This window comes from Hermetia illucens, chromosome 2 (assembly GCF_905115235.1).
Source record: "Hermetia illucens chromosome 2, iHerIll2.2.curated.20191125, whole genome shotgun sequence".
In the NCBI taxonomy this organism is placed as follows: Eukaryota; Metazoa; Arthropoda; class Insecta; order Diptera; family Stratiomyidae; genus Hermetia; species Hermetia illucens.
The window spans coordinates 150696957-150811265 of NC_051850.1; the positions used below are offsets into that span (position 1 = coordinate 150696957).

The following is a 114309-nucleotide window of genomic DNA, read 5'->3' on the forward strand; positions in this document are numbered from 1 at the left end:
TCAACGCGTGCTTGAAGGAGGGCATTTTTCCTTGTCGCTGGAAAGTGGCCAGACTCGCGTTGATCAGTAAGGGTAAAGGAGACCCGGAGCTCCCATCTGCATACCGACCGCTGTGTATGCTTGACACGGCCGGAAAAGTGCTCGAGAAGCTCATCAGGGGTAGACTCGCTGAAGCGATCCGTGCTGGTTAGAGTGACTACTCCCTTACCCAACTTCTAAGTGGACATGGAGGTTTTCAGTCTTACCTGCAGAAGATTGGGAAGGCGCGGTTTCCGGATTGTGTGTTCTGCAATGGAGTGTCGGATGACGCTGAACACATCTTTTTCTCTTGCGAGAGGTGGGACGGCCTCCGCCAGCAGCTTTATGCAGACGCAGGAGAGCTCTCCCAAGACAACATTGTCAGAGAGATGCTGAAGAGCGCTGGCAGCTGGAATGCTATTGCGCATTATGCTCGGGCTCTTCTTATTACGAAGAAGATTGAACTCGACCGGCGGAGGGATCGGACGGTAAGAGGTTATCTGAACTAACTACAACTCCCTTCCTCCCCTCCTCTCCCGTTGGTGAAAGGAATTCCCTGGCTTGAAGGCTCCCAAAGCCGGGAGAGCGGGAGGGCTAGCCCGAAGTAATGTGTCAAACGGTTCCAGGCTAATTCTCTGATGACAGGGAGGTATTTAGTTGGTAGTCCGCCAGCGTGCTGTTGCGGGAGTCCAACACTCTGTGCGTAAACGCATTCACCTACCCTACTCGCAAGAAAAAAGGGCTTAACTGTTTCGGACCGCCAACGAGAGCTGACCTGTTTTGAATCGCTCTCGCAACTGTACACGTGTTGAGAAAATAACTTTTTATAACTTCGTGCATTATTATAAACTAATTGTGGCTTATTACATTACATATTTACATTATGAGAAAATAGACTTCGTCAATGTTACAAGTTTGGAACGATACATCGAGTGGTTAAGGTGAATTGTGATGTGGAAATTTGAATGGTAGCCATTGCTACACTACCATTTTTACAAGTTGATCACAGTCAAGATCTAGTCAAAGCAAAGCAAGAAGTATTCTCGCCTGACAAACTAAAAAGCGGAAGTATTTTCTTTTCAAAATAGAACTACATTTTTTTTATTTCATAACAGTGTGGAGGCATAAGCGGATTCGTCCGGGCTCCGCACAGGAACGATGCAATTCACCATGAAGGGAAACTCACCCGCCTAAGTGGCTCGGATACCTGTGGGTAGCGGGGTGAGAGTCACGAGGCTGGCAAAGCTCAGTCAAATTTTTCTCTTCTGTACTTACTAACTCATCCTTAGTTTATATATAAATTAGATATTTATATAACCAAAATGTCAATGTTTTATAATTATGTTTTATGTATAATAAATGATTTCAATTACTGGACAAAAATAGCCAAAAATTATTTGTGTGTCAAAAAACGTCATATTTAATATCTGGTATGCTAGTTTATTTTTTTTATGACCTTTGCTAGTCTATTTGGAACACTGCTAACTAAACTTTTTAAGGTATTTCTAGGTATTTTTATCCACTTTCTTGCATGCTTCTCCAGATGGAGTCCGGATGCTCAATCGATTCAAATCTGGCGATTGAGCCGGTCACTCTGATTGTTCAATGCCGCTTTCAATAAGGAACTATCATGCAATTTTACTCGTGTGCTTAGGATCATTATCTTGTTGGAAAATATCTTACACCCAAGCGCAAGTCATCTGCACTAGTCATCTTTTTTTAAATATTTACATAGTGCGCTCCAGTTATTTTTGAATTAATTTTCGCCATTTGTCCAACCCTTGGGGCAGAGAAACATTCCCATGCCATTAGGGAACCGCCACCGTGTTCAACCGGGGCTGTAATATTTTTGGTCTTTAGTCTCTGGGAAGGCTCACACCAAACTCGATAACGTTTTTTTTTTTGAATTTTTCAACTAAAATTTCGATTCATTCGACCAAATTATTATATTAAAAAACGATTCGGCATATTAATATAAAATTTTGTTTAAGAATTGAGGGACTGCTAAGTCCGCCATCCACTTAATGACAGGCCGGACCAATTGGAAAGCACATGCTTTCGCGATTGAGGTCCACGGAAACCTCATCCTTGGACAAGCACCCAAGATGTAAAATTTAAGACTTGCGGTTTCGTCCAGGGCAGAGGCAACTCATCAGACGCTACCTCACCTCCGTCCTGGGAACAGCGTAGCCGAAGGGGTTAAAAGGTGGTATTTGCTTCATTTTATTAATTCAAAAACACGTCATGTGAATGAATTATAACGAACACAAATCCGCCATGTAAAATTTTAGGCCTAAGCCGGGCGAGGCTAAAATAAAATTTTGTTTAAGAATTGAGGGATTCCTAAGTCCGCCATCCACTTAATGGCGAACCGGACAGAGGTGAGGCAGTGTCTGATGAGTTGCCTCTGTTCTGCACGTAACCGTGTGGCGCGGCAGGATTCGCGGCATTCGAAATTTATTTCGAATGTTGCGAATGCGAACGAATAGATGGCGCGGATCTGTCCACTTTGCGGAACACGCCACGGGAGTGGGGGACCGGCGGAAAAAAGTGTGCCATGAGTTGGGGACAGAAAAGAAACAGATGAAAGGAGACTTCTTCTTCTTCCTCTAACGTTTTGATGATTAAGTTGCCAACCGCTGACTAAGTCGGTCACATTCATTTTACGTTTCATTTTCATTTGTACAGTTGTCTTGTAACCAAACATATCATCTTAAAGTAAAATTTGTATTTCAAAGATATATTATAAAGAGTAAGCTAGAAGGTAAATTTAATTACAATCGCACGAAATACAGAGAAACCTTTGCCTTGTTTGAGTGTGTTTTGATTTCAACGCGCGTATCTGCATTGCACAATTACTGGCACTAGAATAGCCAACTAAAGTGGTGACCCCGAGAGGAAACACGGCAACCAACGCGCCCAGTTAGAGCCGAGCGAAGAAAAGCTAACGCCAAAGTAGCAAGCAATTCAACGTCATTTGCAACAGTAACAACAAAACCCGGCACAGCAGTGGTAAAATCTACAGCAACGAATCGAACAGTGGCAGTTGCAGCAACAGCACCAGCAGAACTCACAACAGCAACCGACTCAGCAGCAATTCCAACAGAATTTACAACAACGGCAGCAGCAGTCGCAACATCAGCAATCACAACGACAACCAGCTCACTTTGACGACGTCGCCGCAGGTAACCGGAGCCGCCGTCAAGAATCCATCGCACGTTTAGAGGGAAATTTCAAGTTTAAGTATTTATTGTCATTATTTGCATTATCATTTTTTTTTTTTTTTTTTTTTCTCTCTTCGAGTTATTTTGTTTACATATAGTATAATAAAAGTAAAATCGCCGCAAGAGACGGCATTGAAGTCTTTCGCATCGCGGGTTCTCCATTTCCTTGGTGTTTTTGGTCTGCGCTGGAGAGCGTCCGCTTCGGTTGTTGTTTTTCTCGTTTCGAGCGTGCATTTGTGGGAGCCGCCTGCCGTGTCGGTGTAAAGTTCACCGCGTTTCAGTATAAACTCACCGCGTTTGCATCTCAATCTCGTACTTCTCGGTAAGAAAAATGTCGTTTGACAATAAAGACGCGGCAGGCCCATCGGACCCACAGGTGACCGCCCTCGCCGTACGCGTTCCTCCGTTTTGGCGGCGGAACCCCGAGCTGTGGTTCGTGCATTTGGAAGCACAGTTCCAAATGTCCGGCATCACATCGGACGCGACCCGTTTCAACCACGCGGTGGTCGGCCTGGACGAAGAGTCCATACTTCTGGTGTCCGACGTAGTGAAGTCGGCATCGTACTCTCAGCTCAAGAGCGAGTTGATCAGGCGCCTGTCGGCAAGCGAGTCGGCAAAGTTAGATCACTTGCTGGCGGGTTTAACGTTGTAAATTTAATTACAATCGCACGAAATACAGAGAAACCTTTGCCTTGTTTGAGTGTGTTTTGATTTCAACGCGCGTATCTGCATTGCACAATTACTGGCACTAGAATAGCCAACTAAAACCGCAAGCCTTAAATGTTAATATATTTTTTTGTAAATGAAAGTCGTTTCCTAATACTGGTTCCACGCAGTAGAGACTTCATTTTGGGAAAATAACTCCTCATCCTTGCTTTAACTAGTTTTTTTTGCACTGTACGTGACGAAATGTTCAAATTGGTGGCTTCTTTTATTTCTCTTGATGAGTTTTTTGACATTTTTTTAAGACCGTGACACAGAATTTCAGTGAATTCGCTTCGTTTATTTAAATAGTTAATATAAAATTGAAAGACATAAATAGTAAATATGGTTATTGCAAGGACTGCGGCACAGAATTTTCAGAGAATTCGTGTCTTCCACATTTAATGAAAGGGTTAATATAAAAGTGAAAACCAGCAATAAATATGATCACTGCAGGGAGCGCGATACAGAATTGTCAGAAAATTTGTGTCTCCTCCAATAATTGAGAGGTTTAAAACGAGCATGTCATCAAGGAAGCCTGAGTATACCAGGTATTTACCGGTATACAATGGCTTAGAAGTTCGATCGAATGCTTTCAGCTTAAAAATAGATGGAAAAAACTTCTGAGATAACTTCGCTCAAAATTTTTTGAATTTTAAAATTAAAAACATTCGAAAAGTATACGAATAGAAAACACAGTTTCATCAATTTTTTTAACAAAAATATGAAAAAATAATATCTAAAAAATGGCACTCGATCCGTCTAGTGATTCTGCCTTAAATTTAGAGTAATACTGCATTAATATTTTATATGTCCGCCTTTTGCTTTTAAAATTGCTTCAATTCTACAGGACATGCTGTAAACTAAGTTCTTACAGCCATCTGGAATAATTCTACACCACTCTATAATAGCACGACCACCATTTCGCGTTTTATCTGTTGCTAAAAGTGCTCAATCCGATTTAAATCCGACGATCGTAGTGGCCAGTCGAACCATTCAAAGGACTAACTTTGATGCCAAGTTTTCATCGCCCTAGCAGAATGCTTCGCGGATTATTAACGCGTTGGAATATAATGCCTGAAACACTTTTCCCCATTTTGGAATACCCCCATTCAAACTATTAGGCAAAACAGCAGTCATCCTTCCCCATACCCTCTCACACATACAGACCCCCTCTAAGGTGATACAACCTCACATCATCACATTACCCCCACCGAACTTAAGCGTAATGAAGTGTCAATTTTTCTCCAGCAACGCGCCATGTCCACTCACGTCCTTTTGATCTCAACCTATTTATTTTTATTTAGCTCGAAAAGGTAACCCTTCCAGGCCTCTATAGTAAAATATGTAGTGACCGCGGTTTTGCGACGGGAGCGGAATCTCATTCGCCTTTTTCTGAATTAATTTGCTCAAATAATGCATTTCATAATGTGCAATTACCCTAATTTTCACCGCAGATTGCACATTATTGAATGCAAGTTGATCTTGACAGAGAGGAATGATTTGCCGCATTTATATGCCCACTTGCCTGTTGTTGCAACATGAACTCTCGGAGTTCAAGGCGAGCGTAGCGGCATGGACCGGTTCGTGGGTGGACAGCTGATCAACGGCCGGTGGGATTTGAAAATTTCATTGTTTGTACCGGAGCCGTATAGAGTGGAGTTAGAGGTAATTTAGTGTTCTCTCGAATTTCAACTTTGGGGATTTGGGAAGGAAGGTAAGTTTCCTTTTCCAAAATTGGAAGAAGTAGGAATTGGTTTAATGAGATAACGGTGCAAAGTTTTGATGTTATAACGACGTTAAGTTTTGGTAAATTTGTGCATGGGCGTGAGGCGGCATGATAAAAGGCCACAGAAAACATAGTCTGCCAAGAGGACGTAATTAACGAATGGCAAAACGGTTGTCCAAGAGGAGCTTGCTTTGCTGCCGTTAATGTGAATTTCCTCAGTTTCTCGCGGGAACAGTTGTGTAGTGATCTTGTGCTAAAGTTTCAGTTTCGAGCTGCGGGAGACCTTCTCCATTAAGTGTGCGACCTCCATAGAAGATCGTGGCCTCTAAGAATTTCTGGACGGAATGTGTGCGAGACATTTTCCTCTTTGCGTGTGCGTCGCTGGGAGGACCTTTGGAAGAAAATTAGGAAAAGAAAAACAAAAGACTCTTGGTATATTTTTTTTGCATTAAATTCAGTAGTATTTCCATATACATATCCTTTTTCTTCCTTTTATTGAGTCAAGCAATTTTTGTATTAAACAGAAAAAAAAAACAAAACAACAGATACACGCCGAGCTCGGAGTGTGATCAACCTGTATCAATCATTCGCGGTGTGAAATTAGTGGATATTGACAATTTCTTCTGTGAATCGTGTGCCTTCGGAAAAGCACACAGGCTTTCGTTTAAGAAGAATGAGACAAATCGAAAAACAAAACCTGGAGAATACATACATTCGGACGTGTGCGGACCATTCTCAACAGAGTCGATCGGTGGTACAAGATTCTGCATAATCTTCAAGGACGACGCATCAGGATTTCGGTATGTTTACTTCATGAAACACAAATCTGATGTTTTCGACATTTTCCAGAAATACGAAAAGCTGATCAACAACAAATTCGGCAAGCCAATGAAGATTTTACGTACGGACAACGGTCGAGAGTATTGCAACTTTGAAATGAAGCGATATCTCGAGGCTCGTGGTATCGAGATGGTAAACACGGCACCTTACACTCCCCAGCAGAATGGGAAAGCCGAGCGTGACAACAGAACAATCATCGAGAGTGCGCGCACGATGATAACGGCAAAGAAACTTCCTCTGTCGCTATGGGCCGAAGCAGTCGGGACAGCAGTGACTGTGCTCAACCGAGTTCTTGCTACAGGTAAAGAGAAAACACCATACGTGATCTGGTTTGGAAAAACACCAGATGTGTCTCATTTTCGAGTGTTCGGATCGGATGCGTACATGCATATCGACAAACAATTTTGCAAGAAATTAGATCCAAAGGCCACAAAGTTGATCTTAGTTGGATATCAGAACAACTCTATGAATTACCGTTTGTACAATCCACAGAATAATAAAATATATATATCAAGAGACGTCATATTCAACGAGAAGTCACAACTTGGGCCAGAAATAGGCAAAGAATTCGAATACATCCTTCCAGCGGGCGAAAATGAAGATGTGGCAAAACCCGTTGAACAGCAACATGAGGAAGAGTGTCTGGAAGCTCAAGAAGAATATAAAAATCAACTAGGCAATGACAGACAACTGCGGGGCGGTGCAAACATCCACCGACCCATACGGTTTGAGATCGACTTCGCTGAATATAATCCGCCAAATACATTCCAGGAGGCGATGAACAGTGCCGAGGTAGAAAATTGGGTCGAGGCAATTCAGAAAGAGTTAGATGCGCACGAGCAGAACGAGACTTGGTCAATCGTACCAAGGAAAACGGATCAAAAGCCTATAGATTCGAAATGGGTATTCAAGGTCATACGAGACACGTCGGGCGACGTATACCGATACAGAGCGAGACTTTGTGCACGAGGATTTCAACAAAAACAGGGACTCGACTATACGGAGACTATCTCGCCAGTCGTGGGATACGACTCCTTGAGAGTTCTATTGGCCATGGTGACTGAACAGGACTTGGAGCTTACACAATTTGATGTGAGAACAGCCTTTCTGCACGGCGAGCTGAAGGAAGAGATCTACATGGAAATACCGGAGGGACTCAACGCCAAGAAAGAAGAAAAACGTGGTTTCGTGTGTAAACTGAACAAGTCGTTGTACGGTTTAAAACAAGCACCCAGGTGCTGGAACCAAAAGTTTCGCGAGTTCTTAGATAAATATCAGTTTAGCGAAACGGAAGCCGACAAGTGTATCTTTCGAGGACAAGTAGACGGTGTAGATGTATTTTTTGCGCTTTTTGTAGCAGCAAAAACAAGTGGAGCTCTCGAATCAGTAATAAAATCGTTGGAAAGCGCGTTCGAAATTACGATCGGAGATGGAAAGTTATTTGTCGGGGTACAAATAGAACGAAATCGAGTAAATAAAACCGTGTTCTTGCATCAAGAAGCGTATGTGAAGAAAATTCTCAATAAATTTAAGATGGTTGATGCAAAAGCGGCAAGTATTCCTGCAGACCCGCACGCGCGACTAGTTCCAAACGATCGAGATGATGAAAGCCCCAGTACAGTACCGTTTTGAGAAGCAGTGGGATCATTAATGTTTCTTGCGGTTGTGACGCGGCCAGACATCGCATATTCGGTGAATTCAGTTAGTAAATTTCTTAGCAATCACAACGAGAGCCACTGGCAAGCAGTGAAACGAATCTATCGGTACCTGGTCGCAACAACGAAAGTCGGGATAATGTACAAAAGCGGCGGGAGTAACTCGAAGTTACAGGGGTTTTCAGACTCAGATTTCGCAAGTGACACGGAGATGCGCAGATCTACCACTGGGTATGCGTTTTGTCTATCGAACGGGATTGTGACGTGGTCGTCCCAACGACAAAAGCTAGTCACACTGAGCACAACGGAGGCTGAGTACGTAGCGGCAGCAGCGGCTGCTAAAGAGGCAATTTGGCTGAGGAAATTGTTAAACGATCTCGGGTGTCTACCGACAACGTCGACAGTCCTGCGAGTAAACAATCAAAGTGCAATCCGATTAATCAAAAATGCGGAGTTCCACAAGCGAACCAAGCATATAGACATCAAGCATCACTACGTTCGCGAAACTGTGGAGAGTGGGGAAATATCGGTAGAATATGTTCCTACTTATCAGCAGCTAGCAGATATATTTACCAAAACACTTCCAAAGACACAGTTCCAACATCTATGTAACGGTTTAGGCATAGGATCCTCGACGCACTCAAACGGCGGGAGTGTTGAGAAATACAGTTATCGTGCGTCTCATTCTTTTGTTTTACGCACCGGAGCGCATTGCTTGCGTTCCCAATTATTTCCAGTTTAGTTGATCCGTGACCGTTGCCCACGATAGATGTACATATAAAGAAAAGTCCCTATCAACAAAATCAACAAAACTCTCAAAATCGGGAAAACCAATCAGATTCTCATAATCCGCAAAATACCTCAAGACAAAACTATCAGAGATTCGACTATAACAATCGAAACTCAGGACAATACAGAAAAACTAACTGTTAAGTGGTGAAATCGAAATGTGTAAAAAGCTAAAACTGAGACAAAATATGAGCTCTATATCTCTCACTTATTTCGTATTTGGAATGTGCAATGAGAGTTAAGGTGTCTCTGACTCATTGATTATCAATGCGCAATCGGATGAAAACTATGTAATTACATAATTGTCGTGGAAGAGGTTTAGTTAAACGTGTAGGACAAGCATGGTAACACGCAATTAGTAGACGTACTAATTTGTTGCCATAGCTTGCAATCCCACACAAATGAGAAAATGGGAATGGATCTTGACGGAGATCTTCCAATAATACATGTGCGTGTGAAAACAGGTTTAGCTTGAAACCCTTCCATTTGTCCAGTTTTACGCTCTAAAGTAGATAAGAAAGGATCTCAATCGAAGGACCAGACGAACGATGCCAATTTGGAAACAAAATGATTTCAGGAAATGTATAGTCGACGAAGTGTTCAACAACAATTTAAGTTTAACTTACTTTTTAGTTGGAATGTTTCAATGATTAAATTATATTTCCAGATAGTAGTCGTTGGCGCAACAATCCATATTGGATCAGAGCCTTCAAGTGTGTTAGAGCACTTCATTCAAGACCGTAACGGTACACTAGGAGGCAATGTGGTCAGCATTGCGCTCGCCCGAGATTATTACCCTGATTTGACTCAGGTACTCATTCACAGCTGAGTCGACTGGTATCCGACGTCAAATCACGATGCAAATTCCACTGCCACCAGTGAGATTTGAACCGCGACCTTCCGTATGACAGCCTAGTGCTCTAACCACTGAGCTATCCGGACACACATATTTCCAGATAGGCAACTATTATTTGCTTGCGTGTGTGCATCGACTTACTTTAGCAGAAAAGGAGGAGCTACAACCGAACGATATATTGTTTGTGAAATTGCCAAGAATCGTTGAATCGTGCTGTCTCATAAAGTAGGCTGAATCGTGGGAGATTTTTTTGGTGACAATTTTCTCGCAGATTGCATCTTTGGTGATGTTCCTTCCGCTATGTTGCATCCTTGCAGCGGCAACGAGTTAAAATATTCAAGGGCCCTGAGTTCAGGTCGTTCTCTCCTTTAAGTATGTATTGTTGATGAGAGGATAGGTTACAGAAGCAACTGCTTCAAAATATCGTTTTCGACTGGATGGTAACCAGCCATAAAAATACGGAATTAAATAACAATAGGATTCCACTTATTTAGATATCAACCCAGTTTTATTTAACTCTTATTTAAGTAGAGAGAACGATCCTAGATACCAACTTCAACTCATAATTTTCCTCTCTATTAATCTTGATATCTGTTTATATGCATATAAGCACCATAGTACATTGTTGATGCATCCGAAAATCAAATCAATGCAAATTAAATCAACAATTTCCAACTCATTCAACCCAAATGATCTATTAATCTTTACATTTTCTAAAATTATAAATTAACACTTAAGAATGTTTCAAGTTTTTAGTAATTCAGCTGGGACCCTATTATCCCTATTTGCTTCATATTTCCATATTTGGTGCATTGAATATTTATCATTAAAGATGTTGGAGCCAATAATCCAATAGCAAGCGATTGTAAACATTGCAACGCCCACGCTATCAAAGGTAAATGTCAATAATTCAAAAATGTTGGGCCTAATGGCAAATAATTATTCAATGAATACTAGATTAAATGCAGGATGTATTAAAACCACCCTTCGGTTTAATGCTGCTGAAGGGCACGATACTCCATGATGTGGCACAGGATATTAATTATAGTACAACAATAATATTTGTTTAAGGAAATCTACAGTACAAGCATATGTTATTTATATTGCTTGTACCATAGTTCTAAGATAAGATATCTTTGTACTTTGACCTGCGCGTCAAACAATGTAACATCTGTGTAACGCATGATTACAAGATGCACTCTGACCCAATCAGTGTAACATTTGTGTACCACGTGATGGGAATGTACGAGTATTAGATATTATGACATCTGCATCGCAGATGGTTGAATAAGAGTTTGACCTGCGTGTCAAAAATAGAAATCAATTTTATGACTTGTTCTTCATAAGAAAAGAACAATATTTGGCCTGCGTAGATATAGTATAAATAGTTAAGATCCTACATGTTAGTGAACAGTTCTGATTCGGAAATAAAGAAGATCGTATGATCTTAGGAACGGAAACTCTGTTTTTTATAACGAAGTGAAAAATATAATTTATTCAGTAATATCATTTTGATGCGATGCTAATCGCATCCGTTTTAAATTTAAATATTTCATTATTCATTCTAAATAACGTATATTCAATTCATTATTTGCTGGCAATCTTTGTTCTAATCTTAGCTGTTGAGTTGGTGACTCTTCTCCAAATCAAGCTAGCTCTTTGTGGTCAAAGAATATTGTGAAGCACTTGGGCAGACTCCCCATGAGCTTTAAAATAGCAAAGTCTTGATTACTTGAACAACATTAAACATTTACTTTGTTGAACATCACTTACATGTTCAAATTTTCCTTACGTTGTAAAATTCTTAATTATGTTCATAAAACAATCTGCATTGTGTCTTTGGCAAGGTTCTGCTCACACCAATTTTCCAAATGGGCAATATTGTATGAAAGAATGTTAACCTTTATTATACAAAAGAATTTGAATAACTGGCGAATGAGGAACGGAATAGGAGAAGTCAATTTGTGATTGCAATATTCGCGAATTTCATTTGTTTACATGATTAAGTTTGATAACTTATACACAAATTGCTGTGAGTCAACTTTATACTATAGATGGTTTGGATACATTTCATAATTCCAAACACTAGAAATCTCCTTAAGGTGGGTCTGTAATTAATCAATTATTTTTTTCTTTTCGTTTAAATAATGCTGAACAGTGGATCTGCCTTCGTTGGTTCTCGGAAAAGTTTTCTAAAGAATAATTTTATTTGATTATTTTTTTATTCAATTCAGTTAAAACTTCTAATTGAGTGCCTTAACATAATGAAGTGTTATTAATTAAGCAGATAATAATTTGAAGTCTAACTCATGATCTGAAGATTTCATTATGTTTGGCTAATATGATTCCATTGAGTGGAATAAAATTCGAAGTATTGCGAAAATATATTTATAGTAATAATATAGTGGGATCTTGAATATTTCTAATCCTGACCAAAGGTACGAATATTCTACAAGCACAAGGCAAATCCAGCTGATTATACTGTTAGTGGTATGTCTCCAATAAAGAGAAATAAAAATAAAATGTGGTAGAATGGTCCAGATTTTTTAAAAGACTTTTCAGAGTCTTGGATTTTACATAAAGTGGTAAAATTTCGTAAAAGCAAAGTTGGCGCGGCAGGATCCGCAGCATTTCAAATTTATTTCGAATGTTGCGAATGCGGACAAGTAGATGGCGCGGAACTCTACACTTGTTTTTTAGAACTCGCCACGGGAGTGGAGGATTAGCGGTGAGAAAGTGCCGTTGGTTGGGACAGGAAAAGACCGCATGGAAGTAAGCCGGTCTCTTCTGTCTCCAACCGTGGCATGTAACACTCGCGAGTAGTTTTGGACATTTTAAGCCGCCTTAGCCCGACTAAACTACTATTATTAACTTCGCATCGTACATCCACTACGAAAGTAGTGCAGCCTGGATTGTTATTATCGCGTGTTTTTAAACAAAGGAAGTTAAGCGTTTACTAAAGACTCACACTGAAAAAAAAGTAGTTCAAGTTCAACAAAATTCAAATGGATAATTTAGAGTTTTTAAAGAAGTACTCTTCCTTTTCAAAGACAAAAATGATTCTAATGTGCATTTTGAGATTTTTCATAACTTTGAAAATGTCGATTTAGTGTTTAACTTTGAGCGAGCTAACAATCGTGGAAGTGAAACTAATAAAATACATACAACAACAATTATTTTCGAACGTATTAAGTGAATTAGAAAAAGATCTTAAAACATTCTTTTTTACTTATATTATTATATAGAGAATTTAAAGTTGAAATTACAATCAAATCAAGGGCAATTTGCTCGAAATCATGTAAGACTAAGTAGGATTTCCTCAGTTGTGAGTTTAAATCATCAAATTACTGATGCCTTTTTGCGGCATTCAAAAATTTATCGGTAACCGAGGATTCTCCTTGAGACTATATTTAACTAATGAAACTAACTCTATTGGAGCTAGAAATGAATGGGATACCTTAAAAGCATGTAATACAATTCCCTAAATTTTGTATGAAATAGAATGGAATTTAATTTCCAGTCGGTGGGTTGTTGAAAAGAAAATATTAGACCGGTGAAAATGTATTTCAAAACAAAAAATATGATATGATCTGTTTGATTATTCAAGGCGAATTACGCCATTTCGAACGGTTCAAACGAATTGACTATATTGACGCTATGTCTTTTTAATGGGTGATTCCCTAAAACTATATATGTACTCAAGTAGATGAAAATATTGAATATTCAGATCTATGTACAACAATAAGTTAAATACGCAAAAACTTTAAAAAAAATGAACAAATTGGCGAAAAGATATTTAATTTGAATAATTAAATGAAATTAAAAAAACAAAGTCAATATTGAATTAGATAATATCGCTATTGCAAAAGATCAATTCCCGCAGCAGTAGCTTGAAACCCTTCAACTTGTCCAGTTTTACGCTCTAAAGTGGATAAGAAAGGATCTCAATCGGAGATACGCCATGAAATAGTTGAATAGAAGAAGATTATAGAAGGTGACAGTTTTTTGCTCGAGATGTTTGTGAAGTTTGGAGATGGATTTTTTTATAGCATCTTAAGTGATAGTTAGGTGGGTTTATTCAGTGCTTGTTGTGGTGAATATTTTTTAATGAGGTGCAATTTTTGAAAAGTGGATTTTGTTTTTTGGCGGGTTATTTTGGCAGCGTTAATCTGAGCGGAATCGTTACGAGGAATTAAGTTAAGAGAAGACAGTTGTCTAGCGAAGAAGCAGCCAACAAATGAGAAAATGAAATGATTTTAGCCAGAAATTGATCCGTATACACAATAAAACAGGACAGGAGTATTGCCTTACAATTATCGACAGGTTCACGCGGTGGCCTGAGGCAATACCTCTGAAAGACATTACGGCGCAATCTTGTGCCGAAGCCCTCTGCCGAGAGTGGATACCACGCTTTGGCGTCCCTGCAGTGGTCATCACTGACCAGGGAATGCAATTTGAATCCACCCTTTTCTCGGAGTTAGGTAAACTCCTGGGTTTTAAATGCCAACGGACTACTGCATACCACCCGCAATCCAATGGGATGCTAGAACGTTGGCACCGGACGCTGAAAGCCGCCATTATGGCACGCGACGATCCGTCCTGGACTCAAGTCTTGCCTCTCGTCGGAATTTGCTGCCAGCCCCGCGGAGCTGGTATACGGGGAGAACCCAAGACTCCCTAGCGATCCGGTCTTCGACTAGAGATCGGGTCTCACGGAGTCGGGGTTGGTGCGTCTGGTGAGGGACAATCTCCGACGCATCAAAACGCCACCACCCACTCGACACTCGTCCATACCTGCTTGTTCGCCCAAGGAACTGGACACATGCACGCACGTGCTGATCAGGACGGATGCCGTCCGGAAGCTGCTGCAGCCTCCATATGAGGGCCCGTACCGCGTTCTCGAGAGGGGAGAACATTTCTTCCAGCTCGAGATCGGTGGACACAAAAAGGCGGTCTCTTTGTCCAGGCTGAAACCCGTGTGCGCCCCGAAGCAGCGTTGTGTCCGCTTTGTGGATTAACGGGGAACGAAGTTCCGGGATCCGTCGCCGAAACCCCCTAGGTTTCGTCTGGGGGTGGAGTGATGTGGCGCGGCAGGATCTGCAGCATTCGAAATTTATTTCGAATGTTGCGGATGCGGACGGGTAGGTGGCGCGGAACTCTCCACTCACTCATTTTAGAACGCACCAAGGGAGTGGAGAATTAGCGGTGGAAAAATGCCGTTGGTTGGGACAGTAAGGACCGCATGGAAATAAGCCGGTCTCTTCTGTTCCAACCGCGGCGGTGTAGACACCTAAAAAAGTGAATCAGTTACGAGACAATTTTGTATTATTTAAATTTTCACAAAACTATAAAATACCGAGCACTTTGATGGAGCTTAAATCTTTGCGGGCGGACCTTCACGGTCAACTTCGCCAACGTTTTAGGTTTCTGGGATAGCTGCAATTGCACTAGTCTCCTCCCTATCACGACTACGTCCAAGTCCAAGTTTCTCTGCGCAACAGAAATCAGCGCCGGTGGCGTCATCTAACCGCCCGCATTCGCAACATTCGAAATAAATTTCGAATGCTGCGAATCCTGCTGCGCCACAAATATATAACATTGGAAAATGGACACCATAGCGTACAGAAACGAGGTTTAATAAACATTTTAGGAACCATAAACAATGGATAGTAGGAACCATGGACGATGAAGACAGACAAATCATAAATATCCATCTAGAAACTATTCATATATAGTAAATAATCACGAAATAATAACCAATATGAACAAACAGGTACAAATAAGCGAAAATTTTAATGCATCCATAAACAAGCTACTGAATACTATTCGAGACGACAGAAAACTTTATGACAACAGAGATTTCTCAAACCAGACAAAGTATCATGGCAATGAACATTAAACTAAACATACAGGCCACAGACAGACTGATAAGTGAATTGCAGGACAACATAATCCTCTCCAATCTCAACACCATTCATCTATCTCTCCTAACCCACGAAGAAATCATTACTTATCAAATCGATTCAAATAAAGTTAAAAGTTTGAAAGTAGGTTTGCTGTCAATCTAAAACTAATTGTACCATTGGCAAACGAAAATTCATGTAACAAAATAAATTGTCAAATTACTGAAACATTAGAGTATCATAATGAATATTAGAACATGCCACAGATAAATCATTACATCACCGAAATAATTTAAAACATTGCATTATGAATCAAATTTGTCAAAATATTAGAGATTGTAATGCAGATATTTATCATATAGATGATAGTAGTATTTTGATTCAATTAGCAAAAAATTTTACGTTAACATCCAATTGTGATAAACGAAAATTTCACTTATCTAGAAACTATTTCATAAAATTTTACAATTGTATTATCAGTTACTGGTGGTCGGGCCAGCCAGGATGGACATTCTTCCCGGACTACTCGTGGGACCAAGACATGGACTCAATTATCAAAAAAACAAAAGCGACGACAGAAGAAGAGGGGGTGATGCCAAGCGCATCATCGGAGGACGAGCTGCTGGCCTCCAGCCAGGAGACAGTAGCCGTCGAGAGCAGTACACTCGGTGACAGCCGTAGCACCGTTGTGCTGAAACCAACCGCAGGAACTTCCCGGAGCGAAACGTTAGACGGACTAGTGGCTTCCAGCCTGGAATCTACTGCAATCAAGCTGGGTGTAGCGAGTACCAGACATAGTACTCCTGACCCGAAGCCCTCAGCTTCGGGGGATCCCTCGAAAGCGAAAACCGACAAGAATATCGGTCGCCGGAAACCGGCTAAGAAGCGAAGGTCCACGGGTGTACTGCTCAAGAGCCAGTACCAGAAGGCCATGCATATTCTCAGCAAGATTGCTAAGAATAAGGAGGCCGGTAATGTCGACGAGCGAGATGAAAAAGACCTCGCTAAATACCAGGCGATTGTTGATGAATACAATAGCAAACGCGTGGCTGACGAGCAGGAAGCGAAGCCCATCGCTCTAAAACGCAATCGATCTCAAGACGAGGTCGAGCAAGATAAGAAGCGGAGCAGAATGGGCAAGAGCGCAGACGCTAAGCAACATCCGAAGGAAATTGTACGGCAGCCGTCAGCCGGCAGGCCACGTAATGCGAAGCCCTTCAGCGACGTGGCCAGGAGTCACTTACGTGTGGCGCTGGCGGATGCCAATTCTGCTAGCGGCAAACTAACGCTGGAGATGTGGACCAGTGTTGAGGCTAGGCTGTCAGGCATGGTCTGTGAGCATCTCTTGGACACCGGAGGCAAACACCCGGGACTCACCCCCACTTTGATTCATCTCAGGTGGTTCGTGGGTTCCACGTAATAGCTTGCATGGACCAGTTCCAAGGACTTTCTCGGTTCGTGTGTCACTAAGATCAGCGCCGCCTGTTAAGCTCAAGATCATTCCTTACGACGAGATTCCCAGGAGACCGGTCGCTCGCATCTGGTTGCCGAAGATCCGCATGGATAAGGACAAGCTCGTCCAATTCCTGCGCCTTCACAACCTTGGGATTCCCATGGACGACTGGGTTGTTATCAAGGAGGAGGAATCCCAGACAAACAGCCAGCCTGTACTACTCCGCATAAACGAGGAGTGCCTGGAGGCACTGAAAAAGGCTGACTATAAAGTGTGGTTCGGAGTCAGAAATGCCAAGGTAAAAATGTTCCGCTTTGCAAAACCAGACGACGACCTAGACCCAATCGACGCCGCCAACGAGCTATTGGAGGAGATAACGATCGACGGTCCGACGGGGGCTGGCGAACCCCCCACGCAAGCAGATCATGTTGAGGGTAACGCAGATAAATTTGCAGCACTCGAAGTGCGCCTCACTAATCTGCTTGTCTTCCTCTTAGAGGAAGACATCGCATTAATTGGGGTCCAATCATTATTCCGATAATGATCATAATACTCACCTTCATTTATTGTAAACAAAAAAGATTTAAATTGAAAATTTTTAATCGGATCCAAGAGAACCCTAATTCTAAGGAATGGAGAGTTACATTTGCAAATTTGTCAAGGAATGAAAATAAAACTTCATTACCTCGAGATTTCCTGCAGACTTGGAAACATACAATATTCCCATGCCCATGTCGGACGTAGAAATGTTCGGAAGGACATAAAATAATATCCAATATATTAATAACTTTGTGAATTAATTTTAAGACTCATAATGGTGAAGCGTAATAAAGTTTAAAAATAGTACAAAAAATAAATAGTGTCTTTTTTTTATCCTAACGGAATAAAAAGGATGTACCTCCCTTTAGAAATCTATCACCTTACGGGAATTTTTTCATTGGAAAAGAGCCTCAGGAGGTTCATATCTGTATTCACTGATACCAGGAAGGGAATATGTTAATTAAGAATTAAGATATAGTTAAGATATAATTCCCTAAGATAATTAGATTAAAATAGGTAGTATATATTTAGACTAAGGATATTGTTGGGATTATTCGACTGAGGAAGGCAGCGAGTGGCCTCCGAAATACGTATTTGGCGAAATAAACTAAATGAAATTCATTGGCACAAAGGAAAGTCGAATCAGTATGTTTGTTTGGATAAAAGTCGAAATTTATTTCGAATGTCGCGACTACCAACAGACAGATGACGTCACCGGCGTTCTACTCAGTTCAAAACTCGCTACAAGAGTGAAGAACAGTGAAATTGTGTATTAAACTTTGCAACATACGAAAAATATGTCAAAAACCTATTTCGAATAATAGAAGAATAAAAGGTCAAATACAAGCTCCTAAATTTGACTGAGAACTCTTATAGTGACGTCGCCATACCGAATTAGATATAGTTTTCATGGAATTTTCAATCGACAGAGATTACTCCTGTAGCAAGGCGGAAAACGAGGTAAGATAATTTAGTATTGACGAAGAAATTAGGAAATTACCTGACACAGTATAAATAGGAACATTATATTCGTAGATAGTCAGTAAGTTATAAGCCGCTTACACCATACATTGTAATTTTTCAGCTAAATTTATAAAATTAATTAAGAAAAACCTGATAGTACTTAGATTTGCCATTGTTTGATGTATATTTTAAATTATTATTGAAAGAAGTTATTTACATTTGTAGTAAGTAGTATGATAGGGATTGTAGATACTGAGGCGTGGAGGGAGTTTTTCTCCGTGCTACAAACCTTGCCGGAGCTTTGGAAGATCAAAGTGGATGTCTTTAAAGACAAACATAAGAAAAAATTGCACTTTCAAAACTATTGGAAGTATACAAGTCCATAGACGGAAACGCGAATGAAAACACCACGAAAAAAAGACTTCAAAATATAAGAAGCTGCTACCGCAGAGAGTGTAAAAAAGTCGAGAGGAGCCGAAAATCTGGAGCTGGCGTCGAGGAGGAGTATGTACCAACGTTATGGTACTTTGATCTAGTTGAGTTCTTGAGGGATCAAGAAATCCAGTTGAGTGGTACGTCTACTGTCGACTTGGATGATGGAGATGTGGCGCGGCAGGATCTGCAGCATTCGAAATTTATTTCGGATGTTGCGGATGCGGACGGGTGGATGGCGCTGAACTCCGAAACTCTCCACTCACGCGTTTTCTGAACGCACCAGGGGAGTGGAGAATCAGCGGTAAAAAAATGCCGTTGGTTGGGACAGTAAGGACCGCATGGAAATAAGTCGGTCTCTTCTGTTTCCAACCGCGGCAGTGAACACTCGCGTTTTCTCCTTTAATTTAAAATATTGTATTCCGTTGCAACTTGGTAAATTTCTCGTTCGAAAGTTTTATCTCGTTTAAATTGACGAGGGTTTTTGAGTAGTTTAGTATTTTAGCGGTTTAATATTTGTTACTAATATTTTCCACAAATTTTATAAGAAACAACTCTAACAAAATTGCCATCCAAAGATTTGCCCAAAACAAAGCGGAAATAATATATTTACAACACAAAATATAAGTTGCGTGATTTGATTTTTAGTTATACAACTGTGACTAAAGAGATCTTGAGTTACCAACGGTAAGTAACTATTAATCTAAGATTCTATACTTACATTTCAAATTATTCGTTAATTTATGTTACAATTAACGTTATTTAATTATTTCAGGAAACTCATGAGCATGGGCCCAGCCGCAAAAGGAGAAGAACGAATGATGCGCACCTAGAGGAGAGGAATCATCATCAACGGCGCAACAACCGGTATCCGGTCTAGGCCTGCCTTAATAAGGAACTCCAGACATCCCGGTTTTGCGCCGAGGTCCACCAATTCGATATCCCTAAAAGCTGTCTGGCGTCCTGGCCCACGCCATCGCTCCATCTTAGGCAGGGTCTGCCTCGTCTTCTTTTCCTACCATAGATATTGCCCTTATAGACTTTCCGGGTGGGATCATCTTCATCCATACGGATTAAGTGACCCGCCCACCGTAACCTATTGAGCCGGATTTTATCCACAACCGGACGGTCATGGTATCGCTCATAGATTTCGTCATTGTGTAGGCTACGGAATCGTCCATCCTCATGTAGGGGGCCAAAAATTCTTCGGAGGATTCTTCTCTCGAACGCGGCCAAGAGTTCGCAATTTTTCTTGCTAAGAACCCAAGTTTCCGAGGAATACATGAGGACTGGCAAGATCATAGTCTTGTACAGTAAGAGCTTTGACCCTATGGTGAGACGTTTCGAGCGGAACAGTCTTTGTAAGCTGAAGTAGGCTCTGTTGGCTGACAACAACCGTGCGCGGATTTCATCATCGTAGTTGTTATCGGTTGTGATTTTCGACCCTAGATAGGAGAAATTGTCAACGGTCTCAAAGTTGTATTCCCCTATCCTTATTCTTGTTCGTGTTTGACCAGTGCGGTTTAATGTTGTTGGTTGATTCGTCTTCGGTGCTGACGTTGCCACCATGTATTTTGTCTTGCCTTCATTGATGTGCAGCCCAAGATCTCGCGCCGCCTGCTCGATCTGGATGAAGGCAGTTTGAACGTCTCGGGTGGTTCTTCCCATGATGTCGATATCGTCAGCATAGGCCAGTAGTTGGGTGGACTTGAAGAGGATCGTACCTCTTGCATTCACCTCAGCATCACGGATCACCTTCTCGAGGGCCAGGTTAAAGAGGACGCATGATAGCGCATCCCCTTGTCGTAGACCGTTGTTGATGTCGAATGGTCTTGAGAGTGATCCTGCTGCTTTTATCTGGCCTCGCACATTGGTCAGGGTCAGCCTAGTCAGTCTTATTAATTTCGTCGGGATACCGATTTCCCCCATGGCCGTGTACAGTTTTACCCTGGCTATGCTATCATAGGCGGCTTTAAAGTCGATGAACAGATGGTGCAACTGTTGCCCATATTCCAACAGTTTTTCCATCGCCTGCCGCAGAGAGAAAATCTGATCTGTTGCTGATTTGCCTGGAGTGAAGCCTCTTTGGTATGGGCCAATGATGTTCTGGGCGTATGGGGCTATCCGGCCTAGCAAGATAGTGGAGAATATCTTATAGATGGTACTCAGCAACGTGATACCTCTATAATTGCTGCACTGTGTGATATCTCCCTTTTTATGTATGAGACAGATTATGCCTCGCTGCCAATCGTCAGGCATTGATTCGCTGTCCCATACCTTGAGCACAAGTTGATGAACCACTTGGTGTAACTGGTCGCCTCCATATTTAACCAATTCGGCTGTAATTCCATCGGCTCCTGGCGACCTATGATTTTTTAGCCGATGAATTGCACGGACTGTTTCTCCTAAACTTGGTGGTGGCAGTATTTGTCCGTCGTCTTCAGTTGGCGGGACCTCCAACTCGCCGATGTTCTGGTTGTTCAGTAGCTCATCAAAGTACTCAACCCATCGCTCTAATATGCCCATTCTGTCGGAAATCAGATTTCCCTCTTTGTCTCGGCAGGATGAGCATCGAGGTGTATAAGGCTTCATCCTGCTGACTTGTTGGTAAAACTTCCGCGCCTGGTGCGGTTGCTCCCTGTACTTTTCGAGTTCACAGACTTGTTGGTTCTCCCAGGCTTCCTTTTTCCGTCTGTGAAGTCGCTTCTCCGCTCGACGGAGTTCGTGATAAGTCTCTGCGCGTGCCCGCGCTCTTTGAGAATGCAACATTACTCGGTATGCGGCATTCTTCCGTTCCGTTGCTAGCTTACATTCATCGTCAAACCAGCCGTTCCGACTCCTTTTGCGGCTGGGGCCAAGTATATTTGTGGCCGTATCCATGATAACGTTCTTCAGGTGGTTGTAGGAATGCGCTACTTAAAGACGCGCTAGCCCAGTTGGCATCCTCAGAAAAGCCGAAAGACGATGCCAGCACACATTCTGAAAGTTGGGCAGTTTCACTTAGGAAGCTTGCTCCGCTCCAACAAATATATGCCAAAAAAGCGATACAAGACATTTTCACGCTGGGGCAATTGGGAGCCCTACGGTTGACTACAGTAAATGTTGCTGAAACCTTAGCAATTTCAAGTGAGCATAGCGGTGAATAACTTTCCCTCCTTCCTTTCTGTTATTATTATATTTAATCATATAGTTTAATATAAATATATACTTATAAAATCAAAAATCCTAATTGTTGTTTTCATTTATAAACAAACGTTGCCAAGGCACTGCTCCAACGCCGTTAAAATACTTTGTGTATTTCATTCTTGTTTCTTTTGCTATTAAAGTTGCAGAGGGGTTGGTTCTCCTTAAAAAATTGTGGAGATAACAACATGCTAGAACTATTATGGTAGCTTTTTTATTGTTCAAATCCATGCGGTTTATAAGTATGCGGAATCGCGTTGCCACAATTCCAAATGCATTTTCCACAATTCTTCTAGCACTGTGATTTACCCTTTCTTCTATTGATAGATTATTGCGGCTGTACGGTTTCATCAAATTCCTCAATAATACGAAGGCATCTTCCCCCACAAAAAAAATTTACCATATTGGCATTTACATGCTCACGACGCCAAAGTGTTACATCGGACTATACAAATCAACACAAACACTCAATAAAATTTAGTAAATAAGATGTTGTAATGCACAAATAATGTGACATATCAGTTCCAATAAACTAATGCCGAATTCCAATAAGAATGCGTGGCTTATCGGAACTAAAGAACAACAAACAAGGATCGTTTTTGGTAAGATTTACATAATATTGGCCTCCCTACATAATATTAGACTCAGCTCACATTAGACTTGTTACTTTTCCGTTGCAATTTAAACTTACTAGTCAATTAATCGCTTTCAAATTGAACATAAAGACCATCGTTTTGGTTAAAACCTGGTTGTTCTCAATCATTGCTACTCCCTAAAACCCTCCCGAAGGACTACGAACGTATGTAATTTAACGCCAGTCATAAACCAGACAACGACAAATAAAGATAAATTTGAGACGCAAGAATCAATTTTCTGATTAGGCTTAGAATGCGTATGAGCTGAAAGATGCATTTTAATGAGTCGACAGGATAATGTATTTCAGATAATCCTAATGAGCGTTTCATTTTTCTTATTTAGTCAATAGTTCAAAGGTTGATTTTAAGATAATGTTGTCCACATATAAGGGCACGAAAAAGACATGTAACGGGCAGTTGAGTTGTTAGAGTTGAGTTTGACGATTGGAAATAAAATCATATTAATAAATAAATCGTGCGTTTTCACTTTCAAGAAAACATATATCTCGCCACGCTAAAAGAGAGCGCGCAACATAGCGAAGCTCACGACGCAACGATGTGCACTGTTCGACATCTCGCATCGTAATGACGTACTAACGCAATTAATATTAACTACTTCCATAAAAATCAAACTAATATTTTGGAAATGGCTAACGAAAACGATTCCACAACTCCAAATGATATTTTTCAAATGCTTCGAATCCCTGACGCGATTCGGGATATACCGAAGTTTGAAGGCAACCCTCATCTTTTACACGACTTCCTGAATAATGTGAACGAAATCCTGGACATAATAAAAGTAACTAGTGGCACCTCCTATGGGCAGCTTATGATTCGAGCTATCCGAAATAAAATCGTTGGCCAGGCCAATAAGTTTTAAATATGTATGGCACTCCTTTAGATTGGGACACAATTAAGGAAAATCTGATCTTACATTATTCTGATAAGAGGAACGAAACCTCATTAATCCGTGATCTGCACCCATTGCGATAAAACAATAATTCAGTGGAAACATTTTATAGAGAAGTGATTGAAATACTATCTAGTATGACAAATCATATAAATATTCACGAAAGAGACGCATGCATAATTATTTCCAAAAATCAATTATATAACGAAATGTGCCTAAATTCGTTTCTGTCGGGTTTAACAGAACCACTAGGTTCGGCGATTAGAGCTATGAAGCCATCAACGCTAGCAGGAGCATTCTCATCATCATCATCATCAAAGGCGCAACAACCGGTATCCGGTCTAGGCCTGCCTTAATAAGAAACTCCAGACACCCCGGTTTTGCGCCGAGGTCCACCAATTCGATATCCCGAAAAGCTGTCTGGCGTCTTGACCTACGCCATCGCTCCATCTTAAGCAGGGTCTCCCTTTTGTCTTCTTTTTCTACCATAGATATTGCCCTTATAGACTTTCCGGGTGGGATCATCTTCATCCATACGGATTAAGTGACCCGCCCACCGTAACCTATTGAGCCGGATTTTATCCACAACCGAACGGTCATGGTATCGCTCATAGATTTCGTCATTGTATAGGCTACGGAATCGTCCATCCTCATGTAGGGGGCCAAAAATTCTTCGGAGGATTCTTCTCTCGAACGCGGCCACGAGTTCGCAATTTTTCTTGCTAAGAACCCAAGTTTCCGAGGAATACATGAGGCCTGGGAAGATCATAGTCTTGTACAGCAAGAGCTTTGACCCTATGGTGAGACGTTTCGAGCGGAACAGTTTTTGTAAGCTGAAGTAGGCTCTGTTGGCTGACAACAACCGTGCGCGGATTTCATCGTCGTAGCTGTTATCGGTTGTGATTTTCGACCCTAGATAGGAGAAATTGTCAACGGTCTCAAAGTTGTATTCTCCTACCCTTATTCTTCTTCGTGTTTGTGTTTGACCAGTGCGGTTTGATGTTGTTGGTTGATTCGTCTTCGGTGCTGACGTTGCCACCATATATTTTGTCTTGCTTTCATTGATGTGCAGCCCAAGATCTCGCGCCAATCACTGCCTGCTCGATCTGGATGAAGGCAGTTTGTACGTCTCAGGCGGTTCTTCCCATGATGTCGATATCGTCAACATAGGCCAGTAGTTGGGTGGACTTGAAAAGGATCGTACCTCTTGCATTTACCTCAGCATCACGGATCACTTTCTCGAGGGCCAGGTTGAAGAGAACGCATGATAGGGCATCCCCTTGTAAATCATAATATTCCAAACTATGGCCAACAAGCGACGTATCCACAAAATGTTCACCAAAAACCCAGTAATAGTCAAAGTTCTTCCCAAATTCGACAACCGAAGCCTCAACCAATTGACATTGGGTCAGGAAATAGTCATCTATTTTCAGTGAGAAACCCCCAACATACACAAAATAAACAAGCTCCATTTCAGCCTCCTAGTAACCATTTTTTTAAATCAAATGGCCCTGCAAAATTCACAAGTCAGGAATTGTTTAACTTAGGAGAAGAATTCACTTCTGACACAGTGAATCATTCTAACAGATATATCAATTCGATTATAACAATTGACTTTTGTGACATGTGAACTGCTCCGCAACATTTAAATTATTAAACGACGGTCGGTCAATAAATTCAAACCTACCATTTATAGGAAAGTTTACAAATATTATGAAAACATAGTTTAACTCCAATTACACTTTGAATTACTTGTGTGTTACCAGTAACTACAGCACAACCAGCCCACAAAATTTTGCAACCTTGACCTATACTACGACGCTGATCTTCAGGAGATTCAATTTGCTCGACACGGAGATATCGACGAAAAGGGATATGAAACAGAAATTTCGCTGGGAAGAGCATTGGATACCATGCGTTCCGTAGTTTAGAACCTACGGAAAGCAGGATACAATGCAGATGAAGGTGTTCCATTCATTCCATTCGTCCTGACGAGCGATGGGGAAAGTTTTTCAAAATTGTAACTTAATAATTTGGGATGAGTATACGACGGCACACAGACGAGCATTCGAGGCACTCGAACGAACATTAAGAGATTTGCGTAACAATCAGAATTCCTTCGGAGGTGCAATGATTCTACTGGCCGGAAATTTTCACCACACGCTGCCAGTCATTCCGAGATCAACGCCTAATGATGAATTGGATGTTTTCTTGAAGACATCAAATTTATGGAGATACGTGAAAACCCTCAAGTTAACAACGAACGGCGTTACAAAATGACATATCGGCAGAAGTGTTTTCAAATACACTATTCAACATTGGCAATGGGAAAATTGGCCTCATTTAGTTTCCACTAAATTTTTGTCAATTCACAACGTCAAAGGAAGAATTAATATTGCAATTGTTCCCACTGAAGAAATAAAATATGGCGGCACGAAGTTCGCCGGGTCAGCTAGTTGTTAATAAAATGAAAATCAAATTCCATTTATCAATTATACCAGGGTGGCGCAGCAGGATTCGCGGCATTCGAAATTTATTTCGAATGTTGCGAATGCGAGCGGTTAGATGACGCCCCACCGGCGCTCTCCACTCAGTTTAGAGCTCGCCACAGGAGTGGGAAGCAGGCGTTGAAAAAGTGCCGTTCGTTGGCGGCAGGGGAATTACTCTTTTCTGCCTCCAGCCTTAAACGACGATGGATCGCTCGCGCTGTTCTGAAAGTGTTTCCGTTATTCTTTCTTTTCTTGAGTTATTTTCGATTGTTTGAATAAACGTTTCAATTCGTAATTCCACATTTGCAATTTGTGATTACTCCATGCTCTGGTGTCATCTAACCGCTCGCATTCGCAACATTTGAAATAAATTTCGAATGCTGCGCCACACCAGCAGCAAATTTATTGGCAACAATGAAAAATAAACCCAATCTAATTAGATGGCATCGACGATTAGCAATACTACAGTTACACATATAGTGCTCTAAACCCAGAAACTAAACTAAACTTATCATAATCATATTCCCATGCACTGTAAGCTATCAATGAATCAAAACATTCATTGCAACCTGCGTCATTGCTCATGTCATTGGTGTTGAATTATTTTTTGAACTAATAGCAAAGTCAGGATTTTGTTAATTCATTAATTGCAATTTTTAGGTTTAAGATTTTGCGTAGAAGAAAATCAAATCACTGAATAAATGTTCATAATAGATTCAAACTTGGAGCAGTTTATTTCTGCATACCGTATACTCGCGGCAGTAAGAATCTTGAACCATTTAGTAATTACGGCAGGTGTTCGTAATGAACATATTGCCATCCTATCTGCGGGCCAGCCGCTTCATTAAATAAGGAATTCTTATTCCTTTTATTTCTCTTTTTTTGAAAGATGGGCTCTATTATAGTAGCAAAATATAGATGTGTATCTACTACTAACGCCATCTTGTATAAGATATGTGTACTGAAGTTGTCTGTGTTCTTCACACCTTTGTCTATCAAAATAAATTTGCATCTTTTCTTCGTGTTCACTGAGACACTGAGACCGCCCCTGGCTCACAGGAAGTTCTCGCGACAGTATAATTATAAATCGTTGTAAAATACGTGATATAATTCGTGGCAGAATAGAACTAAGTGTGTTAGTTCAACAATTTTTTTTGTTCTTGTGTTATCGTGGGGCATCCAAAATAATGGCGTCCAGTTCGAACTATCTCATCAGTGTGCCCAAATTGAAGGGGCGCGAAAATTACAGCGAATGGTGTTTCGCAGCAGAAAATGTCCTCGTATTAGAGGGAAAGGTTGGATGTATCAAACCTGAACACAATGTTACTCCAGCAGCTTCAGACGATGCAGAAACAAAAGCGAAGTTGATTCTAACCCGACTCTTTATGCACATATAAAGAACGTCGCAACATCGAAAGAATTGTGGAATAAATTGAAGATGTTATTCGATCACTCGGGATTTACAAGAAAAATAAGTCTTCTGAGGAATTTAATATCTATCCGATTAGAAAATTGCACTTCGAAGACGGCATATGTATCAGAAATTGTTGAAGCTGGTCAGAAGTTACAAGGATTTCGCATAAACGACGAGTGGAGTGGTTTGATCATGTTGGCTGGATTATCTGAAAAGTATAATATATGCCGATGATAATGGCAATCGAGCATTCCGGCATGGTAATCACGACCGACGCCATTAAAAGGAAATTAATGGATACGGAACCGGAAGACAGTGATGCCAACAGTGCCTTTGCTTGTTTCCGTAGGAATCATTCATTCATCAATCAGTCAAAGAATGTAAAGAGCGTACAGTCTATGGCCAAGAAAGATGGCGGAAATGCACAAGTGTCAACATCTATCAAAGGAAAACAAAACGTCAAATATTATAGTTGCAAACAACATGGCCACTACCGCAATCAGTGTACTTTTAAATGCAACAAGGATCCAGAAAATAAATCGTCAAAAACGAGTAATGCATTTAGTGCCGTGTTTTTTAACAGAATATTAGACGAGAATGATAGGTATGTCGACTCCGGCGCTAGTTCGCATTTGACAAGCAATAAAGATTGGATGATTGACGGATGTTATTCTGGGATTAAGAAGGAAATCGTGATGGCTAACTAGAATAAAATCCCAGTGGTATGTTGTGGAAGCATAAACCTAAAAACGTCAACTGAAGACTGTGACTATAACATAACTGTGGAAAATGTTTTATGTGTGCCCAAGTTATCTACTAACCTATTGTCAGTAGGCCAGTTGATAAGGCAGGGCAACAGGGTCCATTAGAAGCGAAAGATGCGAGATATTTAATAAACAGGACACTCTTGTAGCCACTGCATCACTTGTAAATGGAGTTTATAAATTGAATACTTCTACTTGTTTGGTGGCAGCAGTACCAGAGTCTCCAGAGGTTTGGCATCGTAGATTGGGGCACGTCAACAGTTATAACATGAATAAAATGCAGGATGCTGTGGAGAGGGTCAAATTAACTAAGAAGGCAGACATTAATAAGTTTGTTTAGTAAGCTGTGAAGAAGAGCAAAGTCGGTTGCCCTGCAATAACAAAGGGAACAGAAGTACTAAGCTATTAGAAATAGTACACAGTGATATATGTGGCCCAATGGAGAATCTATCCTTAGGAGGATTAAGGTCTTTGTTGATGATCACAGCCGCATGATATATGTTTTTTTTTTGAAAAATAAAAATGAGTCTTTACAATATTTTAAAGATTATAGCAAGAGTTGAAAACTTGACGTCAAATGAAATACAAGTACTGAGAAGTGATAATGGCAGAGAGTTCTGTAATAGAGATTTTGATGGCTATTTGAAGCAAATGGGAATGATAGACGACAAACCAACAAAGAATGGTCCACATACATCTTCAGTGGGAGAGCTCTCAGATCATGATAGTGGGGATTCATTCATTTCGACGAATGAAATGGATGAAACCTATGTACCAGACTGATGAAGAGCAGCAATCAGACGCCATATTAAAAACATTACCACAACGGCAGAGACAAAAGCCAGACAGATATGGATTCATGTGCACAGAAGAGTGTAATGAATACTTCAGCAATGAACTGTCTTTAGAAGAAGCACTTCAAGGGCCCGAGAAGTAGCAGTGTTAACAGGCCGTCAAAGAAGAGTTGAGAAGCTTTGAAGGCAACCACGCGTGGGAATTTGTTGACGTTCCTGCAAGTGTCAATATAGTTAAGTGCAAGTGGGTCCTAAAAAGGAACTGTGATAGTGAAAATAATGTTCGTTATAGAGCCAGACTTGTGGCTAAAGGTTGTAGTCAAAAATATGGTGTAGACTATAGTGAAACATTTTCTCCGGTAGTGCGGCATACAACACTTAGGTTATTGTTTGCTTTGTCAGTAGAATTGAACCTAGAAGTAACTCATTTTGATGTTAAAACTGCTTTTTTAAATGGAGATTTGTGTGAGACAATATATATGCAAAAGCCTTTAGGTTATGACTGTAGAATTAATAAAGTTTCAAAATTGAAAAACGCCATATATGGTCTTAAATAGGCATCCCGTGAATGGCATAAGAAAGGGGATAGTTGCATATTAGTTGACGGTTATATTAAATCTAAAACTGAGCCATGTTTATAACATATATGAAACGTCCAGCAGTAGTAAAACCATAGTGACACTATATGTCGACGATTTCTTTGTATTTTCAAATGACAGAAATGTAACTAACGATCTTAAGAATAAAAAATAAATAAATAAAAAATAAACAATTTAATAGTTGTGCTACTGAGAAACAGTGGGTTTATGCTAAAAGAATCTTAAGATATTTGAAAGAGACAAAGGATTGAAGGTTTGAAATATAGTAAAGATAAAAACATAAACATTGAGGGTTATTATAGGACAAATGGTTTCGTCCAGGGCAGAGACAACTCGTCAGATGCTGCGTCACCTAACTATTGGTTTCTATTGGGTATAATTCGCACCCTTGGCGTGTTTTTCCAAATATATAAAGGAGCGTTTTCCATCTGATGCCACTCACGGTCACGCTGCTCCCAGGGCAGAGATGAGGCAGCGTCTGCCCTGGACGAAACTGTTTGTCCTATAATTTTTTAATGCTTGGGTGCCATGCCCCAAACGAGGGATCCGCGGACCAAAGAGACGTGGCGGTAAGTTGCTCTCCATTTGGTCCGGTCCACCAAGTGGTTGTGGACTTAGGATCCCTCACTTATCCTAAACTGGTGCAATGATACTAATGAAATCATATTCAGGATATTGTTATACTCTGTTTGGGTCAGTTATATCTTGGGAGTTGTAATAAACGAATATGTATTACACTTTCTAGTACAGAATCTGAATATGTATCAATATCAGAAGCCTGCAAAGAGGCAGTTTACTTGAGAAATTTACAGTTTGAAGTGACTTATAGAATGTATCAAATCACTTTATATAATGATAATATGAGTGCACAGAAATTATTGTTGAACCCTGTATTCCATAATAAAATGAAGCATATTGATGTCAAGCCTATTTCAGCTTACAAAAACTGTCCCGCTCGAAACGTCTCACCATAGGGTCAAAGCTCTTACTGTACAAGACAATGATCTTGCCAGTCCTCATGTATTCCTCGGAGACTTGGGTTCTTAGCAAGAAGAATTGCGAACTCTTGGCCGCGTTCGAGAGAAGAACCCTCCGAAGAATTTTTGGCTCCCAACATGAGCATGGACGATTCCGTAGCCTACACAATGACGGTTGTGGATAAAATCCGGCTCAATAGGTTACGGTGAGCGGGTCACTTAATCCGTATCGATGAGAATGATCCCACCCGTTGCTACGATGTTATTATAATGATTTGGACACAGATAAAGCCAAAACAGAAGATGACATGATTTAAGAAATAAATAAGATTGCTGGAAACACAACTCACTCAAGTTTTGATGACATAACAACTGTCCGCCGCTGGCGGAGCATTCGAGTATTAAAAAAGTTAGTGATGGGTGAAAAAAAATTGATATAAGTTTTTTCTCGTTTTGAATAAAAAATACAAAAATGACATTGCTTTATAATTGATTTCTAATAATTGATAAATGTTCTTAAATTGAGTTGTCATAAGTCAGTAACGTTTATAATGTATTCTCTTTCATGAGTAATAAATGATTTAAATTTATTGAGCGAAATAGCTATACTTTAATTGTGAACCCCACAATCGTTGACCCCAAGCTCGCAACATTTAACCAATACAAAAAGCCAAAAAGCGGGATCATCCATGGTATAGAAACCACCACGAATGCATTGTCAACAGCAAACACAACTTCAACATCAGCGGCATCTTCACCACCGACAACAGCACTCGTTTGTGGAGGATTAGAAGCAGGAAACAGAAATTCACTGCCACAATCTCCGTCAGACGCTGGAGTTTGGAAAAGCAAGAATAACGGCGGTGCTTCCCATACGGTAGTCAATCCAACGTTAGTTGTGTTCCAGCAACAACAAATTTATAAGCAGAAAAAATAGCAACCGCAGGTTAGGTCATTCTAGATACTTATAGATTTCCATTTAGCGCATGCTAATAAGGATTTCGAGGCACTCGGAATGCCCTACAATATTTGGTTTACGTTATCACAACGACAATAACTGCAAAAACAGCAGCTCCAGGAGCAGCAAGCATTGGCGTTGTCGACAGCAGTGGCAGATTCCCGTAGGCTATTTGAATATAGAAAAGGTACTGTTGTGCAGCGCTCATCACTACACAAGTTAATTGCAACCGCTTATAGATTAAAATATTTGATTATTTTAAAGATTTGACCAACAAGTTGTACAGACTGCCCCTCTGACCTCCCGTTGGTTCTCCTGGCTTTCATTCCGCTGTCGGCAGCGGAGCTTAAATAATTCCACTCCATTGTGTGAGTTCCGCTTCGGCAATTGTGTTTTTCGTTTCTAGTGGGGTACGGACGACTCTTCTTTTTTGCTTTTCTAGGTATTCGTGTATTTTTTAAACGAATGCAAGCGCGGCAAACGCCTCCGGCGCCTCCGCACGCCGTGTAACCGCAGTGGCGGTACGAGTGCCACCCTTTTAGCGACGTTACCCGGAAGTTGGGCGGGGATAGGGTTAGGAGTCGCAACAGAAGAGCGACACCTGGAATCTCATTAAACTGCCAAAAGGAAGCAAGTGTCGATGGGTTTGTAAGCTGAAGAGGAACAACAACAAGCCTATCAAGTGCAAGGGCAGACTTATGGCAAAAGGATTCACTCAAAAGTATAGATCGATTATGCGTTACACCAGTGTGAGATTATTAATGGCGTTAGCAGTGGCCAAAAATTTCAAAGTTCACCAGATGGATGCAGAAACGATGTTTCCTCAAGGAAGCATAGACGCAGAGATATATATGGACCCACCAGAAGGATTCAATGATTCCACCGGACGCGTTTGCAAGTTAAAGAAAGCAATTTACGGTCTGAAGTAAGCAGGCGGACAATGGAATATCATCCTAGATTCCAAATTGAGAGAGATGAAATTCGTAAAATCAAAAATAGATCCATGCATTTACTACGGTTGGGAAGGTTCAACTCATCTTAGCTATTTACGTGAACAAGTTGGTAAAGCTGCAAGAACAACTCTGTCAGTACTTTGTGATGAAAGACCTTGGTAATGCTGAGTCCTGCGTCGGCATTCGCATCAAACAGGCTGAGGAAGGAATATATTTTGATCACACAGCCTATACTGCGGAAGTGTTAAAGCGTTTTGAAATGTCTGAATTCGTGTAATACACGCGCAAAACTGCGTAAGAATATGGAAAATGATGAAAAGAAGACAGAAAGAGATGTACCGTATAGAGAAACAGTGGGGTGTTCGCTATTTGCAGCTACACAGCTAGATAAAGCGTTTGCTGTGAACAACGTGGCTTGGTATAATGACTGCTACACTTCATTGCACTAGACAGCAGTGAAGAGAGGTAGGTACTTAATAGGTACAATTGACTATAAACTCTTCCATTCTAGGAATTCCATGCCCAAAATTGTTAGACAAACTGATTCCCAAGTCAATTACAGGATACATATTCATTATGGCTGGTGATGCTATCTCATAATGTGTTGCTAGACAAAGGATAGTAGCACTCTCTCCAACAGAAACGGAATACATAGCTATGGCTAGTGCCATTCATGCTAGAAAAGGATAAATTTATTCCTCAAACAGTAAAAATAAACTAGAGCGCACACCACTAGCTGATGGCATATACTTCGGCATCCATATGAAGATGGAGACGAAATCCGCTCATAAGAGATCAGGTCCATATTTTGCTGCAGGTTCTTCGAAGAAATCGCACCTCAGGATCAAAATAGCATTCGTATGCTAACTTTGGTTTGTCTAGAGACTACTGCGGATATAAATACCAATTTTTACTGGTCAGAGGAGAATGACCCCAGGTTAAGGCCATGATTCATAATAATCGACCCTTGAGCAATATTCAAAAACTCCAATATATGTTAGGATACTTACGAGGGTCCGCGAAAGATGCGCTTGCCCACCTTCATCTGAGTAATGCAAACCGATTTGCATACACTCGATAAGTAGGAGTTGAATGACGCGACGTTGTTATTGTCGGCAAGAAGCTGGATGACAGGTCTGCGAATTACGTGATGGCAGCTGCACATGGAGACTACAATCGGCAACTAACTGGTTGGACTACGTAACTTGAGGTTCGCAATTCAAGATTTGAATACCATTGTGACCCGCATCGTGCTGCAGAAATTCAACAGTGAGACTACTGGTCGCAATAAAATCACAGTTTCCTAAGCGTAAACCGTTTGCTGTATTAACCTACCACAAAAATCTATTCCTACTGCAAAGGGGAACATCTCTTGTTTGCCTGTGACTCTTTAAGAAACTTACTATTTGCCAAGCAAAAAAAATCACGCCGACCCCAGAAACAAATTGCCTCGAATGCAACGAAAAACACCACACACTACTACACTTCAAGGACATGAGTGTAAACATGGCTACGAATAGTGAAATGGCTGAGGTGTTAATAGAAGATCCACGGTTCTGTTCACTATCGGTCATCCTGAATCTTAAACATTGATCTGATCTGAAAGCCGCTAACAAGTTAGATCTAGAGAAAAATAAGACGCTTGGAATTGGTGGTATACACTCAGCAACTATTCGAAAGTTTGTATCCGTGAGCGTTTCGTCGATCATCCGTAAGCCGAAATAGGCCTCCCGCCTGCAGTTGACGGATCCCGACTTAATGTGCAATCGGCCTGATCCTAAAGGCGGAGGTCTTCGAAGAAAAAATTGGACGAGGTTTGAGGAAGGGCATACTGCAACGTATAATAGATTGGATAGCATCTGGCAGATTTCGAAAAGGCGCTTCAAGGTTTCTTCGACTCTGACGACACATCAATGGATGAATGTGAATTTAACTACTAAAGTCCAGTAGTCCGCCAAACAGACTGTAGAAATGCTGTAACGTTACCGCTTAAGGACAACCCTGCAATCGCACCGCTAGGAACTTCCAAAAACAAGGCGTTTGCTTGCTTTAAGCAGTTTGAAATGCGCTTAGATTGGGATCGGGATCTTCGACGTTCTCACCACAAGGCATGTAGGAAACCATCGACCTAGACCATTTACTGGGGAAGATCGGGACGCGAATTATATTTGCCAGCACCCGGTTATCAAGATGGAGAGTTCCACCACAAAGGTTCGACCAGTATTTAACGCCTCTACAGCAACAACAACAGCGGCCAGTCTTAACGATAAACGAACTTTAACTGCAAGATGGTTTAGTGTAAATTCTATTTAATAATAATAATAATCGTTGGCGCAACAATCCATATTGAATCAGGGCCTTGAAGTGTGTTAGAGCACTTCATTCAAGACCACAGCGGCACACTACAGGAGAGCCTGTAGGAGGCAATGTGGTCAGCATTGCGCTCGCCCGAGATTATTACCCTGATTTGACCCAAGTACTCATTCACAGCTGAGTCGACTGGTATCCGCGTCAAATCACGATACAAATACAACTGCCACCAATGAGATTTGAAACGCGATCTTCCGTATGACAGCCGTGTGCTCTAACTACTCAACTATTCGGACACTTCTGTTCTATTTAGATGGAGAAAATATGAATTTGTTACTTCACCTGATATTGAAAAGATTTTTCAAATGTTTAAAATGCAACCCCGCCACCAGCCTTTTCAACGCGTTTCAACACAGCACCGATGACGATTGCGGCAAAAATTCTGTTGCAGAAAATTGGTTGGGAGGAGGTTTATTACGAGATTACAAATGCTTCGAGGTATAGTTACCGGCCCTGGAAGTCATCCGAATTCTTTGATGAATACATTATGACAAAGGCGGGCACTGCGAACTGCAGGGATTTTGCAATGCCTCTGAATCAGCATACGCTGCAATAGTGTACAGTAGGATCATTGAATCAAATAGCGAAGCGACTATATCTGCTCTTCGAAATACCAGAGTAAAACCATTAAAAGCCAAGATGACTTTGCCGGAAGTAGAACTGAATGGTGGTTTGCTGATGACTGAACTGATATAACTGGTGAGGTCGAATTTACATCTAAACGAGACTGCTGTGAACTGCTGATTCGACTCTACAATCGCGTTGGTATGGATATAAAAGAGCCTTCAGAGTTAGAAATCTACGCCGCAGAGCGGGTTACTAAAATACGGAAACTCAGTGATCAATCCTAGGTTAAGGGCCACGTGAACTCAAAAGAGAGCCATGCGGACCGTGCTACAGGAGACGTCTTCCCTACCGTGGCTTCTGGATGGACGAGTTTTCGATAGAGTAGTTTGTTTCACTGGTGTTGCCGACGTAAATCTGTTGGATCATTAGCTGGTAAATGTCGTGGCTTACATATCACCCGAAAGAAGGGAAGAATCTGCACCATCGAACACGAACAAAGTCGGTTGAGAATGGTGACTTTACTACCAACCAACACCTGATCCAATTGTCATTTATTTATATCTATAGACTATACGATGGGAAATAAAAATCTCCGGTTAGATAACGCTTGACACCACCCTGGTTACTATTTTTCCTCTCCACTACATTTCTACAAATGCGAAGCTGAAAATTTGCAGAAAAGATGCCAGACATCTTTAGTTAATGATGGTAATTATATCTTAGATTGATAAAGCGGTTTTTGAGAATTTCAAATTTTTAACTTGTGCTAAAATAAAAGTGAAATAATTATGGAATCCCCGATATTGATCCCGTCAAGATCCACAAATTTGATAGCACAAAGTCCCAATTGAAAATAAACACACAAAAGTGCATCTGTTTAGATATTAGTAGCGCAAGCTCAACACAGAAAACGACAAATCGTTTTTATTTTCTTATAATTGACCCATAATACTCGAAAACTTCAACATTAACTCTCGCATTTATCTATACGCCTTTCATTACTTTGCTGGACAGCGTGGGCCAACACAAACAACCATAAATACTATTATTGATAGCATTTTCAACAGGAAATAAGTTTGCTTTAAAATGTTAATATAGTATCGTATTAAAATGGACGACAGACCAATAAATAGTACGCATTGACATTTCTAGTTGCATATGTGTCATCAAGTTATTCTTATAGTTTGCTTGCATATGAGCACAACACAATCTTTTATACAAGGTGTCTCAAAAGAAATTTTATATTTATTTAGCTTACTGCGTGAACGCAACGTATCCGAGGGGCGCGGGGGTTATGTCAATCGGTGGCGTGGCTCTTAGGAATTCAGTCGCTATGGAGTGTTTCTCGGGAGCAGACCGCGCGTTGTGCGTGCGAGAGTTTTACAAAAACGGCGATTCGGCAACTGTAGCGCGTAGAAAATTCTGCAGTATACGAGGTTTTCGCCACTTAAATGATGCGCCAAGCGTTCCTCTCATTCGACATTGGGTTAAAAAGTTTGAAGAGACTGGTACAACGCTGGATAATCAAAATCCAGCCGACCTAGCTCATCAAGAACGGTAGAAAACGTGGAGAATATTAATCAGTCTGTTCGTGACGACCCGAACCTTTCAATTCGGAAGCGCGCAAGTGCTTTAAATGTGGATAGATCATCATTACATCGCATTATGCACAAAGACCTAAAGCTGCACCCCTACAAAATTCAATTGGTGCAAGAATTAAAGCCCCAAGATGCCAGTCAGAGGCTTAATTTCATAAATCAGGTAATTGAGCGATTTTCAACGTTTACCAACATTTTGTTTTCGGATGAAGCTCATTTTCATCTTAATGGCCACGTAAATAAGCAGAACTGCCGCCACTGGAGTGCAACGAATCCTAAAACGCAAACATCAGAAATCCCTACGTTTGCCTACAGTGACCGTAAGGGCTACGATATCGGCGCAAGGAATTATCGGCCCTTACTTTGTGGGTTCGTGCAGTTACAATGAATTCAGAGTGTTATGTGGAACCTGAACTGCAAAACTTTCCTGGTTAAAACCAACGAACATGGTTCCAACTTCACACACGTCCAATATGTCTCTGCCACGTGTTCGTGAAATTTTCTCAGGCAAATTGATCTCCCAGAGAGGTGACATAAATTGGCCTCCACGCACTCCAGATTTAACCCCTATGAATTTTTTCCTATGGGGTTATCTTAGATCTTAAATTTACGCCAATAAATCAACTTCACTGGCGCATTTGCAAGAAAATATCCGTCACGAAGTGGCAGCCATCCCTGAGTCTACCTGCCGAGACGTCTTAAGTAATTTTACTGTTCGATTAAATGAGTGCCGAGAACGCGAGGGTCTACATTTAGACGATATTATTTTTAAGAAATAAATCCCCAAAAAGTGCATTTTAAAAATTATTAAACATTTTTTCTATATACAGCTTACTTTTTTTTTAATCGATCCACTAAATATAAAATTTCTTTTGAGACACCTTGTATTTGAAGCTCCCAAATTTTAGTCTTCGATTTATCTTTTCTTTTTTTAATAGTGAGGCTATGCTTAGATTCTATTATCCTTACAAGAAATGTTTTGGAAGTGACTAACACCACCTCAGCATTTAAACCAAGAGCACAGACTTTCATGTGAACCGAGAGATTCCATCTAAACGGCCGCCTCATAATTAAGATACCAAAGAGACATATGTGTACATTCAACTGCTTGTAAAACTCATACCAATAATTATACGACGTATTTCATATAGCCTGTAATTTTATGAGGGCCTTTTACGCCGGTATATCTGAAACATAGAACTCATGCTGAATAGTTTGCTACAAACCGAATCTGTACACGAGAATTGCAGCGAAACTAATCGTCGCTCGAATATCTGGGCAACCACCGATCTGAAAATTAAACAGAATAGAAAAAAGAAGTTATTCACAACCCTTGAAAATTTACACGTTTGGAAATTTTCTTTCCATTACTTACGATACTAGGTAAGCGTAAATGGTTAAAAATATCTTTCTGAATTTCTTTTAATTCTGCCAAATACGCAGAAGTTGGCATTCGGCCTGCTAATTATCCGCCTTGATAATTGTAGGGCATCAGAATATTCTGCAAACAAAATATTAAATTAGACCAACATTTAATGGGAGATCATGGGGTGCATATCGTCGTAAAAATATTCATCGGAAATTTGCTTTTAATTTCTATGCTCTACGGAAAATTAGATTTTAGATTTGTTACGAAGAGCAATGTGCGATTTTGTCTTTACATGAATAGAAATTGTTTATCCTGCGCGCCTACTTACTGAGCAATAGCATATGTAGTTTAAAGCGGTGAATGATAAATTCAAACGCAATTATCTAGTACATTGATTTTATCCACCAAATAATGGATAGAATTAGGAATTGTAACTGCACGATCAAATCAATTTTCCGTATGAAATTTTTACCGTAATATATATATGCATTTGATTGATTGTAGAGAAATTTGATTATTCTTTCAGTTAAGTATGTCACTACCTCTCATTGAATTAATGCCAACAATTACTCTACATCTTTTCGGCACTAATCAAACTTCAGACAAAAAGATAATGACTGTCTCAGCCTCAATATGTTGCTTAGTGTCTGGTCCATGAATTCTGAAATCAGATTGTTTCAATTAGTCACATATCACCATTTCAAACCGAATCAAAAATGAAAAAAAAAATTAAAAAGAAAAAGAAAAGTAAATTTCACCGAGACAAATGATAGATTAGACGTTTTTCATTCACGACATTCATGTATATTTTGATTTTCGTATGGAAAACATTTTGTTTGAATTTAATAGTCATCCCAATAAATTATTAGAAAAAAAGCTTCTTTCTGGAGTTTGTTTTTAGCTTACACGAAATCTACTTCTGTTGTATTTCTTTTTCTCATTTGAATATTGATATAAAGTTATTTGTGTGCTTTGAATTAATATTTTACCCCGCAATCACTTAGAATATTGCATATGCATGTAATTTGACTTTATACGGATTGTATTAATTTTCTTTGCTCTATTCCACCACTGATAATTCGCTTTTGGTAAAGAAAAGTCCAACTGATAACTAGACAAATTAAATTATTCAATGTAAGAAAATTACATTCAAAAAATCATAATTCAGTTGTATTTTTATCCGCTGGGCTGCAGCAACATTTCCGTTTTTCTGCCTCTGTTTACTGGCCATTGGGTTGCCGCACTTGTAGTTGACTTCCTACATTTTCTCCTGAATGAAGGGGTGGGCCAATGCTTGATTCAATGATGCACGTTTCGACGGGTCCAAAGCAAATACGTTGTCAAGAAGATCTCGAAGTTGGGTTACTTTCCGATATTGATCATCTGGCAGATTTTGATCTGCAATCAATTCTTGTTGGAGATTTCGAGATGGCTTTATCACTGGCATGACGACCACTTTTTCCTTGAATGAAAAACGAATCAAAAATTAATGTTTTGCCTTTTTTAAATGTGTATGCTCGAGACGAAAGGAGCATATAAAAGAATAACATCCTATTCCAGCACAGAATTTGATGTAACTGACGGAGACGCGATATCAGATCCGATCCACTCAAAAAGTCAACAATAGATCGAGTATACATAATGGAAAAAGCCGACAACGACCTGGATAAGAATCATTATTTAGTATATCGAAAACAAATTGAGATATCTGCCTTCTCCACTTTCGTGCATCAAGCGGAGCAATCCGGCCAATACAGTTACATATCAGCATAATTGATGAACTTATCCACGTTCCATATCATTTTGACCACCGGGAGTTTTTGTCAAAGATTATCTCCAACGGATCACCATGAAAATTTCGCCGCCAACCTCGTCGCATACCACCAACCAAACAACGCATACTACCACGTGGCTATTGGAGAGTGTACGCCATCTATGTAAACAATTCAGGTTTTTTCCTGTTGCGTTACCTAAGTGGTTTCGGTCGATTACACTTTTGTGCTATGTCTGATCACAGGATAATCAGATTCGACATTGGGGGTAAGTCCGAAATAGAAAGAATAATAAGGAATCCCAGGAGAACGAATTGGGAGTCCTACGCAGCGCACTTGAGCAACAACATTGCCCACCTCCAAGAGGGCGATGACATCAGGAGCGAACTGGAATTAGAAACGGTGGTGGAAAACCTCAACACAATCGTCATTGACGCATATGAGGCCAGCTGTCCGGCTAAGACAGTCAAGTCATCAACGGATGTACCATGGTGGAACAAGAACCTAACCAGAATGAGAACAGAGGCACGAAAACTCTTTAACCGGGAATTTTGTGAAGGGATCGAACAGATCACAGAAACAGCCAGGCTGTACAAGGCTGTAGACAAAGACGGAAGAATATCCTCTGTCTGCTTGAAAAAGGAAGATGGGACATTTACCGAGAATGAAGACAGGATACACCTTGCTTCTAGAACTCATTTCCCGGGGTCCTACCCTACGGACAACATTCTGCCTGACACGCCAACAACGAATAGAAGGGGAAGGAAGGAGAGCTGGAAACTAGCAAAAGAGGTATACTCAGAAGCTGGGCTAACATGGGCAGTGGGAACTTTTAAACCACTGAAATCTCCCGGAGAAGATGGCATTTTCCCAGCACTTATCCAGAGAGGCCTAGGAATTATCTTAGAGTCTCTTCTGAGGGTGGTAAGGGGGAGCGTAGCATTGAGATACATACCAAGGGCATGGAGGCGGGCAAAAGTGGTCTTTATTCCGAAAGCGGGTAAAAAGAATCCTTTTCACCCTAAATCTTTCAAACCAATTTGCCTAACATCGTTTGTACTCAAAACGGTGGAGAAGGTCATAGACAACTATATTAGAACTAACGTTCTAAAGCGTAATCCCCTACATCACTGTCAGCATGCTTACCGGGCAGGACGATCAACTGAAACTGCTCTGTATCAGCTGACAGAGGTACTACGGGATGCCATAGAAACAAAAGAAATTGCACTGTGTGCGTTTTTGGATTGGAGGTGAAACGAGAAACAGAGGTCAAATATTTGGGAATTACGCTAGACCAAAAATTACTCCGGAAGACACATGTCGGAAAGCCACGAGGGCTCTGATGACTTGCAGATCCATAGCAAGAAACAAGTCGGAATACCGGAAGCTCGCGCTTCGGGTATAAAGGTTTTGTGTTCATCTTATGTAAGAGACGCACATTTTTCTGTCCGTATATAGCTGCAAATCCAACATAATCCTTCATATTTTTCCAAACTACGAGACATACGTACATATTAGAGAAATAGATATCACGCTCACCCTAAACAAACGAACTGCCTATTACCTACTGTACACATATATGCACGTATCTAAATTTATCGTACCCATATTTCCGATTTACGTCTTATATCTAACTGAATTAGACACTACCCGCAAAGTTCATTAGCACGCATATATTATATACCTACATACACACATGTCTGGTTGACAAATAACTAAAAAACTAAAACAAAATAATTGTCTGCGACCCAATTCCTAAGAACTCATTTCGTTGTGATATTCACGAACTGATATGTGATGATGACGTCATGCGGGTTGTAGAGTGAACGAAATTCACAAAAAATTGTAAAGTTTCACCCCCTATAACTTTGTTAATAATAGTTGGATTTTCTTCAAACTTGACCAAACTGTGCATTATATTCTTCATTACACGCATGCCAAATTTTGTACTTCTGGGATGAACATAAGGGGGGGTGCCCGGTAAATTTCTAAAATGTGGAAATATACTATTATTAACTTTATTTGTGCAGTTATCGGAACCGGATATATTTTGAGGCCTAGATTTCGTAGAGATGCACCACTGTGATTTTTTTCAGATTTTTCGGTTGGATAGGTTCTGAGAACGAGACCTGTTACACTTTTTGTGGGTCATATTTTGAACCCTCGCTCTCCTATGTTTCATCTAATATCAAATATTGAACCAGATTCGAAAAGTACTAATTGAGACCTTTCATTTGATACCCTACATGGCTACATTCTGTGAAAAAAAAATTTGCACCCTCCATTCACATGTACGGGGAGCCCCCCCTTAAACTTAACACAAGATGGCGCCACTTACTGCATGTACAGGGATCACCAGATTACATACTCTCCCCAATTTTCGTGACAATCGGTCAAGCCGTTTCCGAATAAATCGGGTGTGACAGACAGACAGACAGACAGACAGACAGACAGACAGACAGACAGACAGACAGACGGACAGACGGACAGACAGACACCGTCTCGATTCTAATAAGGTTTTGTTTCACACAAAACCTTAAAAAATGGGGTTGCAGCCTGAAGATTATTTAATTTGGATATATACTGCAATAGTAAGGCCAATGATTACCTATTGAGCGATAATCTGGCCAGAAAGAACCGAACCCAGCACACAAGCCAGGAAATTACATAAGCTCCAAAGGCTGGCTTGCGTGTGTATCAGTGGGGCAATGAGGACATGCCCAACGGCATCCCTGGAGGTCCTTCTGGGATTAACCCCTCTCCATCTGCACATGCAGATGCAGGTAAGGAGGGCAATATTCAGGATGGCCGGTAGTATGAGTGAGGCGGAGAGCTGCCTAAATCGAAGGAAGATCGATATTCTTTCTAGGCGGTATCCCGAATTACTGACACCAAGGGATAACATGACAACGAGGTTTCACTTCGATAAGAAGTTTGAAACACGTTGGAGTAACAAGGCAAACAGAGAGAGCGTGACTGCTACGGCTTAAACCAGCAACTGATTACCTGGTACACTGACGGATCCTTCACAGCAGAGGGGGCGGGTGCCGGTATCATTCGTCCAAGGAAAACGTGCTTTGAGCCAATGGGCATATTCCAGGCGGAAATATACGCCATAGACAAATGTGCCTCCTTTAATCTACAAAGGAACTACAGGGGGCAGAATATAGCTATTCTCACCGATAGCCAAGCAGCGTTCAAGGCACTTAGGTCCAACCAGGTGAACTCTAAACTGGTATGGGAATGCCTTGAGAGACTGAATACACTCGGCTCGTCCAACAAGGTCTGGATACTTTGGGTTCCAGGCCATGCGGGGTGGAAGGCAACGAGGCAGCGGACGAACTAACCAAGAAGGGAGTAGGGACGCCTTTACACGGGCCAGAACCCTTCTATGAATCTAAGAAATGAAGAGGAACGGTTGAGGTAACTATACTGAGCGGGCCTACCGGGGATGGAGCAGTCCAGGGTGCTTATTGGGGGATACGAACCCATACGCACAAAGGATTGCTTAAACCTCACCAAAAAGAACCTCCGAATCATACTGGTAATTCTCACTGGACATTGTCGGATGAATTATCACCTAGGGAAGCTAGGGATATCTACGGACACTGCCTGCAGGTTTTGTGAGGAGGAGGACGAAACCTCTATACACGTCCTGGGACAGTGTCCGGCACTTGTGCAAAGTAGGTCGAGGCATCTGGGAGAACACTTAATACCAGATGCAAAGCTGAAAGATCTGGAAGTAGGGAACATACTAAAGTTTCTAACGGTTATAGGCCTGCTTGAGATACTATGATTAATAGGTACAATATAACCAGTAAAAGGGGCACAATAGTTCTTCAAGGACGCGGTGCGACTTTCCCTTTCCCCTTAGTGTATGTGTGATTGCGTGAGGCTTTTCACTGACTATTATGTATACTCATCCTTCCACCTCTTTCCAGGTAGCGACTCGAACGACGCGAGGAACTCACCCCGGGCAGCCAACGCCTCCATAAACATAATGAATTAGTGTTCTTGTATAACATAAAAATTTAGTGAAGTCGGTCTATTTGAAAACTGCACGTTTATTATCTTTTTTTCTTCTGTATTACAATTTTCTGTGCATTATTAAAGTGACTTTTAGGAGGATTATTAGAGGCCCTGCCAGTTACATTCTCGAATTTTTCGAAAATACTTCTGGAAATTTGTAATCTATTTAATATAAAAGAGAGCATAGTACCGTCTGGGCGCTACTCTTGCTTCTCATAGACATTCCTGAAAGTCATATGATTGGTTTTTATAATACCACCTCAACACTCTAACCCTGCTCCACCTTCGTGTAAATCCGATGAAAGTTTTCGATAGCATCAACAAGAGGCTGGATTGCCTTGCGCAAAAAGCTCATTCAGTACAAACTAAAAAGGCGACTTTCCAAAGCGACATATGATTGTGAAAAAATGACCCGCTTTACTGAGATAGTCTGGAATGAAACTCAGGTCCTTGTCAAAGGACAGCAATGGCTGTAGATTTGAAAAAGAAATATGTGGCTCATCTCAGTGAAATCACTAATAGTAAACCCACCCCTAAACTATTCTGAGATACTGAATTCCACAGCATGGCATAATCAGTAATGAAACTGTCATTGTGCCGTATCCGGGTATCTCAGTGGCTGGAAGGTAAGGCGGTCGTAAACAAGGTTGCGATTTAAATTTCACTGGTGAATGGATGTCGAATACCATGGCCATAACCATAATCATGGCCAAGCGCAATGCTAACCTCATTCCCTTCTATGATGTACTATAGTCCTATAATGTACCATTACGGTCTTGAATGGAGTGTCTTAACACTCTTCAAGGCTTTGAATTAATTGGATTATCACGCCAATGAAAGAGTGAGAATTTACAATAATTATAAACTCTCGCCCTTTCTTGACGAAAACTTGAAACTTTCAAGCAACTATGACGGTCACCTCTCATGTGCTAGCCGCTTATAGTAGTACACAGAATAAAAATAGTGAGCAGTCTGAGATTAATGTTGACCTTCACTTACTTGTATTTCTAGATTTTGAATGGAATTACCTCACGAACGAACGGGACAAGGGCTGAAGAAAAAGAAAGAAGATGCATTTGAACGTATGAAGCTGAGAACTCAAAGATATCTTCACTTGTATTCCTTAAACTTCATAAGCAAAACGTATATATCTTATGTTCCATCTACCAGGAATAAATTTACTAATAAGCGCAACACGTTAACAAGAGTCTCATTGTGATTCTAGCCCTTTCATCAACCTTTTTTGTTTGGTAAAAACATTCAAAAGTGTGGCAGCATTTACCAGTTCAATTTGTTTGAAATGATCGTCGTTTACTTCAGTTTCTCAAATATGATAACAAACTACTTACCCTCTCTGTTAACTTATCGATTTCATGATACAGGAAATTACAACTTTGGTCAAAATGCTGATCCTTAAACTGTCCTTTTCTAATGAGCTTGTTTGGTATTTTTCCTGCAAGTAGAAGTTAATTTTTTGTTATTCGCTATAAACAAAGTACTACATTTTACACAAGTAATAGGGCTGTCAGCCTTTATTTGTAATTTTGCTCACAGAATGGGTATCTTACCTTTTAAGTCCATGAAAAACTTCAACATTTGATTATTCGACTTTCCACTAAACAAAATTTTCCCTGTATACAATTCATAAATCGTACACCCAGCAGACCACATATCAATTCCATAGTCATATGAAATTCCCAAAATAATTTCAGGCGATCGGTAGAATCTCGACACCAAATACGGTGTAATCTCATTATCTGTGATAGTTGAAGCCGATCCGAAATCGCATAACTTCAATATTAGGTGGCTTTCGTTCACTAAGATATTGTCGGGTTTAATGTCGGCATGAAGTATTCCAGTCTTTTTCAGTAGTTTTAATGCAAGGAACAATTGTTGAGTGTAGCTACGAACGGCTTTGATATGTAATCCAACGTTTTTGCCATATTTTTTCAGGACTTCTCGCAAATTCATCGCGAGCGGTTCAAAGACCATGCAAAGATGCTATAACAGAATATTTTTTTAATTACAGAATATTGTTTCAAAAAGAATGAGAGGATTGAGCTTACCTGCTTATGGAAAAAGTGACGATAGAGTCGCAAGCAATGGAATCGATCTTCAGGGTCAGCGTCGTTCAATTTCTTTAAGATTTCTAACTCCCGCAGACCAGTTTTATGCCTATCGAGCGAAAGATGGAACCGATTTATCAAATGCATCAAAATATATGCCAAGTTCCTACACAAAACCTTAAGGACAACTTACATGATTTCATTATTCCTAATAATCTTAACAGCTACATTTGCGTTGCCCCGGGCCTGATCACGTGCACGGACTACGTTACTGAAAACTCCTTGGCCTGTGTAGCCACTTACCACGTACCGATTGTCAAGAACTTCACCAATGCGGACGCGATAGTAGCCTTCGGCATCGTCCCAATTGTCTGTGAGTGCTGGATTCTCCACATGATTCTTATTAGCGACAACTGTGCTTGGTGACTGAAATAGAAAAAAAAAAGAAACGCAATGTCAATTTCTACCAACCAAGCAAGAAGACAATTAGAATTAAACAATTTTTGAAGATATTTACACTCACATCGAAATTGGAATCGACATCTTGATCAGCAAACATGTCCCATTCTGGGCGTTTCGATGGTTCTTTAGTTTGTTTTGTTTTGTCCCCGCCATTATCAGGTCTTGGTGAACTATCTTGCCGCGTATCCTTGGGCTGCAACGGTGGTGTATGAGATCCATTAGAGCTCTCCGGATTATCATCGTCTCTGAAATCAGAAGCCGGAGATCGCTGTTCTTGTTTGGAAGATGATCTTGGTGATAACGACACTTTTGAAGCGGGCGATGCCCCCCTGGATACATCACGAGATACTTCTGGCTGTACAGCTCGTACACTTTCCTCCTGTTTGTCGTTATTGTCACCATTGGCACCCAATTTCTGAAGAACCAAAACACATTTTTATTTTGGATGAGAAATACCAACTGAAAGTGATTTCCTTACCTTAAGTAACTCCTCCCGTCTCTTCCGCCTCATTTCGATAATCTTCTCCTCATCATCTTCATCCTCTTTTATGTCAATATCAGCAATTTCACTATCGCTGCTAGAATCCTTTTGAACATGCTGTCCTTCGCTCAGGGACCCCTTGAATTTATCTCGTTCTTCTTTCCTGGAACGTTTTTCACGATCACGTTCACGAGATCTTTCTCTTTCCCTTTCTCGTTCCCGTCGCCTATCAGATTCATACTTACTGCGACTATGACTGCGTTCACGCTTCCGACGGTCCCGATCCCGATCTAGGGACTGCCCGTCACCACCACCACGACTGTATCTCATTCCAGCTCGATCACGATCACGATCTGAATATCGATGACGCTCCATCTCATGTTGTCGTCTCTCACGTTCCCGTTGTCGTTCCTTATCGCGATTGATTTCATCACGAAGATCCTCCTTGAAACGATTCTCAGTTTCCCCTCGTCGACTACCACTTATTCTACTTGATCGTTGCTGATCAGATTCACGATTACTATAGGATGTAATTTGCTTACGATCACGACTTCGACTACGCGAATGATTCCGTCCTATTGGCGTGGGCGCCGGACTTTTCTGAGTTCGCTTCTTAGCCATCACAGATGATCGTTCAACAATTAAATCATGGTCGTGATAGTGATCAGAGTGCGGCTGATGGTGTGTTTTAGAGGCCAGTGGTGCCTTCGATGTCGGCGTTGTTGCGCCGCTAGAATCATCCAACAATATAATATCGGATTCATTATTTTGTGGTTTAGAAACATTTTTATTATTATTACTAGACTCATCGATATTCTTACTCTTGGCTGCAGTCGCCTTTTCTGTCTTATCGCCGCCACCCTTAGAGGTATCATCATCGGATTCGGACAGATAGGCACCGAGGCGAGCCTGTAACAGAGCCTTTTGTTTCATGAGCTCTTCAAGATTTAACTCGTCCTCAATGACTGCTACATCGGGGCTAGCCACTTCGTCCACTTCGTTTCTGAAATGATAGAGAAATAATATATAAAAAAATATATATGCGTTCGAATTAAAAGATTTATGAAAGCAAAAGCCAAATTACGTGAATCAATTACACCGTGGGAGTAGTTTTTGAATAGTTTTTATCATAGGAACAAGCAATTTTGCTATCCAGTCAAGTTTCTTTCAAAATCAGCACATTTTTTATGAATTTTTGTATAAAATCTCTCTCTTCATTCAATGGTAGCTGTTGAAAATACCCTTAGTGTGCCTATAGGCTTACAATCTTTCAACTGATTGCAGGACTGCCTGAAAAGTTTACCGGTTTCCTCAGTTGTACTATTCATCTCGTGTTGCTTGCTAAAAAAATCCCATTGCATGACCGAACTAGGTCAGTGAGTTGGGGTTTAAGAAAGGTCAGTTGGGTTTCAACTGGTCAACACCGTACGAGCAATTAGATTAGCCACTTTACGATTAGAAATTCACTTCTAGAGATACGTCAAAAAAAAAGGCGCAGGGTTGGATAGCTGCGATTCTTCAAGTTCAACATCGACTGTTTATATGATCCAGGGAGACCTATTTTGCTGATCGGGCTGAAATATCGTAAATAACCCGCCCGAGGATGTTGATGATCCTTTGGCGGCCATCAATGCTGTTGTTCGGGTGCTCCTAGATCTGGCTGACTGCGGAATTTTGCGAACGGATCGATAAACCTAAGAGATTGGAGGCTCTATTGATCGCAAGCAATTGGGAGCGAGCTCCGTGCAAAATTCTGGAAAGTTCAAAATAGTGTCCGTCATGACAAAAGGAGGAATTTGTTATTGCGCTGTTCAAGGAAACAGAAGCTGCCACAAATAGCAATAATTCCAAAACCGTATACCACATTACGAATGAACTTGCATGTGGTCGCAAGTCTTTTGATCGTCTTGTGAGGCACGTTAATGGTCAACTCTTCATCCACGTGGACGAACAGCTGAGGAAGTGGAAGGGGCACGTAACTACGGTTCTTAACCGTATCATATCCGGTGAAGTTACACCTTTTGTAGATGAAATGATTAAACACCACAATAAGCGGTAACAGACTGCTTCTTCGAATAGAAGAGAAATCACCTCGACCATCAATATACTCAAACAGAATTAGGCCCCAGGGCTTGACAGGTCATTCGTGGAAAACGGATCGGGCGCAAGGGTATTCTCGGGAAATCCAATTATAGAACTGACTCGACTTCTCGTAAAAATTATGACCACATCCCAGGCGGAGATATATGCCATTTTATTGGCTGCAGAATAATTTTTGCGCCAAAAATGGAGGGGTCGCACCATTCGAATCTGTTCCGACAGTCGGGCAGCATTATCAGCACTAAATAGCAACGACATATCAAATCAGTTGAACTGAAGTTGTCATCAGATGCTGTTGGAACTTGGCCGACTGAACGACACATTTTTTATTGGGTGCCAGACCACTCAAACATAGCTGGTAATGAGGAGGCTGACAGACTAGCTCGCCAAGGTTCTGGATATACAATGGTGAGAGCAAAACCAGCGTTTTGGCATTTGCGGAAATTGCAAGGGTTCACGTCGCCGAATGGTGAAAGTTGAACTTCTGCCGGAAAGCGAAAATTTTTGTGAAGGAACCCGGGGCCACTAGAGCGGCATCTTTTTTGTCCCTTAAGAAGTGGGACATGAAAACCTTAGTAGGGTTTTAATGGGGTTTTTGCACCTTAAACTACCACATGGAAACAATCGGAGTGGTGGTCTCGGCCATATGCAGCCAATGAGGAAGAGGAAAAAACGGCCCTGCCTCCTTAGACTTCAAACGAAGATACCTTGGTATGGTTTTCTTCAAAGAAGAGTCTACGCTTTCTGTCTCTGGAGAATGTTCTCAAATTCGCGAAAGCCTGCGAACGCCGTACGCAAGAAGCCGATGAATAGGCGATACAACGAACAGTGCCGAAACATGGACCCCAGCCAAATAGCATCTCAACTTCTCAGGTACCGCAGTCATCTGGATTCGGGATGGCGCTCGACTTTAAGTTTAGCATAAAACCTTGCTTTGCCTGGATTTCGTACACGGAATAAGACGATGACGAATTTTCGACGCAAGTATTTTTACTTTGCGTTGGATAATTTGAGTTGACGTCTGCATACCAACCACTCTGTATGTTTGGTATAGACGGAAAGGAAACAGAATCGCCGAAGTGATACATGCTATGGGAGACTTATCCTCAAAGCAATTCGCTTTTCGAGCAGGAAGATTCACAGTGGATGCTATTCATCGAGCTGAGATACAGCGTTGACTTCAACGAGTAGCTTCTTACAAAGCTTGATATCGGAAATGTGTTCTTCTTCGGGAGAAGTACAAGGGCCCACCCTAGGGATGGATCTAGAAAGGCATCACTCGATAGTCTGCTAAGATTCGAGCCAGAAGAGTGGCGCCTGCAAATGATGTTGCGGCATTTAGCGCCTGACGCACTGTTGAACAGACACAAAGCAGAATAGGCACTGCTCATAGTTTCAGGCACGATGACTAAAGAGAGAATCTTGACCCTGCATTCCATATCAACCGGCAAGTTGATTATAGAGTCATAGTTTATAGTTATAGGTTAAGTATTTAGATTGACGCTCAACTCGGAAATGAGCTTTTTCGAACAAATATAAGCAACAGTAGACAAGCCCGCAATTGGAGGCTCGGCCTTTAGCAGGAGACGTCTTTTTATCAGAGCAACGCAATTCGTTTCGGTCTATGATGCCGAGTTTTGGATCGAAGCTTGGATCGACCTTGCGCAGGTGCAAACATGGAGAATTTAGCGGGTGGCGTCTGCCTACCGCGCTGTCCCAGAATAGACGGTGATGGTGACCGCGAGAATAGTCCCCGAAGTAGTTGTTCGCCAAGAACAGCAACAAACACTGAGTGACAACTTTCTGAGGAAAACGGTTGAAAAGGTAACTTAACATTCGGGTTCTTATTCTCGTGAAAAAGCTTGAGCTCGACCGGCAGGGCCAGACAACAATGAGTTGGTTCAATTAACAATTATCTTTTACTTCTTCCTTTCCTTTGGTGAACGAAATTTGGATATTTCAAGGCTCCCTGAGATCGAAGAATAGGAGGGCTCCAAATAGTGTATGAAATGGAACCAGGCTAGTTCTCTGATGGTGGGGAGGGTTTACTTGGTAGTTGGACGACTTACCATTGCGGGAGTCCAACATTCAGTGCGTAGCCATATTCACTTACTCTACACAAAGAAAAACAGGAATATGGCCGCATATAGGAAAAATGGGAAATAAAACATAAAAAATACCGGTTGGACAGATGACGCTACTATTATTAAAGCCATATGATTTTTAGTTAACCCTAACCTTCAAAAGACGCATGTACAAATTTGACAGCTGTCAGACTATTAGTTTCTCGGATAGAACATTTTGAGTGGAGTAACTTTTGTTAGTTTGCAGAAAATGGATAAAAAGGCATTTTGAGTGTTTATAAAACATTGTTTTTTTGACGTAAAAAAATTCTGTTCAAGCCAAGGCTTGGCTTAATAAATATTATTCGGACTTTGCACCAGAAAAATCAAACGTTGAGGAGTGGTTTGCTACGTTTAAACGAGCGAAATAAGCACTGAGGACGTTGCACGCAGCGGACGCGTGAGTGAAGACAAGAGGAGAGAAGTGAAGTTGATCGAGATAGCCGGGGCTCCAAAGATATCAAAGGAACGTGTTAAACACATCGTGTATGAATGTTTGGGTATGAGAAAGCTCTGTTCACAGTGGGTGCCGCGCGAACTCATAATCGACCACAAACAACAACGAATTGACGATTAGGAGCGGTATTTGAAGGGTTTCCTCCATAATCCAAAATCAGAATTTATGCTTCGATATGTGCCAATGGTCGAAACATAGCTCCATTATTGCACATCAGAATCAAAACGATAGTCATCTGAGAGGACTGCACGTGGTGAATCGACTCTAAAGCGTGCAAAGACGCAACAATCGGATGGCAAGGCTACGGTATCAGTATTTTGGGATGCGCATAGTATAGTATTCTTCGGCTATTTTGAGAAGTGAAAAACCATCAACAGCGACTTACATAGCGTTATTGGGGCGTTTGAAAGAAGAAATCGCAAACAGACGGCCCCATTTGAAGATAAGGAAGTGCTGCTTCATCGAGATAATGTACGGTGTCACAAATCAATGAAAACGATGGCAAAATTACATGAATTTAGCGCCGAAACTCAGGCTTATTTTGAGGGTAAAGACAAATCGTACTATAAAAATGATTTCGAAAAATTGTATGACCGCTATAAGCGCTGTATCGCCCTCAAAGGCAACTATATTGGAAAATAAAATCAAATTTTATGAAAAAAAAAAAATCTATGTTAGCCTACGATCTTTTCAGCCCAACAGTAATTATATAAACAGGAAACGAATCTCTAAGCTTGGAAATTAGAACCACTTATTCTAATTTCAGAGCAGCATGTGGCGGCACATGGGAGACGCGAACCACGAATGCATGGCCGTAGTGAATTCGCCTCTGCCTAAGACACAGCTGGCGGCCTGACAGGAGGCCGGGCGCGAAAACTTCACTAACTACCTACCCATCAAAGCAATCAGACGCAGAAAAAAACGTAGAGTAAAGAAAAGACAAAATTAAGTATACATATAAGGTTCTTTTCATTAGGCTTAAGAGAGATTGAAAAGTACTGAAAATGATTAATAGATCAATCGTAAAGAAAGAAAACCTAGAATTTAAATTCGGAAGTAGCGATAGTTGAGATAAAGAAACCAGCAAATCCAAAGTGGTGAACACGCTTTTACCCGAAGCACAGTACCAGGTCGCCATACAATCTTCGGCCCTTTGGGCAGGCGTTGTTTCCTGATCGACACGGGCGCTGAGGTGTCAGTTCTCCCGGAACCCAGTCCAAACACATTGATAACGCAGAACCTACGATGCCCTCCTCAAGAAATACCACAACTTCACTACTGAAAGTAGTTTCTCCCAGCCGGTTTAGCACGATATGCGGCACCACATCAACACTTACGGCTCCCCGATCTTCTCAATGGTGCGTCCTCTATCACCCTAGAAGCTATCGATTTAATGAAACAGAGTTATTTGCAGACCCTCCAATAGCTGTTGGTCATCTTCACTTCGCTTGGTTCCTAAGCCAAACGGCAAATCGAGGCCATGTGGAAATTACAGGCGTCTGAATGATCAAACAATTCCCGACCGATACCCTATTCCACTCGTCTATGAATTCGCGCATTCACTTACAAACTGGCGAATTTTCACAACCTTGGATCTCCCCAAGACGCATCATCAAATCCCTGTTGCTCCCGAAGACATATCGAAAACGGCTATCTACACAACTTTCGGACTCTTCGAGTTCACTAGGATAACTTTTGGCTTGTGCAACGCTGGGCAGACAGACATTCCAAAGATTCATCCACTCTATCCTACGAAATTTAAACTTCTGTTTCATATACATGGATAATGTTTTGGTCGCTCCTTCTTTCAAATCTGAGAAGTTGGACCACCTCGAGTGCATTTTTCAACGTCTCCTTGAGGCCGGACTCGTTCAAAACGTTGAAATATGCAAATTCCTACAGAAGCAGGTAAAATTTCTCGGCCACAGGATTACCCCTGACGGAATCCAACCTGACCCAGACATAGTTGAAGCGATGAAGAATTTCCCCTGCCAACTACGGTGAAAGATCTGCGAAGGTTCTTGGGCATGTTAAATTTCTATCGTCGTTTCTTGTCCAAGGCCGTTCATCACCAGCGATCCTCAACGCTTACTTGTCTAAGCCCAAAACCAAAGACTCCCGAGAGACTTCGTCGACTACTGAGGCCGCCCACGCGTTTGAAACGGTCAAACAAAAGCTTGTTGACGCTAAACTTCTGGAATTCCCTCGGCCAGATGCACCCCTAGCTGTGTTTGTCGATGACTCAAACCTGGATACCGTTGAGTTTCTCTCCGAAACAACTCAACTCAACGTAACTACGGCGCCTACGATCGTCAGCTACTCGCCGCGTTCCTTCCATGAAATGTTTTCATTTCTCCCTTGACGGCAGGCCGTTCACATTGTTCACGGGCCATACTCTCTACTCTTTTTTGCTTTGAAACAAAAGTCCGGCAAAGCGTCCCTTGGTCAACTTCGACACTTGAGCTTTATCAGCCAGTTCACTTCTGATATTCAACACCTGTCTGGAAAAGACAACGTCGTGGCAGATGCTTTGTCTCGAATTTCGGAGGTCATAGTCCTCGCCGGCAGACGACGCAGTTTCAGAGCCTGAAGGCAAACTCCAAATACAAGTTCAAGGAGTGGGTGAGGCTTCAGACAAGGGACTTAGGCCACTTATTCCGGGCGATTTTCGCAGAAAAGTATTTAACGCAATACACGACCTTGAGCGCCCAGGCATTAGGATGACGAACCAGTTAGTCACTGGAAAATACTTCTGGCCGTCTGTGAACAATAATGTAAACTCTTGGGCCAAACAGTACATCGCGTGCCAAAAGTGCAACAAGCACGTAAGAAAGGAAGAAGGCGTATTCCCTCGGTCGACCAAGCGCTTCCATACCAGCCATCTCGACATCATTGGCCCTTTTCGAAACTCGCACGGATACAAGTATTATCTCACAATCTTCGAAAGGATTGCGCGGTGGCCTGAAGCAATACCTTTGTCAAGAGTGGATCCCGCGATTGGGTGTACCAGCCGTAATCACCACGGACCAGAAAATGCGGTTTGAGTTTACTCTTTTCTCGGAGTTAGGCAAGCCCCTAGGTTTGAAACGCCACAGGAGTTCTGCATACCATCCACAGTCCAATGGGATGTTGGAACATCGGGACCGGACACTAAAGGCCGCCTTAATGGCTCGCGACGATCCGTCGTGTTCGCGGTCCTTGCCTTTCGTCCTCCTCGACCTTTGCACAGCTCACCAAGAGGAGTTCACGGCCAGCCATTGGGAGATGTTTTACGGAGAGAATCTGCGCTTCCCCGCCGACCCTGTGCTGGACATCAGACCAAAGCGGCATGCTGCGTATGGTCAGAGACGCGGTTTCGAAGCTGCAACCGACTCGCAACTTCCCGAACCACGACATCGGAGGTCGACACCCCCAGGAACCTCGAGGCATGCTCAAAGGTCCTCATTCGCTTGGAGGCTCCTCGGAGACGGCTGCAACCACCGTAAGAAGACCCATTAGAGTTCTGGAGCGAAGGAAGCACTCTTTCAAGCTTGACGTGGGTCTCCTTGTCGAGACTAAAGGGCCTTCGATGAGCCGAGAGACGCTTCAAAAAAAAGCGCGCGCGAAACGTCAGGCTCGCCCAGTAACCCTATTGGCGGGATCATGTGGTCTATGTTCGCTTACGAACTTTTTAGCCCAACTGTTACCTTGTAAACAGAAAACGAATCTCTAAGCTCGGAAGTTGAACCACCAATTCTAATTTCCGAGCGGCTACTGTACATCTTATAAATTCGACGCTTAAAATTCGTTAACTACTTTGTATTTCGGGGATCCATGCCTACAAACGCTAATAACCAAAGTACACTCATTGCAATACCCTAATTTCTGGATCTTTGTATAACTAAAGAATGAATGTCCTGCTCCACTCTCAACTGCATGCTGCACAAGGCTCAGCTGTGAAATTGTCCGAAAAACACCTCAGCCCCCAACATCAATACACTCATTAACCCCAAATTCCCTGGCATGCGACATAACAAAGGATCAAACTTACACATCACTTTCCGACTCCGACGACACAATCTCCATCGACGGTATCGCCTTCGCATTTAACGTTCTTGTGATCTCCTCCACCAAGCTCGAAGGGTCAGTGGGTATATTTGGTTTCTTCATAGCAATCGTATGCCCATTCGACGTCTTCTCTATAATCACCACAGAATCCGCATTCTTCCCAACTTTCTCCATTATATCCGTGAACTTCTCACTCAGACCGCCCGATTTTCTGGACGGTACTCCGCTAGCACCATTGTTTCCGCGTCTGGACGAATTGCGTCCAGTGTCGGAAGAATCTCCTGATCCCACACTAGATTTATGTTTTCGTTTGTGTTTCTTGTGTTTTTTAGATTTAAGATCGCTCCCACCGCCATCGACACCTGCCTCACGTTCACTACGAGACGATTTCTTGTGTTTCTTATGCTTCTTGTGTTTTTTCTTTTTACTGCTCGATGTGGAGTCCAGGCGAGAACGTTTCCCTTCCGGCCGTGAATCATCAGAGGAATCATAGCTAGAAATATAACAAATAGTATTTAAGCCCGCAAAACGTTTACGATGGTGACATGCACGATGGAATCTTAGATTTGCTGTCATCACTTGAAATTTCAATCCATGCTGGAAAATTACCTTCGCACTACACCCGACATCGCAAACACAGCAGTTTCAAAGGAATTTCCGCAAACGGATCTATTTTCAATTAATCTTCTGGTTCTTTTTTGGTGGCACTGGTGCCGAATCCTTCTTTTCCTGACTGTTTGACAGCTAATTATTTGTACCTTGTTCACATCAAAATGACGAACTGGTCACTTCACTGCGATTCGTTTACAGCGGATGGGCGCCATTTGAACAATTGTCGGATTTATATCTTCCAAACGCGCTATTATTACAAAAAAAAATTAACTAGAACATAGACATTACAGCTGAATATTAACAAACGAACGAATAAACTAGTTATCGCTCTTCTTCACTTCAAAATGGAAATAGAAATTTATAGTATTTTTCGAAAGGAAGTCTCCAGTTCTTCGATATGACAATGCCGCCAAACAATTGGCTGTCAGTGAGCTCCTCTCGGCTCATCTGAAGTCAATTTGGGCGCCAAATCCAGTGATTTCGAAACGAATCGTCTTTTAAATTGGTTTGCATATAAGATTTCGTGATGAAGGAAACAGCAAAGGAATCTACATCTACAGCTGGTGATGGAGTCGAGCAGACGAAGCGACGGAATTTGCCTTGGTATGATAGCTTTCCTAAATCAACCTCGAACTTCCTAAATTGTTTGTTTTGTTGGGGGTTAGTTGATAATGTTTTCTTGATCCAATAACAACAGACTAAGCGGCTGGATCCATGTCATATACTGTTCGTCCCGCGATTCTACGCTCACATTTCCACCTTGGCCTCTACCAATAGCTCTGAACTAGTCATTGATCACCAATAGCTTTTCAACTGACTACAACCCCATACTGCAATGGGGTTCACTAAATTCGAAACAAAGGACATTTAACAAGAATGAGACAGTTTGAAGAGGTAGAGATAGTGTCATCAAATAATTGTTATTCGGTCGTCGAGGAGGGAGGAGGGCACCTTTGCCTCCTGTAGGTTTAGAACGATAGGTTCCCCACCTGGTGTTTCTTATGCTACGTACACGACTTCTTGTTCTTCAACCTTTGTCCCGTTCACAAGCGGGGTCGACTCGTCGTGATCGGTTTTGCCATTTGGCTCTATCAAATGCCTGATCTGGGTGCAATCTGGAGGCTTTTAAATCCCCATCCAGCATATCAAGCCACCGTTGTTTAGGGCTGCCTTTTGGTTGTTTACCATCAACTTCGATGTTCAGACCAATCTTGGCAAGTGAACTCTCGTTAGCCCGAATTGCGTGACCATACCATCGAAGACGCCTCTCTCGGAACAACCACAAATCCAACGTAACATCTTCGTCTCCATTACCGCAAGACGCCGTTCATTGTCTTTATATAGTTGGCCAACACTCAGAACCATAGAGAGCGACAGGACGGACAACATTGCGGTAAATTTTACATTTGAGACGTTCGTTGATACGTCGATCACAAAGAATACCAGTTGTGGAACGCCAATTCATCCAGGTTGCGTTAATGCATGAAAGAATTTCATAAAGCAGTTCTCCATTGGCTGATAGCGTTGACCCGAGATAATTAAATCGATCAGTTCTGGACAGATCACTGCCGCTGACAGTAATTTTGTGCTTGTTTCATGGGGATCGGTCGTCAAAAATTCAGTTTTGTTTAGATTCAATCTGAGACCGTGTTGCATGAGGCGATCATTCCATTTTTGGACAAGTTGCTCGAGATCATTTTTGTTATCAGATGCTAGGAAAACATCATCTACATAAAGCAGTGTGTAGGGCGCAGGACGTTGGATATCTCGTGTGACGGTGTCCATAACAAGAACAAAGAAAAGTGGTGAGAGGGCGCTTCCTTGATCAACACCAACAGAGACACTTTTCGGATCGTGGTAGAGCAATTGAACCCAGCGCACGAGTTCTTCTGGTACTAAGTGTTGTGGTAAAGCATACCAGATGAGTTCGTGTGGCACACGGTCAAACGCTTTTTCTAAATACAGAAAGGCAATGTAAAGAGGGCGATGCTTCTTACAGTGTTTCTCCATGAGTAAACGTGCAGCGTGTATTGCGTCAGTAGTTCCGCATTTTTCGTCAAATCCGGCTTGATTCACGGTTATTTCAACGATTTCGCGAATACGGTTATCAAGAATGCGTTCAGAAATCTTCATGATATGGGAAAGTAATCGGATCGGACGGTAATTTGAAAATTCTGCTGAAAGATAGTTTCTTTTTCCATATTGGAACAGTGGTACTCTCTTGTCGTCCGTCCTGTCGCCCCCTATGGTTCTGAGTGTTGGCCGACTATTATGCACGGCGTCTTGCGGTAATGGAGACGAAGATGTTGCGTTGGACTAGTGGCGTGACACGTTTTGATCACATCCGAAATGAGATTATCCGCGATCGTTATGGGGTTGCACCGATCGTGGAAGAATTGCGAGAGAGGCGTCTTCGATGGTGTGGTCACGCAATTCGTGCTAATGAGAATTCACTTGCCAAGATTGGTCTGAACATCGAAGTTGATGGTAAACGACCAAAAGGCAGGCCTAAACAACGGTGGCTTGATACGCTGAATGGGGATTTAAAAGCCTCGAGATTGCACCCAGATCAGGCATTCGATAGAGCCAAATGGCGAAACCGATCACGACGGGACTACCCCGCTTGTAAACGGGACAAAGGCTGAAGAAAAAGAAAGAAGAAGAAGAAGGTTCTTTCTTGTCAGTCAGATGGTGTTCTAACCCGATTAAAGAATTCACTGAGTCACAGTGTTGGGTCCCAGCTCTTCGCTTTCCACCTGTCTTGCAACTTAATCCCACGGTCTTTTTAAGACACGGATTGATTTTTTGACCACAATCAGAGACCCGCTGTGACAAGCAACAATGGTACCAGTCTATACCAAGTGCATGGCTTAGCATTCATACTGGTGGATGCAAGACCTGCCTAAATCTCTACCGAACTAAGGAGTACGGCACCCGTATTGAAACGCAACACCACGCCGAGGCGCAAAGGTCTCTTCTCGCTTGAGCATCACCACAGCCCCCATGAAACTCCCACTAGGGGGCCAACCACAAACAATCGAGCTGTACTCATATACGACAGGAATTCTCCCGAAGTATATGAGTCCAGGGGCTATCTCGGTTCCCATGGTGCCAGTTACCCCTGGTAAGGTTTCGTGACCGAAGCCACTTCAGATGAGTCCCCGTGCAGACTCGGGCCTGATCGCCCTAATTAAGCCTTGGAGCATTCGCCTACTGCATCGCGGCTGGCAAGCCAATGCGATAAGCGTTTCCCGGCGCCAGCACGTGGAGGTTCTCCTCGGCCACTTGGTTTTGGTTCAGCCGACAGGGTTGCCGCCCCGTCTTCCTCCCCGCCACCTCAGAGCACCAGTTGCGCTGACAATGACGCCCATGGTGTTTTACGTAGGCGCCTGTCGTGAGACTTAATCCTACGGTCCTCTTCAGACACGAATTGATTTTGTGACCACAATCAGAGCCCCGCTGAGGCAAGCAACAACAGTACCAGTCTATACCAAGTGCATGGCTTAGCATTCAGACTGGCGGATGCAAGACATACCTAAATCTCTACCGAACTAAGGAGTACGGCACCCGTGTTGAAACGCAATACCACGCCGAGGTCCGAAGGACTCCTCTCGCTTGAGCATAACCATAACCACCATGAAACTCCCACTAGGGGCCCTACCGCAAATAATCGAGCTGTACTCACATACAACGGAAGTTCACCCGAAGTATGAGAGTCCAGGAGCTATCCCGGTTCCCATGGTACCAGTATACCCCTGGTGAAGTTTCGTGACCAATTTGCCACTTCAGATGAGTCCCCGTGCAAACTCGGGTCTGATCGCCCTAATTTGGCCTTTGGAGCTTTCGCCTACTGCATCATGGCCGGCAAACCAAAGTAAGTACAGCGTCTCCCGGTGCCACCACTATGGAGGTTCTCCTCGGCCACTTGGTTTTGGTTCAGCCGACAGGGTTGCCACCTCTGAGCACCCAGTTGCGCTGACATGAAAGTCCTGGGGAGTTTAACGTGAGTACCTGCCTTGAAGGCGTAATCCCACGGTCCTCTTCGGACACGGATTGATTTTGGAACCACAATTAGAGCCCTGCCATGCAAGCACAGCGGTCCCGGTTTATACTGAGTGCAGGCTCAGCATTCATACCAGTGAATGCGAGGCCTATCTAACACCTCTGCCGCAACTAAGGAGTACGGCACCTGAGTTGTACAGCGCAACTCCACGCTCGAGCTCCGAGGAGCTCTGCCCGCGATGTAGGCATAACCACAACCGCCATGAAACTCCCACTAGGGGGCCAACCGCAAATAACCGGGTCGAGAACACATCCTCCAAGAATTCTCCTGGAGCATATGCTCTCAGAGGGCCATCCCGGTCCTCATGGTACCAGATAACCTCCGGTGAGGCTTCGTGGCAGAGCCACTTCAGATAAGTCCCTTGCAGACTCGAGTCTGATCGCCCTCCTTAAGTACGTGGGGACGGAACTCCCCAACGGGTTAACTGGAAATTGCGCTGACAGGTGGAACTGGTCCAAATGTCGGCAATGAATGTGGAAGTGGAGGATGAGCAAATTCTTCAATTGAAATCTGCTCCAAGTATTCGTTGCGGCTCGACCGTTGGTAAGCAAAGTACCGTTCTTGTCATTAACGCAACAGAAGTGTTCGATATCCTGTGCACGTTCGTTACGGCTTTTACCAAGTCGATACAGATCCTTGTCGCCATCCCGAATGTCCAGTTTGTCGTAAAGATTTTTGTGATGGTCCGGTCGGGTGACAGTGACTGCTTTCTTTGCTTCCCGGATGGCATTCTTATATATTTGCCAATTGGCCAGCGTTTTATCGTTGAGAAATTTGGGGTAGAGGCGTTTCTTTTCACGGACCTTCATTTCAACATCATCATTCCAAAGCCAAGTATCTCGGTTGATATACCGCTTACCCTTCGCTTACTTTTCACCCACATGACCATTAAGTTCGCCGGCAATGATGATATAGTCATCAGCGGGCACCTGACAAATCTTTTCTTCGAGAAGTTGCCAGAAAGCATCTTTCTCGACATCAGGTCGACCTGTCTGTAGTGCGTACTCGGTGAAGAAGTGAATAGTGCGATTAGCTGATATTATGGTGAGCTTCATCAGCCAATCATCAAATCGTTCGACTCTCCTCTGGGATGGCAATGACAACACCATATTGAGTGTGCGGACTACCAAAATAGAGAAGTTTATAGCTATTTTTACCGGGTTCGCGTTCAATATCGCAGCTTTCGGCACCAGACCATCGGGTTTCTTGCAGAGTGCAGATATCAATGCGCCTTTTTCGAAGGGCTCTTGTGAGCTCCTCGGTTTTTGCAGTTAGAGTACCAACATTTAGCGTGCACACATGTATTTATTTTGCTCGGACTAACTTACTTACGTCCTGACGCCGTCCATGAAGAAGAACCCTTGCGCATTTCTCGACAGAACCTAGGCCCGTCCTGCCGCGTGGATTGAGATGGACGCCCTAGCATCTTTCCGAGGCTTGTTACTCGATCCCAGCATCTTGTTTCTAACGAAATTGTATGCATAAGAGATATCAGGTAGGATTTAGGATAGTGGAAAAACTCCAACTATACTCTATTTATCTCTTTCCCTGATCTCAGCATTTTATTTTTGTTTTACTGAGGATAGTACAGAGTACGTTGCCTCAAACCCTCCTCCTTTACCTGGGCTTGGGACCATCATACTATGTTAATAGCATGGCGGAGTTGTATAATGGAAGCTGACATTTGTGATATTACATTCTAATATCAGTTTTTTTCAAAAAGAGATGTGATATCATAGTACCTACTAAGATGATGTTTCGCGCATCTCTATTTTAATCCCATTGTACCCTTCCTCCAATTTGGAGGACTAGTCCGATAAGGTATTGTTTTTCGGCGTAAAATGCCCGCTGTTTCTCTTCTAACTTTATCTTTCTTTACTTTAGCAGGAGCTTGAATATATAATGTCTAACAAAATTCAATGGTATTACTCATCCTTCGAAACAATTGTTTTCAGGATTGAAAAGTATCGACCAGTAAAGTTCGAGGAAATTGTAGGCAATGAGGATACAGTTAGTCGATTGGCCGTGTTTGCTACGCAAGGAAATGCTCCAAATATAATTATTGCAGTAAGTGATGGATGTTACTAGATCATTTGTTGTTGATCATCGAAATATTGAAAGTTTCATTTCCCAATCAATTTCCCCACTTTCTTCAGGGCCCACCTGGTGTAGGCAAAACCACAACAATTCAATGTCTCGCTCGAATCCTCCTCGGCGACAGTTACAAAGATGCAGTTCTCGAACTCAATGCATCCAATGAGCGCGGCATTGATGTTGTTCGTAACAAAATCAAAATGTTCGCCCAACAAAAAGTAACACTACCACGTGGACGACATAAAATTGTGATTCTCGATGAAGCCGATAGCATGACCGAGGGAGCACAACAAGCCTTGCGGCGGACAATGGAAATTTACAGCAACACAACACGCTTTGCATTAGCCTGCAACACATCCGAAAAAATCATTGAACCTATTCAATCTCGTTGTGCAATGCTTCGTTTTTCCAAACTCTCAGATGCTCAAATATTGGCGAAACTTATTGAAGTTTGTCAGCGTGAAAATTTGAGTTACGACGAGGAAGGTCTTGAGGCTGTTGTATTCACGGCCCAGGGAGATATGCGACAGGCTTTGAATAATTTACAGTCGACGGCGAACGGATTTGGTCATATAAGCGGCGAGAATGTTTTCAAGGTTTGTGATGAACCGCATCCGATGCTGCTTCAGGATATGCTTCAACATTGTATTCAGAATGATATTCATAAGGCTTATAAGATATTGGCGAAATTGTGGCGTTTGGGCTATGCAGCTGAGGATATAATTGGAAATATTTTCCGAGTGTGTAAGCGAATGTCGATGGATGAGCAGTTGAAGTTGATTTTTATACGGGAAATTGGGATGACACACATGAAAATAGTTGATGGATTGGGATCTTTGTTGCAGTTGACCGGTTTGTTAGCTAGATTGTGTAAAGCTTCAGAAATGGCATGAAGAAATAAATGATTTTTGATAAGATATCACAAGAGTTTTCTTTTTAATATTTGTTCTGACGTATTTTGCAGTTCGCGATTTAGTGATCTGGGATTTTGTTTCTACGCACGATAACTGAATCCAACGCTGTAGAAGGTGGAGGAGCTATCTCAAAGTATACTCTGCTCAACAACTTGTCTAAGGGTTGGAAACCCTAGCCCCGGTTCTTCGCATTGGAATATGGCCCCATGGTTCCATTAGATCGGGGCCGTATCATGTTCATACCACCACCATATCAAAATAAAAAAACATTCAAGCTAAGATACAACACACGAGACAGAGCCAGTCAGCACTAACAGTCGGTTGCCCATTTGGATGCCTTGGCCACCACTTCGGATAATAAAATCAGGGAAATTCATACATCGGTTAGTTAATCTTTGCGGTTCAACCTTCTTTGTAGGTTCCGACCTGAAAACACAACAGTGCTTCCTCCAGAAATCTCATAATATCTCAGGATTACGAAAAGGTCATATCGCTATTGAACTATCATGTTTTATGTGAACACATTTAATTTGAAAATCAGCCGTGGTATAATAAATACCACTCCACATTTTTGAAGAGTAAATATTTATGTTGATTATGAAAAATGTATTCATCCACATCTGCATGGTAAGCGCTAATTATGAATTGATCTTTTGTTTTCATTGAAGAAAAAACATGTTTTTTATCATCTTTGGAGTTATCAACGACAAAGAACATCTGGCCTCTTAGTGAGTTTTGACTAATGAATTGTTCTCTATGCAGTACGCTTGTTTCTGCGATTTACTCGTATTTCAGGTGCGTTAGAAATGCTAATTGTTAGATTTCAAAAAGTTTAATGACTTGGAGGGATCAATTCCATGTTCAAATTTACTTCCTTGTGTTCCTACTTTCTATGCATTTTCCAAAATAGAAATATGCCCAACGATCAATAACGAAAATCCAATTAATTAGTCTGTTCCATCTAAAATCTTGGCAACTGCCACGGAACTAATGTTTTCAATTTTCCGAGCTACATAGACTTTGGAAACATGCGCGGAAAACAGATGCTCCAAGTAGCCGCGTACTCCACCGTATTCCTCCGGCATATTCAAAATCTTGATTTTAAATTTAGCTTCCGCACGCTTCTGCGGTGATATATTAAGTGTGTACCTAATGGCCTTGGAGATTGATATTATTTTTATCAACTTTCGTTCTTATCGTAGCATAGCATATGATAGTCTAATCGTCTCGCAATAAACTGCTTCTATTGTATTAGACGTGAGCACTGCTTTTGGAAACTCCAAGAAAGTAAATAGTTGCAATTCAAACAGCATGTAAGTAACAGTATAATTTATGGGCAATGTCTTTGACTTTAGTCGAGTCAGTCTCTTTATGAAAAATATCTTTTGTTTAGGTTCTCTTCGGTAGTAAGAAGGAGCTTGCATCGCAGTTGTAAGCTGTTGGGGAAGAATAATTCCGCAATGCAGTTCACATACAAACCAGTGGGTGCTGATCGTCACAAGGAAGTCTTGAGGCACTTGCAGACTTTTTTCTATAAAGACGAACCTCTTTCGAAAGCGGCTAAATTATCAACTCCGGAAGGTGATAATCCTGATTTGGAGGCGTACATACTTTCATCGCTTGAGGAGAATTTAAGCATTATAGCAGTTACCGAGGATGATAAGGTACGACAGCTTTATTATCACATATTTCAAACAATTAATTAGAGGTGTGGAAAGAGTTTATCGATAAATTGAATCTAGTAGAACGATTGGAGTATAATGAATTATATATATGCTCTTCATATGATTTCAAGTGGTACTGTGAACCCAGTATTCAATTTGTGAATTTTTGCTCAAATTTGTCAGTTTTTGTGAGTCGATTTTTTTTCAATAATTTAAAAAGTTAACACAGCATTGCAAAGTGTATCGATGCTCGTTACTATGCTCTTCGATCGTAACTATTTGTTCTGGTTTTTGTCTCGTCGAGGAAAATTAAGTAAAGTCGAATTGCCAAAAACCACTTGGTTTTAATTATTCGATTTTTGTGAGGCGGCTCGAAGTGCTCTGTCGACATGCGCTTATTTGCCTCTTCGCTAGCCAGGCCTGGGAATGTTGGCTGGTCCATTGAGCACTTCGATCCCTCACTTGTCGTTTAAGAGGTCAACCTCAGTTGCAACTTTAAAACAAATCGCGAAACGGGAAGCTGGAGGCTCTAGGTGTAAAAAAATTTGTGTTTCCCTATGTGAAAAACTTTAAGTGCGAGCAAGTGCACTTCCATAATAATTTAAAACTCAAAGTACTCTATCGATTATAGCTAATTCCTCACGCTTGTCACTAGGAGTTCAACATTATTAGCAAATATGAAGAAGTTCACTAAAAGTAAATACAAAACAAGTCGAGAAGCCGGAAGTTGGACGCTTCAGGTATAAAAGGTTTTGGGTATTTCTTTTATAAAAACATTTGACCCATTAGTATCTATTAGTATCGTAATATATGCAAATTTTTTTTTTTTGTGCGTACACGGAGGTGGAAAATCTTAGAAAGACACGTCCGCCGCAGCTCCGCCGCCCGAACGGCGGAACAACAGCGGGCGCGTGTGGGATTCACACCCACTAAAAACCACCCCCGGTCTCTCCAGCCCCAGCCCCGGGGGACCACCATTGAGGTATTAGTTCGCGGGGTAGGTTCGCTCTTAGGCACTCATCCTTCTCCTATTTGCAGCTTTCCTCCTTCTTTGTTCCTTCTGCAACTCCTCCTGCATTTGGATGATTGCAGAGCCAACCGCAAGCCACTTCTCCTCGGACTCCAGCATCTCAGTAACCAAGCTCTCCAGGGTCCCGCTCCTGCCCAGCACCTGGTTTAAGTTCCTTCTCTCCATCGCAAATCGTGGGCAGTGAAACATCACATTTTCTGGATCCTCCAGTATGCCATCGCATCTGGGACAGTTCGGAAAATCATCCAACCCAAAGCGGTGCAGATACTGCCTGTAGCAACCACCGTGTCCGTGAGGAACTGGGTAATGTGGTAGTTGGTATCCCCATGTTTTCGCTCAAGCCACACCCTAATGTTGGGAATGAGCCTGTGCGTCCACCGACCTTTCGCAGACTCGTCCCATCTGCGTTGCCAGAGATCAAGCGACTCTGACCTTGCCGCATTTCTACGCTGTGCATGCCCCTCCATATGTCTTGCATTGTACAGGACACTCATTTCTTTGGCCAGAATGTCAACCGGGATCATGCCTGCCACCACCAATACTGCCTCATCTGATGTGGTTCTAAAAGCATAAAAGCACTGCAAACCCTCAAAGCCATCCGCCGGTAAACCGAGTTCACCTGATTCCGTCTCTAAGAGTTTGCAAGCGCCTCTGCCCACACAGGCGACGAGTAGAGCAGGATGGAGCGCACCACTCCGGCTAGCACCAACCTCCGGCAATGTTTCGGCCCGCCAATATTTGGCAACATTTTTGCAAGTGCCGTGGTGGCACTGGCTGCCTTTTGGCATGCATACTCTAGGTGCTCCCTAAAACTCAACTTGGTGTCAATTATTACCCCCAGGTATTTGATAGCCGGCTTTGATACGACCGTATGTCTACCGACCTCCACTTTTACAGTGTTATTTTTCCTGCGTTTCGTTATCAAGACCGCTTCCGTTTTCGCGTCCGCCAAGGTTAGCCCGGCCTTTTCTAGCCAGGACTTTACCGCTCTCACTGTTTCCGTTGCGTAAACCTCCACATCTTCTGGGTGTTTTGCTGCAACAACCACAGCTAGGTCATCAGCAAAGCCGACAATCGTAGTCCCCTCTGGGACGGGAAGAGCAAGCACCCCATTATACATGATATTCCACAACAGGGGACCAAGTACCGATCCCTGTGGTACCCCGGCTGTGACAATGTACTCTTTGGGTAATATATGCATATATATTTTGTGAGAATATCCACTTTCGCGTTATGCCGACATTTAAAGTCTTGAATTTGAACAGAAACTACAGTTTTAACCTATTATAACTTTGTTAGTAATAGTGCGATTTCTACTAAGCTTGGGAGGATAATTGCTGATTCTAGGATGAACTTAAGGGGGATTTATCAGTAAATTACTAAAAATTATGGTAATATACTATTGTTAACTTTATTTGAATAGATATCGGTACGGAAGGTATTTCAGAGCCTAGGCAGCATACACTCTTAGGGTGCAATAAATTTTCGTGAAATGCAAAAGTTTCAACGCCAATGCCTTTGTTAATAATAGTTGAATTTCATTCAACCTTCCTAAAGTTATGCCTTATATTATCCCTTATACCAATGCCAAACCTTGTACTTCTAGGATGAACTTCAGGGAGTTTTCCGGTAAATTTCTAACATATGGTATTATGCTATTTTAACTTTATTTGAACAGATATCGGAATGAGATGCATTTTGAGGCCTAGATTTCATATAGATGCACCATTGTGAATTTTTTCAGATTTTTCGGCTGAAAAGGCTCTCAGAACGAAAAATAAGATCAGTTTCGAAAAGTACTAATCGAGTCCTTTCATTTGATACCACCCCCCATGGCCAGATTCTGCCAAAAAAAGTACAACCCCCATTTGCATTTATGGGAAGCCCCCCTTCAAATTCAACACAAAATGGCGTCACTTGGCATATGTAAAGGAGTTCACAGATTACACCTTCTCACCAAATTTTGTGACAATTGGTTCAGCTGTTTCCAAGTAAATCGGATGTAACAGACGGACATTGAATCGATTTTAATAAGGTTTGTTTCAGACAAAACCTTAAAAAGGGCTCACCTAATAACAGCAAAGGGTAAAAGGACTAGGCAGAAGTCACTTCTTCATATATGGGACATTAATATTTCATTCGAATATCAATTATTCTATTTAAATATAACGTCAGCATCTTATTTGCATAGCTTCAGATGTAGTAAATTCACGCATTGATGTCACTAATGCCCGGATTTCTCTGTGCTGGTGCAAAACATTCCTAGGATGAACTTAATGGAGGTTTTCCAGTCAATTTCTAAAAGTTGGTAATATACTATTAGTAAGTTTCTTTGAGCACAATGGGACATATTTTCAGGCTTAGATTTCATGTAGGCGCACCTTCCCGATTTTTTTCCGATTTTCAGGTTGGGTAGTTTCCGAAAATGAGTCCTATCTCACTTTAAGTGCATACATTTTGACTCCTCATACTTTACAATTCACGTCAAAATTAATACCAGATTCGGAAAGTACTAATCGAGACATTTCATTTCCCACATGACTATATTCAATGAAAAAAAATATTTAAAAAAAAAATATCTAAATCTAAAAAATAGAAGTACGAAATATAAAAAAAAAAGAAAAAAGGAACGTAAGAATAAACTTAAAGGAAGAAAAGAAGCAAGAAAAAAAATATAACGAAATGAAAATAGGAAAAGAAATAATACAAAAATACGAAAAATTGTGATATCTATTCCTTAATGTGAGGAATGGTAACCCTGGCCTTCCGAACTTTGAAGGTCCGGTTCTCAACCACTTTCACAAAAAAAATGATAAATTAATTATGTAAATTCTTCCTTATGTTTTCGTTAATTATCTACACAATCTTCTAAGGATATCAAATTTTTATCGATTTTTCTTCTTATCATAGCATTGAAAATTATATTAGTTTATATTTTTGGATTATAACTTAAGCTTTAAAACTAATTTAGCAAATCGCCGTACGTAAGGCTAGTTTTGATAGCCTGTACTTGGCCTTGGCGAGAATCAGCTGGGCCCTCCTCCTCTCTTCATCAACGTACTACCAAGCACTCAGGTCAGTCTGGTTCGCCACTGAAGTCCACAAAAAACTTACTGCAAGGAACAATTCCCTGTCTTCTGGAAACCACGCTGACTTCGTTTGTGTTCCTCGTTCAAATATCTAATACTTAAGTCCAGAAAGGATTATCTGCTAACTTTCCCCAACTCTCTTGTGATTTACCCCCCTTACTTTTCCTCTGTCGATGCTACCGCATCTCCGCCTTCATGTTATCTCCTGCCATTCCTCTCTTTGTCGTGTACCTCATTGGTAGGTAACCTTAGCACTAATGTTGGCTCTGATCACGACGGTATTGCAACCCTCTTTGTAATTAAAACTGGTCAGTCCATTTCCCTTCTCCTCTCCATTATTTTCAACAAAAGCCTCAAAGAGAACTAATTTTCTAGCTTGTGGAAAGAGGCGCTCATCATCTCTTTTTCACAAAAGTGGCGATCAGACTCTTGGTGCTAAAGTGTTCGACACTAACCTCTCCCACCGTTCCAATATCACTTATAACATGGCTAACCTCTTACCTTACCAACGAATCCTGCATGCGATCCCCTTCCTCTGGCGTTCCACAAGGCTTTATTCTGGGTTCTTTATTCTTTATGAACGACCTTCCCCCTCTCCCTACTGCTTCATGCAGCTGTTTTCGACTAGTTCCTTGGTGCCCTGCTAATAAGTTAGCGCTAAACGTCATAAAATTTAATTCGATGTACTATTCGCTCAAATCCTCACCCACCCCATTTTCATACTCTCTTGATGGATATTCCTTATCAAATCAGGACTACATTTGAGACCCTGGAGTCACTTCTAACCATGAGCTCCGCTTCGACATTCACACACTCTAAACCATCAATCAAGCTACAAAATTGTCAGGCTTTATACTATATATATTATATTCCTTTGAATCCTCGTTAACTTTCTTCAACACCTTCTTTAGAAGCATCTTCGGGTATTGCTCCGTGATCTGGTTACTCTGTCTCTGCAGGGTTATTACTTCTCTACTTCGGTCCCTGCAGGGTTATTACTTCCACTCATTCGGGATCTTTCTCAGTGAGTACAGGAAGAGGATTATCGTTAAGGTTTCGAGGAAGGGTACCCGTGATAATGTGGCTATTTGCGTGCTTCCTGCTGTCGTGATGATATTATCTAAAATCAATTTGGAACACCTCAAAGGACACAGCGAAAACCGCTTTGAACCCTCCCGTCGTTAACAAACTCCGCATCATTGCGGAGTAGTGTGTGGAGTTTAGATCACCGACCTACCTGTTCTTCATCGATTTCGAAAAATCTTTGGACAGAGTGAACTGAGTTTATCTAAAATGCTTTACGCGGGAGAGGCATTGCGGAGAAACCAATAGTTATTATCAGAGTAACATATCCTGGCGCAAAATATCATTTGCTGCATTGAGTTCAAGTCCGCGAAGATAGTATTGTGTGATCGATATTTTTCTTCTCGTTATCAATGATGTTCTTGATGCTACCCTGACTGCAGGATTTAGAAGGTTCAATGAAGGATATTATCTTTCCCCAAGCATCATACAACAACTATCTCAACACCAATATCGAGTTGCTAATATTCTGTTGTGCTGCAATTTGGTAGTAGCGCATGTAAGGTGGCATCCAATAATATTCGAAAGCTGCAAACATGATAGACAATTCCAAACAATGGATTTCGTCGTCGTACAAGTCAAATAACCGTAGACGTGTTAGTGAGAAAATGTAAGTGGCAGTGGATAGATCACACATTAACGACAACTCGTCACGTCATGCAATAATAATAATCGTTGGTACAACAATCCATATTGGATCAGGGCCTTGACATGTGTTAGAGCACTTCATTCAAGACCATAACGGTACCCTACAGGATTGCAGTAGCCTATTAGAAGCAATGTGGTCAGCATTGCGCTCGCCCCCGATGGTTACCCTAATTTGACTCATTCACAGCTGAGTCGACTGATATTTGAAGTCAAATCACGATACAAGATGATTCCGGAAACACAGATCAACGAACGTAAGGAGCTGAAAGCTTCGTTGATAGTTACAAGAGGGGATGAGCCCGGCACGCTGCAACCCCTTTACCGTAAAAAAAAAACGCGAGAAGTTGACCGTACTGTACGCTGTAAAGGGAATGCCACCATTATATTGCCGAGGGAAGCTGCCATTACCACGATTTCTTTACCATATGTCACATTACAAAGAGCTTATAGGTGACTATAAGTCTTTCGATGGTTCTATGAGGGACACTAACGGTGGACGCCTCGTTCCCGATGATGGACAGCTGAATAATGAATGCAAGGAGAACATTACCACATTTCCCGTGTTATTAGGGATGATGATTTGTCGGATTAGGTAATAAAATTCCAAACAAGAGCAAGGTTTAGGAATGAATTTGATTAGTCAAAATAAGCCCCAGCAGATTCGAAATACTTCTCCTAACGAGATACAACAGAACTCATGCCAGTTTCGTTATAGGCAGACTTTTTAATGTGACAGAATTCCCATTGATAGCTACTACATTGTTAAATTGTCGCCCAAAAAATGATCCAAATGTTAAAAAGTTGTACGCGGTTGGGCTGTTATTCTGGGTACATGGGGTGTATTGTCATGAAGCAGTTTCACTCCATCTCTGTTGAGTATGAATGACAATTATGAACCGTGGCTAAATGGCTTTGCACTTGGAGAAGGAGATATGCAAAATTCTATCTGCATTAATCTGAGACGTTGATTAATTTGTATATCTGGTAAGGGTCATTTCTGCCGAGAGCGGTATCGAAATTGATGTCTGTCACTTTCGAGTCTGGGTTGACGCACGTGTTAGTTAGTATATGTGTTGATCAGAAGGCAAAAGTGGCAGTGGATAGGTTACACATTAAGGAAAGGCACCAACTCCATTGCTGGCTACGTGATGCTTGTAGCTAAAGTTCCGTTTGTTCCACGACAACCTGATGACAAATTTTCGTAACCTCAGTAAACTGTAGAAGAAGTTATGGTACACATTTAACACATTCTGTCTACCACCGTTTATTCCTGTATCTCTTTTACTCACGTCATTGGTAGCCTAAAGATTTTAAGTAATTTAAATTCATCTTTGCAGATCGCCGGTGTAATGCTGAATGGTTACTTCCGAAAAGGTGATAAAGAACAATACGATGAAAAGGTAGCCGAATGTAAAACAGAAAATTTTAGAAAAATCTGTCGACTTCTTTGCAACGTGAACGTTCCAATTGACTTATTCTCGAAGTTTTCCGTTGACACTATCTTTGATGCTCGTATTGTATCGGTCGATTCCAAATATCGTCAACATAAACTCGGATGGGAGCTGTTGAGAAGAGCCGAGCTTCTAGCCAAGGAGAAGAATATTAAGGTATATTCAGTTTAGGATAGCGTTGGCGTGAACATTTTTTCGACTTTTTCCTCATATAGGTGGCGAAAGCTGAAGCGACAGGAGCATTTTCTCAAAGAATATTTCAAAAATTGGGATTCCAAGAAATTAACGAAATCGTGTATGACAAGTATCTTGATAAGACTGGGAAACCAGTACTGAAAGTTGAGCCACCACATACAAGTGTTAAGTTAATGTACAAAGTTTTGAATTGATATTGAATAAATGTTTTATATTTAAAATATTTTTTTTCTTTTTTAGTATAGTGGTATTAGCTCTCCCTAGGTGGGAGATTCATTCAATAAAACAAAAGGCAAACATTCAGTTGAAAGAGGGCCTTCGATTTACCAAGTCTGTTATTATTCACTATTGAGCGAGTCGTCTACAGAGTAAACCCCTGGAATAGCATAGTGCAATCAGGATGCAGTCAATTAAATTCAAGTATCGTATCAATGCGTATTGGGAAGGGTTAGTGGTTAGAGCGCTGGGCTGTCCTAATGGAAGGTGGTGGATTTATATCGTGAATGGATGTTGGATACCAGTCGATTCAGCTGTGGATGAGTACTTGAGTCAAATTAGAGTAATAATCTCAGGCGAGCGCAATGCTGACCACATTACCTCCTATAGGGTACTGCACTCCTGTAGTGTACCGTTACGGTCTTGAATGAAGTGTTCTAAAACGCTTCAAGGCCCTGATCTAATTGGATTGTGGCGCATTATCATCGTAAGCGAGGAATCAAACTCTTCCTTAAATGTGGCGGGTGGTCGTGGATCAAGGTACTGGGATCACTGCTAATAGATTTAAAAGCTTTTGTGTGTTCTCTGCCGTCGAAAAGTTAATAAACCACCTCAACACCATACGGATCATTTTGGAACAGTGTACGGAGAGTAGATTTTCGCTTCACCTGCTCTTCATCGATTTCGAGAATTCTTTCGAACGCGCAAGAGGGAGTATCGGAGAAACTAATAGCTATTACCAGAGAGGCATACGATGGCGCAAAATTTTTAGGTCTACAGCGCAGTCCGCTAGGGTTGCATGCCTTGTCTAAAGAGCTGTTTGCTCTCTCACCGAATTCTGCATCTTGGCCAAATGGCTCTGGACTTGCTATATGGGAGTAGCAGATGGAAAGTGAACCACACAACTGCCCAAAAGCTCCAAACTAAACTAAAGCTGAAAACGAAATTTCAGAATATTTGCCAGGACTTCATAATCTGAATAAAATTAGGATCAGCAAGACTTATGACAATATAATATAAGGTTTTGTGTTATTCACACTGTTATACTTGGTTTCTACATCAGGCACCAGGCGACATGACTCAAATAAGAAAATTTAAGTTCCACGTGGACCAACAGAAACTCAATGATATATCTTTCACACGGGAGATAAGGTCGTAAGGCTGTGTTGGGCGCTGATTTGATGCCACAAACTGGACCTGACTGCTTTGGGAAAAGCAAGGGGAGTAGAAATCAACTGGCTCAGATCTTCAGGGTTAGCCCGTACCATTCACGACGTTGTTTGAAAGGAGAGCTAGCTCCACTTTGGATACCACCTTGTCGTAGTGGGCGAGCCTGTAGTATTTTACTACTTCACTAAGTGTATCCAAAATATGAATATGGAAACGAAGGGTATAAACTCTCCAAGTGGTACAGACTCACAGACTCCGAATCCACCCGCGACCATGAGCATTCATGTCGCGGCTGAAGCGCGGATTTTGGAGGTCTCACCACATTCATACCCCCTATAGATAAATCTGTAGAAGGCATGCTTTCCGACTCAGTGGAAAGCTTGCATTTAGTGACTACGGCGAAGTTAGCCAGAAAGGAAAGTACGGTAACTCAATTTGAGAGAAACTGGAAATCCGACTACGGCCGGGCCGTCCGGGGTACTACAGCCTAAATCTACCCGCAAACGGAAGAGGAAGGCTCGGCAGAAGGGAACTTCGGCCACTTCGGAACTTCCTGCCTGTCAAAACCTTCTCCTTCACCCTTATCGGGAAGAGCCAAAGAAAGGCTGGTAACGTGGATGCTACTAACGCCAGTATATGGAACTGGATCCAGCGGCCAGGACACCGTGAACCTAGAAAGGCCCCAAACTGGCGGCAGAAGAGAGCACTGTGAAGGAAGATGAAGCACCTTAGCAATGACGGCATGGACGTAGCTGAACCACTAGGTGCGGTAAAGTCCAGAGAAATTGGAAGCAAGGGGGCGGAGTCTCCGGCGGAAGGTAGGGATAAACTGGAAACCCCAGGGAGATCCACACTGGACGCACTACACTCTTCTGTCAGGGGTAATGCGCGCAAGAAGCGTAAGGTCAACACATTTGCTGTGGCCAACGCTTTATTGTGCTCCGCACCAGGGCTTACATCCACGCATATGGACAAGCTGCAGCCTCTGTTCAGACTGCTGCCCTGGGAGTTTCCTCCAAGGATGGCAAAATGTCAAAGGGACAATTTACCATCCTCTGGGAATATCTGTGGAAAAAAATGCTGGAGCCTGGAACGACGCCACGATTTAACAATCAAGGTTTTCGCGACGGGCTTCCCCATTAAGAGTGCACTGACGAGGCTGCCTTAAAGTGGCCCCCGCAGGCAATCCCGACTTTGAGTTCTGACGGTCGGCCCAAGTTCACTATTGGGAACACTGAGCTACGCAAGACAGAACATGTAAAGTTCATGAATACAAGAAAGGACAAATCTACGAAGGTGGAGGGTTTCAACTTGGTATTCGAACTGGACCAAAACAGTCTGAATGTGCTCAGGGGAAGTCACCATATGGTGCTCCACTTTTGCCTAGATAAACTGAAATTCAGGCATATCAGGAAACTGTAGAGCATCATCTCCATTTTGAGAGCGAAGAACAATGATGGTCTTCGACTCACACAATATAGAACTTAGGGATCTGGTAGTGTATGCAGAATCAAGTGGTCTCGAACTCTTAATAGGTTGCGATGCGAATGCTCAACATATTTGTTGGGGCAGTAGCAAATGCAATCCAAGAGGAGAGAAGCTATTTGATTTCATCACTTCAGCTGGTCTTATGACTGCAAACGTAGGGTGCGCCCCTACGTTCGTGGGACCGAGAAGAAGCGAAGTAATTGACCTAATAATGTGTACCCCAAAATTGTTTGAGTTGATTACACACTGGCGAGTGCTAGACGAGGTCTCACTGTCAGATCACCGATATCTAGAATTCAATCTGACTATTGCGGGCGAACAGTCTGCAGTACAAAGACGGAACCCTAGGAAAACGGATTGGGCAAAGTTCAATGAACGTACAGTTCCCTAGGCGACTAAGGACTCCTTTGGTGCTGGAAGATCAATTGAAAACTCTGAACTGCACACTTTTAGAGTGCTATGAAGAGGCTTGTCCTATTTCCCGAGGCCAAAGCGGTAACCGAGAACTGCAAAAACTCAGGAAATCAACCAGGCGACTCCTAAATCGTGCTTGCAAAAGTAACAAGAATTTCAGGAACTCACAACGTGAATATAAGAGGCTCGTTAGGTGCTCGAAACGAGACTCCTTTAGAGCGTACTGTGAGGAACTGGAAGGCGAAAGGGAGACTTCAAGGCTGTGCAGAGTCCTCAAAAAGGATGAGTCGGCCAAGTTGGATTCTCTTAGAAAACCCGACGGTAGTTTCACGAGCTGCAGATTGGACTCAGTACAGACCCTCCTGGAAGTACACCACTCGGGGGAACGGGTGAGAGAGGTGGTAGGGGGAGAGTTGACGGTTCTTGCAACCCCTTCAACACGCAAGTGTTGCAAGGGGAACTGGAACACTGCGAAAGCGGTTGTTACCCATGGAAAGGTGAGAGCTGCCATACTGTCCTTTGAACATTTCAAAGCACCTGGCATGGATGGCATCTATCCGGGAATGCTAAAGGAGGGTATGGAGCATTTAGAGCGACCTCTAAGAAATATTTTTCGAGGATGTCTTGCTCCGGGCTACGTGCCTTCTTCTTGGCAACAGGTTAAGGTAGTTTTCATACCGAAACCTGGGAAAGATGACTATTCTAATCCAAAGAACTTCAGACAGATCAGCTTGACTTCATTCTTGCTGAAAGGTTTGGGGAGACTGGTGGAACGTCACATTCGTGGAAACGCACTTAGGTCGCACCCACTTAGTGAAAACCAACATGCTTATCAGCGTGGAAAGTCCTGTGAGTTTGCTCTTCATTCTTTGGTAGCAAAGATAGAGGATGCAACTTTGAATGGTGAGTACGCGATGGGGGTGTTCGTGGACATTGAAGGGGCTTTTGAATGTGCGCCTTTTCAAAAACTTTGTGATGCCGCCAGAGAGCATGGTGTTGATGACGCATTAATTAAGTGGACCCATGCTATGTTAACGCAGAGATTGCTGTGCGTTGAGCTGGGTGTCGATCGCTATCTGAGTGTAGAAGCAACGATGGGCTGCCCCCAAGGAGATGTGCTTTCGCCACTTCTGTGGAGTATGTTGATCGACTCACTACTATGCGAACTACAAAATTTGCCAATACACGCTCAAGCTTATGCTGATGACGTGACTGTGCTTGCTGTTGATCGGGATCTTGGAACGGTGTGTAGAGATATACGAAGCACATAGCATTGGAAGTGTTACTGGGAGTACTGAATCCAGTTCTTACAATCCCTTCCGATTCTCGGGTCCCCATACATCTGTTTGATAGAAGATATGAAGTTATCCTTAAATGTAGAGAGAACTGGGAAGTCCCAGAGGAATGTGTGGCGGGATATACGGTAGTCTTCTACATCGATGGCAGAGAAGAGAAGAGGGTTTTGGAGCCATAGTTTACCTCTCGAATAAAAACGAGAAGCGGGCTTTTCCTTTGGGACAATATGCAACGGATTTTCAAGCCGAAGTTTATGCGATCCTAAGGGCGGCAAACTAGGTGATTGACGAGTGGTTGAAGGGCAGGCGCATCGCAATCTGCAGTGATAGCCAAGCTGCATTGAGGGCGTTGAGTAGTCCTTTGATCACCTTGAAGATCGTTCAGGAATGCAGAAACCGTTTGAAGTCTATGTCTAGATTCAATACGGTGGAACTACTGTGGGTTCCTGGTCACTGTGGCGTAGAGGGAAATAAAATCTCAGATGCTTTAGCGAAAGAGGGGTCAATCTCCCCTATGCCGGGACTGGAGTCAGCAATTGGAGTATCAGTAGCGTTGGCTAAGTCTGTTTTTAAAAACTGGGAACAAGCTTCCCACAATGAGAGGTGGCAGAACCTAAATGCTGCTCGACACACCAAACTTTTCCTGCCAGAACCGAACCTGCGTACCGCAAAGTTTATCTAGTCGAAAAGCAGGAGGACTTGCAAGTGTATTGTGAGCATTCTGACAGGCCATAATTTACTAGCTGGGCATATGTTCAGAATAGGAATTACTCAAGATGATACGTGTCCCTTCTGTAATGAGGAAGCGGAATCCACGGAACATTTCCTGTGTGAATGCCCCTCCTATGAACGCATCAGGCATCAGATCTTTGATGCCGATGTTTTCCAGTTGCGACGGGTAGCATCAGATCCACTAACGGAAATTCTGCGATACGTTAATGAATCCGGAATATTCCGTTAGACGGGGGTGGCGAGTACAATGGGCCAACACGGCCTGAGTGCTCAGAAGCTGTAGCTTCTCCCCTCCCACACACACACACACACACACATGATGTGATTTATTTGTAAGATATAACTGAAACGAGAAGGTGTCTCTCTCATTAAAAACAATATCCATATATTGCTATGCTATATGTTACATATCCATATAATCGTTTTCATTTTATATACGCAGCAAAAAACAGCAACGAGCTATCATCATCATCATCATCAACGGCGCAACAACCGGTATCCGGTCTAGGCCTGCCTTAATAAGAAACTCCAGACATCTCGAGCTATCATTGCTCATAACTGTATCATTGAAAAATTGTGAACCGGAAGTGGGAAGTGACCACAACCCCAATTTCAATAAAGAGCAAATCCGAGCACAGATTTGACGTCTAACCAAGACCGCAAATCTGCGGCAACTTCACGTGGCTTAAATCGTCTACAAACGGACAACCTGGTTGCCAGCCAAGTTAAAAGCCGCAAACCACACAAATTAATTAAAATCACGAAATTCTGGGATCTTGAGTAGAGATAATGTGATGAACGGTTGTGTTTTGACCACACTAAGCTTGCAAACTAGAGATGTGCGACTCCGACCATTTTCATATCTTGGTTAACAACGAGGTTGCCAGTTTGTGAATCGCTTTTGTGACGTAAACACTAGCATATGAGAGCTCCTCATATGTCGAAGTACATGACAAGTCGTGGAGTGTTTGTTCCTTGCTGTTCAAGTTTTTTCCCGAATTTATTGCATTAGCATTGATAGATTCCGTGATTATATGAATTTTTGGTTCTCCCAACCTTGAAGTAATCGAAGACCAGCGTATTTAGGGATGAACAAGCTGAGCAGCCTCACTTTGGCCATTTTCAATGGTGGAGTCTCGCATCTACCGCCGGAGGATGATTACTTGGTATGTTTGCGCATTGTTTAATAGAATGTTTTTGATTGACACTTTCACTAGCCTGACTAGGGTAGCATTACTAAGGCCGCTTTGCTGAATTGGTGATTGTAAATTGTAATCGGCATTTGCGTACTTCAGGAAAGTGGTGATATCTCTCGAGTACTCCTTTGTTCATTCAAGACAAGTGCTTTCTCCTTTAATTTAGTTAAGTCACGCAGAGGGTTTAGAAGCAGGTCAGTAATTTCTGTTCAATACCAGCCACCAGGAGTGTTGTCCCCTGTTTTGAATCGTTAATATCCAACCCAGTGCTTTGCCTAGACATCGTGAATTAAGTCCAAATTTAAACAACCGGGAAGCTCCAACCATTTCTGTAAGTTGACCATAGAACTGCAGCATTCCTGTGGGTTCCTGGCAATATCCAGTGTCACTTCCGCTTCGTGGTCAGACCCTTTCAAATGCGTCGCAGTCCAATCATTCAAGCTTCCAATCAAGACTGGGAGTAGAGGGTGGCATAAGAAGCAAAAGTTATATAGCACCGACGCGCGGTTCACTGTTCGAGGTGCTTCGACTATTTCCTTAAAGTTAAGCCGGCTATCTTTAGCAATTTTTTGAGCTGCCTTTGGATTTCGCGCATTTCTCTGATAGTATTGGATCCAGCCATAACGTTTACGTGGAAACTGCGCTTGATAGCTGAAGAGCTATGGGGACAAGATCGAGCCCCTTTCTCGTTCAGAGTCTCGAGGCATAAAATGGTCTGATACGCTGCTGATGTCATACCGTAAGTGACCATTAGTTGCTGACAGGTGCGAATACTCTTGCTGGGATCATTTCTCCATAGGATTTTAGGAATTTACCAATTTATTCCAATTTCAGGTTTCAAATGGAAAGTTCCTCGTGAGCATTAGTCTTCCATGTGACGTTGCAACGTATTTTTGTTTCGGATGTTATTCATATAAACAAATTCCTCCCGGCGGGTTGTTCGAAGCCCAAGTAGGACGAGAGGCAAGACCTGAGTCCAGGGCGGATCGTCGCGGGCCATAATGGCGGCTTTCAACGTCCGGTGCCAAAGTTCTAGATTAGTAGGCCGTAGTCCGCTGGGGTTTGAATCCCAGGAGTTTGCCTAACTCTGAGAAAAAGGTGGACTCAAATTGCTGGTCAGTGATCATCACTGCAGGGACACCAAAGTAGGGGATCCACTCTCGACAGAGGGCTTCGGCACAAGATTGCGCCGTAATGTCCTTCAGAAATATTGCCTCAGGCCACCGCGCAAACCTGATGATGATTGTGAGGCAATACCTGAAACCGTGCGAGTCTCGCAAAGGGCCTATGATGCCGAGGTGTAAGGTGTCGAACCGCTTGGTAGTGCGGGGAAATGAGCCCACTTCTTTTCTTACATGCCTGGTGACCTTACACTTCTAGCATGCGATGCACTTTCTGGCCCAGGAGTTGATGTCCTTATTCGTGGAGGGCCAGAGGTATTTATCGGTGACTAACCGATTCGTCGTCCTGATGCCTGGATGCGCTGTCGTGAACCGCGTGGAACACTTCCTTGCGAGAGGTGGCCAGAATGTATGGCCGGGGTCCCTTTTCCGAGTATTCGCAGCAGAGAGAGAGGTTCGAGCCGAAGATGGGCAACTCCCAAAATTTGTATTTGCGGTTGGATTTGAGGCTCTGAAGTACTGTGTCATCCTCGTGCGCTTTGGCAATAGCCGAGAAGTCGAGTGAGGCGGGGATGTTAACCTCGGAGACACGTGACAAAGCGTCAGCAACTGTGTTGTCCTTGTCGCACACGTGCTGTATGTCGGACGTGAACTGGCTTATAAAGCTGAGGTGTCGAAGCTCACAAGGGGACGCATACTTGAGAGGCTTATGGTTCGTGAACACTGAACGGCCTGCTTTCTAGGGAGAAGCGGAAGTACTTAATGCTCAAGTGCGCGGCGAGCAGTTCTTGATTGTAGATGCTCTAGTTCCGTTGAGCGGGGTTTAACTGTCTAGAGAAGAAGCTCAACGGCTGCCAGACTTGATTCACATTTTGGTGAAAGCAGCACCTACTGCGATGTCAGAGGCATCAATAAAAACGGCTAGGGGTGCATCTTGTCGAGGAAATGCCAAGAGTGTAGCATTAGCCAGCTGTTGTCGGGATTTATCAAACGCGTGGACAGCCTCTTCAGACCACATAATCTCTCGTGTGTCCTTTGTTTTGGGGCCAGACAAGTACGCTTTCAAAACGGACTGGGCGGCCTTGGGCAGGAAACGAAGATAGAAAATTAGCATGTTCAAGAACCTCCAACTTCTTTACGGTTTTCGGACGCGGGAAGCTTGTCTGGGTCAGGCTGTATTTCGTCAGGGGAAATGAAGTGCCCGAGGAATCTCTTCTGTGTCTGAAGGAACTTGCATTTTTCAACGTTTGAGACTAAACCAACCTCAAGGAGGTGCATTGAAAAATGCACTCGAGATGGGCTAAGTGCTCAGAATCTGAGGAAGAAGCGACCATCATCCAAATATACGAAACAGAAGTCGAGGTTTCGCAGGACCGAGTGGATGAACCTTTGAAAGGGTTGCGCCGCATTGCACAACTCGAAAATCATTCGTGTGAACTTGAAGAGTCCAAAGGGTGTGCATGTTGCCGTCTTTCGAACGTTTTCTGGACCTATAGGGATTTGGTGATACGCCTTGGTTAAATCCAAGGTTGAAAAGATGCGGCAGTTTGCGAGATGATGCACAAAGTCGTGGATGAGTGGAATGGGATATCGGTCAGGAACAGTCTGTGCGTTTAGCCTTCTTTAACCCCCGCAGGGGCGCCATTCGCCATTTGGTTTAGGGACCATATGGAGTGGGGAAGACCAACAGCTGTCTGTAGGTCTGCAGATACCCTGTTGCATAAGTTGCTCGAATTCTTTCCGTGCAATAGCCAGCTTCTGGGCTGGTAGAGGACGCACCTTTGAGAAGATAAAGGAACCAGTGGTGTTAATGTGGTGCTGCACATTGTGCTTTAATGGTTTAGAGAGATTACATTCGGTAGTAATCTGGCTGAACTTTTGGAGGAGTGCCCGAACACGAGAGTCAGTAATGTCCTTCAAAAGTACGGAAAGATTGTTGTTGGGGTAAGATAAGATTCTGCCTGACGAATTAAGGTTGGTTGTGGAGTCTATAAGGGACATGTTCTGCAAGTCCACTAGCAACCGATATTGACACAAGAGGTCTGCGCCTAAAATGAGGAAGCTGACATTCGCCAGGATGAATCGCCACGGGAACGTCCTACGCAAGCCAAGACTCACATCCACTTGCCGCCGCAAGTTTCAAAGATTGAGGGAATAGCCAATGGTGCCGGGGTACGGGAAGAACCGAAACCTCCACACCAGTATCTACAAGATAACTGCGCCTGCATTCGGTAACACCGATTGCTGTTGATGTTGCTGCTTATTCGCAGCAGTAGTCGTAACTTGCAATTGATTCTTGACGGCGGCTCCGGTTCCCTGCGGCGACGTCCTCGAAGTCAGCTCCTGATTCTTACAGGCTAGCGGCTCAATGGTCCGAACAATGATTTTAGCACTTCCAGTCGGCGCTGATACGGGGTGTCCTTGGCAGATTGCTTGCGATTGCACAATCGAAGCCGCAATCGCGGCGCTGCGTTCTGGCTTCTTCAGGCGCACAGTTTAGCCGACCTTCGTCGTCCTCGCAATGAGCGGAACGCAACAAACAGCCCTGACGGGCTTTGCTGCGAGTTCTTCGGTGTCACCAATTTAGGAATTCACCTATTCATTCCAATTTCAGGTTGCAAATGGAAAGTTCCTCGTGAGCACTAGTATTCTATGCGACGTTGCAACGTATTATTATTTTGAAGAAGAAGAATTATTCGGAACATTTCGGTATTTTTGAATAAATGAGCATTAGAGCTGAATGAAACTCAACTTGATGTGAAATTTGATATTCTACCAAAACAATTACAAACTAATTTTTTCCTACTTGAACTTCAATCAATAATCGAATTTTTTGTAAACGTAGCAAAACACATTATACATGGCAAAAAGATTGTCAATTTCTTTCAATTCTTTTCTGTCAAAAATAGTTGGCAAAGGCCTACTTCGCCACGGAGAACACCGGTGGTGGCATCCGTCCAGCATATGCCTGTTGCCACATCTCTCCTTAAAAGTCTCAAGTTCTTTTCAATCGCTTCTCGCCACTTAACATTTTCCAGCTGCCTGAACAACGGACACTTCCCGGTATCATGGAAATCAGCCCTTCTAATATTTATCCCTATGAAGTGGTGCTCGACCTATCTCAAAGATATGAGGCCCCTCTTCTTTCCAATATTGGAAAAATCTTCGAAAGTATCCTACCAAGTCACCACAATAGGCACTACTCCTCTATCATGCCACTTAATCAATTGGGCTTCCAGAATGTCAGATCCACCGAGCAGGTAATCCTGCGCCTACAAGACCATATTCTCAATCTCCTGGAAAATAGGCATTGCACCGTAGCCTGCGCCTTAGACCTTGAAAAAACATTCGATTCAGTTTCGAAAGAGGGCTTTCTCTACAAGCTAATTCAGACTAATTGCCCCTTCCCCTTATTCTGAATCCTTGGAAGCTTTATCTCCAACAGAACTTGCCACGTGCGCTTCGATGGACTTCGTTCCATCGACTTCCCGGTAAACTCAGGAATCCGTCAGGGATCCATCCTAGGCCCAATGCTTTTTAACATCTTCCACGATATTCCCTTCCCTCCCGTAAACTTATCCCCTGTATTAACGGCAGCTCAGGCGGCTCCTTACCCGTCAGACGCTGCCTCATCTCTGCCCTGGGAGCAGCGGGACCGAAGCGGCTTGCAGATATTAAATGCTCCTTTAAATGATTCTCAGAACACGATTTGACTGCGAATTATATTGAGACATTGCATACAAAGAAATGGAAGTGGTCGTTATCACCAAGCTTTGTAAGCTAAATTAGCTTTCTATTAAAATTGGGAATCATATCACATTGATGTCGGCCATCAAATGCTTAGGAGTGATGATAAACAAGAAGTTCAGCTTTAAACAACACGGACAGTCTGTTTGCGATAAAGTATCCGCGGCTCCAGATAGGATGATTCCTTAACGTAAGAGGGCCGCGGTATACTTGCAGGCTGTTTGTTGTCACAGTGGTGAACTCTATCTTGTTGCACCATTTGGGGGAAGTTACTAGACATTTCAAGTAGTATGCATAAATAGCATGCAGGCTATAGAAGGGCAGCACTAAACATATGTTCTGCCGTCAGAACAGTCTTACATTCATCTCGGGAATGATGCGGATTGACATCTTGGCAGACGAGATAATGAGTATATGCATGCACCGAGTCTATCTTTCCTTAAACACAGACGAAAAACGCCGGAAAGGGGAGATTTATAAGTAGAAGTCAAAAGCGATGAGAACGTTCAGGAAAGCGTCGGTTGACGCACATTGATTCCGGCCGTGGTCAGGGCTTCAGTTCCTCTCGTTAACCCTACTGTCAATAACCGGGTACCCACTTGAGTCTTTATGGTGAAATATTTTCCACAATTTTCAAAAAAATCAACTTTCTTCCCCGGTACCACTATGCATATCAATATAGTTTTCCCGTCAGGGGTCGTCAGCGACCTTTAAAGGGTCGCTTACGATACGGGGTGTGATGTCCCCGAAGTGTCCGAGTTAGTAGTTCTGACCCCCTAGCTGGCAGTATACCTGCGTGCTAGGTAGTAGCCTCGAAAAAGCTTCTCGGTGAAGAGCGAATCACGAATAACCGGTACCCGTCGGGACACGCTAGGAGTCTCCGGAGCCGTCGAAAACTCTCTGTCGACGTCGACGGGGTGATGTGAGCATAGCTCTGCCAAGGTAGTAGTTGTGACGTGTATCAGGAGCCAGCCCCTTCGGGACCCTGGTCGGGTAGTATGCATTGAACCGGTGTTAGACCGCGTTGATTAGTCCGTGAATTCCGGGATCAGCTAAGCGTAGGTCAGACCTCAGGGAACTGGGGTAGGGGCTGTTCCCGACTATTGCGGCCCGCTCCTTTGCACACGATGCGCTGGTTAGTTTTCCATGGAGAATTTACACAAATTAATAAAAAAAATCGACGAAACAACAGGGAAGGAGGAAGAGCTGAGCACGTTTGGGCGCAGCACAAAAATGCGTCGTTTACCGCAGCGATCAGTGAAAGAGGTAGCGAGGGCTGGCATACCCGATGTGACACTGGGGAGCCCAAATAAAGGGGAAGCCTTATCAAGTGGTGTGACTGACCGGGCCGAGATGGCAACTCCAATATCTTATAGTGCCCTTGTTCCGAAAGAAAGCTCAGTCAGAATCGCTAGTCCTGAGCAGATGGATTCGGACACAAACCGAGTGCAAATGCAGTCGACCGTCCTAGCTAGAGCCGAAGAGGAAAGGCTCATCATGAATTGCGCAGCTGTGGTGAAACGTATGCGGTCGGCATCGTTCCTCCAGAGGAACGCCAGCAAAAGCGTCAAAAACGGGCTGATGGAATTGAAGGAACTATTGGACCGCACCTACTTCTATAGGCGAACGTGGAGAGTAGCAGAAGACGATTGGAGAGCAGAAACAGAAGTAGTCCCCTCTAAGAACGCTGCTTGCGTCAAGCGGACCACAGCCTACTGCAAAGCGAACTGGGGAAAAAGCGGAAAGAGAACGACGTGCCTGAAGCAGACTTTATCGAAGTAGTTTCCAGGGCCCGAAAAAAGAAGGCGAAGAAGGAAAAAAGAAAACAAGTGACTACCCCGCGAGAGACACCTCATCCAAAGACAAGGAGGCTGCTAACCAAAAGCCAGGAGCAGAAAAGATGAGGAAAATCAGAAGGAATAGGCCGTCGGCTCTGCTTATTAAGTCGACGGAAGGCAAGACATTTGCGAAAGTCTTTAGTGAAATTCGCTACGGGATGAAACCTGAAGCCAACGGAGCAGAGGTGTCCTCCATACGGATAACGAGGAGTGGCGGAGTTCTCGTTGAACTGGGTCCAAAGACTACTAATAAGAGTGCGTTCTGCAAAGCGGTCAAGGGTTTATTGACTGCCTCACAGAAAAAGTCGAAGTAGAGGAGGCGATAAAGAGTGAATGTACAGAGGTAACCAATACCCGGGTACCACCTCTGTAAATGCTCGAGGCAAAAAGCTCGCCGTGGTGGAAGTCCCCGAGCAATATGCGACGAAACTTCTTAGCAGCGGGAGAATCAAAATCGGATGGGTAGTATGCAGGGTGCGAATGTGTATAGTTTCCACCAAGTGCTACAGGTACCTGGACTATGGACACATGTCAGCAGCTTGCAAGGGACCGGACAGGAGGACAGCATGCCGGAGATGCGGCCAAGTGGGTTATCAAGCGAAGACCTGCAATGAAAGCGAGAGTTGCGTTCTCTGCAGGGATCGTGGCGCGTCTAGTGAGAGCGTTGAACACACTGTGGGCTCGGGATGGTGTTCAATCTTCAGGGCAAAATTGGAAAGCGCTAGGGTGCGAATGCCATGATTCGCATTTTACAAATCAACATGCACCGGAGTGGAACCGCTCATCAGTTGCTAGCACAGTTCGCTGCGGAAGCCAATGCTAATCTAGTGCTAATTAGCGAGCAATACCGAAACAAGGACCCGTCCTCATGGCATCTCCATTTATCGGGCACCGCTGCCGTCTGGTATCGGGACGACGTTCGACTTCGTGTTCTTGCCGAAGGCCGGGGAACTGGTTTGCCTGAGTAAAATGAGTATTACATTTATACTTACGCGCGTGTTCTAATTTCACATGAAAAATGCTGTGTCTTAGATTTCAGTTTCCCACAGGAAAACACAGGGTGATATGCTATTATTCTAAGGCCGCACCTATCAATTAATCTAAGTGGTTGGTGGGGACCACCGGAGACGCACTATGTGGTTTTGAACGATTTCTGACCTTCATACAGTTTCGTCCTGTCAGAAACGAGTTTCATGCCAATTGCTTTCATGAACATGAAACATTACATTACAGCTCTATCGACTTGGTTTTTCCAATTTATATGGATCTATTTGTGCAAAAAGTAAGACGATAATTTTGTTGAGGATTTAAAACTTATGATAACGAACACTTGATGCGATAAAGAGCTTTGTAGATTTTTTGAGTATATCGCGAGCTCTTATATCTAATCTGATTGATTTCAATTGATGTTCCCCCTGATTTGTTTTTTTGCCGTTACAGTTTTCCTTTCAAATGTCGGCGATACCAGAGATGGAATTATTCGAGCAAATAGTGAAAACTGAAGCTTTCCAACGGCTGAAAGGAATAAAGCAATTGGGCGTCATGGACAAAATGTATCCCGCCCTGAATCATACTCGGTATGATCATTCAATTGGGTAAGAAACTGATGGGGAGACTACTATGTAGTATGTATCCTCACTATATTTTTTTTTTCTCATTTCAGGGTTTATAGTAAAGCTGGGCAACTCCTTCAGGCTTTGGAGGAAAATACAAATATTAAAATCAATGATTTTCATAAGCTTTGTGTGAAGGTAGGTGTTTTTTATTAAATCATCATATTTTGTGGGAAATTGTCATCTGTTAGGTTTACATGGTTCTTGTAAATTGCGAAGTGGAGCATATGGCGTTCAGTATGCTTTCCTGACGTCGTTGCTTTTTAAGTTTGTACTCCACCATTCCCTATATGATGCAGAACAATTCCTCTCCCCCATTCTGGCCTTCTCTTCAATTGTTCTGCATTATATATGTCTGTTTGTCGTAAAAGGCGATTGTCGCACTTACTGGGAAAGTCTCTCGTTCCGACACTAGACCCTAGAACAGTGTTTTAATATCCGGCATTCGAAGGTCCTACCTTTTTCGATGGCTTTCGATGAGGATGTGATCCACGTCGATGCTCCGTAACATATCGTATTAGGGTTTTACATATAGTCAGTTTTGGTTTTGGTGCTTAGACCGACCTTCTCACGAAGAAGAAAGTGGATTATACTCAGTACCCCGCGTGCCTTACTAATTGGTGAGGACTGAACTTTAGGAATTCATTGAATTGGATTCCTAAGTACTTGATCGATTCGGAACTGCTCACTGGGGTGTTCTCGACTTTGAGCTTTGAGCGTTTGTTGCGACTCTTTTGCCGCAATTTTCTTCCGAAATGTTGTTTGGCGAAACATCAACCAAGCACTGTAGTTGCTGGGAGTGTCGTTTGGTGAAACACCAATCGACCAATTAATAATTGTTGACCCTATGGTGAATCTTAGGTACCTACCTTGATCGTCTCTAGCAGCCTCACCAGAGACAGCTTCTTTCCGATCGAACTGAGCTGTCTATTTTCCTCCGTTAGTTTAAATACAAATTTTGTGCATACGTAAGACATACGCGAAAATAATGAAAAATGTTGATTATCACAAAGTGCGTACAATGCACCTTCTTACCTTGAGTGAAAAAATGTTCGAACATTGATCCTGCCTAGTTTGCAATTACATGCACGTGGAACAATGTTTGCAGATTTCAATGCGGTCATTAATTTACTCGCGTATATCTTATGTTTACATTACAATATATTATACAGTATAACAAATACGCAAAGTATAAACGAATTAGAAGCGTAGAACTCAATATCCTGATGATTCGTAGGGTCATCAGATTCTTAGATTTCCTCGTGCAGCGGATACCGGTTTCGTCTTCCATTGTCTGCATATGAGGGTTCGATATTTCCACGCTAAGCTGAGGGTGATGAGAGCTGCTAGGCCAAGCCCGAATGAACTCAGAACAGTGTTGTGAAGTTGATGGCGATGTATTTTGCTGGGAAATTCAGGTTGCTGCTGTTTGATTTCCTTCGCTAACTGTTGTATTTCGTTTGCATGCGGATTGGCCCCTTATGTTGAATTTGATTTTGGACAGCTGGGTGACCCCCTCGAATGGGAGATGGTCAAATTGCTGGAGTGAGTTTGGTGTGTCTCCAGAATTATGTGGTTTTGTCTTGCGACACAGCCTGATTTGACCCTTAAGATGCCTGATTCTTCAATATGCTGCGTACTAGTAGAATGAGGACAGACTATACTTAAAGATTGAGAAACCATCATAAATCCATTTATTCGTTTTCGGAATTTCTACATTGACAGGATTCTGGCATGGAGATTTTGTTCAAGAGGTCGATTTCGCATCTGTTCTCACTTGCTCCGTGCTGATAAATGAAATCTGACTGGGTACATAAATGAGGTAAATTGTGTACCATCACGCAATTCGATAGTTCGAAATCGGCCACTGGGTAATATCGATCGAGATGAGCGGTAATGGTAAGGTAGTTGCATGATTGCCGTACCTTTATGAGTGTTTTGTTATAGCACCTCGAAATTAGGAATACTCTAAATAATGCGAACTCTTCCAAGCCGATTAATGGTATCTGGAAAATAGCGTGCTTGACGGTCAGGCGGCCCTCCACTGACTTGAGCCTATATAACTGAAGGGTATCTTCTGGTTCCATAGGCAGATAAAGACCAGCCGGGAGATGAGTCCTTATTTTTGTGGTCTCCTGGTTGAATTGGTGAGGCGATAGTAAGAGGTAACTTATTTGTCCTTGGTGAGGTTGCGACATCATGTCTAGTTACGCTACTTGGGTCCTTTCTATACTACCCATAAGAACCATGCTGTAGATAGACCAGGGAAGAAATAGTTGTTCAAGCTGGAATTGATGGAGGGCATCAGTGACATTATTCCTTGTATCGTTGGTCAATTGTTTCCTGATTCTCTTTCATGATATTGATCGTCGCGTCCAAGATAGAAGTGTGTTTTTGAGCAGTGACATGAACCAGTTTTCGTTTTGGTGAATATCACAAATTTTTTCCGACATTTCCGTAGCATAATTCGAATCCAGAACTCCAAATAACGAGCTGGCGGCTGTTCCTCCTTCCTCCCGGGCGCTTGTTTCGCAACAAGTAGCTCGTTTTCTTCCTCGAGGTGTAAGTAGCGGTGTCGAAGTGGATGGACCACTTGTTCACATGGGCCTTTGAAGAGGACTCTGCTGACAAAGCTGTTGCAGAGTTATTGTGCTCTTTTTTAAGGGTCGTAATTCAGACTCCTATGGCTGCAGATTGAAATAAACTACCAACTTCCAGTAATCGGATATCAAGTTTAATTTTCCTTGGTTTTCGAAGTGAAGTCCTGGTTGAGTGAATTTAACTACTTCTACGTGGCTGCTCTTGACGAGTGGGACTAACAGGGACGTCAACAGAACTGCCATGAATACGTTCCCCATCGTTCGCCTCTTCCTTTGCCGAGATGGTGTCTCTGTGAGCTCACATTTAGAGGTGTCTTGTGCCGATTTGCCTTCATTATGATTGCGTTTTTTGCCATGCTTAGCTTCCTCACGAAAATCCGTTGCTTCTTCAATATTCTGTGTTGGCGACTTAATTAGGGGTGCTAACTTGTAAATCCGGAATTCAGGATGTCAGACTTTGTGTGTACGTCGGCTACTCTCGCTAAACCATCTTCGCTATAATACACCTTGATGATTCTGTCAAGTGGCCATTTCATCACGGGAGAGTTGTCTTTTTTGATGATAATTATTGTCTCTTCTTCAATATTTCGTGACGTTGTTTTCTATTTGTTCCGGTGCTGAAGTTCGCTTAAGTATTCTTGGGATCAGCGTTTCCAGAATTCTTCCTTGATTTGCGAAACCAGCTTCCATCTTGTGTTAAGATCTCCCCTTGAGGGTTGTGCATGTGGATCGACAGTAGCTTTTAATGGCTCGCCGATGAGAAAATGGCCCGGTGTTCATGTGGCTAAATCCTTTAGGTCACTTGATACCGTTGTAAGCGATATTGAATTGAGAATTGCTTCTACCTCGATGCTCAATGTACATAGTTCTTCGTAGGTTAATGATGCTGAGACAACCTTTTTGTTGCAGCAGATGTTTTGCCTACTTGATGGCAGCCTCCCATAAGCCACCAAAATTTGGTGGAAAGTAATTTGCCTTGCACTGCATTCCTTTAGAATCCTCTCCTGTGCGTCTTGATATCAGTTCCGTTATCTTGTTATTGCCAGTAGGCCCTGAGGCTGCATGTATAAATGAATTAGAAGCATATAACTCAACAAGCGTTCTTGTGGATGGATCTAGAACTAGGGTACCTAGATTTTCTCCGAAAGATGCAGATTTGTGTCTTTGCCTCATTTATTTTTTTCATTTTTGATAGTTTTTGCGGAATGCTCTATCACTTTGATTGCTTTGTTGGGTCGGAGGTCTGAAGAATAAACTAATCTGTCATCGGCAAATTGAATCAGGTGAGTGTCGATTTATAGGGGACGGAACGTCAGTCGTGAACATTTTATAGAAAGTTGGGTCTCAGACGGATCCTTGCGGCACTCCCGATGTTACCGGCAAAAGATCGGAAATTTCATTCCCAGCGTTGACATAGAAGTGTCTATCTTCGATAAGGCTGATAACAAGCCTTATCCTTGGGATAGAGAACTGATTTTCAACTAATTTATAAATGAGTCCGTTTTCCCGTCTGGAGTCGAAGGCCTTTTCTAGGTCAAGAGCACGCGCTAACGAAGGTTTGTTATTGAGGGCCAGGTAGAGTGTTTGCATTGGAATCCAAACTCATGGTTAGGAATTATTTTAGTGAGGACGCAATGCTGGACCAACTCGATTATCCATGTTCCCTTAAACAGCTTGTCCAAGTTAGATAGTCTTACAATTCTCTGGTTCTCTGGATACATCCTTTTCCCTAATGGCAATCGTTTTGGCTATTTATTTATTTAGGAGAGTTCTTAGGACGAATTTGGGAATTTCATCAATCCCGGCTGACCTTTTATCGTTTAGGTTTTTTACCACGGAGATGAGTTGTGGTGAACTCAGAAAATCTCTCGAATCCGTTGACGGATTCGTTGAGGACAAAATGGTGAGGTTGTAGCAATTTCTCGAGAGATTGTTGATTGAATGGTCGCAATGAGGGTTGGGTCTTTTCGTGGAGAAGATACATTGAGCTGTCGCTCAAAAGATTCCGTAAGGACTGTTGTTTTTCCAGTATCACTGCAGATAGGTTCCATGGCCTCTGTCAGAACGAAGTTGCGGGATGTGCCTCGCGGTTAACCTACTTACGTTTTAGAACATATTCGGCCTGGGTCTAGTTTAGGTCTCAACATACGACGGATTTCACTTCAAAATAATTCGCACTCATGTCGCCGCTTTCGGTCACGCTGCTCCCACGGTAGAGGTGAAGCAGCGTCTAATGAGTTGCCTCTGCCCCGGATGTCAGTCAACTTTTTTAAAAAAACTTGGGTGTTTAGTCTTAAAAAAGAGGGGTTCGTAGACCACATGGGAGGAAGCAAATTGTTTCCCAAGTGGTCCGGTCCGACATCAAGTGGATGATGGATGGATGGATCCTCAACAAAAATTCGCTTGAGATTTCTGCGCCAAATTTGTCTGACCTTCAGGTGTACAATTATCGACTTTATCGACTTTAATAAGGTTCGTCTTTCAGCGTGTAGCCGTATTAATGGCGTCTGTCGCCAAATTGTCGATTTCGTTATTCGAGAAATTAAGGGGGGCTGCGAATTTCTTTGTCTTTGGTTTTGGATAAGCTACAATTGCCGCTACTCGTTCACGCAGTGGTTTGTAACCATCGATTTAGATGCTATATCCCAAGTAATTAACTTCCGGTTGATGGAAGATACATTTCCTTACGTTGATAGACGAACGATAGTCTTGAAGTCGTAAAATACGAAGCTGTTTTTTGTGTAATGCTGACATTGTCAATATAGCAAAATACGGAACCCAGGTTGTGAAATATTTGATCTATGAAACTCGAATAACCCATACAATGTTCGAACAGTAGTTTTAAGAATGTCCTCTTTTGCCATAGGAATTTGGTGGTATACACGCTTTAGGTTCAGTGTCGCGAACACAGTTTTTCCCAGTAGTCGTTCAGTCACGTCATGAACATGTGTAATTGGATAACAATAACCTGGAATTATTTGTCCGGAAAGTTTGCGAAAGTCGCCGCAAATTATTCGCTATTTACCAGTTTCGCTTCTCGATGGTTGACATATTCCGTGTTCCAATACGAAATCGAATTCGACTTTCGCTGATTAGAATTTTTCTCCAGATAATCGACGTGCAATTGGTTGATCGTTAGTGATTCTTCGATGACAAAATTCAGTGTTATTTCGTGGTAGTTGTTGGTACGATTTTGTGACGCTGATAGCTTACAAAAACTGTTTCGCTCGAAACGTCTCACCATAAGGTCAAAGCTCTAGACCGGATACCGGTTGTTGCGTCATTGATGATGATGATCATGATTCTTTAAAGAGATTGCTGTCACTTACCATCTCGACGCGCGAGAGCTGAGTTAGTTTTCCGATTTTTTGTTAGCGAATCGGCACTGGGGAACGATAATTTGGAGAGTAACACTGATTGAATATCCTTTGTTTTGGCGAAATCGCCTCAAAATCTAAGAAGTGGAACTTATTCTTGCCTTTTGTAAGGCTCTGTATCATAACTAAAAGTATTATTCCTGTGGTTTTTACATATAGTTTTATTTATTTTCTAGTTAGCTGGTCTCTTACACGATGTCGGACATGGTCCATATTCACATTTTTGGGAAAAAATTATTGACCAATGCAATAATGGAAGAGAATATCAGGTGCGTAACAGTAATTTTTATATTAATCAATTTTTCATCATTAATCCTATATTTTTTTTCTAAATTTTACAATATCATCTTGCAATTGCAGCATGAGCAAGTAGGAACCCTAATAATAAATAGAATATTCCAAGATATAAGACTCTCAGAGAACCCAGAGGAGCATGAATATGGAGTGGAATTGATAAATCGGCTCATAGTGAGTGATAAAGAGAACTTTCGATGGAGGAACGTCAAAGAAGAATTTATTTTTGATGTGAGTTGATTTTTCGCTACATTACTGATTGGTTCTATAGATTTAGGTTTTTCTTTCTTTGCTATGAATGTGTTGTCCTCGGTACTTTGTGACTGCTTTTGATCGATGGTGATGATTACTGGTTGGCCTTTGCTGAGTTAAAGGGTTTGAAATTTAAAAAAAAATTCACTTTTGTTTTCTTTTTTTGCTGAAAGAAGGATATGAGTTGGGGCTTTAAGAATACACTTTAAAATTTCTTTGCTTGCCGTAAGTAGAGGAATGGTGGGCTACCAATCAACAAATTTTGAAACTTCACAGCCTCGGATGGGTACTGACTTCACGGCTACGACCTTTGGCTTTTGAAAACGTATTATAATTGGTTTCGGGAATGTGCGCACACTCCTCGACAACGGTATCTAGGGTTTTGGCAGCCCTGTACCATACGTCAGCTGAGGCAGACGAGCCAAGTTATTCCCGTGAGAGGCGGAAGAATCGTTAATGAGTTTAAGCATGTACCTCGCTCGCTGATTGTTCAATTGGAAGACAGACTACAGAATATACAAGTGAGCAGTTACCTAGTTTTGGAGAACGGGCAGAGGATTGCACATATAAAAGTCAAAAGCATGTAAAACCACCGCGTGCGTACAAAAAAGTAATTGGTTAATATCTCGAAGAGCAGAAACAATTCGAAACCATCGGTCCGTGATAACTTTAGGTAGTGGTCGCAAAAGCAAATAAATTCTATTATTTGACGCAGACGGAAAAAGCAAGGTCCGCGGCGTCGAAACAAAATCGAGAGAAATGGCAAACGATCAATCAGCGAAGGGGGGTGATCCTGCTGAAATATTCATAGGCGCACCATCCCCCATGATTTTGTTATCAACTGTGAGATTTCCCGATATTCTTGAAGGATCATCCATAATTTTAGATATCGCAAGTGGAATCCGCATTTAGAAGCCATGGTATCACACAGGAACGAAATTCGATTATATTATGGAATATGCACCACCAGAGGTGTATCCACACATCGTCTATCTAGCAATGAAGCTTCCTCAACAAGGTAAATACCCAACGCAATAAAGAAACGAATTTTAAATGCCTTTTTGGAATCAGAGGAGGCTAGAATTCGACGAGTTCTGCAAGGCCAAAACATCGGGGGACAAAAACCCTCACACTACTTACGTCATGCGAACGTCAACGATACCGTGCTACGTTCAATTTTCACCGAACAACTTCCAAAACAAGTCGCGTTAACACAAATTATCAACCGACTGGACAATGGAAGATGGAAACGCGAATCAACCGGCTCAATAGGAATCGTTCTTTTATTCATAGTAGGCAGTCGAAGTCACGCGAACGAAAGAACCGCGAACCGTACTGCTGTTTTCATTTTAAATTTTGAAAAAAAGCAATACACAAAAGTGTCTGGAAGTAATTAGACCGCCACAGTCTCTACATCCAATTACTTGCTCTGACGCCAAGCCAGTTAGCAAGGTACGCACCGGCGAGTGCTGCCGGGGGTGAGGTTCTACATAGATCAATATTCTGAAAAGTTCGAATGTTCCTCACTCAATCGGTGTCAGGTGAGTTTTTGTATATATGCCGCGAAAGGTCAGATCCATTTCCTAACCGTAAGGGTAAATATCATATATATAAGAACGTCTTATGCGATAAAATCAAATTGGAGGACGATAGTAACTGTTTTGTTTAAGGATTGAGGGGTCCTAAGTCCGCATAGGAGTTATTGGTCTATGGAAAAAGTACCTGCGACGATTTTTAAAGCACGCTAGCATATTTCATTTATGCGCTCTAGGTAGATTTGTTACTTTCACCTTCAAAGGAAATATAGGAGAAAGAGAGACAACTTGCGGCAGAGGCAATTCATCAGGCGCTGCCATATCTCTGCCTCGGGAGCAGTTGGTCTGGTCCAACATCTAGTGGATGGCGAACTCAGGACTCCTTCAATCCGTAAACAAAGATTGAGTTCTGCTTCGGTCGGTTTAGGCCTGTTGTTACTAGCCGGATTTTCATTCAATATAGTTCGCACCCATGACGTGTTCATATAAGGCAGCCAATAAAAGCCACTTCGGTCAGGTGAGGCAGTGTTTGATGAGTTGTTTCTGCTCGAGAGTCGTTTCCTTTTTAAAGATTGGGTAGCAACCTCAAAACTAAGGGGCCCGCGGATTGCGAGTAGTGGAAGTGATTTGCTCTCCAATTGGTTCGGTCCGTCATCAAGTGGATGGCGAACTTAGGACACCCTCAATTTCCAAACAAATGAATTATAGTAGGCAGAATATTGCGATTCCGTCTGTCAATCATTAAGACACTCAAATGAAATACATTTAGCACTTGCAATAAGGTTTGAATATTCTGGATTTTGGGCCATATTGGAATATGGATTAGAACCTTTCCGTAGGTTCGGGGAGGGGTCAGAAAAGAAGTAGAATGGTTGAGGAAATTAAACTGAACAAGCTTGCGAGGAATGGAAAAGCCCAAGGTACTATTGGAAACATATAAACTAAAGCCCTCCCAAGATTATTTGAACTTTCTCAAGAAGAATCTTAGATCATAATGGGAATAGTCACAGGCCAAACTACTATCTAGGGAAGTTGGGTTTATCTAAGTACAGACTCTGAGGAGGGTAGTAAAACTCCACGCATATTCTGGAATAAAGTCCGGCTATGGTATAAAGTAAGAAAATACACATGGGTGACGTAGAAGACTTCCAAAAATTTCCGACGGTTTTAACATTGACCGGTAATGTATAGCTAAAGTAGGCACACTATAATCATCAAAGGGCATAACAGTTTTTCAGGATGTAGTGGAACATCGAACACATGTGTGCGAAAAGGTATACTTCTGCATGATTTCAACCAAACTATGCGAGACTCCCAGAGCCAAAGGTTACACACCGAACATTAGCCCTTCTACTTACATTCAACACTAGGTCAGGCATGACTTAAGGTTTTGCCCTGAACATTACCCTAACCATCGATGTCATTGTTGTTGTCTTCATTAGCTGTTTCGTTGCATGCAGTTTTGGGATGACTCCTACATTGCTGAGAAAGTTGAATTCAGTCAGGTCAAGCGAAATTTTCGGTGGAAGGTGGAGATAAACCGGTAACCCCGGAGAGATCCACAATGGACGCATCAGATTCTTCTGTCAGCGGTAATGCGCACAAGAAGCGTAAGACCAACACATTTGTGGTGGCCAACGCTTTATTGTGCTCCGCATCAGGGCTTACATCTACGCGTCCCGCGGGATCCCTCCTATAGGAATACGGACACGAAGGCGAGAAGGAAGAGGACGTATGTACAAGCTGTAGCCTCAATTCTGACTGCTGCCGTGGGAGTTTCCTCCAAGGATGGCAAAATGTCAGACGGACAATTTACCATCTTCCGAGAATGCGGAAAAAAACGCTGAAGCCTGGAACAAAGCCAAGATTTAACAATCAAGGTTTTCGCGATGGGCTTCTCCATTTGGAGTCCATTGATGAGGTTGCCTTAAAGTCGCTCCAGCAGGTAATCCCGGCTTTCAGTGCTGGCGATTGGCCCAAGTTCACTATTGTGAACACTGAATTGCGCAGGACAGAACATGTCGGATGTTTTTTACCAGGCCCTCGAAGGAAGACAGAACATCATCCGCATGCTTGGTGAACACAATTCGGGCATGGACTTTGGAGGGTAAAGTTCTTGGATGCCAGGAAGGACATCTACAAACGTGCAGGTTTGTGGAGCTTGGTATTTGGAATGGACCAAAAGAGTCTGAATGTACTCAGGGGAAGTTGCCATATGGTGTTCCACTTTTTCCTAGATAGATTGAAATTCAATCATATCAGGAAACTGTAGAGCATCATCTCCATTTTGAGTGCGAAGAGCAATAATGGTCTTCGGCTTACACAATATAAATTGCAGCATCTTCCCGCTGCCCGCGGAAGTTGTTGATACCTATCAAAAGGTGAGAGCTGCTATACTACTAGCCTTTGAACATTTCAAAGGACTTGGCATGGATGGCACCTATCCAGCAATGCTAAAGGAGGGTATAGAGCGCTTGTTTTGGGCTATGTGCCTACCTTTTGGCAGAATGTTAAGGTTGTCTTCATACCGAAGCCTGGGAAGGATGACTATTCTAATCTAAAGCACTTCAGACAAATCAACTTGGCTTCATTCATGCTGCAAGGTTTAGAGAGGCTGGTTGAGCGTCACATTCGTGGGAAGGCACTGAGGTCGTACCCACTTAATGGAAACCAACATGCTAACCAGCGTGGAAAGTCCTGTGAGTCTGCTCTTTATTCTTGGCTTCAAAAATAGAAGATGCAACTGTGAACAGTGAGTACGCGATGGGGGTGTTTGTGGACATTGAAGGGGCGTTTGACTGTGCGTCTTTTCAAAAATGTTGTGCTGCCGCCAGAGCACATGGTGTTGATGACGTTTTAATTAAGTGGATCCATGCTATGCTAACGCAGAGATTGGTATGTGCTAAAGTGGATGTCGATCGCTACTTAACAGCATAAGCAACGAAAGGCTGCCCCAAGGAGGTGTGCTATCGCCATTTCTGTGGAGTATGCTGATCGACTCACTACTATGCGAACAGCAAAATTTACCCAAACACGCTCAAGCCTATGTTGATGACGTGGCTGTGTTTGTTGTTGATCGGGATCTTGGAACGGTGTGTAGAAATATACGAAGTGCCGTTGATCTGACATACAAGTGGTGCCTCAGGCATGGTCTTTCAGTTAATCCAAATAAAATCACAACGGTATTATTCACAAAAGGGAGAAGACTGAATGGACTTTGATTTCCAGAGGTGAAGGATGCAACCTTTCAACTCTCTGAAGCAGTGAAATATCTGAGAATCACTCTACATAAAAAGCTTCTTTGGTACAAACAGAGGTAAGGTTGAAATGAGCTCTCATAGCTTATGGACTGTGCAGACGGACCTTTGACTCGACATGGGGACTTAGGCCTTGTGTGGTAATGTGGATATATGTTCCTATCATTAGTGAGTGTGGTGGGTTAAGGTGAGACAAAAAGGTATTCATCGTAAACTTGCCGCATTGCAAAGAACTGTGTGTCTGGGTATTATCGGTGCCATGAGCACGACATCCGGCGCAGCTCTAAATGCATTACTCAATTTGCAGATACCGCATATATTTATTCAAAACACTGCAATGAGAGTAGCTCATAGACTAATTCGATTACATCTATGGGGAAACAACGGATGTGGGGGGCACAAAGCATTGGAAGAGTTACTGGGAGTACTGAATCCAGTTCTTACAATACCTTCCGAGTCTCGGGTCCCCATACATCTGTTTGGTAGAAGATATGAAGTTATCCTTAAACGTAGAGAGAACTGGGAAGTCCTAGAGGAATGTGTGGCGGCATATACGGAGGTCTTCTACATCGATGGCTCGAAAACAGAAGAGGGTTCTGGAGTCGGAGTCTACCTCTCGAATAAAAACAAGAAGTGGCTTTTCTTTGGGACAATATGCAACGGTTTTTTAATCCAAAGTATACGCGATCCTAAGGGCGGCAAACTGAATGATTGACGAGCGGGCAGGCGTTCCGCAATCTACAGTGATAGCCAGGCTGCATTGAGGGCGTTGAGTAGTCCTTTGATCACCTCGAGAATCGTTCGAGAATGCAGAAACCGTTTGAACTCTACCTCTAGATTCAATACGGTGGAACTACTGTGGTTACCTGGTTACTGTGGCGTAGAGGGAAATTAAGTCTCGGATGCTTTAGCAAAAGAGGGTCCAATTTTCCTCATGCCGGGAACGGAACCAGCAGGCTGCCTTCAAAAATTCGAACAAGTGTCCCAAAATGACAGGTGGCCGAGCCTGAATGCTGCTAGACACACCAAACTTTTCCTGGCAGAACCGAAGATGCATACCGCAAGGTGTATCCTATCGAAAAGCAGGAGGACTATGGACGCATCAGGCATCAGCTCTTCGGCGCCGATGTTCTCCAGTTGCGACGGGTAGCATCACATCCACTAACGGAAATCCTGCGATACGTTAACGAATTCGGGATACTCCGTTAGATGGGGGTGTCGAGTACAATGGGGCACCACGGCCTGAGGCTCTGAAGTTATAGCTTCTCCCCCGCCGCACATACGTACATAGTTACATACTCAACAATAGAATCGAATACTCATACCTAACCATTGTAGTTTTGTCTTCTAATAAATTCTTCCCTCTTTCAGATTATCAGCAATAAATCATGTGGTATAGATGTAGATCGTTTTGATTACTTTGAACGTGATTGGGAACGATTTAGCAAGACAGATAAAATTTGTCCAAGTGGTAGTTTTGCTTCTGATATGGAAACACATTTAGAAAATGTTCGACATATTTTTAAAGGTTGGTACTTATTTCATGGCACAGAAAAAGAATTTATGTCTACCCTCGTCTTTTTGTAGAAGCAATAGTATCACCAGACAGAAAACATATTCAATTCAATAGGAGTCATATTGATCGAATTAATTCTGTGTTCAGTCTACGTACAGCATTACATGAACATTTTTATCAACATTGCAGTATTCGAGCCTTAGAAGATGTGTTTTTACATATGATAGAATTGAGGAAAAAGGAAGAAGATCGGTAAGTGCAATATCTCGATAAAACTTGATATACATATCTTGGATCAAAGGCGAATTAAATCACGAGTATTAGACGAGTGCGAAATTTCCAATTGCTACTAATAACAAGAACAGTTAGCTATTATTTAGCTGCTATGAACACTAGAAATATTAACATCAAAACCACATTTTAATTTCCAGAGAAATATTTCTAACATTCACTGATGCCGAAGATTACGTCAAACGATGGTATTTAGGTGAAATCCCATTAAATGATGAGAAGGTTGAAATGTGGCTGAGAAACACCTCCAATCCCGAATTAAATAAGTATTTGGAAGCTTATAAAGATATCGAACGAAATGTGATAATATCACCTCAGGTAATCCTTTGTTTTAATGTTGACGGAAAATCGTTTTCAAACGAACTCCTTTCTAGCCGAACAATGGCTATGAGAAAGTCGAAACCAAATACAAGTACAAAGTTGAAGAGTCAATCAAAGATTGTTTATCAGGTGATGGTCCTTTGTAAGTATATCTTTTCATAGGTTTTCGATATGATTTTAGTCAATGTTTGTCATTCTTCTAGGGACGGGTTGCGATGGAGTTATGAATTTAATAATATTGTTTACTATAAAGTAAATCTCAACAGTAGCAGGTTATAAAGTGTTCCAATGTTCATTTATTTTGTCGTTTATTTTTATTTGTTTTTGTTAGATTTTGAAAAGAGTTTTTATTTTTTAGAAATAGAGTGTGTTTCTTCTTAATTCTTTTGGATTGTTTTATTGAAAAATTTAAGCGCTAACAACAACAGAAATCGAAAAAATCAAAAATTTGACTGACGGTTTCGTCCAGGGCAGAGGCAACTCATCAGACGCTGCCTCACCTCTGCCCTCTGAATATTTAGATTTAATGCCGGCACCTGCGGCTCAATTAGCTTAAGCCAGACGTTTGATAGTAATTGTGGGACTAAAAAGATGCGGGCAATCGGGGCCTAGTGTCGTAGAGGGTGACTGGGAAGAAAAAACTAGCAACGTATAGTTTTGGTATCGTTCGTTATCAAATGGGTTGATGTTGTCGGCGGTCCGCGAAATGTGGATCCTTCGTCCCATGATCGTGTTTTCCATTTCTTTTGGCAGGACTAAACGCGTGGTTTGAGGCGATAGGAATGCCAAAACCGTAGCGGAAGCGGTACCGCTGCCACAAGCAATGATGTCATTGGTGTCCCATTTCTCCGTAGGTCCAGCAGCTACCGGAATGAATGGCTTCAAAGACACTAGTCCCGAGAAGTTTAACGTAGTGTACGCTGTGACAAGAGAGAATTTACTATTGCGCTGGTCAGGGGAGCGGAAGATGCGCAAAACGTAGTGATTTCAAAAGTGTATGCCGTATTACGAAATAGATTGCATGTGGTCGCAAATTTTTCGATGGTCTTCTGAAGGATGTGAACGGTCGACCTCTCATCCACGATGACACAACTGAAGAGGCATAAAGAAAACTTCACTACGATTCTTAATCGTATCATATCTGGTGAGGTTCCTCCTCTTGGAGATGAAATGGCTAATCACCGTAGCATGCAGATACGAACTGTTCCTCTAAGCAGAAGAAAAATAATTTCGGCCATCAATGGACGCAACTGGAGTAAAGAGGAAGGGGAGGAGTTATTTATCGCAGCATCTGCAATTACTGCAGATCTGCTGCTTCTAACATATTCGAACAGAAATCTTGGGAATCAGAGAGTGGAAGAAGGGGGGGGGGGGTTGATTGTTCAGATTCCAATGGAGGTCGTCCGTTTTGAGTGTGACAATTAGAGGAGTTTCTGCGTGCTTTCTGCCGTTACAAAGATAAAATAATCCTGGAACGCGTCACAGAACATCTCGAAAGCTTGATCGTCAGAAAGTAGGTTGATTTTCTCTCCGGATCTTCCTGCATTCACCACATTAACCTTACGGATCAGTGCGCAGAATTTAGATCTTCGCTTCACCTGCTGTTCATCAATTTCGAGAAAGCTTTCGATAGCGTGAACAGAGAGTGTATCTGGAGTGCTGTATGCGGGCATTCCGGAGAAACTAATAGGTATTATCAGAGCGACATATGATGGCGTAAAATGTCACGTACTGCACCGCGGTAAAATCTCAGAGGTCCAATGCGGAGTCCGCCCAGGTTGCATCTTGTCACCGATATTATTTTTTCTTGTTAGCGGTGACGTTCTTCACGCTCCCTTGTCCGGAGGACGTGGAGGAATTCAATGGGCTATGATCTTTCCTCAAATACCTTGACCCTGCTGATGGCATGCTCTCTCACCGGGCCATGGGCATTGGGCACATGGCTCTAGATTTGGAAAGAGAAGCAAATAGAGTTGGATTGAAGCAAAATCACCAGCGAAGCCGAGGTTCTCAGACTGGCAGGTCATCGCAGTCTCGTTACTTGCATTAATTGGCAGAGCATCGAAAGTGTCGATCGGTTTGTATATCTAAGAAGCGTGGTTTCCGCCGACAGTGGTACCGTACTACATGTTGCCCGACCCACTAGCTCATCATCATCAACGGCGCAACAACCGGTATCCAGTCTAGGCCTGCCTTCATAAGGAACTCCAGACATCCCGGTTTTGCGACGAGGTCCACCAATCTGATATCCTTAAAAGCTGTCTGGCGTCCTGACCTACGCCATCTCAGGCAGGGTCTGCCCCGTCTTCTCCTACCATAGATATTGCCCTTATAGACTTTCCGGGTTGGATCATCTCCATCCATACGGATTAAGTGACCCGCCTACCGTAACCGTAAGCCGGATTTTATCCACAACTTGAAGGTGATGAACCACTTGGTGTAATTAGTCGCCTCCATAATTAACCAATTCGGCTGTAATTCCATTATAGAAAATATTATAGCCTTTTTTTGTTCTTCGATGAGGGGGGGGGACGAAACCTAAAGCTGAAGCTGTGCCTTTTCCGTCCTCAATGTTTTATTCCCACTTGATTGAATTCTTTCGAATCTTTTTTGCTTGATTTTGTTAACCGACAGCCTACGATGAGGAACAAGTCATGAGATGTTTATCCTTGATTCCATACGAAATCTCGGGAAGTTCAGCCTGGTGTGTTCCACGATAAAATGAAATTTATTATTGCAATGAGCAGGGAAGCAGAAGCTGGCACAAATAGCAATAATTTCAGAACCGTATACAGGTACTTCATCACGAAACAACTTGCAGGCGGTGGCAAATTTTTCGAAGGTTCGCTCAAGAAAATTAACAGTTGGCTGTTTTTTCACGACGATGAGCAGCTGCAGAATGGTAGGGGGTAATTCACAAAGGTTCTCAACTGTATAATATCCGGTGAAATTCCACTTCTCATACATGAAAAGGCTAGTCACCGTGACGTACGGATACTAACTGCTCCCATCCAAATAGAGGCGCCATCAGTGCATTCAAACGGGATAAATCTAGTGGGTTTGACGGTCTGCCCGCGAAACTGATCATCGCAGCTTCTGCAGTTTCTATTAAACTGCTACTCCGACTTATACGGAATTCTTTGGAATCCGGGTTCTCTCACAAAGAGTGGAAGAAGGGGGTGATCGTTAAGATTGAAGATTTTCAAGAAAGGTTTCGACAGCGGGGGCGGGGGGAGTGTATATGGAATGCTCTTTGCGCAGGAGGACTATTCTAGAGAAATGAATGACTACGATCAGAGTGAGGTAAAATCTCAAAATAATCGGGGTCCGGGGCGGAGTTCACCGGGGTTGCATCTTACCGTACATATTATTTCTTTTTGTTATCGGTGAAGATCTTCGAACTTCTTTGTCTGGAGGAAGCGGAGGGCTTCAATGGATCATAACATTTCCCTTCAAAACCCTTGACTACGCTAATGACATTTTTTGGGTTTTGCAAACTATGCTCTGCAAGAAGATAAACATCAATGAAATTAACTGAATGCCCGTCACACTCTTCGATCAACTGATCAATTTGTACATCTAGGAAGCGTGGTTTCTGACGACGGTGGCTCCGCTTACCGCAATAACAGTGCTAGATGCGCCTTCGTTGACTTGTCTAAAATCTGGAAACGTGGTTATATCAACATTACGATCAAATTAAGACTGTTCTGTGCTAATGTTCTTTCTGTGTTGTTATATGGAAGTGGCACGTAGAAAGTGATCCACACTGTTACTCCAAAGCTTCAAAGCTTCGTCAACATTTTTTGTGACTTGTCACTGGAGAACGCGGTCCTCATACTATTTCGGCTACTTATCCGTGAAAGAATTGATCAGAAGACGGAAGTGGTAATACATAAGTCATGCATTGAGGAGGGTCGACGATTCCAATGCTGGCTATGTTATGCAGTGGGACCTACTTTTCAAAGATAGTGGACGAGTGGGTCGCCTCAAGATAACTTTGCACAGAACAGTAGAAGAGGAACATAGGGTTATCGGGAAGTCCTGAAAGGAGTTGAAACGCACTTCACTGGACCGTGTACGATGGTGCTATACCCCAATTACAGCTTCGATAGTCTCACGCGGCTAGGGATGCATATCCCCCATGCAAGGTTCTGACTCACACTCGTCCTCGCTGGCGGTGTAGTGTGTATACACTAACAGTTCCAAGGTCTCACCAGAAGATTCCGTTGTGGAGCCTTCCCATCTTTTTAAAGAACGGATTTGTTCCAAAGTTCATTGACCAGAATCTTACTGAGTTTCGTAAACTCGCTGGTGCTTCCAATGTTCTGACAACAGTTCAACCAAGACCGCTTTCGAGCAGTCCTGACGGCTGACTTGCACGTCTGCCATTCCTTGTATGGCTTTCAGTATTTGTGACTGCAGTAGATGTTCAGGACCGGCCTGGTCAGTTTCTTAAGGTTGGACAGATCTTTATTCAGTTACGGTGGTACTGTCTTTTTGCTGTATTTTGCAGTGTTACGAGAATTTAAAGCCGGTTTCGAATGCCTTTTCCAGATCACAGACCTTTGACTCTAGTTCCTCTGTTGGCCCATTAATATTGAGGTCTCCGAAAGGATAATATGCAGCGAGATCTAGAGTGAAAAGTATTTAACTGTGATTTGAGAAGGATCTTAGGTTAGACAGGGTAAGGGAGGGGAGTCAGGTTGATATCTAGGACCCCCATCGAACCGTCAGAGTTCTTCGAGCTGCGAAAATGGAAAGTTGGTGTATTGCCTCTTTTACACACCGATAGATTTGTGTTAATAATAAAATCAAAAATGCTTTACATTGGCGTCGCAGCTATTCCGCTGCGATGCTGGACGTTCGGTGCTGTAGTTCTTCTGGTGGACCTGGTCGTTCGTAAGCCATGTAAGTTGTAGATATATACGTTCTCGACTCCCGCCTACTCCATTTAGGTCGCTCGAACTCTGGCCCGGATATAGAAAGGCATAGGTCATATAGGGACTTGCCGAATTATCTAACATTAAGTTGAAGCATCGCCGCTTTAAAGAAGAAGAAGATCAACGGAGATATTTGGCTTTAGTCATTCTAGACGTGTTTAGAGATTTTTAAGATCATTCAACCAATCCCAATAGAGCGTATTCTTACCCGCCTAAATTGCTGAGTGAACTACTGCTGAAGGCGCCAAGTATATCACTATCGCGGGTATGAATTTTGCGGATGTTCCCGAAGAATAGGGGCTCTGGCTTGGATTCCGTGCAAAATATCTGGTGGGTCCATAGGCTGGTATATAGTATAAATCAGGTCATTGCTCACATGGTGGAATTTCCACTCTTCGTAACTGCAGAGATTGCCTACTTTCTCCACAAAAAGGACATGCGCAGCACTCTGTAGGCACAAAAGCGATTGTTTGCTGGCCAAACTGGTACAACAGTCTGTTGTGCATCGTTGATATGATCTGCTGTCATATTTGGATGGACTCAGGAGCTGGATGCCGGACGTAACATTGGTGACCTCCATATCCAAGCTGTGGACGAGATAGACTTTTACGAGTTCCTAGGAGTTCTGCAAGAAACGCATGCGACTGTTTTAAGGGTGCTCTGTTATACGATTTTATACGACATGTGAAGCTGATGCTCTCGGGCACGAATAAAGTAATTGCATTGAAGATACTCACAATCTCTTTATTGGCATATGCAATCCATCGGACGATGATCGATCCATTCTCTTTCGCACGATAGCTTCAATGCACTAAGGATCATAAGCGTCAACTTTCTTACTTAAGATATGTAAACCTCTGCTTAGCAGCATGGGTACGACGTAACTCTCAAAGTCACTCGTCGTTGTATTTATACTAGACGCTAGTGGTGTATCTCCTTACTGAGGGAGTCAGCTCATGCTTCGGAACCGTAAAGACGGACGGACTGAACCACACACACCAACAAACAATGACTATTGGATGAGAAGTCTTCGAAATTCGGCATCGGCCAGCACGCAAATATTCTAGCTGCGGCTTTGTCTGCGGTGTTGCGAATCAGCCTGAACAAGCTTATTTTCTTATCTAACATGTTGCCAAGGTATTTAATCGCCGGCTACGACAAGATCATGACTTCACCAACCTGAACAGGGAGCACTGTGGAAACTCGCCCTTTGGTCGGGACGATCACTTTGGTTTTCCTTCAGAGCCAGGGAGAATCCACGCTCAGCCACCCATCAGCTGGCTCGCCGCCTCACCAGTGTGTGCTGAGCGCTGCAACATCATTTGCATATCCAATCAGATGTGATTCTTCGTTAACATCTCGAGTCCTTTAAATAACCCTTTAATATCTACAAAAGGTGACTTGGAATATGCAAATAATTTTCCAGCATTTCAAACATGTGGCATCACTTCGTTGAAAGGCAGGCGCTTTTTTATAATTAGCGGGAACATTCATCGCCGACAATGGCGATTGTGTGCCTCAGTCAGTTTCACCGTTTGAACCACTTCCTCATCCGCATCAATTGGAGATCGTCCTGCTGTAAAGCCGTATTCCTTTAGCACGTTTTGCGTCAGTCAGCCTTGGCTCGATGAATTTCTCAAGTAGCTTCACCATGGTATCCTATATATTGAGAGGACGATACGCTGACGGGCCTCGGGGTCGTCTTTGCCCCCGATTGTCAACAAAAGACGTGTCCGGAAGGCTCAAGTGGTTAGAGCATTAGACTGTCGTTGCGCAAGGTCGCGGTTCAAATGTTATTGGTGGTAGAGGGATTGGTTATTGTGACTGGATGTCGGGCACCAATCGACTCAGCTGTGAATGAGTACCTGAGCCCAAACAGGGTAATAATCTCGGGCGAGGGCAATGCTGACCACATTGCCTCCTACGGTGTACTGTAGTGTACTGTCACGGTCTTGAATGAAGTGCTCTAACACACTTCAAGGCCCTAATCCAATATGGATTGTTGCGCTAACGATTTTTATTATTATTATCAACACAAGCCTCGAAATGTTCGAGCGTTAAATGTGCCGAGTAGGAAGTTGGCTTATATTTGGATATATGTTTCACTACTTCGCTGGGAATACTATCCGGTCCTGGTGTTTGATGTCCTTGTTGGACAAGGCCGCCTCTTTCCATTCCTCTGCAGTAAAAGGTGGACATTCTTCAGTATTCCCCCTTTCATCGACGGCGTCAGCTCCGATGGAGTGGACAGGAAAAGGTGCCTGCACCTTCCATATTTACTGTTTCCGTGGAACAGGATGATCGATTAACACCAAGTTTTTTGGTAATCAGCTTATACTTGAGGGACTATAGACAAGCTGCCGGTGGCTCGGTTTTATGGTTCATTTACACCTAGCTTCAACAAATTTGCCGAAGTTGGTTTTTCCGATATTCCACTTGGTAGATGTTTGCCGGACATCAGAACATTGGGAGGAGCCGTCACTTCGAAGGAAATGTATTAGTGATCAATGGCCGTGAAACCTTTCAGCACCGTATTTCGTTGCATCGTTAATACTAAGGACTCCATATTAGAGGTCATGTCAAGGATAGTGTCCTCGCAACCAGGGGGCTCAAGGGCTCCATCGTTAAAGTCTTCTCCAACTATTCCTTCCGTGTTTCGAATTTCGTCCGCTAATGCAGTAAGTGTATTCCAAAAAGCTGACATAGATTCGTTCGGAGTGAGGTGAACGCCGAAAACAGTCATTTCAGCACAAAGAACCCAAACGAAGCCATCGCTTCGCTGTTGGGTCTGTACTGGCGAGTAAACCGTATCTCTCACCCAGATGGAAGCGATATCGGCGGTACTACTCGCTGAGGAGCAAAATGTCACCTCTTTTTTCTTGTACCATCTGCCTCGTCAGGTTGTGAGCAGTTGCACTCCTATGTATGTTCACTTTCAGGATGTGGATCATAGTGCTTGACTTTTCATATTTTGCAAATCTTCTTTAATGACCTGACCTGACCTGGAATCGGGAATATGAGCCACATATTTTTTTCTGCAGACTTTGGTCCTTGCAAGGAACACAGCGCTTTTCCGACTCGCAATTCTATGCTTTGTGCCCGGGGTCACTACACTTGTAACACAAAGTGCTTCTGTCCTGTGCTCCGCAAACCCCTGCTATGTTCCCGTGGGCCCAGCACCCAAAACAGCGGTACAGAACTGCCCTTCACCTTATTCTGCAAGGGATTCACCTGATCTTCATTTTCCCACAATGATGAAGTTGGTTCGCTGTCTTCTCAGGGACGGTGACTATGGTCAATTTTTGACCTATGGAATTAACAGATGTTACCTATATTTCGAGGATGCACATCTGGTCTAGGCTTGAAACCACTGCTTTCGTGCCTAGAATGCTCTGGACTGTCTCGCAGAACGGACACTGTTCATCAGCTTTCTACCCAAATTCGACAAGTACATATATCCCCGGATTGACTCCACTAGATAAATTTAACGTCTACGAATTTGAAGGATTTCTGCGAGAGATCTCTTTTCGTTCAGCTTGATGAGAATGGTCTTTGATCGTGGTTTTCCATATAATTTAAGTTGTTGTTATTGAATTTTCTTATTTCTTCAACGCTGCTTGGTCCATTTGGCTACCACCTCGCGGAATTCTTCTTGCCGTGTCCTTGACGGCAAATCCACGACGTTTTCTCTTGGTTTCGTCTTATGAATTGTGTTTTTCCTTCAGCTTTTTTTCGGCAGTCTTCCACGAGTTTCGCTCGTGTGAAACAAGGTTCAGCAGTTCCTCGATTTCCATTGTGCCGTTTTTGATATCTATACAGATGTTTCGCTGAGCGATGGCAGCAGCTTTCATTTTTTGTAAGACCACTTCTTTAGTAGCCTTTTTCGTCTACCCTTGTCTTTCGAAAAAGGTCCATCGTCGTGAGATGACTTGCGTTTCCGCCTGGTTGGCGAGTTTGTCAACTTTTTTTCCCAATAAGGTAGTGTCACGCACTCGGATCTTGCCATCTTTTCTTGTGTGTTTTTTCCTGGTTTTGAACTCGATGGCGTCTCTGCTTTTTGGTCGCCAGGACCCTTAATCTCTACGATGTCACTTTCTTTTTCACTGCTAGTCGCCTCCTCCGCTGGAACCTTGCGTGTTTCTACTTTTTTAGTAGGTGACCGTCATATTTTAGTGTTTCTTGCAAGGGGCTTATAGTAGAATCTCCCATTTTAGTTGCCTGTAGCGGTGAGTATGATGTATTGTCGCTCCTAAAAATTTCGGCCATTGCCGCTTGCCTCGTCTTTGTTCTTGATGTTGTCATTGTATTTTGGTTGCCACCTGCTAGCCGCTATTTCCGCTAGAAAGTGCACTCGCCTCAAATGATTCCTATGTCTGTGTTGTCTACCCCTATGGAAATTTTTGTTCTGAGCCGGGATCAGACGCTTGCCAGGAGTCCATTTTAAGTGAGCTTGCTCTGCCAATTTAATGGTGTCATAGAACGTACTCGCAGCCCCGCAAAAATTATTATAGGAACGAAGGTAGCTGTAACATCCACCTGAAAGTTGTTACCACGAGAAGTGACTCTAGTGTAGCAAGGTACCGTTGAGAAGTCAGGGGGAGTGGAGAAGAAAGGGGAATTCCCCGTGGGCTACCGTTTTTTTTCCTTACTACCTTAGCCATGAGTCCATAAGTACTAAGCTAAGGGCCGAAAAAAGTAAAGAACTCCTTCCAGATAAATGGATCTCGAAACGGAATGGGACAAAGGGTAAAGAATAAGATGAGATGTGGTATTTGCGTTGGGGGAGCGTCAGCCTCTCGTCCTAGTTGCACTTGGTTCGACTCCCGGTTCGTCATTGATGTTTTCATTTGTCTTCGTGCTGCCCCGCTGCTGTAGGCTTATTACTGATCCAGCATAATATGTGTGATGGTAATGAGATTGAGGCATAGCCTCAGCGATCGGAACGTTATGAAAATATAATATGAAAAGAGACTGGGTGAACCCCATATTCCACAAAAGAGTGAACAGCAGACAAACAAATATATACCACAATTACCTAAAAAAATGTATAAATTCTAGACACTGTAATCATAATGGGTCGAAATAAAGTTTTCGCATCAAGGCTTACATTTGAAGCCCACTAGGTGCTTCTAAGCGGGAATTAACTTAACTTAACTGTTAACCATCAAAGTTCAATAATTTGATCGAAAGACTAGAAAGTTACTGCCAATTTCCCTGATAGACTAATTACCATTAAAGCTTTTCCATCCGTTTTCAAACTTTAGATCAGTGTTTACATCTAAACACCGCGAAGGTAGTACTGGTATAGAAATAACTGCCATGATGTTTACTCATATGATGACCATGATCCCATTTATTTATTCATTCATTGGATCAACGACCGTACAGACTTTCGCTGGTAAAATAGATCTCTAAGTGCGAAACTGGTAACTGCATAATTGACGGCGTTGGGTTGACCGAAACCAAGTAAGATAATAAACTTCTCGCAATCAGGTCTACCCGTCCAATGTGGAGTCAACATGAAGCTGAAACTGAAGTTGAATTGCACGAGTGCAACAGACATAATGCAATGATTAGTAATAGTTGTTGATGCAGTTTGCAGTGACTGCAGTAGTAGGACCGCGGAATTTCTGCTGATAAGTGTGGTTCGCAGAAACTGATTTGTTTATGTTCGATGAAAGTGAAAATCGCGACTATTGTTTCATCTAACTATCTTTTGCTCAAGTACCATCTGGACTTTTCTTCTGTTTTGTAGTATGGAGTAGTGCTACGTTTTACGAGCTATGGACCTACACCAAAATATAACAGGCGTGAGAGTTGTCCCTAGAAACCTTCAATTGCTCCACAGAGTTCACCGATATTGTGGGGGGGGCAACGGAAATAACTTCTTAATTGAGCAGTGAGTCCTTGAGGGTTTCACGTGAGCACCTGTGTGGACGACTTAATCCCACGGTCTTCTTAAGACACGGATTGATTTTGTGACCACAATCAGAGCCCCGCTGTGACAAGCAACAACGGTACCAGTCTATACCAAGTACATGGCTTAACACTCATACTGATGGATGCAAGACATACCTAAATCTCTACCGAACTAAGGAGTACGGCACCTGTGTTTAAACGCAACACCAGGCCTAGGCCCGAAGGTCTCTTCTCGCTTGAGCATAACCAACAAGCCCCATGAAACTCCCACTAGGGGGCCAACCGCAAATAACCAAGCTGTACTCACATACAATGGGAGTTCCCCCGAAGTATGAGAGTCCAGAGGCTATCTCGGTTCCCATGGTACCAGTATACCCCTGGTGAGGTTTCGTGACCAATTTGCCACTTCAGATGAGTCCCCGTGCAGACTCGGGTCTGATCGCCCTAATTAGACCTTTGGAGCATTCGCCTACTGCATCACGGCCGGTAAGCTAAAATGAGTACAGCGTCTCCCGGTGTCACCACTGTGGAGGTTCTCCTCGGCTACTTGGTTTTGGTTTGGCCGACAGGGTTGCCGGGGCGGCAACTTCCTCACCGCCACCTCTGAGCACTTCCTAATTGGGCAAATAAATTTTCTAAGTGCTATTGCTGGAGCCCGATATATTAACAGTAAACTGGAATTGGTCAGAAAACTAAGTATTATTAACTTCGCCATGTTATATACATAGCATGGGGTCATAAGCCAAGGAGGGCAATGATGAGATCAGGGAAATGGGGAGGGAGTGGATTTCGTGAAAAAAGAGTAGAAATAATTTTACTTAAGCAACTACCATCGTCGAAGAAATGTGAAATCAACCTAACAATATGACCCACAAATTGGTCTATGCAACTACCGGGGTCACCAAATCTGGTAAGCGCTTCTTCCACTGAGATACTTGGCTTTCGAATGACGATGTCCAAACGAAGGTCCGTGAGAAGAAACTGCTTTATCAGAAGTTTCTTGTCAATTGACAAATTTATAAGAAAATCAACCGTTAATACCCGAGCGGCACAGACCTTTATGATAAACTGTACACTCGGAACGGCAAGAAGAAGAATTTATTCATGCTCCGCTTCCCCCTTCAATATTACAAAGATAAAGGAAGCAATAGAACGAATGAAATCGGGGAAAGTAACAGGATCTGGCGACATCATAGCTAAACTCTGGAAAGTGAAGAGCTGGTACACGACACTCTGACGTGGTGAGTTCTTCAAATGGACTATTGAGGAAGGTTAAACACCATCTGATTGGTAGAAAAGAAAGATAGTTCAGCTGAATGTTCAAATTACCGTCCTATTCGGTTACTGTCTCATACCATGAAGGCTCTTTAACGAATTCTTAACGACCACATTCGTGATATCGCTCAAATCCAAGCTGGGTTTGTCAAGAACTGCGGAACTACTGACCTTATACAGGCTACAAGGTTTCTTATGGAGGAATACTGCGAGAAGCATTGACCTCTCCACATTGCATTTCTAGATCTAGAAAAGGCGTTTGATTATGTGCTAGATAAACTTATCTGGTGTGAATGACGACAATACCTAGTGCGACCTCGAAATGTGGCAGGTATATAAAAGCCGCGTAATATTTCTGTGGGTGTCCATCAAGGAAGTGCCTTCTCAGCATTTCTCTTTGTTCTTGTTGTGGAAACTGCCACACGGGACATACAAAGTCCAGCCTCTTTCACACCGCATAGATGATATTTTTTAGCGAAGCAACACATAACATTTTGTCAAGATTTGGAATGATGATACGACCCCATCGTAAAAACAATGCGAAAGGCGCGCCATCGATGGTATGGTGTTGCAATTCACGCTAACAAGAACTCACAAGCTAAGATTGGCCGAAACATCGAAGTTGATGGCAAACGACCAAAAGGCAGACTGAAACAACGATGACTTGGAATGTTAGATGGTAATTAGAGAGCTTCTTGACTCCATGATGAATGATGAAGGTGGTGGCGAATGCTGATAACTTGGTGATATTGGTGTCACGGATGTTTCCCTCCATTATGAGTGAAATCATAAGGGCGCGTTGGGAAAAGCATGCCTGTAGCCTGCATAATGCGGACTC

The 114309-nt window shown here is 42.6% G+C and overlaps 4 protein-coding genes across 5 annotated transcripts; 3 read left to right on the forward strand and 1 right to left on the reverse strand.

The window, feature by feature from the left end:
• Positions 1-38215: 38215 nt before the first annotated feature.
• Positions 38216-56983, reverse strand: LOC119649257 (serine/threonine-protein kinase PRP4 homolog). Of its 2 annotated transcripts, XR_005249109.1 has the most exons (12): positions 56831-56983; positions 56205-56714; positions 47492-48497; positions 47075-47428; positions 46745-46977; positions 46552-46660; positions 46054-46486; positions 45835-45938; positions 39832-40146; positions 39227-39345; positions 38691-38816; positions 38216-38605 (listed from the first exon to the last, which is right to left on the reverse strand). XR_005249109.1 is itself a non-coding variant. In XM_038051339.1 (9 exons), exons 1-9 carry the CDS (start codon positions 56848-56850, stop codon positions 39943-39945), a joined length of 2973 nt encoding a protein of 990 aa, XP_037907267.1. In that variant the 5' UTR covers positions 56851-56983; the 3' UTR covers positions 39466-39942. The 2 variants fall into 2 exon arrangements, 1 of the variants encoding a protein (XP_037907267.1); XM_038051339.1 differs by lacking the exons at positions 38216-38605; positions 38691-38816; positions 39227-39345 and having other exon boundaries at positions 39466-40146.
• Positions 56984-57286: 303 nt separating this feature from the next.
• On the forward strand, positions 57287-63888 carry LOC119648645 (replication factor C subunit 2). Its single transcript, XM_038050416.1, has 3 exons — positions 57287-57436; positions 62852-62963; positions 63053-63888. The coding sequence occupies exons 1-3, from the start codon at positions 57360-57362 to the stop codon at positions 63881-63883; spliced, it is 1020 nt and encodes a 339-aa protein (XP_037906344.1). The 5' UTR covers positions 57287-57359; the 3' UTR covers positions 63884-63888.
• Positions 63889-65087: 1199 nt separating this feature from the next.
• On the forward strand, positions 65088-73287 carry LOC119648684 (dopamine N-acetyltransferase-like). The gene is made up of 4 exons (XM_038050480.1): positions 65088-65217; positions 65298-65568; positions 72756-73025; positions 73085-73287. Coding segments are annotated over exons 1-4 (717 nt in total). The 5' UTR covers positions 65088-65215; the 3' UTR covers positions 73259-73287.
• A 5922-nt stretch (positions 73288-79209) lies between these two features.
• On the forward strand, positions 79210-101678 carry LOC119648275 (deoxynucleoside triphosphate triphosphohydrolase SAMHD1). Its single transcript, XM_038049930.1, has 10 exons — positions 79210-79545; positions 87722-87876; positions 87945-88032; positions 94048-94140; positions 94232-94396; positions 100581-100737; positions 100797-100977; positions 101157-101334; positions 101391-101479; positions 101541-101678. Exons 1-10 carry the CDS (start codon positions 79468-79470, stop codon positions 101614-101616), a joined length of 1260 nt encoding a protein of 419 aa, XP_037905858.1. The 5' UTR covers positions 79210-79467; the 3' UTR covers positions 101617-101678.
• The last annotated feature ends 12631 nt before the right edge of the window (positions 101679-114309 follow it).

Excerpts from the sequence above, each read along its gene's own strand:
- LOC119649257 (XM_038051339.1), bottom strand. The coding sequence starts at position 56,850 with ATGTCGGGTGTAGTGCGAAG. Across the intron at positions 46,661-46,744 it reads ATTAGGAATAATGAAATCAT|GCATAAAACTGGTCTGCGGG; the intron begins GTAAGTTGTCCT and ends TTCGCTCGATAG. Across the intron at positions 45,939-46,053 it reads GTTTTTCATGGACTTAAAAG|GAAAAATACCAAACAAGCTC; the intron begins GTAAGATACCCA and ends TTCTACTTGCAG.
- LOC119648645 (XM_038050416.1), top strand. The coding sequence starts at position 57,360 with ATGAAGGAAACAGCAAAGGAATCTACATCTACAGCTGGTGATGGAGTC. Across the intron at positions 57,437-62,851 it reads AAGCGACGGAATTTGCCTTG|GATTGAAAAGTATCGACCAG; the intron begins GTATGATAGCTT and ends AATTGTTTTCAG. Across the intron at positions 62,964-63,052 it reads CTCCAAATATAATTATTGCA|GGCCCACCTGGTGTAGGCAA; the intron begins GTAAGTGATGGA and ends CACTTTCTTCAG.
- LOC119648684 (XM_038050480.1), top strand. Across the intron at positions 65,569-72,755 it reads CAGTTACCGAGGATGATAAG|ATCGCCGGTGTAATGCTGAA; the intron begins GTACGACAGCTT and ends TCATCTTTGCAG. Across the intron at positions 73,026-73,084 it reads CCAAGGAGAAGAATATTAAG|GTGGCGAAAGCTGAAGCGAC; the intron begins GTATATTCAGTT and ends TTCCTCATATAG.
- LOC119648275 (XM_038049930.1), top strand. The coding sequence starts at position 79,468 with ATGAACAAGCTGAGCAGCCTCACTTTGGCCATTTTCAATGGTGGAGTC. Across the intron at positions 88,033-94,047 it reads TTCATAAGCTTTGTGTGAAG|TTAGCTGGTCTCTTACACGA; the intron begins GTAGGTGTTTTT and ends TTTATTTTCTAG. Across the intron at positions 100,978-101,156 it reads AGGAAAAAGGAAGAAGATCG|AGAAATATTTCTAACATTCA; the intron begins GTAAGTGCAATA and ends TTTAATTTCCAG.